The sequence below is a fragment of the Dasypus novemcinctus genome, chromosome 8 (genome assembly GCF_030445035.2).
Source record: "Dasypus novemcinctus isolate mDasNov1 chromosome 8, mDasNov1.1.hap2, whole genome shotgun sequence".
Taxonomy (NCBI): domain Eukaryota; kingdom Metazoa; phylum Chordata; class Mammalia; order Cingulata; family Dasypodidae; genus Dasypus; species Dasypus novemcinctus.
In genome coordinates this window covers 108,740,642-108,884,820 of record NC_080680.1, presented here as the reverse complement: position 1 = coordinate 108,884,820, position 144,179 = coordinate 108,740,642, and the positions used below count along the sequence as shown (strand labels likewise).

The 144,179-nt window shown below is 39.9% G+C and overlaps 2 protein-coding genes, 1 long non-coding RNA gene and 1 pseudogene across 4 annotated transcripts; 2 read left to right on the top strand and 2 right to left on the bottom strand.

The window, feature by feature from the left end:
• Window positions 1-16,534: 16,534 nt before the first annotated feature.
• LOC101414373 (actin binding transcription modulator) lies at window positions 16,535-17,202 on the bottom strand. Its single transcript, XM_023588782.2, is given in 5 exon segments — window positions 16,535-16,926; window positions 16,928-16,965; window positions 16,968-17,071; window positions 17,073-17,151; window positions 17,154-17,202. Coding segments are annotated over 5 exon segments (492 nt in total). The 3' UTR covers window positions 16,535-16,704.
• Window positions 17,203-59,367: 42,165 nt separating this feature from the next.
• On the top strand, window positions 59,368-95,434 carry UGCG (UDP-glucose ceramide glucosyltransferase). Its single transcript, XM_058302541.2, has 9 exons — window positions 59,368-59,664; window positions 76,329-76,470; window positions 83,789-83,891; window positions 84,618-84,719; window positions 86,180-86,292; window positions 89,208-89,386; window positions 91,400-91,486; window positions 92,238-92,427; window positions 92,879-95,434. The coding sequence occupies exons 1-9, from the start codon at window positions 59,567-59,569 to the stop codon at window positions 93,047-93,049; spliced, it is 1,185 nt and encodes a 394-aa protein (XP_058158524.1). The 5' UTR covers window positions 59,368-59,566; the 3' UTR covers window positions 93,050-95,434.
• Window positions 95,435-101,697: 6,263 nt separating this feature from the next.
• On the bottom strand, window positions 101,698-102,801 carry LOC101413486 (coxsackievirus and adenovirus receptor homolog pseudogene; annotated as a pseudogene).
• A 104-nt stretch (window positions 102,802-102,905) lies between these two features.
• Window positions 102,906-135,336, top strand: LOC105746119 (uncharacterized). 2 transcript variants are annotated; one of them, XR_011649496.1, is made up of 7 exons: window positions 102,906-102,976; window positions 114,589-114,864; window positions 120,511-120,669; window positions 120,845-120,967; window positions 123,788-123,937; window positions 124,775-125,023; window positions 130,853-135,336. It is a non-coding gene; the product is annotated as an uncharacterized lncRNA (long non-coding RNA). The 2 variants fall into 2 exon arrangements; XR_011649495.1 differs by having other exon boundaries at window positions 113,465-114,864; window positions 130,853-133,584.
• Window positions 135,337-144,179: the final 8,843 nt, after the last annotated feature.

Sequence of the window (144,179 nt, the reverse complement as noted above, 5' to 3'; positions counted from 1 at the left end):
AGTGTGAAATAGTATCTCACACCCATTTTCACTTCCCTGATGGCTAATGGTGTTGAGCATCTTTTCATGTGCTTTCTGGCCATTTTATATAACTTATTTGAAGATCTGTCTGTTCTTTTGCCCATTTTTAAATTGGATTGTTTGTAATTTTGTAGTGGAATTGAAGGATTTCTTTATATATACTGGATATTAATCCTTTATAGGGGGAAGCGGACTTGGCCCAGTGGATTGGGCGTCCGTCTACCACATGGGAGGTCTGCAGTTCAAACCCTGGACCTCCTTGACCCGTGTGGAGCTGGCCCATGCGCAGTGCTGATGCATGCAAGGAGTGCCGTGCCATGCAGTGGTGTCCCCCGCATAGGGGAGCCCCATGCACGAGGAGTGTGCCCTGTAAGGAGAGCCGCCCAGCACAAAAGAAAGTTCAGCCTGCCCAGGAATGGCACCGCACACACTGAGAGCTGACACACAAGATGATGCAACAAAAAGAATCACAGATTCCTGTGCCGCTGACAACAACAGAAGCGGACAAAGAAGAACACGCAGCAAATGACACAGAAAGCAGACAATGGGGGTTTGGGGAGAAGGGGAGAGAAATAAATAAAAAATAAGTCTTTAAAAAAATGCTTTATAGGATCTGTGGTTCCCAAATATTTTCTACCATTGCGTAGATTCTTTTTACTTTCATGATAAAGTCTTGAGAAACAATTTTTTTTTTAATTTTGATGAGATCCCAGTCATCTATTTTTTGTTTTGTTGCTTGTGATTTGGATGCAAAGTCTAAGAAACCATTGCCTAACACAAGACCCTGAAGGTGCTTCCCTCTATTTTCTTCTAGGAGTTTGATAGTGCTAGTTGCATGCTGTTTAGATTACTATGGTTTTGTAATAAGTTTTAAGATCAGGAAGAGTGAGTCCTCCAACTTCATTCTTTTTCAAGGTGGCTTTAGCTATTTGGAGCCCCTTAATGTCCATATAAATTTGATGGTTGGCTTTTCCATTTCTGTAAGAAAGGCTCTTGGAATTTTGATTGGGATTGTGCTGACTCTGTATATAGCTTTGGGTAGAATTGACATCTTAGCAATAGTTAGTCTTCCAATTCAAGAACATGTACTGTCCTTCCATTTATTAAAGTCTTTTTTAGCAATGTTCTGTAGTTTCTGTCTACATGCCCTTTACATTCTTGGTAGATTTATTCATTCTTTTATTTGCTATTGTAAATGGAATTTTTTTTCTAGATTTCTTCTTCTAATTGTTCATTGCTTTTGTATAGTAAGACTACTAATTTGGGGTGTTGATCTTATACCCTGCCAGTTTTGCTGAATTCCTTTATTAGCCATAGGAGTTTTGCTGTGGATATTTCAGGATTTTCTGTGTATAGTATCATGCCACTTGCAAATAGAGAAGTTTTACTTCTTTCTCATTTGGATGCCTTTAATTTCTTTTTCTTGCCTATTAGACTCAGTTTGCTGGTATTATGTTGAGGATTTTTGCACCTGTATTCACCAGGGATACTGATTGTGTGAAGTTCGACTTTTGTGAATCTCAGAAAAGATTATATTCTTGAAGTAATTCATTCCTGTGGGTATGGGGCCCTTTGGTTGGACTGCATCAGTGGGCCTTGACCCAGGTTAGGTCTCTACCCTCTTGTTGGGTATACTTGTGGGTTGGTCCAGGAAGAGAGAAAAAGGGCTAAAGAGGGCTCATTTACAGATTACAAGTCACCATTACAGATTACAAATCCCCAGATGTACTTGTGGCCTGGTCCAGGCTGAGCAAGAAAGGGCAAAAACAGGCAAAATTAAAAAAAAAAAAAAAAAAAGGAGGGGGGTTGTAAAAAACGTAAAAAGGACTGATTTACAGACTACAAGTCCCAATTAGAGATTACAAATCCCCAGGTCTACCTGTGTCCAGATCCAGGCAGGGTGAGAAAGGGCATAACAGGTAAAAACGGTTAAAGAGTCGATTTAACTTCTGTGCTTGCTTTTTAAACCATTATTACCACTGCCTTGTTAATGTTTGGGGGAGGAGTCCCAGCTGTTTGCAGTTTTGATTAGTTACCCACCCATCAATTCCTCCCATGGGCCCAATGGCAAGGCCCCTTAAGAATAATCCAGGGCTTTTCATTGATTCCAGATGAAATCACATTCCAAAGGGGAATTTGGCCATGTGGTTCACACCCGTGGTTTTCTGTCAGGTCACAGATTCATCTTTTCATTCCCTAAACTAGTCTGCTTCAGTGCTATTTAAGACTATTATTTCCTTACTGATCTTCTGTCTAGATGCTCTATCCATTTGTTGTAAATAGTGTTTTGAAGACTTCTGCTATGAGTGCAGAACCATCTATTTCTCCCTTCAAATCTTTCAGATTTGCTTCGCATATTTAGAGCTCTGCAATTAGGTGCATATATACTTATAACGTTATGTCTTCTTGTTGCATTGACCCCTTAATTTGTATATACTTACATTCTTTGTCCCTCATAACTATTTTTTGACTTAAAGTGTATTTTATCTGTTTTACCCACCCCAGCTCTCTTTTGGCTATTATTTACCTAGCTTTTTTTTTTTTTTTTTTGAGGTACCAGGAGCTGGGGATTGAGCCCATATGTGGGAAGCTGGCACTCAACCACCCATATAGGCTTCTGAGTTGGTTTTTTGGCTTGTTTTGCTTGTTTTTTTCCCCAGGGAGCCCCTGGAACTGAACCCAGGAACTCCCATGTGGGAGATGGGAGCTCAAGAGCTTGAGCCACATCTGCTCCACCTGCATAGTATTTTTTTCCCCATCCTTTTACTCTCAACCTTCTTATGTTTTTAAATTTAAGGCAAGTCTCTCATAAAGAGCATATAGTTGGGTCATCCATTTGTTGTTTTTTTTCCTTTCTGCCCATCTCTGCCTTTTAACTGGAGAGTTTAATCCATTTATACTTGTAGTTACTACTGGTAATGCATTTTTCTTCTGCCATTTTGCTATTTTGTCTTTATAAGTCTTATAAATTTTATCCCCAATTTTTCTATCAATGACTATTTCCATCTTTATTTGATTTTTCACATTATACCATTTTGAGTCCCTTTTCATTTTTATGCATATATTTTTCATATAATTTCTTTGTGGCTAGGTAGATAAATAGAATGACATGACAAATGTGACAAAATCTTAAAATTTACTTGATCTAGGTACCTAGGTGGGAGTTATATTGAAGTTTTTCTCTGTATGGGTTTTGTATTATTTTTCAACTCTCCTGTAAGTTTGAAATTATTTTGAAATAAAAAGTTAACAAGGGGAAGTGGGTTTGGCCCAGTGGATAGGGCATCCACCTACCACATGGGAGGTCCAAGGTTCAAACCCAGGGCCTCCTGACCCATGTGTTAAGCTGGCCCACGCACAGTGCTGATGCATGCAAGGAGTGCCGTGCCACACAGGGGTGTCCCCCGCATAGGGGAGCCCCATGCGCAAGGAGTGCGCCCTGTAAGGAGAGTCGCCCAGCGTGAAAAAAGCATGGCCTGCCCAGGAATGGCGCCGTGCACAAGGAGAGCTGATGCAGCAAGATGACACAACAAAAAAAATGAGACACAGATTTTGGGTGCCACTGACAAGAATACAAGCAGACACGGGAGAACACACAGCAGCAGGACACAGAGAGCAGACAACTGGGGAGTGGGGGGGGAGGAGCAGGGAAGGGGGGAGAAATAAATGGAAAAAAAAAAAGGTTAACAAGAATGGTTGGTGGAATCCAAGTGTGTGGTATGGACAGGATGGTGGGGCAGATTGTGTATATATATATGTGGTCAGGGCTTATTCAGGGGGTAGATGGGTATATTGTGATGTAAGTGTGTAATGTAGGAACAGAGTAAGACTGTGTGAAAGGAGTTATCATGATTATGACAGAGTTTTTGGTGTGTGTCTGACAGAAATGGTTGGTAGAGCCAAGGGTGTATTTTAGATTAAGTGGTCAGGACAGAGTGTGGATGTATGTGGACTGGATATTAGTGGGGAGGATTCGATCTACTGTGCTGTGTGTATAGGTGTGTATGAGAGTGGATAGAATGTAAGTGTGTGTTTTTGAGAGGGGAGGTTTTGGAACATGTGTGCCTTTTTATAGGTAAGAAAAGTTTTTGAAAATGTTCTATGTGTGTTGACATGTATTTTGGTTTCCTCATTGCTAAAACAAATACCGTGAAATGGTTTGGCTTAAACAATGGGAATTTATTGGTTCCCTGTTTTGAGACTAGGAGAAGTCCAAATCAAGGCATCAAAAAGGTGATGATTTCTTCCTGAAAACCGGCATCCTGGGGCAGGCTACCAGTGATCCTTGGTCCTGGACTGCTCAGTCACATGGCAGTGCGCATGGCAGCCTCTTTTGCCCTCTCCCTTCTCTTTCAGGTTCCAGTGACTTTCAGCTTCTGGCTTTTCCCTCTGTGGCATTTCACCCTCTCTGTGACCTTCTCTATGAGGCCTTCAGCAATAGGATTATAGCCACACATTATATGAAGTAACCTTATCAAAGGTCCTATTTATAAGGATCGAAACCCGCAGGACTAGATTAAGTTTAAGAACATGTTTTTCTGGGGTATACAGCTCCAAACCACCACAACAGATTATGTATTTATGTTTGGACAAGATGTGAAAGGAACTGTGTGTGTACAGAGAATATATGTAATGTATGGAGCCCTAGTGTGTTGGCATGAGGGTAGACCAGTGTGTACATGTTTATGGCAAGTATATGTTTGATAACTGTGTGTATAATGTGGGCCTCAAGGTGACAGTAAGACTGTACAAGAGCAAAAGCCAAGTCACTATTACTCAGTCTTCTTCTAACCTGCTTATCCTGTTTCCATTATCTCTAGGGACCAGGAAGCTATACTAAGTGATGGCTCAGAGCAGTTTGCTTGTGAATAGAAGACTTTTAGCCCCTTCCCTTTGAGTTAGTCATAAAAACAAAACAAAACAAAAAAAACACAAAACAATGGGGCGGTGAAATTCCAGCACAGTGCTTCCTTAGTTATGTCCAGGCATAGTCTTCATGTGCTCTCCTAGAGCCCAGGGGAAAAGGGTATGCCAGAAGTTGTCCACCTGAGAGCTCTGTGTGGATGTCCTCTCAGCATCTCTGAGTCTGGCCACATGACACATCAATTTCTTTGTTTATATACAGTGCTAATATTTTATTCATTTCTGTCATTGAAAGCCCCAGAAATGTTGTAGCTAGGGGTTCTCATTTAGGATAATGGGGGAAGGGGTATTGTGCATAAGAGAATCTGAGGCTTTGGTTGAGGATGGGGATGAGAGTGTAGTTAAGATTCCAGGGAGTTTAAAAAAATGTTCTTAACTTGGATGACACTCTCTCTTTCTGCAATTGAGAAACACTGCTCTACTTCAGGCCCCTCTTATTTTAGAGAAGAGGTATCTGAAGTCAAGAAAAGGTAAGAATTCTGCTCCGGGTGAAATTATATCATGATCAGCAGGCATTGTGCTGGTTTGAGGATCTCTGAGCCACCCATTTAAGAAAATTACCTTTTTGTGGGTGAGCTATATTTATTTTCCTCAGTTTGTGCAACCCTGAACCTAGTATCTGAACTAAATAAGTATGCTTTGTGTCATTAATTAGATAAAGATCTACTACAACATAGTGTGGGGCATGGGAAACATCATAAACACATTGGCTGAGTTTTACTGAAATCTGAAAGATGAGAAATCATGACCGTTATAGATACTTTCACATACATGTTCATACTTGACAGTAAACTAAAAATATCAGGTGGTGTAGAAAAACATTTCAGCACAACGATTGTCCTAAGGAAAGAATCTGTTCATTCCAAATTATGAAATACATGCCTTAGAAATAGGAAATTACCAAATGTCCTCATTCTGCCTCCCGGTTTGCCTTCAGTGCTCACACTGGCCTTCAGATTTAGCTAGAGAGCCTAGAGAAAATAAATTTCTGAACCCTTTAAATTTTTATTTTCTTTTTGCTTTCTTTAATTCCAAGGGTTATTCCTCTTATGACTCAAAAAGTAGAATAATGGAAAAGAACACATGATTTAGAATCAATAGAGCTTTTTGTAAAAAAATCTATTTTATTTATTTCTCCCCACCCCATTATTGTTTGCATTTGCTGTGGCCTGGTCTTCTTTTCAGGAGGCACCAGGAGCTGAACCTGGGACCTCAGATGTGGAAGGAAGGAACCTAATCACCTAAGCCACCTCCACTACCTGCTTTGTTGTATCTTTCATTGTGTTTTTTTTCTTGTGTCTCTTATTGCATCATCTTGTGTCAGCTCACCACACCTGCCTGTCACACCAGCTTGCTGTCTTCTTTAGGGGGCACTGGGAACTGAACCATGGACCTCCCATATGGTAGGCAGGAGCCCAATTGCCTGAGCCACATCCGCTTCCCTAGATCTCTCTTTAAATCCTGGCTCCTGGGCAAATTGCTTAGCCTCTCTGAGTCTCAGTTTTCTCATTTGTAAAATAGTCAAATAATGCCTACTATATATGATTATAAAAATTCAATAATATGCATATACTAAATAGGCCCAAAATAGACAGTCAGCAAATATAAGTTCCATTTCCTTCTTCAAGCAGATGCTTTTCCGTTACCTACTATGCCAAAAATCTTTGTCCAGTAGAGTCAGTGAAGGCATAAATCTCCCAAAGCTTCATCTGCCTGGGAGCCCAGGAGGGCTAAGGGTGAGATGAGTGAGGCATTGGCCATGGGCACAAAATTTAATGTGGTGCCAAAAATTCAGTAATCAAGATAAATAATATTTAATGTGATAACTTTTAAAAATAAAAATGTTTTAGGTATTAAAAAAATTTTTTAGAAAAGATTTATTTATTTATTTAATTCCCTCCCTCCCCCAGTTGTCTGTTATCTGTGTCTATTTGCTGCGTCTTGTTTCTTTGTTCGCTTCAGTTGTCGTCAGCGGCACTGGAAGTGTGGGCGGCACCATTCCTGGGCAGGCTGCGCTTTCTTTCGCGTTGGGCGGCTCTCCTTACGGGGTGCACTCCTTGCGCGTGGGGCTCCCCTACGCGGGGGACACCCCTGCGTGGCAGGGCACTCCTTGCACTCATCAGCACTGCACATGGGCCAGCTCCACATGGGTCAAGGAGGCCTGGGGTTTGAACCGTGGACCTCCCATGTGGTAGACAGGATGCCCTAACCACTGGGCCAAGTCTGTTTCCCTTAAAATGTTTTAAAATTTAGATAGTGGCGATGGATTACACGGCTCTGGGAATATATCAAAAACCACTGAATTGTACACTTTAAAAGGATGAATATTATGGTATATGAATCATATGTCAGTAAAGCTATTTTAAAAATTAATTAATGGAAAACATCCATGATGAACAAAATGTCAAAATTTAATCAAACACAAAACCAGGCCAGAGAGGATATGGGTAGCAGAGTAGGGGGTTTCAAGAGTCAGCTCATCCTGTAGTGCAGTTAGTAATCAGCCTGAAGCCATCTAAATTACCTGGTTGAGGGGCTCAGGAGACCAGAAGAGCATCCAGCAACATCCTTGGAAGAATGGAAGGAGGAGGCTGCCCATCTGCAGTGAAGACTCGTGACTAGAACACTCAACGCTGTGGAGGTCAGTGCCCATCCCCACCCCTGGAAGGACAGGAGTTGGGCTGGTGCTTCCTCAGCCTCTCTGGACAACTGTAGTCACTTTCAGCCCACATGGACTAGCCCACATTGCGCACACCTATGGCTCCCACCCTGCCCCCAGCAGGGGAGGGAGGAATGCTTTGTTAGTCTATCTGGGCAACTGCTGTCAGTTTTGGCCTGCATGAGTTAGTTTCTACCCACATCTGTGGCTCCATTCCAGCCAAAGGCAGGGAAGGAAGGTGCATGGAATTTCATCAGTCCTCTGGGCAACTACAGATGATCTTGGTCTCCATGGCTGGGATTACTACATACAGCTTTGGCATCATAATTATACATGAACCTAACCAGGGTGCTCCAAAATACATGAGGCAAACATTGGCAAAACTGAAGGGAGAAATACATGTCTCTATAGTAATATCTGGAGAATTCAATACACCACTCTCAGCACTGGAGAGAATATCTGGGCAAAGGATTAATAAAGAAACAAAGATTTTGATTAATATGATAAATGAATTAAACCTAAAAGACATATATAGACAATTTTTAAAATTTGCTAAAAAAAAAAAAAAAAGACACATAGAGCACTGCACCCTAAAACAACAAGATATACATTCTTCTCAAGTGCCCATGGATCTTCTTCCAGAATAGACTAAATGTCAGGTCACAAAACAGATCTCAATAAATTTACAAAGATTGCAATTATATAAAGCACTTATTCTGATCATATGGAATGTAGCTGAAAATCAACAACATTCAGAAAAAGAGAAAATTCACATATATATGGAGATTAAACAAGACATTCAAAAAATCAGTGGATCAAAGAAGAAATTGCAAGAGAAAGTAGTAAATACATCGAGATGAATGAAAACAAGAACACAGCATATCAAAATCTATGGGATGCATTGAAGGCAGTGCTGAGAGGGAAATTTATAAACCTGAATGCTTACATTAAAAAGAAGAAAGAGCTAAAATCAATGACCTAGCTACCCAGTTGAAAGAACTAGAAGAACAGCAAACTATTCCCAAAACAAGCAGATGGAATGAAATAAATATTAGAGCAGAAAGAAATGAAATAGAGAACAAAAAACAATAGAGAGAAATACCAAAACCAAAAGTTGGTTCTTTGAGAAGATCAACAAAATTGACAAACCCTTGACTAGACTGACAAAGAAAATAAAAGCCAAGATGCAAATAAATAAAATCAGAAATGGGGGAGTGGGGGGGGGAGGCAATGGGAAAAGGATGTGGCCCAACCAATTGAGCTCCCATCTACCATATAGAATGTCCAGGGTTCAATGCCCAGGGCCTCCTGGTGAGGGCAAGCTGGCCCACATGGCGAGCTGCCCATGCAGCATGCCAGCCCACACTGGAATGCGACCCTGTGCAGGAGTGCCCCCTGTGTGGGAATGCCACCCAACATGGGAAAGCTGCTCCACACAGGAGTGCCAGCTGACATGGAGAGCTGGCGCAGTAAGAAGATGCAACAAGAGATAAAGAGGAGAGAAAATAAGAAGATGTAGCAGAACAGGGAGTTTAGGTGGCACAAGAGAGTAACCGCCTTTCTCCCATTCTGGGAGGTCCCAGGATCAGTTCCCAGAGCCACCTAATGAGAATACAAGCAGACACAGAAGAACACACAGTGAATGGGCACAGAGAGAAGACAATGGGTGAATTGGGAGTGGGGAGACAAATAAATAAAATAAATCTTTAAAAAAAAAATAGGCAGAATGACATCACTACTGACCCCATAGAAATAAAAGCGATCACAAGAGGATACTATGAACAATTGAACACCAAAAACTAGACAACATAGATTAAATGGACAAATTCCTAGAAACACAGAAACTACCTACACTGACCCTAGAAGAAAGAGAAGACTTCAATAAACCAATAACTAGTAAAGAGATTGAAACAGTCATCAAAAACTTCCCCAAAATGAAAAGTCCTGGATCAGATGGCTTCACAGGTGAATTCTACCAATCATTCAAAGAAGATTTAATACTAATCTTACTAAAAATTTGAACAGGAGGGAATACAACCAAACTCATTCTGTGAAGTCAATATCGCCCTCATGTCAAAGCCATAATGATATTACAAGAAAAAGAAAATCACAGACCTATTTCTCTAGCGAATATAGGTGCAAAAATCCTCAACAAAATCCTCATTAATTGAATTCAACAACACATTAAAATAATTATTTATCATGATCAAGTGAGTTTTATCCCAAATATGCAAGAGTGGTTCAACACAAGAAAACCAATCAGTGTAACACATCACATTAATCAATCGGAGAAGAAACATCACATGATCATTTTGACTAACACAGAAAAGGCATTTAACAAAATACAGCATACTTTCTCCAAAAGATAGGAACTGAAGGCAACTTTCTTAACATGATAAAGGGCATATGAAAAACCCATAGCTAACATTGTACTCAATGGTGAAAGACTGAAAGCTTTCCCATTGAGATTGGGAACAAGACAATGATGCCCATTGTCACCACTGTTATTCAATATTATGCTAGAAGTTCTAGCGGAGAAATTAGGCAAAAAAAGAAATAAAAGGCTTCAAAATTGGAAAGGAAGAAGTAAATCTTTTGCTATTCACAGACAATTTAATCCTATAACTAGAAATTCCTAAAAATTCTACAACAAAGCTACTAGAGCTAATAATTGAACTTAGCTGAGTGGCCAGATACAAGATTAATATGCAAAAATCAATAGTATATCTATAAACTAGTAATGATTTATAATAGTGACTAAAAGAATCAAATACTTAGGAATAAACTTAACCAAAGATGTAAAGGACCTGTATTCAGAAAACTACAATGCATTGCTAAAAGAAATCAAAGATGATCGAAATAAATGGAAGGACATTCCAAGTTCATGGATTGGAAGACTAAACATTGTTAAAATGTCAACAATATATCTTCAAGACCTGGTGGTAAGTGGTGGTTTCTTAAACATTATACCCAAAACATGAGCAATGGAAGAATAGATGGATAAATGGGACATCCTCAAATTGATTTACAGATTCAATGCTATACCAATAAAAATTCCAAAAGCCATTTTTAAAGAAATGGAAAAGGCAATTATCAAATTTATTTATTTGGTCTGAATAGCCAGAAACATCTTAAAACGGAAGATGGATGTCAGAGGACTCTTACTGACTTTAGGTCATACTATCTAGCTCCGGTGGTTAAAAACAGCATGGTACTGTCACAAAGATAGACATATAAACCAATGAAATCAAATTGATTGTTCAGAAACAGACTGTCACATTTACGGTCAAGTGACCACAGAATGGAGGGAAAAGGGGCTTGGTCATATGTGGTAGATAAGAGGGGGGAGTTAAAAATGACTCAGAGGATTCTGGCTTAGGCAATGGGATGAACAGTGATGACAATTCCTGAGAGAGGGAACAGGGGAAGGTGGAGCAGCTCAGGGACATAGTTAGTAAATGAGAAAAACTCTGGGAAGGAGAGCTGGGTGTGACCGTCCACACTCTTCAGCTGGTATGATGAGTTGTTCATAACCTCCATTTGAGTCACCAACAGTTTTTTGGCACTGGAAGAACAAGTTCCAGCCAGTCAGAGTGGCTGAGGGAGGTATTAAGGGACCACTGATTTGAAGCCTGGGCCTTGAGCTTCCAAAATACCAGGCAATGAAAACATTAAGGCAGTTTATGCCAAAGGAAATAAATACCCTGACCATTTTGAGACATGTGATGAGGAACACAGAGAATGCATTTTGTGTGGTAGTGTGGAAAGGGGGCGGGGATGGCAAACACAGATTCAAATCCTGTCTACCCTACTTGCTAACATTATGTCAGATGGTAAGTCAATCAAACATCTCTAGCCTCCATTTCTTAATTTGTAAAATGTGGCCAAAAAAAAAAAATTAATTTCTTCTTAAGCAGCATATCATTCGAATATACCACATTGTTTATCCATTCATTGGGTTGATGGACACTTAGGTTGTTTTCATCTTTTGGCAATTGTAAATAATGCCATTGTGAACATCTGTGTGCAATGCCTGTTCACATTCCTGTTATCAGTTCTTCTGGATATATTCCTTGTAGAGGGATTGCTGGATCATATGGCAGTTCTGTTTTGCTTCCTGAGGAATGACCAAACTGGCTTTCACAGAGGCTGTGACATTCCCATCAATGGTGAAGGAATATTCCTATTTCTCCACATCCTCTCCAGCACTTCTGGTTTTCTTTTACTTTTTTTTATATATGGGTGTTCTGTAAGGTGTGAAATGGTATCTCATTATAGTTTTGACTTGCATTTCCTTAATAGCTAGTGGTAGTGAATATTTTTTTAATATGCTTGCTGGCCATTTGTATTTCCTCTTTGGAAAAATGTCTAAGTCTTCTGCCCATTATTTTTTTTAAAGATTTATTTATTTCTCTCCCCTTCCCACCCACCCAGTTGTCTGTTCTCTGTGTCTATTTGCTGCGTCTTCTTTGTCCGCTTCTGTTGTTGTCAGTGGCACAGGAATCTGTGTTTCTTTTTGTTGCATCATCTTGTTGTGTCAGCTCTCCATGTGTGTGGCACCATTTGCGCTGGGCGGCTCTCCTTACAGGGCGCACTCCTTGTGCCTAGGGCTCCCCTACGTGGGGGACACCCCTGTGTGGCACGGCACTCCTTGTACGCATCAGCACTGCACATGGGCCAGCTGCACATGGGTCAAGGAAGCCCGGGGTTTGAACCGTGGACCTCCCATGTGGTAGACGGACCCCCTAACCACTGGGCCAAGTCCGCCACCCCATTGTTTAATTGGATTGTTTGCTCTTTTGTTGTTGAGTTGTAAGATCACTTTATATAGCATGGAAATCTAACCCTTATTGGATATGTGGTTTTCAAATATTTTCTCCCATTGAATAGGCTCACCTTTCCAAGTATGATGTTTAAATGAATTCTTGTGTGTGGAAGAATTTAACTTGTTATAGATATTCAATATATGTGGGTTTCCCCTTCCTTTTTTTTTTTTAGTAGACAAAGTCTCTTGTTAAATTAGTCCTGAAGACAGAAATGGTCTATTCAGACACCCCTGTGCCTTCTATCAGTTGCCTTTCAAACTCCTACCCTGCAACCTTTCCTAATTGTGTCAAGTCATCATCATCTTCCCATAATGCATGGTATAAAAAGAGTAACTAACTTTTATAGGCTAAGGGGAACATCTATTTCATCTATGATCTCCCGTTTTTCTCTCACTAAAATGCTGTTAAAGATTGTTGTACAAGACTCAGTGATTGAATAATTGTCCTTATTACTATAGGTCTAATTATTATTTTAAATCATCAATTTGGGAAAAGTATTAGTTAGGATTAGTTTGAGCCAATAGTGACTAAAAAACATAGAAATGCCTTTTTCTCATGTAAAAAAAATGTCTGGAGTAGGTGTTTCTGAGTTGGCTTAGCAGCTCTATGGTAAAATGAAGACCTCAAACTACTTTATTTCTGGTCTACCATCTTAGTACATGGCTTCCATCCTCAAGAGTACCTCATGGTTCAAGAATGCAACAACAGCTTCAGTTATCTTGTCTCAGTTGTAAATCAGGAGAAGGGAAGTTATAAGGGCAATCAGGGGCCACTTTCTGATGAGGCAGTTTTCTTTACATGGTCTTTACGGATGTTCCATAAAACACTTTGGCTTATACTTCATTGACTAGGACTAGCCACAAGGGAAGCTGCGTAACAGTCTTTTATTCCAGGTGTTCATGTCTCCAGTCAAAAGTCTGGATTTTTAAGGGGGAGGGAAGAATCCGTGTTGAGGTAGTCAGCTAGGACTTTCTTCCCGAAGATTTCATGCATTCAACAAAAATATTTATTGTGTGACTCTCTTGAACAGGCTCTATTCTTGACATTGGGAATTCAGAAGGAAGAGGATGGGGAGGAGGAAGAGGAAAGCCCAAAACCTTGCTTCTGTGGAACTTACAATTCTAGTGGAATAATAAGAGATGACATTTATTAAGTGATTGTTAAAATCCAGGCATGGTTTTAAGCATGTTACTTGTATTAATTTAATTTTTGTACCAGTCTTTTGAGGTTGGTACTATCATTAACCATATTTTATAGTTAAAGGAAACTGAGGTGCAGAGAAGTTAATAACTTGTCTAAATTGACTTGTCATAACTGGTAGAGCCAGGACTTGAGCTCAGAGAGTCTAACTACCAAGTCCATGAGTTTAACTCCTATATTGTTGTAGCTTCTTCTTAATTTTTCCACATTTAATTTGCTTTCTTTCTGAGCACAAATAATTTACGTTTCTGTTTTGGAGACTTAAATAGTTGGGCACAATTCTGCTTTTCTCTGGTAATATTGCAGGGTTATTCACTGGAAAGGGGATGGCTGGTTATATAGACTACCAGGAGTAGAAAGGAGAAAGTGGCCATATACATGACAGGAAATTATTAGACTCCATACTGACTTACAGTCCTGCTCTGATGCCATAGGATGTCAGAAGTATCCTCCTTCTCTTTTTTAAAAGCTGTGACTTGATGGGAAGCGGATGTGGCTCAACTGATAAGAGTGTCCGCCTACCATATAGGAGGTCCAGGGTTCAAACACAGGGGCCTCCTGGCCTGTGTGATGAGCTGGCCCACACACAATGCCGCTGTGCACAAGGAGTGCCATGCCACTCAAGGGTGTCCCCCATGTAGGGGAGCCCCATGTGCAAGGAGTGTGCCCTGCAAGGAGAGCCACTGCACACAAAAAAAGCACAGCCCACCCAGCCAGGAGTGGAACCGCACACACGGAAAACTGATGCAGCAGGATGACACGACAAAAAGACACAGATTGCCAGTGCTGCCTAGAATGCAAGCAGACACAGAAGAACACACAGTGAATGGACACAAGAGAGCAGATGGAGGGGGGGGGTGTGGCAGGGTTAAGAAATAAAATAAATCTTGAAGGAAAAAAAAAGGCTGTGACTTGAATTGGGGTCAGTGATGGTGCCCCTAGTTGTTCAATCCAGAAACCTGGACATTATCACTCCCCACATATAGTCAATTAGCAGGCCCTTTTGATTTAACCTCCTAAATATTTCTAGAATTTACCTGCTTATTTCCATCTTTATTGTCACATGTCCAATTCATGCCGTCATAACCCCTTGATTGTGCAAAAGGGTAACGGCATAGTTGGTGCCTCTGCCTTCCATCAAGCCCTCCCTCCACACTGTAGTGAGTGATCTAAGTCCAAAGCTGATTGTATCATACTTACTTGAAGCCCTTCAATGACTTCACATTGTCCGCATAATAAAGACCTGACTTACAAAGTCTTTCATTCTCAAAGCAGCCTGATAGACTGTTGCAGGTTGGGTTCCCCAAGAAGCAGACCCTCAGATAGAGCTCTGCACACAGAATGTTTATTAGGGAGTCCTCTTGGGTGCTACATCTGGGAAGGGGAGGGAAGGAAGTAGGATTGAACAGAGGGAGAAGTTAAACTGTGATGTAGTCTGAGAGAAGCTACCAGTATGTCCTCATCTGAAGCTGGGATGACTCATCAGAAGTGTCTCAAGTTGGAACATTTCCATGTGCCCCTTGAGTACTCAGGACTTCTCACCTACTTTCCCGAGTTTATCATAGGAGGAGCCACCTAGGATCAGGGTGAGGCTGGCTGCCCTTGGACCCATCCTCCCACTAAGCAACCTCTTAGACTCCACACCACACTAGCCTCTTGGCGTCTTTTGTTTTGTTTTTTAATTTCTTCTATATGAAAGAATTGTTTTATTTAAAAACAGAGATATTTAAATGTATACATGTGTTGCAGTCCTTAAAGAAAAAATAAGTATCTGATCTCAAACCATAAATGTGTACATTTTTTAGTTTAAATGATGTGAAAGCCTTTGCTCAGTTCAGAGCATTCTGTGCTTTTGACTTAGATAGCCTCCGTAACTTCTTCGCCGTTGACCCAGCAACTAGAGCCAGCATTCCTATTACCATAACCAGCTCACCATTGCGTTATAACGCTTCCTTATGTTGGAAAAGTCCATGGGAGTTGGGAAAGTCTTTTCACGTGTCCCTCCTTTAAGGCATCACAGCATTACAGTTCTTTGTTTCAGAAAGGAAGGGACCACCAGCAGCGTGGGAGTCACCTCTGCACCCCGGCGTCTCCTACAATCAGAAGGGAGAAGAGCCACGTGGGCAAAAGGCACCATCCTCGGTGGGGTGGAATCGGGCATTGTGGCAGTGCCACACTGAGGAAGGCTGGGGAAGGAAGGCCAGTGGATTTTATTTTGTTTTTGTTTTTAACTTCAAACTGATGGAAAAAATGAGACAAAAACAATAACCAACCATAATGTTCAAGCAGAAATACATCAAGATGTCTTTAGGGGAAACAGATGTGGCTCAAGCAATTGGGCTCCCGTCTATTATATAGAAGATTCAGGGTTTGACACCCAGGGCCTCCTGGTGAAGGCGGGTTGGCCCACACGGGGTGCTGCCCTGTGCAGGGAGTGCTGCCCTGTGCAAGGAATGTTGGCCCATGTGGAGAGCTGACACAGCAAGAAGATGCAACAAAAAGAGACAATAAGACATGCAGCAGACCAGGGAGCTGAGGTGGTGCAAGAGAATGATCACCTCTCCCACTCCGGAAGTTCCCAGGATAGGTTCTCAGAGCTGCCTGATGAGAGTACAAGCAGACACAGAAGAACACACAGGGAATGGACAGAGAGAATAGACAATGGAGGGGAGAGAAATAAATAAATAAATCTTAAAAAAAAAAAGTCTTTACTTCTGGGATATAGCATGATGGGTAAATTATTTTTATTTTACTACTTAAAACCTCTCAGTGTTTTCCAAATTTTCCTCAAAGTGTTTTAAAATTTTCAGAAAAACATCCCTTGCTTGTCAGTTGTCAGAAAAAGAGAAGCAAGAGAGGAACAGAGTACATGGGCAGGGCAGATCTGAGGGAGAAGACAGAAGAGGACTTGTTACGCAAGCCAAAAAGGGCAAACTAGTATACTGAACGCCCAGGCCTCCCCTGCGGATGGCTGAGTGTGGAGAAGTAGGCTTCACATAGACCGGTTCTTCTCCTTTTGTGGAGATCGTTTAGGCCAGGTAAGGATAAGACTCCCGTGTCACTTTCTACTCCAGTTCAAGTCTCGGACACAGCAGTTGTATCACTGATGTATTTTATCACGACTTCTTCATATTGCTTTTGTGTCAATAACCCTTCTGTTACGCCAACAGCAATGTAGCCTTCAGCGGACGGCTCCTCCTGAAGATGAGACGGCCTATGGAGAATGTTTCCATTCACCTCCATCAGCCGTCCTCTAGCACAGCTAGATACGTTGTACTCTTCTCCATCTGACATCTGAGCAATAAATCTTACGCAGAGGTCCAAGTTCTGTGAGAACCCACCCCGCTTACATTTCCCAGAGACCTGGTTCTGGGGTCCGCTACAGTTGGTACTGAGCTGATAGGAAATGCTCGTTTTTCCACTTTGAAGAGCTGGATGAGATCCGGTTAGAGTGCTGCAGTAGACAGTGGTCCTCACAGGGGTTTCCTCTGACATCCGCTTTCTACCAGCGAGTGAATAATCATCCACGGCCGAGGGCACCGCGGGGGCGGCAGCGGCGTGCTCGGTAGCCATGGCGACCCCTAGCGCCGCTACCCAGGACCCTGGAACCCCACCGCCTCCTTTTTGCAGGTCCGGAGGGGGTCGGCCTTCGGTGCGCAGTGCTCTTGGCTTCTTTATGAGGCTCGCGTCTTCTAGGCTCGAGTCTTAACCTTGTCAGGGGTTTCTTTCCCTGTGCCACCTCTTACTTTACTACCAGCAGGTCATGTTTTAGGAAACTTCCGAGTGATTCAGGCAGTATCTAAGGTGTGGTCACAGCCCCTCCCTTCTCTGCTAGTCAAACTCCTATTCTCTTTTGTGGAAAAAACGGCTCATAATTTGAACCCTCATTGATCCCATATTGATCCAAAAGTTTTATGGTAAAATAAAACTCTATGCTTTGAGTCTTCCAGCTTTGACTTTGCTTTTAAAGTCAAAAATTTTTATCCTCTTCTCTGTTTAGCATGTCTCCTGAAACCGAAAACAGTAACTTTCAAAATTTTTGTCTGTTACTAATTTACAGAATTCAACTCAAGAGCTCAAAATCTAAATAATTCCATTCCTGTATGTGTGTGCATGTGTATGTAAAAATTTTCTCCTACTTAGATAATGGGGAGAATGCACTGATACAAAGGAAGAAAAAAAAAATAAGTTAAAAAAATTTTTAAATTAAAGTTAATAGATCACAAGGAGTGTTACATGAAAAAACATTTTAAAAAAAACAAGAGGTTCCCATATAACCCACTCCCCACCCCCACCACATAATTTTTGTAAATTGTATTTTTGAAGATATATATATCACAAAAAAATGTTACACTAAAAAATATAAGAGATTCCTGTATAGCCCCCACTTCCCCACCCCACTCCTCCCATGTTGAAAGTGAAATTTCACCTTGTTATAGGCATAAGCCTGCTCGGTCTCAATCTACCTACTTCCTCCTTCTTGCTCCAATACTTCCTGAATAAACAAACTGCATCCAAGTCCCTGTGCAGACCTCATCAATTCTTGAGCATTACCCAGGGTGTCACCTCACATGTGCTTAGGAACAGGGTCCTCATTATCTTCCATGGGCCCCCCTCCTGAACCTGTCATGCTGCAGACTGGGCTACCAACCGCCCTCATAAGCTGGCTGAGCCGCTTACCACCATAGGCACGTGATCTGGTTCCACAGAATGAAAAAGACACAACCATGCAATATAATCAGCATTTTCTAAGGTCTAAATTGTTTAATCTTAAATTATCTCTCAATTCTGCTTCATTTTGTATTGGCTTTATTTGTTCACGCTTCTCTGATCAAGCTGAAAAGCAGCTCTAGACTTGCAATCTTGTAGCTTCTTTTAAAGTGATTAAAAATAAGGAAAAATATCTTTTATATTTACCTTAATTTTTCTCATTTCTGATGCTTTCCATTTCTTTGTGTAGATTCAGATTTCCATCTAGTATCATACTCCTTCCTGAAGAACTTCCTTTACCATTTCTTGAAGTGCAGGGCTTCTGGTGATAAATTCTTTCAGATTTTTTTTTTTTAATTTTGGTCTGAATAGAAGTCTTTACCTTTAATTTTGAAAGATATTTTCTCTGGGTATAGAATTCTGAGCTTGCTTCTTAAAGATGCCACTCTATTGTCTTCTGGCTTGCATAGTTTCTGATGAGAAAAATGCTGTGATTCCCCTTTAAAATTATTTTTGCACTATATAGCTGTAATTCTTATCTTTGACTCTCTATATAATTTTTCCTCCTCTGGCTGCCTTCAACATTTCTTGTTTATGTTTTATTCTTAACAGTTTAGCTGTGATGTGTCTAGAGTTCTTATGGCTGATGTTACTGTTTACCCTGACTGGTTTTTTGGGCTTCTTGGATCTGTGACATGTTGTCTTTCATTATTTTTGGAAAATTCTTGGCCATTATCTCTTGAAGTATTTTTCCTCTATCTTGTTTTCTCTTCTCCTTTTGGTATTCCAATTACACATATATTAGACTGTTTGATACCACAGCTTTTGAATACTCTCTTCTGTATTTTTCTCTCTTTTTTCCTTGGACAATTTCTATTGACCTATTTTCAATTCACTGTCCAGCCTGCTGCTGAGACTGTCGGAGCAATTCTTCATTTCTTTCAGATATTTTTTCTTACACTGTAGCTGTTGTTGTTTTATAGTTTCCACTTCTCTGGTGGAATTTGTCATCTGTTCATGCATGTTTTCCACCAGTTTCATTAGAACCTTTAATAACTATTAATCATAGTTATTTGAAAGTTCCTGATAGTTTCAACATCTGAGTCACCTTTGTGTCAGGTTCTGTTCTTGATCTTATCCCTGAACAATGGGGTGTTTATTCCTTGCTTTTTTGAATACCTCTTGATTTTTAAATTGAAAGCTAGGCACCTACTCAATAGGAAAAAATCTTATGAAACCACATATCTGACAAAGGTTTGATTTCTAAGTTACATAAAGAGATCACACAACTCAATGACAAAAAGACAAGCAACCCAATTAAAAACTGGGCAAAAGACTTGAATAGGTATTTTTCCAGAGTAAATTCAAATGGTGAAAAAGTACATGAAAAGGTGCTCAACATCACTAGTTATTAGGGAAATGTGGATCAAAACTACCATGAGGGGAAGTGGACTTTGCCCAAAGGATAGGGTGTCCGCCTACCACATGGGAGGTCCGCGGTTCAAACCCGGGCCTCCTTCAACCCGTGTGGAGTTGGCCCATGTGCAGTGCTGATGCGCGCAAGGAGTGCCGTACCACACAGAAGTGTCCCCGTGTAGGGGAGCCCCACGTGCAAGGAGTGCGTCCCTTAAGGAGAGCCGCCCAGCATGAAGGAGAGTGCAGCCTGCCCAAGAATGGCGCTGCACACACGGAGAGCTGACACAGCAAGATTATGCAACAAAAATAAACACAGATTCCCTGTGCGGCTGATAAGGATAGAAGCGGTCACAGAAGAACACAGCGAATGGACACAGAGAGCAGATAACCGGGGAGGGGGGGGGCAAGATAAATAAATAAATAAATGCGACGGTTTGCTCGGTCGGTAGAGGTGGGGTCTGGCTGCGGACAAGGGGTCGGTCCAGCTCTGGACGAGGGGTCAGTCCCGCTTGGGACGAGGGGTCGGTCCCACTTGGGACGAGGGGTCGGTCCGGCAGCAGACGAGGGATCGGTCTCACAAGGGGTTGTGCGGTTCAGCTGACGGGGTCGCCCGGCGAAGCAGGCGACGAAGGGGTCGCCCGGAGAAGCAGGCGACGAACTGGGGACAAGGGAGGCCAGGCCCTTGTCCGGGGCTCTCAGGACTGGAGGGCGCACGGCAGAAGAACTACCGCGGAGACAAGGTAAACACGCAAGTCCAGTTTACTGAGGGAGAGGCAACAGTTTTATAGGGGCTGGGGAAGGCTGATTGGTCGAAGCCACGCCCTGTTCTGATTGGTTGCCGGCGAAAGGTCAGTGGGCGGTACTGGACGGGGGAGGGGTGGTGGTTAGGGATTGGCTGTCGCTGTTGCTGGGGGAAGGGGCAGGGTTTAGGGATTGGTGGCTGCTGTTGCTGGGGTGGAGGGCAGACTGGATTTTTCCGCCCACGCCTGGCTGTTGCTGCTGTCGGGGGAAGGGAAAAGGGCAGACTGGATTTTTCCGCCCACGCCTGGCTGTTGCTGCTGTCAGGGGAGGGGAAAAGGGCAGACTGGATTTTTCCGCCCTGCGCCTGCGTAGGGAGAAAAAAGAAGAAGGGTGCTGCCCCACAGGCATCGGGTGGCGCCATCCGGGAGGAGGGGCGGCCGCGGAAGCATGGCTGCCGAGAAGGGGAGACCCGAGGGCACTCTGCGCCCATGCCGAGCTCCCTTCAGGGGTGGCGGTGAGTCCGACCAGCCACCCTATTATGGGGGCAGCGGCTTGGCCTGCCGCGGCTGCTCCCCCGCCAGGCCAGCAAACCACACTTCAGCCCGAGGGGTGACCGCATTTCCCCCTTCTTTTCAAATAAGGGCCAGGATGGCAGCAGCAACAAGTAGCCGAGGCCCAAGAGGCAGCAAGCAATGAGGGAAGCGGGGCTGAAGAGGGAGGTGAGTATGACGGGGATATAAATGTACAATTTAGGGGGTGGTATCTTGCCGTTGCAAGCAAGGGTGGCCAATGTCCAAGTCTCGTTGATCTCGGTGGCTATAAGGTCCATCTGCTGTTAAAAGTCTAGGATGATAGCGCGTTACAGGTGGTTGATCTCTCCTTGGCAGCGAAGACATTGTAGGAGAGGATTACTTTTTCCTGCCCGAGGCTTACTGTCCAATTAAAAGGCTGATGGCTGGGGTTGGTGAGTGCAATGGGGAGTGTGAGGAAAAGAAGGGTGATGGTTTTGGACAAGAGGAGGCTTGGTGAAGTCATTATGGGAGGAAGATAAGGAGTAAAGCATAAAAGAGGATAATAAACAGAAAGGCGATGGAGAGTAGAATTCGTTGGCCGAGGTTCCAATCTTCTGGTGCGGTAGCGGCTAGACAGATGGCGGAAAATATTATCAAGAAAGCAAAGGTTATGAGGAAGAAATAAAGTATTAAAGGCTGTGGGGGAAGTGAGAAGATTATTTAGAGGATAGGGTTGAGAATGGTATGTTTAAGACAGAAGCTTTGTGGTTTGTAGGAGACTGCTTTATAAACGAAGGAGAATGAGGGCAGTAAATATAGTAACAATAGATAGGAAGATGACAGTGAGGAGGAGTCTTTGTTTAAGGTTCCAATCGTCCGGCGCAACAGTGGCTTGGCCGATAGCGAGGGGTGTTGCTAAATAGACAATGGCTGCAAAGACAAAATCATCTTCTGTTTCCTTAAGAATAACTTTTCTTTAAATACTTAGTAGCATGCAATACCAGAAACCGTTTCCCAAAAGCAAGTTGGCAGGGGAGCTTGGTTGCTGTTAATCTTTCCTGCTATAAAATTACCCTCTATCATTACCATCATCAATTCAGTTTTATATATATATATTTAAGAATGACCTTTTGGAATTAGCCATTCAATACCCCAATGTAAGCTATTGAAGATAAATTTTATCTTCACAGAACACATTCCCCTACGTAAAGCCATCACAATACCCCCTACACTCGCCGCACGCAAATCAAGTTTCAAGAGTTTATGAAAAATTAGCCATCCTACTTTAGGACAAAACACGTCCCTTTGCAAAACTTATTACATTTCCGTTAGCACTTCTACAAACCTTCAACCCTTTTAATATTCATATAAGTTCTACATTCTTTATATTATCCTGCGAAGAAAAACAAGTTATTCACTCCAATCTAGGCAAGAACAACTCCCCATGAAGACGTACAGTTAATTTCGCCAATTAAGACCCACAACCTTCTTTTAAATTGTAGATATCTTATCAACACTTAAACTTATGTATCAATATAATAAACTTAAGTATTAATACAAGCGCCCATCCAATTCTTGGCCATCTGAACAGAGCTCTCCCAAAGATTTCTAGTAATTTATATTTACCATCCGGAGGCACCACAATACACACCGACATTGAACGAACAGACAGACAAACACAGAACAACCACAACACATCAACAGAAACATATAATTTATTTACAGTTGACTCACAATTCTCACCTTCCTGGCACAGCTGCTTCCAAATCCTTTTTTATATAGCATATCATAGATTATACCCTTCAAGATTTCTTCTGGACTTCATGTTGCCTGTAATAAGCCAGGAGGGAATCTTTTACCTTCCTGCTCCACAGCAAAAGTGACCCTATCTATAAGGCGAGTATAGGTGTCCGGGTCCCAAAGCTGACATGTGGTAAGCCACGGATTAAAGGGGAGAAGAAGGTCCCAATATACTTGAAGCTGTTTGAAAGAGATCTTACACCGGTGAGTGTCTAGGAGACCGGCGAGGGCCCGAACTTGTGGGGCTTGCTTAGCAGATAGGATGTTACCCATTGCTAATGGCCTTTTGGAGCCGATAAGAAAAGGGGCCCTTACCTTGAGAGCGCGGCGATGGGAGCCGAGGTGCGCGGTGAGACGAGGGGTCGGAGCCGGTGGGGCTCCGACGGTGGTCGCAGGCCAAAAGAAGGCCCCGACGAGGGGAGGGTGGAACGACGAGCAGTGGAGCAAGGCAAAGGGGAGCAAGTGCAGAGGGGAGGAGGCAGAGGTGAAGGCAGGGGTGGAGGTGCTCAGGCACACGCTCCTGAGAGTTTTATTGGCGCCTCTTAATCATAGCGGGTCGGTATAAGCCCCCGACATGGAAGGAGAAAGCCATCCAGCGATTCTCCCAGACCGCCGTGGATCATATGAGGTCACCAAGGTTCAGGAGCAGCAATGTAGAGTGAAAAGATAGGGGTGAGAAGAGAGGAGAGCATAGGGCTATGGTAGGGTTACTTCAGACGTGCAAGCGCGTGCTCCCGAGAAACCCAAGGCTCCTCTTAATCATAGCGGGTCGGTATAAGCCCCCGACATGGAAGGAGAAAGCCATCCAGCGATTCTCCCAGACTGCCGTGGATCGTATGAGGTAGCCAAGGCTCAGGTAGCAGCAATGTTGCACGAGAGAAGCCCCATGGTGAGAAGAGAGGAGGGGGGGGGGCCGCCAGGTTATGGAGTGAGGCTGTGGTGGAGTTGCCTTGCCCCACGTTGGGCGCCAGCTGCGACGGTTTGCTCGGTCGGTAGAGGTGGGGTCTGGCTGCGGACGAGGGGTCGGTCCAGCTCTGGACAAGAGGTCAGTCCCGCTTGGGACGAGGGGTCGGTCCCACTTGGGACGAGGGGTTGGTCCGGCAGCAGACGAGGGATCGGTCTCACAAGGGGTTGTGCGGTTCAGCTGACGGGGTCGCCCGGCGAAGCAGGCGACGAAGGGGTCGCTCGGAGAAGCAGGCAACGAACTGGGGACAAGGGAGGCCAGGCCCTTGTCCGGGGCTCTCAGGACTGGAGGGCGCACGGCAGAAGAACTACCGCGGAGACAAGGTAAACACGCAAGTCCAGTTTACTGAGGGAGAGGCAACAATTTTATAGGGGCTGGGGAAGGCTGATTGGTCGAAGCCACGCCCTGTTCTGATTGGTTGCCGGCGAAAGGTCAGTGGGCGGTACTGGACGGGGGAGGGGTGGTGGTTAGGGATTGGCTGTCGCTGTTGCTGGGGGAAGGGGCAGGGTTTAGGGATTGGTGGCTGCTGTTGCTGGGGTGGAGGGCAGACTGGATTTTTCCGCCCACGCCTGGCTGTTGCTGCTGTCGGGGGAAGGGAAAAGGGCAGACTGGATTTTTCCGCCCTGCGCCTGCGCAGGGAGAAAGAAGAAGAAGGGTGCTGCCCCACAGGCATCGGGTGGCGCCATCCGGGAGGAGGGGCGGCCGCGGAAGCATGGCTGCCGAGAAGGGGAGACCCGAGGGCACTCTGCGCCCATGCCGAGCTCCCTTCAGGGGTGGCGGTGAGTCCGACCAGCCACCCTATTATGGGGGCAGCGGCTTGGCCTGCCGCGGCTGCTCCCCCGCCGGGCCACACTTCAGCCCGAGGGGTGACCGCAAATAAATCTTTTTAAAAAAGAGAGGGAGAAGCTTATACTGAATGTATGTAGAATGTTTAATAAAGTCAATTGTAAATATGTGGTAATGGATAGAGTTGATGGTAGCACATTATAATGAGCATAACAAACACTGCTGATTTATAAATATGATTGTGGCTGAAAGAGGTAGTCTAGGGAGGTTAATATTCATTGAAATACAGCTAGAGAATAATCTTGGGACTGTATAACAGTGATTTTGGTGGTAGATGAAGATTGTGGTTAATAATGTGAATAGAAGAATGTTCTACTACAAGGTGTTAAGACTGGTGGAACATGGGAAAAATAAAAAGAATGTAACTTATAAACTACAGTTAACAGTAATATTATGATATTTTTGTAGCAAAGGCAAAGAGGGTACTTATATTAATGCTGAGTCAACAAAAAGAATATGAGGTCTAGTTTTATGAAATATGAATAAGTAAGCATTATATCCTCATTTTCTTCATTAAGAGGAGACCTTGGTCATGTCATTTATGTATCTTTCTGAACACTGGAGAAATAATTGAATTTGTTTTTAGGATTAAATGAGAAAAATGTGCCTGGACAGAATTTTTTAGAGTAATGCTTCCATAATTTGCTAAACTGCCTTTTGTCTGTTATTATATTTTTTGAAGTTGAAGTAAAGTTTACTTAAAAAAAAAAAAAAGCTTGACACCATGTGTAGAAAAACAGAAGAGATTTAGTTAATGGTGTTGACGCCCTTCTGTCAGACAAATATTGTGGAGGATTGGGTCAATCTAGTCAATCTAGTCATGAAGTGAGCTGCGTTTGTTTCCTACTTGCCTTCATTACCTTCCGTGCACCACAGACTTCCTCTTCCGCCAGCAGCTGGCTGCTGTTGACTTATGCTTATTGAGGGGCGGGGGTACAAGGAAATTTTTCTGTTTTTTTGCTCCACCCTCAACTTTCAGCAGTCCCAAATGCCAAAGAAGGGGTGTGTCTCTTTGCTCCGTCCCTCCCCAAGCAGAAGACTACCGTTGTTTGTGAGGGTGCTAGGCTCAAGTGGAGGCAGGGCTCTCGGCTGTCCTGGTCCAGGCTGGGTCTTAGGCTGCCCCGTGTTCCTGACCTCGGTAGGAGGGGGATTCTCACCATTCCTGCTCCTTTCCCTACTCCTGCCCCTCCTCCCATGGCAGCTGGACTCTGCCTTGTATTCGTGAATGATCTTGGGCACCAGAGAGTTTCCTGCCCCTCCTGAAAGATTTGCTGCTGCCCACAGCTGCTCTTTCTGGCTATTCTTGCACATTTATTTGTTTATTAAGCAGTTTTACTGAGATATATTCACAAACCATGTGATCTATCGAAAGTGTACAATCATAGACCTTTAATATAAGCCCAATGTTATACATTCATTACCTCAAAAATTTCAGAACAAGTTCATTACTCCAAAAAGAAAAACACCACACCCCCTAGCATTCATTCCCCAGCCCTATATAACCACTCATCTAATTTCATCTTTATAAATTGATATATATTTACATTTTCTATAAATGAAATAATACTAGATGTAGTACTCTGTATCTTTTTATAGCTTCTTAACCAGAAAAAAAAAAAAAAAAAGGCGTCAATTAGAAAAAACCTGGTAAAGAAACCCGGTGCCTAGTTTGGGTCACATGCTCTTCCCTGCACCAATCACTGTCCATGGGGGTGAGGACTGACCTCCCAGGTCAAGGGTAAGAGATGCAGGACATCTTACCAGAAGAAGGGGTAGAAGGTATGCCTGGCAAAACAAAACAAAACACAACATCAGTAGCCCCTACTAAAATAAACACAGATCATTTCCAAAACTAAATTGTCAATGAAATAAGTAATATATGCACATGGCAAAAAAATTCAAACAGCACAAAAGAGTATATTATGAAATGTAATTCTCCCTCCCAAATCATACTCCAGTCACATGTCTCAGAGACAACCATTGTGAACAATTTCTTAAATGTCCACCCTGAAAGTTTCTTTGTATATACAAACACACATGCACAGACACATACCTCTACACAAAATAGAGGCTTTCTTACCCAAACCTTCACTTAACTGACTCATAACATTAACCAACACTCTTTCCTCTCCCTGGTAAACATACAAAAGCACATTCACATTTCTACTTTCACCAGGGGAGTTTCATGTTTACCAAAAGTCAGTTTTGTTCATTTAAAGCCTGATTATGCTGGTTTGGGTTATTATTATGTTTAAGCAATTCAATTAAGTGTTATGTAACCTGATGAAAATAAGTGCAGAAGAAATCATCATTTATATGAAATGCTTTGGAAAGTTCTGATAAAGGTGAGTTCTTTAAAAAATTCTGCCAGATTATATTTTTTGTAGAGACAATTAAAAATTATTGGGGGAAAAACTGAAAAATCAAGAAGGATTTTGAGCTGAGACTACATCAGAGCTGTTTATGTGATTTAGAAAAACATAGATACTGTTTTAATAATCAGAATCTTACTTTAAATGAAGAGAGTAGAAAATTAATTTGTTTTGATTATACAAGAAAAACAACATGAAATTTCTAGTCAATATGCTCATATCTAAAGAAAAGGTTTTGGGGAACCAGTGTAGCTCAGTGGTTGAGTGCTGGCTTCCCCAATACAAGGTACTGGGTTCAATTCCTGGTCCTGATATCTCCAAAAAAAAAAAAGTTTTAAGTAAAAATTAAATGATTAAAAGCACACTCAAGGGAAGATGTGGCTCAAGCGATTGGGCTTCCGCCTACCACACGGGAGGCTCTGGGTTCAGTTCCTAGTGCTTCCTTAGAGAAGGTCAGCTGGTACAACAGGCAGGTGCAGCAAGCTGATGCAACAAGATGATGCAATAACAAGATGAAAGACAATGAGAGACAACAAACTAGGGAGCTGAGGTGTCTCAGGTGATTGAGCACCTCTCTTCCACATGGGATGTACCAGGTTTGATTCCTGATGCCTTCTAAAAAGAAGATAAGCATACAGCAAATGGACACAGAAAGCAGACAGCAACTACAAACAACAATGGGTGGGAATAAATAAATAAAATAAATCTTTTTTTAAAAAGTACACCCAAATATATCATTTTTAAAGGATTTCTGATATTTATTAATGTTTTTGATTGAATGGTCAACTACTACCCTTGATTTCATTCACTAAGAGGGTTTCTAACTGTTCGGGTGTGTGTGTGTATGTATGAAAAAGGACACAGGGTGCTAGTGTGTGCACGTATGTGTGGTCACCAGCATGCACACACGTGCGCACACGCACACTACCATAGTGGTCAGCAGTCAGTAACTGTGTCTATAATAAGATGACATGTGATCAAAGATCTGAAGAAAGTGAATAAACCATAAAATACCCGAGGACAATCATGTCAGACAGAAACAACAACAAGCGAAAGGCCTTGTGTATATGCCTTGATTTTATTTTGAGCAATAAATCTTGGAGATATTTTTGTATCTTCTACTTCAATTTTTAATCTCTGGCATAGTTTTCTAGTTTATGGGTACGCTGCAATTTATTTTAACCAGTCCCCCACCAGTCAAGGACATTTATTTCTAGACTTGCTATTACAAATGTGGAATTCTGCATTCTCAAGTTTCATTCATGCCCAGCATCCTCTAGCTAAACTTCAACAGGCCTGCTAGAAAAGGAAGCATGAGAGGATTTCTGAGAAATACGACTGCTTAACTTGGATAGTTTAAAGAAACGTTAAAACTAAACCTTTTCTATGTTTATTTCGCTACAAAAAACGTCACACTTGGGGGGAGAGAGCTTTTCAGATGACACAGACATACTTTGCATTAATCTTTCCCACTTATTTTCCCAAATTATTGGACTATTACCTGAATAAAATAAAGATTCTCTAGCTGACCTATATCAAATATATCCTAAAAATATATCCTTTCTTTCATCAAAAATTATGTAGCAGTAAACATCCATGGACACACATTTTATATATCCTGAGCTCACATCTTAGATTAATTTGCTAATAACTTAACTACTAGGTTAAGGGATATATGCATTTTAAATTTTGACTATTATGGCCAAATTTCATTCCAATCAAGTGTGAGACTGACCATTTCCCCATACCCTCACGAACACTGAGGTATTTCAAGTTTTAAAATTTCTGCTGCTCTGATAGATTGTTCTAATAATGAATAAGGTTGACATCTTTTTATAAGACAATTCTATTTCTTTTTTCTGTGACCTGCCTGTTTTTGTCTTTTGCCAAAATTTCGACTGTGGTTCTTGATTTTTTACTTAAATGAATTCTTTTCATAATAAGCAAATTATTCCTTCATTTATTATATAATTTGGTTATTTGGTCTTTTGACTATGTATAGAATTTTGGAGTATTTTTTGCTAAATTAAATTTATCAGTTTTTCTGGACTTCAAATTTTGCTTGCAAACATCTTTCCCAATGCAAGAATAGTTTCTTAAATACTCCAAGTTTTCTTTCTTGGGTTTTATTTTTTATATTTAAATCCTTGATTCATCTGGAGCTTATTTGCTATAAGAATGAGGTGAAGTTGCAGCTTTATTTTTTGCAAGGGCTTGCTGGTTTTTCCAATGCCATGAATTGAATGCATAGCCCTCTTTCCCCCACTGCGATAAAGGTCACTGTAATGTTTCTGAAATTGGGATGAACCTTACAGTCAATATATACATTTATTGTGGTAGTGTTCTATTTTTCACCCCCAAACCTTTACCAGATGGAAGGTCATCTCAGAATATATAATATTTTAAAATTGAAGAAATATGGCATGCATTTTTTAAAACGTTATTATTTTTACATTGTGACTTTTATAAACGCCACACTCCCTCCTTATGCAATCCAGTGATGCAAATACAAGATGAATAAGGACATGCAAAAATGCAGAAAGAAAAGGTTAATCTCTTCCCACCCCTATATCCATTCCCCCGATATTTCCAACATTAACAATAGGCTGATCTCTTTTCCCAATCTTGGGAGAGACCAGACATAATATAACTCCTGCATAGGTTCCATTATACCTGTTTGTATGCTGCTGATAGTGTATGTTAAATACTCTAGCCTTATAAAGAATTTCAAAATATTTATAAAAGGTATTTCTCTTTATTATCTTTTTCTTTTCCAGAATTTTCCTGCCTATACTAAAAGGTTTTATTTTTCCATATAATTATTAAAATTATATTCTCAACAATTTTGTTAACATTTTGAATGAGGAATCAAATTAATTTAGAAAAAAATTAATTGCAATCTTATAATATGGATGTATCCTATCCTTGAACAAGTGAGCTTTCCATTTTTAGGTCTTATTTTATGTTCCTTTATTATTTTGGTGTTTTCTTCATATAGGTTGTGCACATTTCTTTTTAGTGTATTTCTAGATGTTTTAACCTTTTTATTGTTTTTATAAGTGGCATCTTTTCCTGTTTACATTTATAAATGACTGTTGCTTGTATATAGGAAAATTGAGTTTCATATATCAATTACATATCCAATCACATTACTGAATTTATTGTTCATATAGTTTTTCATTGACTCTTTGATTGTTCAAGGTATTAACTAATGTAATCTGAAAGTAATGACAAATTTTGCTTCCTCAATAATTTTTCATGTTTTGTTTCTTTTATTTACTAGCATTAACAAATACTTCAACAACAATATTTAAATGGTGGGAATTTGGGGCATCTTTGGCTTGCTGATGTAAATGCTTTTTTTTTTTTTTTTAGGAGGTACTAGGTATTGAACCCAGGATCTCATACATGGGAAATAGGTGCTCAACTTCTGAGCTACATCCCATTCTCTGAAATGAGAATACTTTTATTTCACTATTAAGCATATTGATGCCTTATCAGCAACTCTGGATATGATTATATGATTTTTCTCTTTTGATCTATGAATGTGATGAGTTATATTAATAGACACAATGTTAATAGCTGTCCTAATATAGTATCAACTTTGTAGTCAGACAGGATCATTAAAAGCTGATGCCCTATGTAACAAAATATATATACAAATTATATACAAAGTATATAAATAAAAAACTTAGGAATACAAGGTGAAATGGAAAGAAACAGAAAATGTCGTGGGAATTTTCACTCAAAACTATCACTCGATAACAGAACAAGTAGAGAGAACACAAGCAAGTTTAGAGAATTAGAATAAAATACATAAGATTGAACTAATAAGAATGTAATTTGCACATTACAAATAGAAATGTCTCTTTCATTATCAAAAGGACATCTAAAATATTATTCATAAATGGTGTTACTGGATTCTACCTAGGTTCTTGGGTATGCTGCAGAAATGAATTTTAAGAGCATGCCGGGTGAGTTAGGCCAGTAATTTATTCAGGTAGGGAGGGAAGAGAAATGGGAGAAAATAACTGAAAATAACAGAGCAGGGGTCCCAAGCAGTGAGGAAGAGGATGAAGAGGGATGAAGAGGGCTGATTTACAAGCTACAATTCCCCATTATAGATGATAAGTCCCTAGGGTTACTTGCATGACCACATGGCAGAGGAAACAGGTGACAGCAGTGGCTTACAGAGGCCAGGACAGCTCCACGGGCAAGAGAGCAAGGCTGAGAGAGAGATCACGCCTCGAGGTTTGCTTTTAAATTGCTAATTATTCTGCCCCGTTGCTAACGGAAGGGGAGGGGATTTCAGCTGTTTGCTGTTTTGACTAATTACTCCACCCATCAATTCCTTAGTGGGGATCCGAGGATAAAGTTCCTAGAGAACATCTGGGACTTGTCCTTGTTCCCAGGAAGAAGTCTTTGTTCTAGGCAGCAGAATCCTGGGGGTGGGGTTCCTGCAGCAGCCATCTTGGGGGTTTCTGATGTCCACGTGGACTCCCTTGCCAGGTTTCAGATCCGTCTATTTATTCCATCTTATTAGCCTGCTTCAATGTGGCATAAGAAAACCTGTCATTAAAAAGGCAGAAATTGAACAGATCGTAATCTGAGATCATGATGCTAAATATTTAAAGTTAAAAACCCAATCACTTGGAAATTTAAAAGAAAATTATTTTCCCCAACATCTATTGAGTCAAACAGAAACTGACTCTGGATTCTCCACTTAAAAGCTGAGGTCTGTGGTCAATATTGTTACAAGATCAAGTAAACCTAAGCCCTCCTATTAGTGTGAATTTGCTTCCAAACTAGGCCACCTGAGGATAATGTGTAATACTTTTCTTTCAGAATGTTTCTATTTCTCCTAGATCATTTGCAGTACTTACATAGTTTTCTGATCTAGTAGTACTGGGAATAGGAGAATGCCCAAGTAATAAGGTATTCATCAGAATGTCTCAAGAAGATGAGACCTCAAAAAGTGAAAATGGCTCCAATAATAAAATCTCAAACTTTGAGGCGAAGGTCCTCAGGACAGACTGACTTTCCTGGCTTTTCTATTCTCTGACATGTGATTTGGGTCACTGTGTTTTGAAGCCAGAAGATAATTGTAAAATGGGAGGTTTTGTCTTGCTTCTATAATCTGCACTTGAGAACTCGACTGAAGGTGAACATTGTTTATCTCTCTTGGTGCCCCAGGCACTATGATAGCAGTAAAAACGACTTCAAGTCTACAAGCTGGACAGGCCTTTATCTTCCTGTAAGTTATTAGTTCCCAAATCTGGTTGCAGTTCAGAATCACCAAGGGGGTTTTTTTAAAAACACAAATTTCCACACCTCTCTTCAGATTAACCAAATCGGAATCATTAGTAAAGGAGCTTGTAATTATAAATTCTCAAAAAATTTCTTCTATAGGCAGGTGGAACTGGTCCATAAAAAGATAACATTCTTTCTTTTACCCTGGAACTTTAAACTTTAGAATCCATGGTTACCAGAAAGTAATTGTCGAAATCACTAACACATATTTTAAACAAATAATTATAAATTTCTCCGATCTTTTTCCAAAGTTACATCTCTTAAATCTACTTTGCATCTTGCAACATTGACTAGAACTTTCAGATTAATATTAAATAATAATGGTGATGGTGAACATCCTTTGACCTTGATCATGACGGTAAGGCCATTAGAACTTCAATGTTAAGTGCTATGTTTGACATTGGGTAGGGATGAACTATGTTATCGTGTTAAGGAAGTAACAGTCTATTTCTAATTATATTATCTTTTTAACCAGGAATGAGTGTTAAATTTTTTCAATTTTTTTTCCTTCATTTATTGAGAAAAGCATATGGTTTTTCTTCTTTGATCTATTGATTATATTAAGATCTTTGTAATAGCATGAAACCTTTTCATGTACAGGACAAAGATAAGGCCTAAACCCTACTTGCAGAAAACTGGGTCCATATGGAACAGCTGTGTTAGGTGCCTCTCCTACTCCCATCTCTCAAATGTAGGGTAACTTATAGTCTAGCATTTAACTCCAGATATGCATAGACCTATTTTCTAAATATTCTGAAGGTTTTCCCTGGGGGAAGCCAAATCTTCTAGTATGCATATTATTGCCCCAAAATAAAGTTCTTTATTATTCTGGCATTTGAGTTTGGAGATGGTGAACCAGGTTACTGATCTGCCTGTTGATCCCACATATTGCCCATCGCTCCTCCCAATTTGGCGATGTCGTAGCAGCAGAGAGAAGTCAGTGATCATGGTATTGAGAGCCAGGATACGAGACTTTTCTGAGAAGGAAGGTTTATTAATAGCTGGCTGGGACCTGCAGACTTCTATCCAAAGACTGAGCCCTGAGCAATATTTCCAGGTCCTTTTTATACAGAGGATTTAGGAGTGGGGGGTCAAGTAGCGCTTTGGTGCAAAAAGGACTTTCTTTGTTAGTTTCTTAGAGTTTAGGAGTTTGTTTGGATACCAGGTAAGCTTGAATTAACGTATTGCCCCCATTCTCTCTGGATGTAAGTTCGAATACACATTAAGTCTACATCCTTCCTGAATATTCAAAGCCTATAGAGTCTATATCACTTAATTGGCTTTCCAGAAACTGGGCAAAACAGAATTAGATAAGTTTGAATTCCTGCACAGGCCACATTAGTGAGAGGCCTAGTAAAGAAACAAATCTACCTGCAAAGCAACAGAGGAAATCCAGGTCTACTATTTATATGGATCTACCATAGTGTTTTTTTCTTAATTCTAAGGGGAAAAGCAAGAACCACCAAAATAATTTTAAGGAAAACCAACAGGACAAAAGAGAAGCACAAATGAACAAATGGACAAATTATACCAAAGGGAAAAGATACTTCAGAAATAGAAAAAAGTTTTCAAAAAGTTTCTAATAAGGATTCTCAGGTAGATTCAAAACAAAATAAGAATAGGCTTCTATGAAAAGAAGCAACCAAAAACCAAGAAACTCTGGAAATTAAAGTTATATAAAAAAAAGTTTTTTTTTAATTCAATAGAGGGATAATAAGTAAAGTCAAGAAATTCTCCCAGAACATTTAGAAAAATGGCAACCATGAAAGTTATGAGAGAAAAGTTGAAAAGTCATAGAAGAATAATTCAGGAGGTACAGAAAGAGAACAGAGAAATTGCATGGAAGGAAAATAAAAATCAAAGAAATAATACTAGAAAGTCCCAGAGCTGTGGAAAAACAGTCTTCAAGCTAAAAGGATCCACTAAGTTAAATGAAATTAGACAAGTCAAATGAAAAAAACACTCGCACCTAGACCTATCTTTTTGAAATTTCAGTATTCTAGATAATAAGATTTTCAGAGCTTCCAGAGACAAAGAATCAATAACCCACAAAAGAATGGTAATCAGTCTTGCAACAAGTTTCCAGCAACACTGGATGCTAAAAGGCAAAGGAATGATGCCTTTAAAACTCTGGAAGAAGTATATAAACATAGGTTGGAGTGTAAAAAAAAAGGAGAAGGGAAAAGAAGTGATTCTTCTATTGTCGGATAACACAAATCTGTAATGAATATTGGGAAAATCATAAAAATGGAAGACTAAGTTTGTTTTTTTTTTAATTTAGACTAAAGGTTGTTTAAATTCTAAATAATCTGACCACTGTCTATCATTCTGATTTCTTGTTGTACCCATCTTCCCAGAGCAGAGGATTTCTTATTTAGGGTAAATGAAGAGCATGAAATGTTATTAACTTTGGCAATGTCACCATATCTGGCCAAAGGAACTGAAGGTGTAGGAGAAGTGGAGAAAATATGGGGGTGAGACTGGAGTTAGAGGTAAGAATGTATAAAAGAATGCTTTTTAAGTTCTTCTGTACTATTGTGAAAAAAGACTTAAATTGCATTACTGTATTATGTTGATAATTAAAAAGAAAAAGTAAAACAAGTATTGAAATCCTGAGATAAACTCCACTTGGTCATGATGGGTAATTCTATTAAATTGCAGTTGTATTTGTTATTCTAGTGTTTTATTTAGAATTTTACCATCGATTTTCATTAATAAAATAGGTCTATTAAATATTCTGTTTGTATGTGCTAACTCTGGCTTTGGTCTGAGGATTAGATAATTAACTGGGGAGTTTACCAATCTTTTCAATGCTTATTTATTCATTCACTCATTTAATCATTCAAAGAATATTTATGCCATAATGCATAGTTTTAGATTGTGGAGCCACAGCAGTAAACAAGAGAAGGTCTGCATGTCTGGAAAGCAGAGCTTGCATTCTGAGGAGGGGAGAGAGAAAATAGAAATAAATGAATAAGCAAATTTTAAAAATCAGATACATAAGTGCTTTCCAGAAAACAAAAACAGAGCAACTTCAGATTTGATGGTCTGAATTGGTATCCTTGAAGAGGTGCCATCTAACCTGAGACCTAAACAATAGAAAAGGAGACAAAAAGAGAAATGCAGCTTTAGGAGTCATGCAGCTGCTATAATCAGAAAAATAATTTTACTAACTTAAAAATCATGTATTCTGAGTATGATCACATGGGGTAATTCTTTCCTCACATTAAAAGTTGCCCCTAGGGAAGCGGATGTTTCTCAACCAGATGGGCGCCAAGCCTGCCGCATGGGAGGTCCCAGGTTCGCATCACGGTGCAGATGAGCAGCCGCCACACCCTCTGCAAAGAGCAGATCCCACAAGCCAGCAGATCCCGCAGCCTGTATGGAGTGGATGTGGCTCTCCATTGGGCACTCCCCTTCCCATGTGGGAGGTCCTGGGTTCAGCTCCCTGTCCCTCCTGGAGAAAGCAAGCAGGCAGATGAGAGAACCATCTGGAGGAGTGGGAGATAAATAAAAATATGTAAACAAATCTTTTTTTAAAAGTAGCCCCTTCACATGCAAAAAAAAAAAAAAGGTCCTTTTTTTGAACTGGCATACATTAATTTTTTTTTAATTAATCAGGGCAGTGTCTAAGCAAGAAATAGTGTATTCGTTTTTTAGGGCTACCCTAGCAACGTACCACAAATTGGGTCATTCAAAACAACAGAAATTTATTCTCTCAAGTTCTGAAAGCTAGAAGTCTAAAATCAAGGTATCAGCCGAGAGCTGCTCCCTCTGAAGTCTCTAGGGAAGAATTTGTTCCATGCCTCTCCTCAGCTTCGGGATGCCACCAGCAATCCTTGGTGTTCTTTACCCTGTAAAATAACTCCAATCTCTGCCCCCATCTTCATGTGACCGCCTGCTATTTGTGTCCCATCTGACTCTTCTCTTTCTAGAAGGACATCAGCCATAGTGGATTAGGGTACTGCTTACATCTGTACGACCTCACCTGAACCAATACCACCTCACCTAAACTAATTCCATCTGCTATGATCCACTTCTAAATAAAGCCATATTTGAGGTGTGTGGGTTAGGATTTCAATATATCTTTTGGGAGGACACAATTCAACCCATGATACCCATATCTCTTCTTTTTTTTAAGTTGTAAGTGAAAACCAGGCAACATAAGTAAAAACCCATGGAGACAAAGCATATCTGTAACCAGAGTTTAACGTAAACTGGGTGCTCACCAGGCTGCTCAGTTCCCCTTTCAGAGGAGCACATCCTCTTACCTTCAGGATTTGTCTGTTTCATTTCCACTCTCCAGAGCTTACCCACTCATAATTTTGGAACATCTGCCTTTGTTACTTACACTGTCACAGTGAAACAAAAGTTTGCTGGAAACTTTGAAATCAAAGGGGTTATTCCAGGGAAATCAGTGATCTCCTAGAGATAAATACTTATTCCCCTTATAGCACACCATAGAAATGCACCACTTGGAGCACTAAGGTTGTTACTAGTATTCAAATTCTTATCATTTTTAGTGTAGCTTCTAAGCATTGCTTAAATGACAAAAAATTTTAAAAGCTCTGGGGATGTGGTTAAAAGCAACAACAAAAACCTCTCCAAATGGAACAGCACATTTATTGAGGCTTACTTTCCTATTTAGGGCTGAAAATTGATCACAAAGTTGACATTGAACCAATGTCAAGATTCTTTAGCAAAATTGAGTTAGAACGCATTTTAAAAATCACTGTTAGTTTTCATTGCACATGGATAATTACTATTACCAAATAACATTAACACTGAATCACTTTGAGCACAACTATCTGTGGTGGCTCTGAAAAAGGTTATACATTTCAGAATGATCTTCAGACAATCACTCCCAAGATGAGACACTTGAGACTCAGATATTTAGAATATATTATAAGATGTTTAGAAGACAGCAACATGAATTAATCCAACTTAGAAACTATTGAGACAGAAGTGACCTGTGAGGTATGAGGAAAACCAGACATCTTTTGTCACAGAAGTCTTATGTCACAGAAGTCCAATAAAGAAGGAAATTTAAAAGGAAGAACATGATTAATTACATCATATTCAGCAGAGAGTTCCAATAAAATGAAGCCTGAGGATTGACCCATTAGATTTAGCAATAAGGAGATCACTGGTAACCTTGAAAAGAGTGGTTTCACTTTTTCTGCAGTAGGTGTAAATAACTTTTTAGTGCTGTTGTAGTAGCAGAGAAGTCGGGTATACACGGTATTGAAGGCCAGGACATGAGAACTCTGAGAAGGAAGATGGTTTATTTCAACCTGCCAGTCTCAGCAGTGTCCTAACAAAAACTGAGCCCCAAATAGAATTTTGGTTTCTTTTTATACAGACAACATAAGGGTGGGGAATCAAATGGTGCTTTTATGAAAAAAAATGACTTTCCTTTGTTAGTTAAGTGTTTGTCTGAGTACCAGATAGGTTTTGGATTAACATATCCCCCACATTTCAGGTGAGCTTGAATTAGTATATCCCGCACATTCCAGGTGAGCTTGAATTAACATCCCACCCACATTCCGTCTGGATGCAACTTTGAGTACACATTCAGTCTTACATCCTTTGTGAACATTCAAAGCCTATAGAGCCTATATCACTTAACTGGGTTTCTAGAGACTAGGCACACTTGGATACAGAATTAGATAATTTTGAATTTATGCACAGGCTATATTATATCCCCCCCTTAATAACCTTAAGTTATTAAGCTTTGGCATCACTATTGCCAGAGTCTCTCTGGACTGACTGGTATGTATATAGAGTCATGAAATGGGCAACTGTTTGCATTTTCACTCTGCCATTTATTAGGGTGCACATTCTGTTTAAGATGAAAGGGAGGAGGCAAAGAAGTATGGTGCATCCTCCCACGAGGAGGGCAATTACTCCCAGTAGGAGCTTGAAATTGTTTGCTATTGACTGCTAGTTTCCAAAGGGATTACTTAAATTGCAACCATTCCAGGTCTGCACTGGAACATGAGCAATTTTTACCATTTGGCCTGTAATTTCAATAACCTCTCCAGTGTTGCCTAGCTCAAGGCAACAGTTAGAGAGATGAATTTTCCACAAACTCCCCCTTCAGCTGCCAGGAGATAGTCTAGGGCAGGACAGTTTTGATAGATAGCATTTCTGAATTTAGTTTGCTGTTGGGCTAGTAGGTTTAGAGCATGGGCAGTTTCGTTAGTTATTATCTCTACCACAGCTTGTAAGCAGATGATTCAGTTTAGAATATAGATAGGGGTTCAATAACCCCACATGCCATCCTCTACCCAAGTTGTTGGCCCATAGTATTGGATTATATGCTCAAGGGGCCATTCTTCACCTCCCCAGGTAACAACAGCCCTTTTTTCTCTTGTGTTTTGATATACTGACTGACTTAGCTCTTTCCCTTCTGTTAAGGGAATCAGGAAGAAGGAGGGTTTTATTGTACGAAGCATACAAGTACCACACCAGTTTCGGGGAAGTTCTCAGAATGTAACCTTTCCACAAGTCCAGTACAGACCATTTGGGGCAGTAAACAGGTCCTTTGTGGTTGAGTTCCACACTGTGGTTAATTTGGGGAAAGTACGATTTATGAGAACAAGGTCAGATTTGTTCCATGTTCCCCGAGGCTCTGTTGTATTGGTGGTATAATTTTGGAATTTTCCCCCTGTACATGTTAGGTTTCCAACAGATATAGATGAGTTTAGGCAGGCCCTTGAAGCACAATATTTTCCTATGACAGAAGTTTGCAAGGGCCACATACTATCTCAGGGGACGGCTGGGAGGCCAGTTTCATTATATGGTTGGCTGTAATTGTATTCTCTAGTTTCCCAGAGCCATTAATCTTCCATATTATTACCTCCACATGCATAGCACGAGGAGACATTTAAGGCTGCCCCTACTACTTCAGCTAGGTTTAGGAAGAGGGTTTTTTTTGCTGCTTGTGGAATGGAAAAGGGCTTTTCCATTTCTTCATAGAAGGAGTAGAACACAGAATGTGCTTTACTTGTGAGTGGGTGTTCTCGATACCCAACCCAGATATAGGCTCCTGGGTCTATTCCTCTACCATCAATGCAGAGGCCCCCTGAGTCTCCCAGGATTTGGTTTTAAGGATGGTGAGGTTTAAGGGGCTACAACAACCACATGGACAGTTAGCGGGGGCCATTCCTTTGGTGAGGATGGCTGTTTGTTTAGTTGTGTCTGTGTTCCAGGCAGCCCAGGTGACACATAGCCAGTAGGGGCAGTAGTATGCACCTATGTATTTGCACCAGAAGCGCCCCCCTTGGGCCGCACTTTTCATTTCTGGAGCACACATATACTTATTGTTATGAGTATACGTCTGCTCCCAGCTGAGCCCTCCACAATCAGTGTTCTATGGTATCCTGGAGTCTATAACTTGACATGCATCAAATAGGAGGGACACTATTTGGTTCTGGCCAGTGACTTCGGTAGAGGAAAGTAGCTCCCCATTTTGATCAAGCACTCTTATTTCCCATTTATGGGAGACTCTTAGGGGCCTGGGGTCATAGCAGGTTATTTGGCCAGATGTATTACAGACACTATAGGAGAGTCCCTGAAACTGGCAGGTGGTTATCTGGCCCTTGCAGGTGTAATGGCTATGCTATATTAAAGTGGTACTGACCTAGGCCCCTGTTTGCACCTTTTGAATGAAGGGCTCACACTCTGTGGTGTCAACCTGGGACCAGGGGAGGGTCAGGGCCAGGAGTAGGGAAAATAACCGAAGGGGCATTGTAACTGTGATTACACCAGATTCCTATTCTTTCGCTGTGTGTAGACCAATCCGCTTCCAGGGTGTGATTGGAGCAGAGCTCGGGGTTCTGTCCTCAACCTTTGGCTGTGTGTGGACAAGTCAGCTTCCGGGGTGTGACTAGAGCAGGGTTTGGTGTTTTGTTCTTTCCCAGATGAGTTTGGTTGAGTTGTGGGTACTTGGAATACAGGCCCAGGACTCTGGGGCAGCTCGCTTGACCCAGCTATGGTGTATCCATGGGATGATTTTGGCTACTTTAACTGCAGTGGGAGTGGATAAAATGACAAGATAGGGTCCTCGCCATCGAGGGGTTAGTGGAGCTGACTTCCAGTCTTTGGGCCAGACTGCATTTCCCAGCTTGTATGGGTGTATGGAGCTGCTTAAGCTAATGGGGGCCCTTTCTAGGACCCAGTGATGCAGGTTTTGTAGGGTTTTTCCTAAGCTGATCATTTGTTGAGCTATTGATAAGTTTCCTCTTTCTCTGAGATCTTTGGATTAAGGGGGCGGGGAGGGGTTATCCCAAAAAGGATTTCATAGGGGGTTAGGCTTAGCTTTCGGCTTGGGCTGGCTTGAACGTGAGCACTCGGAAGTACTTGCACCCAGGTTAGCCCAGTTTCTTGGCAAATCTTTTTAAAATTTGTACAGTTTATTCACTCTGCTTTTCCTGAGCTTTGAAGACAGTAAGCAGTGTGCAGTTTCCATCAGATGCGCAGTGCCTTTGCAGTCTTTTGAGTGATTTCGGAGATGAAGGTGGGTCCATTGTCAGAGTCAATTGAGGGGGTAGCCCATATTGAGGAATGATTTCCCTGAGGAGAACTTTGGCTACTTCTTCAGCTTTTTCTGTGCGAGTGAGAAAGGCTTCCACCCAGCCAGAAAAGATGCAGATGAGGACTAGGAGGTATTTATAGCCTCTGGATCATGGCATTGCAGTGAAATCAACTACTAGATCCTCAAGAGGCATACTTCTGGGGTTCACATGGGCCCCTGGCGAGGATTATTTTTTGCACATGTCACGCACCACTGGCATACGGCATGGGTGATAGCGGCTAGATTTGGGATGTAGAAGAATCTTTCTAACACTTCTTTAAGATGGGTTTTTCCCAAGTGTGTGTTCTCATGGTAGTCTTGGACTACAGTTGTGGCTAATAGTTGTGGCACAACTATTCTGTGATCGGGCAGTGTCCACCATCTGTTTTCTCCTTGTGTCCTGCCCTCAGAGAGTATCCTCTCTCTCTCGGCTTGAGTATATTGCAGCTCTCAGTGATTCAGAGATTGTGGGACAAGAGCAGGCAGTGTATATTGGTGTTTGTGATAATTAAGAGGTTGAGGAATGAGAGCAGTGGTCAGGTTTTCAGATAGGGATCCTTCCCGTGCCACTCTCTTTGCTTTAGCGTCTGCCCTCCAATTTCCCCGGGTGACAGGGCTGAGGCTTGTCTGGTGTCTCTTGCAGTGCATTATAGCCACTTTGATGGGCTCCCAAACTGCTTCTAGTAGTTCCAGAATCTGGTGCCATATTTAATTCTCATTCCTCCCGAGTTAATGAGCCCTTTTTGTTTGTATAAGGCTCTATGCACGTGCAGGGTAAGGAAGGCATATTTGGAGTCTGTGTAGATGTTAACCTTGGCTCCAGCTGCAAGTTATAGGGCTCAGGTGAGGGCAATGAGTTCGGCTTTCTGTGCTGATGTGTTATCCAGGAGGCGCTGGGCCTCTACTGTGATCTTGGATGTTACTACAGCATATCCCGCTCACTGATTGCTGCCCTGCATAAAGCTACTCCCATCCGTGAAGATCTCCATGTCAGGATTTACCAGTGGTTGGTCTTGGAGGTCTGGCTGGAATATACTTCCTGCAATGTTTCCAGGCAGTTATGGGCTGGAACCCCTGGCTCCACGGGTAGCAGGGTAGCAGGATTTAGGGTTTTTACAAGTTCCAGTCAGATGGATGGATTTTCACATAATAGGGTTTGATATTTAACCAGGTGGCTGTTAGTAAGCCAGTGTGTTCCTTTGGTTTCTAAGATTGTGATTACTGCATGCAGGACCCAGACAATTATAGGCTGCCCAAGAGTTAATTTCATAGCTTCTATTAGAAGTGGATATTCTAGTGTAAGCATGGCTGCAGCTGCTACAGCTTGCAGACATGAGGGCCATCCCTGGGCTACAGTGTCCAGTTGCTTGGATAGATAGGCTCCGAGTCTTTGCCAGGAACCAAGATATTGAATGAGTACTCCTACTGCGATGCTTTGGCAGTTACGAACGTAGAGGTAGAACAGTTTACTGAGATCTGGAAGTCTGAGGCTCCGTGCTTCCATTAGAGCTTGTTTGAGAGCAGTGAAAGCATTTTTCTGTGGGCTTTCCCAGAGCAGGGGATCACGATCTCCCCATACCCCTTTGTGGCTTCATATAGTGGGCGCAGGAGAACCCCAAAATTGGGGATCCAATTGCAGCAGAATCCAGCTGCTTGGAGGAACTTCCTCAGCTTCTGGCGGGTGTTGGGCTCAGAGAGAGTACAGAGAGAGTACTTTCTTTCTTTCAAGTCCCAATTCACGGCACCCCTGTATTATTTTATAACCTAGATATTTGACCTGAGGTAGGCAGATTTGGGCTTTTTTCTTAGATAGCCAGTAGCCTTTTTGCTGTAGATGCATTAAAAGGGCATGGGGGTGGCAGACTTGGCCCAGTGGTTAGGGCATCCACCTACCACATGGGAGGTCTACGGTTCAAACCCCGGGCTTCCTTGACCCATGTGGAGCTGGCCCATGCGCAGTGCTGGTGCGCGCAAGGAGTGCCCTGCCATGCAGGGATGCCCCCTGCACAGGGGAGCTCGACGTGCAAGGAGTACACCCTGTAAGGAGAGCTGCCCAGTGTGAAACAAAATGCAGTCTGCCCAGGAATGGTGCCACACACACGGAGAGCTGACACAACAAGATGACACAACAAAAAGAAACACAGATAACCCATGCCGCTGACAACAACAGACGGACAAAGAAGACACAGCAAATGGACACAGAGAACAGACAGCAGGGGTGGGGGGGGGAGGGGAGAGAAATAAATAAATAAAATAAAATAAAATAAAAAGGGCATGGGTTCCATCAGCACAGTCTTGGTAGGTGGGACTTTGGAAAATGAGGTCATCTATATGTTGGAGGAGGAAACAGTTATGGCTTTCTGGTTTAAAAGATTTGAGATCACTGGCCAGGGCTTGTCCAAAAATAGTGGGTGCATTTTTAAATCCCTGAGGCAATCACATCCATGTTAGCTGCTGCTTTTCGCCTGAGTTTGGATTGTCCCACGTAAAGGCAAAAATTGGTTGGCTCCAGGGTGCTACCCAGATGCAGAAGAAGGCATCCTTCAGATCTAGGAATGAAAAGCAGATTGCCGTTGAGGGTATTAAGCTGAGAGAGTAGTAGATCTGCCTTTTTTTTCATCCTCTGTTTCTTTTCCCTTCTTGTTTCTACATCATGGTTGGCATAGACCTTAGTAGCTATTTCCAAGAGCTGAGAAATGTTCATACCAGCAAACCCATCCAACTCCTGCAGCTTTTTTCAGATGTCAACCTGTGATTGGGCAACGAATGCTGCATTGCCCACGGTTTGGCTCCTGGGAGCATCTGGATTAAAGGGCGTATATACACAGAACGCTTCTCACAGTCTCTCATAGAATTGAGCCAGTCTTTCATTGAAAGCCTGTAGGATTTGGGTGGTTTTTGCCATGTTTACTGCTTTCTGGCTCCCTGCCTTGAATCCTTCAACTAAGGCACTATGGAACGTTTCTAGTCGGTTGAGCCCGGTCGTATTATTGGGATCCCACAGGGGATCCTCCTCTGGGGACTGCGAGCAGGCATATTAGTCACTGTCCAAAGTTCCCTCAGGTGAGTGTTCTCTAAGCCAGGTCAGAGTCCCCTGAGTGACACACATTCCTTCTTCAAAGTTTAGTAGAGTCATTATAAGTTGTTTACAATCAGCCCAGGTGGGATTGTAAGTCTGTATGATGGACTGGAAAAGGTTTCTCCAAGAATGGGGGTATATGGCTTTTCCAGTTAAAGAGGTCTGTTGTGTAAAGGGCTGATAGATGAATGTCCAGTTCCCCCCTGAACCTGGTCATCTGCATCATAAAAAAATTGGGGTCCAGGCTTCATGGACAGGTAACTGGAAGGCAGCCTTTCTCTCTGCTCCCTCTGCCCCCGGGGCTCCCCATAGTCTGAGTTGCCAGTTTTCAGGAGCTTCTTCCTGACTGACAATCTGTGCTGCGTTGCCAGGAGCAACTGATTGTGGAGGCACCTGGGTCACATTGTCTCATGGGGATGGTGACACAGACAGCTGTGGAGACAGTAAAAGCAGCTGTGGGGATGGCATAGGGCTCTCTGGTGCAGATGGTGATAAAGGCAACTGTGGGGATGGTATAGGTGCCCTCTCTGATGGTGATAAATGCAGTGGTGGAGATGGTGTGGGTGTCACACTTCTCCACGTGGATGATGACAATGGGGCACTGCTTAGGGAGACGTGCTCATTTTCATTCCTTAGTACTGCTGGGGTAGGGGCAATCACATAAGGTGGTGGGAGGTCATTTTCATTTTGCCCTTCTAAAATGGGTGGGTGGCATTGGACTTGGGGCTCTCTTTCTCTGCAAGGTGCTTGCTTGGTTTGGTGCCTGAGACAGCACTCCTTGGCTTTTGTATTAGGCTTTTGTATTTTGCATGGCTTCCTTAGTCATGCACTTCCTTAACCAGGTCGGACTTTGGCTCACAGTGTTTTGCCAGGCATCAATGTAGGGGAACTGGTCTGAGTGTCCTGGGTTTCCAGTTACTGCACCATGGACTTTATGGATGAACCGGGAATCTAAAGTGCCCTCCTTGGGCCAGACCATGCCAAAAGTTGGCGATTCTAATTCACAAAGCATTCTAAGCTTTCCTGGCTGCAATCTTATGCTGTATACCTCTTCATGAAATGCACAGGGGATGTTTTTCAGCATACAACTTAATAGGGTCCTACTTTGTGTGTTTCCCATGTTTCCACCCTGTGCTGATGGTGCAGAACACTCCCTCAAGCCTTACACTTTGTCTGTCTCCCACCATGCCCCTCACAGGAGCTTTTGGCATCTCTTGACCTTAGTGAGTTGGTATAAACCCCCAACTCAGAAGAGGGTCCCTTTGCAGGGACCACCCAGTCCATCCTTGAACATATGAGATTGCCATTGAACCACAAATTGGGACTCCGCACTTGCCCCGCAGAAGTGATTTTCTGCATCTCACTCAGTAGCCACAATCATATGCACACAACCACCCCCCTTTCCTTTTCTCAGACCTACAGAGGAGGCGGCTTTCTCCCATCTTCTCAGGAGTACTGGGGCCTCCTCCTTTAGAAAGCAGATCAGGCTCCCTCTTAATTTTAGGATTAGGCTTTTCCTGTGCTATGCCCCCAGGGATCTTACCAATCTGACATGCGGAGCTCCTTACTTCATTCTCAGGGTCTCTCAAACCCTCTGGTGCCTCCGGTTTGACTGGGAGGGCTCCAGCAAAGTCCACAACCTCTTTCTGGATTCAAATGGAGTGTCCGGGGTGCCCAGGGCTGGGTTTCACCTGGGCCTTCCTGGCCTCTTCAAAGACATCTAGGAGGGGCAAACCACCATTGCTGCCTCTGACCATCTCAGCATAATCCCGGATGAGCCCCCAGAAATGTAGTAGCAGAGAAGTCCAGTGTACGTGGTATCAAAGACCCAGACACAAGAACTCTGAAGGAATATGGTTTATTTTGACCAGCCGGACTCGGTGGATTCCTGTCCTAATAAAAACTGAATCCCAAATAGAATTTTGGGTCCTTTTTATACAGATGACATAAGGGTGGGTAGTCAAATGGTGCTTTTTGAAAGACAATGACTTTCCTTTGTTATTAAGTGTTTGTCTGAGTACCAGATAGGCTTTTTTTTTTTTAAAGATTTATTTTTTTAATTTATTTCTCTCCCCTTCCCCTCCCCCCCCCAGTTGTCTGTTCTCTGTGTCCATTTGCTGCGTGTTCTTCTTTGTCCGCTTCTGTTGTTGTCAGCGGCATGGGAATCTGTGTCTCTTTTTGTTGCTTCATCTTGCTGCATCAGTTCTGTGTGTGTGAAGTGCCATTCCTGGGCAGGCTGAACTTTCTTTCACACTGGGCAGCTCTCCTTACAGGGCGCACTCCTTGCACGTGGGGCTCCCCTCCACAGGGGGCACCCCTGCGTGGCAGGGCACTCCTTGTGCACATAAGCACTGCACATGGGCCATCTACACATGGGTCAAGGAAGCCCGGGGTTTGAACCACAGACCTCCCATGTGGTAGACGGATGCCCTATCCATTGGGCCAAGTCTGCTTGCCCAGATAGGTTTTGAATTAGCATATCCCCCACATTCCAGGTGAGCTTGAATTAACATCTCGCCCACATTCCATCTAGATGCAACTTTGAGTACACATTCAGTCTTACATCCTTTCTGGACATTCAAAGCCTATAGGGCCTATATCACTTAACTGGGTTTCTAGAGACTAGGCACAGTTGGATACAGAATTAGATAATTTTGAATTTATGCACAGGCTATATTACTGTGAGGGGAAGCAGAAAATGGGGAGGTGAGGTGAAAGCAACATGAGGACAAGAAACATTTTATTTTCTTTTAAGAAATGAGATATTACAGCAAATAAAATAAATGGAACAGATTTTAAAATCAATTGACGGTCTCTTCCAAGAAAGTTTTAAAACTCTATCTTAAGTGTCTCAGGGGATAAATTTGTCCTAATTTCTTATTAATGGATGGCTAATAATTTTTAACTGTTTTTATTTTAAATGACTTTATATTGTTTTAACTCACAGTTTTTTCCCCACCTAGTGTCTTATTAAACAGAACTGCTAGCAAACTTTAACCAGGATAAAATGCTTCATGCCATAAAAAAGGCTGGAAGAGAGTAGTTTGGAATGGCAGAGTAAAAACCTCTGAAGATCTGCTCCTACATAAAAGTAATATAAATATTGGGAAAAAATTGTCAAAATTAACTTTTTCAGAATTTGGTAAATTACCCAAAGGTCTGCAACCATCTAAGAAACTTTTAGTTCAAGAAAAACAGCTGAATCTATGTAAAAACAGTGAGTTTTATGATGTTTTAACATGCCCTTTTCACATACTTTGAGATGAATGGAAATGAAACTACAACATATAAAAAGTCATAGGTTATAGTTTAAGCAGTCCTTAGATAGAAATTTATAGCTATAAAACATATATTAAAAATTGAAAAAGATCCCAAGTCAATAACTTAAACTTCTATCTTAAGAAACTAGAAAAAGAAGAGCAAACTCAATGCAATGGAAGCAGAAGAAAAGAAATAATAGAGTAAAACAGAAAGAAATGAAATAGACAATAGGAAAACAAAGGAGAAAAATCAATAAAACTAAAAGTTGGCTCTTTGAAAAGATTAATAAAATTGACAAATTTTTAACTAGACTGACCAAGAAAAAAAAGATTCATATTACTAAAAAAAGAAAGAAAGAAAGAAATGAAAGAGGGGACATTTCTACCAAGCTTACAGCAATAAAAAAGGATTATAGGGAAGTGGACTTGGCCCAATGGATAGGGCATCTGCCTACCACATGGGAGATCCGTGGTTCAAACTCTGGGCCTCCTTGACCCATGTGGAGCTGGCCCATGTGCAGTGCTGATGCGTGCAAAGAGTGCCCTGCCATGCAGGGGTGTCCCCCGCGTAGGGGAGCCCCATGCACAAGGAGTGCACCCTGTAAGGAGAGCTGGCCAGCGCGAAAGAAAGTGCAGCCTGCCCAGGAATGGTGCCACACACATGGAGAGCTGACACAACAAGATGACTCAACAAAAAGAAACACAGATTCCTAGTGCCGCTGATAAGGATAGAAGCCCTCACAGAAGAACACACAGCGAATGGACACAGAGAGCAGACAACTGGGGGGGGGGGGGGGGGAGGAGGAGAAAAAAAAATCTTAAAAAAAAAGGATTATAATGGAATACTATAAACAACTGTACATCAATGAATTAGATAATCTACATGTGACTGTTAATTTCATGTGTCAATTTGGCTAGGCTATGGTATCCAGTTGCTTGGTCAAACAAGATGGACTTAAATCATTAGTCAGTTGATTGCATCTATGGCTGATTACATCTACAATCAACATAGGAGCTTGCCTTCAGCAATGAGAAGAGTTCCCTCATCCAATCAGTTGGAGGCTTTAAAACAAGAGATAACGATTCCTGTAATCAGAAAGGAAGATTTCTATCTCTACTTCAACCAGCCTGCTTCTCCTGGGGAATTCAACAACTTCTTCATTGGAATTTTCAACCTGTAGCCTGCCCTATGGAATTCAGACTTGCCAATCCTCATAGTTGTGTGAGACAATTCCTATAATAAATTTTTCACATATACTGTCTATTCTGTTTCTCTGGAGAACCCTGACTAATACGCTAGGTGAAAAGTGAAAAGGGTGAATTTGTAGAAACACACAAAATACTGAAATTGATTCAAGAAGAAATAGAAAATCTGAATAGACCTTTAAGAAGTAAAGAAATTTAATAAGTACATTAAAAACAAACAAACAAACACCACCTTAAAAAAGCCCAGGGCCATAGTTTCACTTGGTGAAGTCTGCCAAGCATTTATAGAATTAAGACAAATTCTCCCAAAACTCTCCAAAAATTAAGAGGGGGTACTGTTCCCAACTCATTCTAAGAGGTCACTATTATCTTGACACCAAACCCAAAGAAAGAAGAAAAGAAAATTACAGATCAATATCCCTTATGAACATCGATGCTACAATTCACAACAAAATGCTAGCAAATTGACTAACTATAGAAATGATCCCTGAAAGTAGTCTTTAGTGCTAGGAAATTGAATCCAACAAGATATTAAAAAGATTCTATACCATGACCAAGTAGGACTTACCCTAGGGAAGCAAGTTTGGTTCAATACAGAAAAATCAATCAATTTAATATATTATATTTACACCGTATTCATTAAAGAACAGAAACCATATGGTATAGAAAAAAGCTTGTGGCAAAACCAAACACCCTTTCATGATGAAAGGACTTAATCTAGGCATATAAAGGAATTTCCTCAACCTGATGAAGGACATTTACAAAAACACTACAGCTAACATCAACATTGTACTTGAGGAGTGGGTCAGGAATTAGGCAAAAATAAATTAATAAAAGGCATTCAGATAGGACAGGAAGAAGTAAAACTACTTCTATTTGCATAAGGCAGATCTGTATATTGAAAATCCATAGGAATCTAAACAGAGCTATTACAATTAAGTGAGTTCAACAAGTTTGAGGATACAAAAATCAATATACAAAAATCAATTGCATTTTCTAGACAAATATTTTAGTTTCTTAGCTGCTAAAACACATACAATACAATGGATTGGCTTAACAACAAGAGTATATTGGCTCGTGGTTTCAGAGACTAGAAGGCACACTTCCTCCCTAGGTTGGTATCTTTGGGATTCATCGACTTTTCTGTTACATGGCAATGCACATAGTGGTTTTCTCCTTTCTCCTCCAGTTTCCATTGACTTCCAGCTTCTGGCTGCTCCCTGAAGCTTCTCTCTCCATCTGATTTTCCCTCTCCTTATAAAAGACTCCAGTAATCTGGATTAAAGCCCAACTTGGTTCGGTCGGGCCACACTTTAACTGAAGTAGCATCTTGAAGAGATCTTATTTTCAAGGAGTCTCTGCCCACCAGGATGTGGACCAAGATCAGGAACATGTCCAAACTGAGGCACACAATTCAATTCACCACCACTAACAATGAACAATCAATAATTGGAATTAAAACAAACAGTTCCGTTTAAAATAGTATTAAAAAGAATAAAATAATTAGCAATACATTTAACAAAATAAATGCAAGACCTGTATACTGAAAACTATAAAACATTGTTGAGAGAAAATTTAAAAGACCCAAACTAAATGGGAATGCATCTCATGTTCGTGGATTAGAATGCATAATATTAGAAGGATGGCAATACTCCTCAAATTAATCTACAGAGTTAATGCAACTGCAATCAAAAGTCCAGTTGCCTTTTTTTTTTTTGCAGAAATTAACAAGCTGATCCAAAACTTCATAAGGAAACTCGAAGGACCCAGAAAAGCCAAAATAATCTTGAAAAAAGTTAGAGGACTCACAACTTCCTGATTTCAAAACTTACTTCAAAGCTACCATTATTAAGACAGCATGATACTGGCGTAAGGATAGACATATATATCAATGGAATGGAATTGAGAGTCTCAAAACCAGATATCTGTGGCCAACTGATTTATGACAAGGATTCCATGACCATTCAATAGGGAAAGAATAGTCTCTTCAACAAGTGGTGTTGGGACCAGTGAATACACATATGCAAAAGAATAAAGTTGGACTCCTATATCACACAGTGTGCAAAATTAACTCAGAATGGACCAAAGACCTAAATATAAGAGCTAAGCCCTTAAAACTCTCAGTAGAAAGCATAGGAGTAAGTCTTCATGACCTTGAATTAGGAAATGGTTTCTTAGCTATGACACCAACACACAAGCAACAAGAGGAAAAAAATAGATAAATTGTTCTTCATCAAATGAAAAGCTTTGTGCTTCGAAGGACACCATCAAGAAGTGAAAGGACAACCTGCAGGATGGGAGAAAAATTGCCAACCATATATATGATGAGGAACCTGTATCTAGAATATATAAAGAACACTTACAACTCAATAATGAAAAAATGAAAGCCCAAATAAAAAAATGGACGAAGATCTGAATAGACATTTCTCCAAAGAAGATATGCAATAAGCCCATGAAACAATACTCAACATCCTTAGCCATTAGGGAAACACAAGTCAAGGCCACTTCACATTTACTAGGGTGACTATACCAAGTGTGATTGAGGTTGTAGAGCAATAGGAATTCAATATATTGCTGGTGAGAATGTAAAATGGTACAGCCATCTTGGATAAAAGTCTGGAAATTCCTCAATAGTTAAACATAAAGTTACCATATATGTGGGTTTGGAGTTATATACCCCAGAAAGACATATTCCTAATTTTAATCCATTCCTATGGGTGTGAATTCATTGTAAAGAAGACCTTTAGAAAATGTTATTTTTAGTTAAGATGTGGCTGACTGAATCAGGATAGGTCTTAATCCTATTTCTGGAGTCCTTATAGAGAAGACCAGAGAGAAAAACCACGTGAAAAACAAAAAGCTGGAAGTCAGGAGAAGAAAAGAAGATGACGCAGCCACATGCATTGTCATGTAACAGAAAAGCCAAAGGACCCAAAGACTTCTGGCCGGTCAGAAGATGTCTACCTGAGAGGAAGCAAGCCTACTAGCTTCTGATATCATGAGCCCATAAATTCTAGTTGTTAAGCCACCCCCGTCTGGTATTTGTTTTAGCAGCTGAGAAACTGAAACAACATACAATCCAGAACTCCTAGATATGTCCCCAAGAGAATGAAAACATATGTCTAAACCTGTTCATGAATGTTCATAACAGCATTATTCATAATAGCCAAAGAATGGAAACACCCAATGCCCATCATCAACAGATGAATAGATAAACAATGTGGTATGTTCATTTGGTGGAATAGTAATTGTCAAATAGATAGGAATGAAATACTGATACATACTTCAACATGGATGTCCCTTAAAAACATTTGCTAAGTAAAAGAAAACAGTCACAAGAGGCCACCTATTGCATGATTCCATTTTTAATGAAATGTCCAGGATAGGCAAATCTATAGGGACAGAAATTAGATTAGTGGTTGCCAGGGTTTAGGGGGAAATGGGGAGTGACTACCAAGGAGTATGGGATTTCTCTTTGGTTAATGAAAATGTTCTGAATTTAGATGGTAATAGCTGTACAATTCTGTGATTATACTGTGAGATTTTATGGAGTATGACTAAATCTCAATAAAACTTGCTTAAAAAAAAGCTGGAAGAGGTTACTTGGAGTCTTTCATAGTTAAGACTTACTAGAATTTCCCAATTTGGGGGAAAATCTCTGTAGTGGGTGTCAAGGTTATCTCTCCAATTCTATTTTCCCTATCCCTTGTGTAGCTGGCAGCCAGTTTGGATGGGATTATCCTTACTATCAGTTCCAATGCGTACTATTTTGGCCATTCCAGTCTTGCCATTGCCATTGCCAATAAGTAAATTGGCAAATTTACTTATTTGCCCCAAATTGGGGGGGGAGGGCGAGTTTAAGATTTTTGTTAGGTCCTTGCACATAATAACACAATCTCTCTTTCCCTGGATGTGAAAGGAAAACCAAGGGGTACAGATAATTGTTGGCAGGTACTTTACAACCATGAGGGAAGTCAGCTTAAAAGCAAAATTAACACAGAGAATGAAAGAGTCAAGACTGTTACAGAAAAATTAAATAGGAGCTCTGGTAGAACCATGCCCACACCCATGTCCTTTAAAATAGGGTGTGGCCACTTAAATTTGCCTAGCACTGTCCTAGTCTATAACAGTTCTCTTAAATTGATGGTTAAGTGTCCTGGTTTAGGGGAGCGGATGTGGCTCAACTGCCTGGGCTCCCGTCTACCATGTGGGAGGCCCTGGGTTTGCTTCCCAGGGCCTCCTTGTAAAGAAAGGCAAGCTGGGCTGCCCCTGCAGGGAGCTGATGGGCCACACCCACGGGGAAGCTGGTGCAGCAAGATGACGCAACAAAGGGAGACAAGCAAACACAGAAGAATGCACAGTGAATGGACACAGAGCAGACAGTGAGCAAGAGACAAGGTGGGGATAAATAATAAAATAAAATAAAAATGTCCTAGTTTAGACAATTGTCTGCATTACAATGCAATAAATATAATTTTTTTATGGGTAGAAAGCAGTAAAAGGACAAATGTAGAAAACTAGTGATCTAGATCAGGGGTTCTTAACCTTTTTTGTTCCACGGGCCCCTTTGCCAGTCAGGTGAAAACCACAGGCCCCTTCTCAGAATGTAGCAGCAGATAGTTTTATGACACTCAACATCGGCATGTCTTTAAATTAAATTTTAGGGTTATTCAAAATTATGTTTTACAACTTTCCCATAATTTCAATATCTGATAACCTAACATGGATCAACATCTGTTCAAACAGTCGTTTTCGGCAAACATTTAGAAATGAGAGTTTTCCCACGGCATTATAAAACCATCTCTGCAATCCTTACCAACCTTTTTGCAGGCTGTTACCAATCTTTGCAGGCAGTTATCCACCACACTCAGAACATGTTACATCAAAATAAAAATCATACTGAGTCCACATTATACTGTGTATTAAATATATCACACCCATACCAACACGTTCCTAGAAGAATAATGTTTTTCTGAATTTACAATGCAAGCTCAAGGGACCCCCTCAAACCTAGATTTGGTTAGGAAACCCTGATCTAGATGAAATTGTACAGAATATACCTAGAACTGTTCTAAATATTTTACATATGTTAACTTGTTTAGTCTTCAAAACAATCCTATAAATTAGGTACAATTATCATTCCCACTTTATAGATAAGGAAACTGAGACAAGAGAGGTTCTGTGGATTGCCTAGGTCACCCAGCTAGTAAGTGGTAGACCTGGGATTCAAACCCAGCCAGTCTTTCACAGTCTGTGTTTAATGGATAGTCTGTTACGATTCATATACTAAATCCTAAGAGAAAGAAGTCTTAAAATAGAAGGTAATTTATATAGAAATCTTAAACCCAGGACAACTAGTTTATCTCACCAGACTTTGTTCCTTAATAAAAGTTAAACTCACATTTTAATCATATTGTTGGCAACCCTATGAAATAATACAGTAAGAAACAGATTTTATTGGCACTCCTGAATTATTGTATAAGAAAGCACTTAAGAAAAACATCTTTGTTTTTAATTCTTCTACTTTTCTTTGTTGTTCTGAAATAACAGTTTTATTTCATCAAATTTATTTTACCTGAAGCAAAGGATGCGGTAATGGGAAAAGTGAGATATTTAAATTGCCAGTGTATCTTAGCAGAAAAACATGTTAATGTACTTCCCTATGTCTCAGATAGTGAAACTGACTTATACAAAACCCTGGTTGACACTGTCTAAACAATGTTAGGCAAAAATCTACCTTGCAATCTGAATTTTGAAGATTGAACATTGACTACATATTGTTAAATAGCTCAATATTGTACTTGTTTTATAAAAGTCTTGGTTTTAGAGTCAGACCTGAATCCAAGCTCCCTCACTTATCAAATATATTATACCCAGGGAGTATACCATCTTTTTGGCCTTCAATTATACATTCCAGTACTTTTGTGAAAATCAAGGTAACACTTGAAGAATTTGCCTGGCACATAACTGGTGTTCAATAAATGTCAGCCTCTCTCATTGAAATAAACTTACCAGGTTTGTTTACACACACACAGTCTACATGAAAGTTTTAACATTATGACCTTTAATAAATAAACAGAATTGCTTGAGTCATAACTATCAGTCTAAAAAATAAAGACATTTCCCAGAGTTTGAAATAGATAATAGTTGATATTCACAAGGTACATATTTGGAAATCTTCTTTTAAGAATGAACATTAGTGTTTCAACCTAGCAAACTATGGACTAAAACAAGATTAAATATGAAATTTAAAAATAAAAATGACAAATAAAAAAAGAAAAAAGAAAAAGAAAGAAACAACAACAAAAATAAAAATGAGAATGTGGCAAACCATTTTAGTTAGTTATTTGGATGTGAGTTAGCAAACCAGGTAAGAATAACATGAACTCTAGTGAACTCTGGGCACTCCCCTGGACTACACCCCCATAGATAAACCTGTAGTTTATCAACAAGATCTGGCCTTGAACTGATAATTTGCATTCAGTCTTTGCATCACCTGAAGGCTGTTCACTGCAATAGAGTATCGTACTTTTACAAAGATACCATATAATATGAAACAAAGCCAATATAAGGTAAGCAGGTGGGCTTAACTGATCAGGTATTTTTCTACCAATTCTAAACATGCTTAGAATACAAAAGACAGGAATTATTGTTTCTATTGGCATTAGCAAAACAAATATCCGATCAATTGATTCTAACCTTGGTTTTGAAAGTTCAAATCTAATCAATTTCTGTAGGACCTTCCTTCCTCCCTCTGTCCCTTCCTCCCTCTCTCTGGGTTGAAAATTTACAATATAGCTATCTTTAAAAATAACAAATGAACCATAAGGAACTGAATTGTGATCTTTAAAAGTTTATATGAAAAGATTCTTTGTAATGATGACAAAGATGGAAAATATGCCCAAAAGTTACACAAAAATCATGCTGCTTACTCATTGTACTGTTGAGCATGGGCTTTGGAGTAAATCTACAGGTTATAATTAGGTGAACTGATATATACCCTCACTCACTCCAACTTTGTGGCATAATTTTCTAAAAGGAAAGAGGAATGAGGTCATTAGTGTGTATTTTGTTTCCCCCCACAAAGGAATACCATTTTAAAAGTATTTATAAACAATGGATAAAGCTGGGCAATTTTTCCAGTAAATTCTGTCAATGTGAGTTTGTTTATTCAATCATTCAATAAATATCTGAGTGCTACAAGGTGCAAAGTCCTGAAATCTGATGGCAAACTATTTATCCCACTTATTTAGGCACTTAGAGAATTTCCAATAATATTTTTTTTGAGGGGAGCCCACATTAATTTTGAAAGATAAATTACAAAAATCCTACATGGTTTTCATCAGTGATAACTCCTTTGCAAAAAAGAAAAAAAACCCTATCATTTTCATTATAAAAGCAATAATGCTTATTGTAGAAAGTTCAACAATATTAAAAAACAGAGTTTAAAGAAATCAGTACAGGGAAGCAGATTTGGCTCAACTGATGGAGCCTCCACCTACCATATGGGAGGTCCAAGGTTCAAACCCAGGGCCTCCTGACCCATGTGGTGAGCTGGCCCACGTGCAGTTCTGATGCATGCAAGGAGCACCATGCCACGCAGGGGTGTCCCCTGCATAGGGGAGCCCCACGTGCAAGGAGTGCGCCCCACAAGGAGAGCTGCCTGCACAAAAAAAGCACAGCCAGCCCAGGAGTGGCGCTGTACACTTGGAGAGCTGATGAAGCAAGATGACGCACAAAAAGAGACACAGATTCCCGGTATTGCAGACAAGAATGCAAGCGGACACAAAAGAACACACAGTGAATGGACACAGAGAGCAGACAATGGGGGGACGGGGAGGTGAGAGAAATAAATAAGAAATATCACATCATAGATGTTTTTCTTACACACAACCTAAATTTAAAAATCCCAATTAGTTGAAATGTAACAACTCTTAAAAATGTAATACAAATTTTAAAAAATAAGCATTCAGGTACAATGTAACTGAAAGTGTCAGGTTGCCAAAATTCAATTGTTTTGTTCCTCTGAAGTAACTTATGTACCTGTATTCTCCCAGTCTCCTGCTCCCTTCTTTTCTGGGACAGGGTACTTGAACCAATACAATTTCCATTCAGTTTCAGTTTGGAATCAGCTATAATTAAAATATTTTGATTTGGGCTTGGTTTATGCCAAAAATGTGTTTCAATAATGTGGTCTGAACCAGACATTTTTAATTCCTTTCTCAAGGTTTTATAAACTCCAAAATATCTATGCCATTAGTCACATTAGACTCTGCCTCTAAAAACATTTCTCCTTATGCGTAAATTCTAATATATACCAATGTTACTGTATTGTCACTGAAAAAAAAGCCCTGAACTTGGATTTTTTTTTTTTCTAAAAGAAAGGGTCCTTTAAACCAAGAGCACCAAAAAAAAAAAAAAATGTTAACTGCAGAGTGAGGCCAGCAATTCCTGTACTGTTGCACTATATGGCAGAAATTTAGACTCTGGAAGGCACAACTATCTACAGGTTAGATTTACACACTCTAAAGCTGTTCCTTTAAAATCACCAACTAAGTTTGGAGAGATGTATTAACAGTTTAGGCTAAAGATAATGTAGATGATGGTTAATTTACTTATACTCAACTATAACAATTCTGTTAACTCAAGAATATCTGCTTTCACCTTTCTATTTTATTGATCATACTGTGTACAATGCTTTATTGTAAGGTGCCAAAAACACTGGAAAAATGGAGAATGTAGCAAAATGCTTAAATACAGCAATTGCTGTATTTCATCATATTTAAGAAGCTCTTAATTACAAGATGCACCATTATTTTATGTATCACTAAGATGAACTTTTTATTTTATAGATCAGTAAGAGGAAAAAATACCTGTCAATTAATTGTAAGAACCACTGACTGTGAGATGTATTTCCATTTCAGAAATTTAAAATGTTTAAAGTATTTTTTAAAGTGCATCTTAAAATTGATAAACTACAATAATGACATATAAAATTTTCCTTTTGCAATATTTCAATGTTAGCATTCTGTCCTGCTATAACTTTATCAATCAGTAACACTCAACAATGGGAATTTGGTTTCTAAGCACTGTCCTTTCCTAGTGTTTTAATGTGGCCAAAAAAAGAGATGTCTCAATATGGACATTAAACTCTTCTGATTGCAGTTTCATCATTCTATGTTAGATCGAGATAGCACATTCACTCAGTATTAACTACAATAAATCAGATTAATAAAATAAACACCTTGCTTTTCAAAATTCAATTCTGAAATCTCTCAAGGAAGGTAATGGATTATTTAAAAGGAAATCACTTAAAATAATAAACACTGTTTTAACAGAAAACAATATAAACTCATTTTAGGCTAAAGAAACAAATAGAAACATTAAGTACTAGATTAAACTCCCTCCTGAACTGATTCAAAATTTGAATAAATAAGTTTCCATACTTTCCAAACTGATACTTCTTTCCACTTTACAGCAGTTCTGTCCGCACCTGTAATTTCTAGGAATTAGTCACAATTTTTTTTAAAAAGTGAAATTAATTATAACACTATATCTAATTTAAACCAATATATCCAAAACGTTACCATTTCAACATATAATCAATATAAATTTATTAATGAATGGTCTTTGAAATGCAGTGTGTTTTTTACATCTCAATTCAGACTAGCCACATTTCAAGTGCTCAATTGTAGGAGAGAGAAGTCGGTGATTGCAGTATTGAAGGACAGGACAAGAGAAATCTCTGAGAATAGGGGGCGTGTCAAGCAGTGCTTTCATGCAAAAGGGACTGTCTTTGTTAGCTTCTTAGTTTTAGAGGTTTGTTTGGATACTAGGTAAGTTTGAATTAACATACCGCCCACATTCCGGGTAAACTTGAATTAACATATCGCCCCCATTCCGGGTAAGCTTGAATTAGCATATCGCCCATACTCTCTCTGGATGTAAGTTCGAATACACATTCACTATGCTTCCTGAATATTCAAAGCCTATAGAGCTTAATTGGCTTTCTGGAAACTAGGCAAACTTGGATATAGAATTAAGTAAGTCTGAATTCATGAATAGGCCATATTACAGCAGCCAGCCACATGTGGCTAGTGGCTACCATACTAGACAACAAAAGCTCAGGGACTGAAATAGTCCTTGATTCCTTACGGCTTGACCTTAAATACTTCTTTTATGTTACACACTGTCTCTAGGTGCTTAGAGATCTGTAAAGCGCACGGAGATTATATTACCCTCAGGTCGGTTTTGATTCTAGATTCCACGGCTTTAAGCGCAGGGAGGGAACGCGCCGGGCAGTGGCTGCCAGAAGGCCCTAAACCCCTCCAAGCAAAGACCGGAGGGGAAGCTGCGGCCTAGGCGTTGGAAACTGGGCTGCGAGTCAAGCCCCGCCGGGTGCCCGGAACTCCACGTCTTTTATGGGGCGCCCAGAGCAGCAGCGCCGGAAAAAGGGAGAGCAGCCCCCGAGCCGGACCCAGGGTCCTGCGGGGCCGCGGAAGGAGCCAGGAGAGCCGGGCGGCGGGCCCGGGCGGCCCTCCGCAACGCGCGGCGGCGAGCAGAGAGAGGAGCCCGGGGAAAGCGCCTCCGGCAGCCGGCGGGACAAGGCGCCCTCGGGCACCCCGGCGACGGTGACGCAGCGAGCGCGCGCGGGCGGAGGGGCGCGGCGCGCACCGCCCCTCGAAGGGGCGGGCGCCGCGGCTGGGGAGGGCGGGGCGCGCCGGGGAGTCAGGGCGCGAGCAGCCGGCTTCCACTACTGCGCGAGCTGCGGCGGCGGAGCGAGGCGGGCGGCGGTGCGGCCCGGAGCCGGGGGCGAGGCGGCTGGGCGCTGGCGCGGTGGGGGCGCGGGCACGCACGGTCCGGCCGGCGGCCAGGAGGGCCTGGGGAGACGAGCCGGAGCGCGGGGGCACGGCCGCCCTGACCCCGAGCCCGGCCACCGCAGGGCCCGCAGCCGCGAGCGCGCCGAGGACACCGCGCTTGTGGGGGCGCGCAGGCCCTGCCCGCCCCTTCCGCCCCCACCCCTCTCCGCCCCTTCCTCTCCCCTCCCGCGTCCCCGCTCCCGGCGCCCACCCAGCCCTCCTTCTGCGGGAGCGCTGTCCGCGGCGGCGGCGGAGTGGGCCGGGCCGGGCTGGCGGGCCGGGGGATGGCGCTGCTGGACCTGGCCCAGGAGGGAATGGCCGTCTTCGGGCTCGTCCTTTTCTTGGTGCTGTGGCTGATGCATTTCATGTCCATCATCTACTCGTGAGTGAGGGGCAGCAGGAGCGCGAGGTGGGGGTGGGGGAGGGCTGCGCTCTGGAGGGGGCTGGGCTCAGGTGGGGAAAGCGAATTCTGAGACTCTCCCCCATGCTGTCTCCCCTCGGACCTGCTTGGGGGTGGGGTCCTTGGGAGGAAAAGTGTGTGGTGAATGAGGGGGGTGCTGGGCTGCCGGAGACCGCACTGCCGGGGAAAGGAGCCTGCTCGGCTTACGTGCCCGGCGGAAGGTGGCTTGCTTACTTGGTTGGATTGTACTGGGAATTCGTGGTGGTTTTTCATCTGGGCCAGGATGGATGGTGTACTGTTTTTCCTCTCGACGAGGGCCCCGTTTCTGTTATGGTGATGATTGTTTCACTCTTGGGGAGCCACACACAGCTACCAGCCAACCTCTCCGTGGATTTCCTTCTTCCTGAAAGAGTGTGCGCTTAGATGGGTGTGCAACACCTGTCCGCCTTGACATAGGTGCACCAAACCTTCGAGCCGAGCCGGTGGATAGCTTTGAGTCGTGTCAGCTGTACCTTTGTCTCAGTGTGGCTTTATCTTTTCGCGGTTTCACATTTATTGTCTTGCTTAGATTTGTACTCGCACCCCCATCCCCATCTTTTCGTTATTTATTCAACAAGTACTCCTCGAGGCCTACCTGATGCCAGTTATTGTTTTTGTGCCGAGGACAATAGTGCTAAGCAGAATGGAATTTTCTGTCTTCATGGAGCTTACATTCTAGAGGGGGAGAGACAAGATAACATCTAAACGAGGTAGTTTCAGATAATGCTAAAACCCATTAGTAATATAAAGCAGTGATTAGATAGTGACAGAGAGTGTGTGGCTAATTAAATTTTTTTTTAAAATATTTTTTATTGAAGTATATCATTCATACATGAACACACGTAACAATAAGTGTAGTAAAAGTTGTGAACTTACACAATAAACATGCATAACATCGTTTAGGGATCTCATATGCATCACCCTTCCACCAACACCTTGCATTGTTGTGAAACCTTAGTTACAAACTATGCAAGAGCATCATAAAAATATTACTACTAATTATAGTCCCTATCTTACATTTGGTGTATTTTCCCCCCAACCCACCCTATAATATTTTGAAATATATTTTTATTACAGAGGTTGTGAACTTACAAAAGCAATCATGCTCTTCTGTAGGATTCCCATATACCACCCACTCAAGGGTATGGCTAATATTGATATTTCAGTTGTTTAAATGTCAACGTGAATCACACAGCACCTTACTGATGTGAATTCACTTGGTATTCGAGCCAGAGAAAAACCCGCTGTGTATAGTAATCTTTACCACCAACTGGGATACAGGTATATGTTAGTAGAGGAGAGGGGAGCACTTTAAAAAATGACTCATTTTTAGTTTTTTACCCCTTTATACTACAGGGAAAAAAATGTTTTCCTTCTGGAAATTTGCATTTTATTTGTATATTGTAACATTTCCTGGTACAGAAGGAAGATGCTACATTGTTCAAGACACTGGCATTTCTTTGGAGGTGGAAGAAAACTTGCTTCTTGGATACTGTTGATTTTAGTTTTGGAAATTTGTGAGCTGTAGTCACTGAATATATTCTAGAGTTCATCGTAAATGTATGAGTTCTTTAAATTTTTTTTAACTTTTTCCAGTCATAAAACTAAAAAGTGCTTACTGTATAAAGAATTGAGACAATAGAGAGGAATTAAAGTTAAACACATGTGCGCGCGCACACACACACACACCAAACTCTACTATGCTATTAACCTTTTGTGACCATCCTTCCAATTTTAATTCTTTTTGTGTTTGAGAGAGAGAGAGAAAACGAGACCATATTATTATTATTGTTCTGAAATTCATCTGTCTAACAAATACTTACTGAGCAAGGCACTGTGCCTAGTATTGGAAGTGAGAGCAAAGAAAAAGACACCCAAGGCCCCTGCTTGCATAGAGCTTCTGTGTAAATGTCATGACAATTTTACCATGTCAGTGTATGAGCTCTGCATCATTTTAAATAGATGCATGGTATTCTAGTTTATGAGATACTAATATTTATTCATTGTTGTTATTATTGATGACCATTTAGGTTGCTTTCAGTTCATCAAGATTACACATGCTAATGAATTCTTATGCATACATCTTTGACAGGTGATCTTCTTGATTTGCATTTGTGAAAGGGGAATTGTTGGGCCAGAATGGTGCACATTTTAAACTGATACAGTATTGCCTTATAGAAAGGTTATATCTATTCATAATCCCTATAACATTGTATGCTGGTTCTCAGCTAACACCAAGTATCAGGCCTTTTACTGTTTTCCTTTTTAAATTTACATTTAATTACTAGTTCTGTCAAACAGGTTCATATGTTCTTATGTGTTTACATTTAGTGTAAGTTACATATTCATAATCTTTTGCATGTGCTGCAGCCTATTGCTACATTCATCTTTTTGATTTTCAAGTTCTCTTTATATGAAGATTGTTTATTTGATATCTGTCATGGGTTGCAATTTTTTCCAGTCTGTTTTTTTGTCTTTCAACTTTGTACGTAAATTTAACATGGAGAAAAATGTGTGTGCTTTAGATAGCCAAGACTTTTAAAAATGTTTTCTGACTCTGATTAATTTTTATATCTTTCCTCTTATCCCAATTTATATGCGTTAGCCTGTCTTGTAGAACTTTTTTCTTCCTTGTTTTTTTACATTTTACTTTTTAATTCACTTTACTTAGATCTATAGGTCTAATTCTTGTTTTACTTAAATATTTAGCCACCTGTCCCAAAATCATTTTTTGAATCATATGATTAACTGTTTTTGAAATATTATCTTTATTATAGACTTAATTATTTGTACTTGGATATGTTTCATGGCTCTTGGCACTATTTCATAGATCTATTATTTTTGTACCAGCATTCACTGTTTAAATTAATGAAGTTTTATGACCTTAGTTGACCTTTTATTACCTTATTACTGGTGCAGCAAGTCCCTACTAATTCTTTTGCATAATTTTTTGGCTCTTCAACATTAAAAAAATTTTTTTTAAACATCTTCAACATTTTTACTAAAGATGAAGCTCAAAATCTTTTATGAAGGAAAGGTGATCTTTTACATTTTAGTTGGAGTTATGTTAAGTTTATGGCTGAAGTTTAGAGAAATTGACTTCTTTCCATGTGGGACCATGATATATCTTCCCCTATTATATAAACATAATGATAAAGCCATCATTTTTAATTAAAATGAATACTATTGGTGTACCCTAATGTTCTGAATAACCAACTGTTTTGGAATGTTCATACTCATCGACTTGAGACAATTCCGGAATTGTTTTAAGTTATTTTGTGTTTAATGATAAGCAACAAAGTTTTCTTAAAATACTTTTATTTATTAAAATACTTTTTTGAGGATACTGGAAAGGATTAGCTTAGTTGAGATACTATAGAAAGACTTTTTATTAATTTTTTTGTTTCCCCAAAAGTTACTTTTTTTTATTGGCAGCAACTGGTTGTGAAAACTTTTGTGAAAATAAAGGAAATGCAGTTATTTTATACAGATTAGAGTGGCTTGCTAACTAAAGGAATCCTTAGAATACTTTTTTTGAAATGGATACTTGAACATAAAGCAAATAATCAATAACTTAATTATATATAAATTAAGTTTTACCTTTTTTTTTTTTTTTGGTAAGTACCTTCTGGTCCCACCTTCAAAAAATTTGATGCCTCTCCCATTGAAGATACCTCCCAGTTTAATATGTGTTGCTTTCAAGCAAAGAGCTGAGGCTTCACCCCACTCCTTATGTATTTAGTAAAATTGCAAATTTGACCCCTTAACATTTTGAAAAGCAAGGAGAGAACCTAGGCAACAATATCTTGGTAAAAATACTTTGCTAAATATTCTGTATTTTACTGAAAATATATTTTCTCAATATGCTGTATGCTCCCTCAAATCCTTTTTGGAATAAGACAAAAATATAAATAAATTGAAACAAGCAGATCTTGATACTCTACCTCTAAAAAAACCCAAAAACTTGTGCTTGCAAACTGGTGGAAATAGTCTATTTTCAAAAAACTTTTATGATTTCTTATCTGTTTGTCAGATTAAGGAGCATAAACTTTGGGATCCTTAAAATCATTTACGTAATACAAATATTTTAATAAAATTACTGGAAAAATTATAAAACATTAAAAAACAGTTGATTATTTTAATAAAGTAAAAGAAATGCAGTGCATAAATGTATAATAGTATCTAGTTAATGTAGATTCAGTGCTTTTTTGTATTTCCTTAAAATGAGGCAAGAATGAAGCACTGGCCAGCATTAAAAATGGAGCAGAATTTATTTACTACAAAGAACTGATTGTTCAATGAAGTTATTTGTTCCAATTTCACAGACTTCTCATAATTCCTACAGACCTGTAATTAAAAAAAAAAAACTTGAAATTACTTCCAATTTATGGGAAAGTTGCAAAAAATAATACAGAAACAACACATAGAACTCTTAACGTACCCTTCACTCAGACACCCAATTTACCAACTATTAGCATTTTCTATGTTTGTTATATTATTCTATCTATCCATCTATCATCTGTTTATTCATTTTCCTAACATCTGAGACTAGGTTGCATATGCTCCTCTAACACTTAATACTTACTTCCATGTACATTTCCTGAGAACAAGCACACTCACTTATGTAACCACCTAACAAGTTCAAGAAATTTGTATTGAAATAAAACCTGCAGTCCATATTCCAGTTTTTTCAGTTGTCCCCAATAATGGCCTTTTTGGACCTGGGATTTTAAAATTTGGGTTGACTTATAAACTAGAAAACCATTATTTTTAATGCTTTTGAAACTCATTACTCGCTGGTATCTCTGTATTACTTTGCTTCCTTCCAGTTTTAATATTTTACTGATACTTGGTTGTTTTATAATGTATTTTAGATGGCAGACATTTGTAGGATTTTTGTCTGTAATGTGGAAGTTAACATCATATTAGAACATTTGAAATTCAAGGGTCCTAGCCCCAAGATTTTTAATTTCTAAAAATAACTAATAATTAGAGCCTCAGTGGATAGAGTAAATTAAATGGCCTTTGTGAGTCGTTGCTTTTGTGAGAGCTAGTGTGGTTCCATACTAGCTTTTAGGGGGCTGAGGTGAAATTTCAAAAGCCTGGACCATTGTTGGCTTCCCTTTTTAGAAACCATGTTATTGGTTATCTAAGCAAGATACCTCCTCCTCTCCTTTTCTCTTCTCTCTCTCCAACCCTACCCCCAGGATTATCATTTTCTCCCTCTATGCATAATGGCCTAATGCTTTGTGGCAGGCTTATCTTTTCTATTAGTTGACTGAGGAAATACTTTTTATTATCCATAACTATTAGCTACCTACTAGTCAAGCAAAGGTCCATTTTCCCAGATTTTTTTAAAGTTAATTCTGCTTTCTGCAAATAAGGTTTTTCTAACTTTTCTAATGAGTCATAGCTTTTGAATGAAAGTTAAATACTCAGTACACCAGGATAACTGTGGTATAGCACCTGCCAGAAACTAGATATCGAATTGGACAATAGTGTGATACCTTTGACAAACAAAATGAAAATTGTAATTCGGGGTTTGTTTATTTTTTTTAAGATTGATTTATTTATCTCCCCAATGTCTGCTCTCTCTGTTCATTTGCTATGCGTTCTTGTATGTCTGCTTGTCTTCTCTTTAGGCAGCACGGGGAACTGATCCTGGGACCTTCTGGTCTGCTCCCTGATCTGCATCTCATATTGTCTCTCCTCTGTGTGTCTTTTTGTTTTATCATCTTACTGCACCAGCTCTCTGCTTGGGTCAGCTCGCCTTGTGGGCCAGCTCTGCTTAGGCCAACTTGCCTTCACCAGGAAGCCCGGGGAATTGAACCATGGACCTCCCATATGGTTGATATCTGGGAGCCCAGTCGCTGAGTCACATCTGTTCCCCTGTGATTCAGTTTTAATATTCAATGATGTTTCTGGTGATTCATTATCCTCCCCTTTTCTTACAACATTAGTTCCATATACCATATCTCGTCCCTAAATTATCAAAACTATTTCTGCTTACTGCTATCTCTGCCTTGCTCCCCTTTGACTTTATTTTCCTTGTAGCCTTATCCTTCTGGAGTACTAATCTCATATCATATGCTTAGAAGTTAAACCATAGACTTTAGTTAAAAGTACAGTTATGAAACTTTGCTATCATCATTTGTAACAAATATTCCACACCAGTGCAACATGTTGGTGGTGGAGTGGTGAATGGGAATCCTGTGTTATATGCATTATTGTTCTTTAAACCCACAACTTCTCCAATAAAGAAAAAAACTAAAAAACCTTACCGTGGCTCCTCACCACCTTCAGGTAAAAATGCAAACTAAACAAGTCATGCAGAGCTCTTGGCAGTAGCTGAATTATATCCCCTTCTACCTATTTCTTTTTTTTTCTGCCCCTCCCCCTCCCTGCCCTGCTGTTTTTGCTGTGTCCATTCACTGTGTGATCTTCTGTACCTACTTCTCTTTTTGCCTTCTCCTCTAGGATTCACAGGGCTTCAAACCTGGGGATTTCTGATGTGGAAAGAGGTTCCCCGTTACCTCTGCCACCCCAGTACCTTCTCTGCTGTGCTTCACCTTGAATCTCCCCTCTGTCTCTCCCTTGCCATGTCATCTTGCTGCATGACTCACTTGCGTGGTCCCTCGGCTTGTGGCGCGGGCACTGGCTCACCATGCGGGCACTGGTTTGTCGCACAGGCGCACTTTCTTTTCTTTTTCACAAGGAGGCCCCAGGGATTTAACCTGGGTCCTCCGACACGTCAGGCTGAAACCCCACTTGAGCCAAATCCAGTTCCCACTTCTACCTATTTCTTAAGCCACATTGAATTACTGACATTCCCCTGTATATATCAAGTACTTTCTTTATAATTCATTCCTTCTTTTCCTTTTTTCTTCTCTTTCTCTTCCTCTTTATAACTCTGACTCATTCAAATCATTTTAGACTTTAGTTTCTTGCTGGGTTCGGGTCCCCCTCTTATGTCCTTCATATGTTGTTTTTACCCATCTAAATTGTAAATGTCTACTTAGTTGTCATTTTTCACAATTACATTGTAAGCTTTTGTGAGTTGGGCTGGTGTTACTATTGTATCTTCAGTGCCTGTTATTTGTTGAGTGAATGATCTTTGAATATATTTTTTTTTCAGGAGTAATGAGGATTTTTGTTCGTTTATTTGTTCAGTTTCATTTGGCCATTGTGATTTGAGGTAGATAGCCAGAATATGGGGTGGTTTCCATGGCTGTGGACTGTGATTAAATTAATTGGACCAAATGAAATTTTTTTTTAAAGATTTATTTTTTATTTATTTCTCTCCCCTTCCTCCACGCCCCCCCCCCTTCGCCAGTTGTCTGCTCTGTGTCCATTCACTGTGTGTTCTTCTGTGTCCACTTAAGTCAGCAGCACTTGGGATCTGTGTCTCATTTTGTTGCATCATCTTGCTGCATTAACTCTCCATGTGTGCGGCACCATTCTTGGGCAGGCTGCACTTTTTTCGTGCTGGGCGGCTCTCCTTACCGAGCGCAGTCCTTGCACATGGGGCTCCCCTACACACTCCTTGCTCTCATCAGCACTGCATGTGAGCCAGCTCATCACATGGGTCAGGAGGCCCTGAGTTTGAACCTTGGACCTCCCATGTGGTAGGCAGACGCCCTATCCGCTGGGCCAAATCTGCTTCCCCCAAATGAAATCCTTATCTCACTATTTCTAACCATTTGCAGGTTAATATAAAAACAGGGCTATACCAACAACATGTTTACTTTCACATTCCTTATTTGAGCCAGATCTGAAAATTTCCAAACCAAGGGGAAGCCTGTCATTGCAACACATCATCTTTATATTTTGACCTGTACTTTGGGGGAATATAGAGCCTAGGGCTATCCTGAGTTGGTTGACAAATGCAGGTGACAGCGAGTGCCATCCCTCCCTTGTCATCTATCCACAGGCTTTTATTTTGTACACAAAATAGTTAAAAAGTTAGTTCAGTTTTAAAATGGTAGCTTTATGGGTTGTGTACATTTAGTTTACTTACAATGTGAAGAGTGGATTTGGAGTTTACATTATGTTTGATGGTCTCCTGTGTTTTTTAAGCACTATTTCATGGAATCACATTTGACTGTTTCTTTCTTAGTTGCACTCAACAAAATATAATGCTTTATCCATTTCCCATATGCTAAGGCTGACTGTCATTGTCAGCAAAGGATTAGTGAGTTGTTTTATTATTACTTTAATTAATAAAGAATCCCCTGTTTGTTTTCTATAGTGGTGGACTTCTTTGTATTCCGTAGTATATAAGCCTCTTTTCTGTTCAGTGGAAATAGTTTGTGTATTCCCCTAATGCTAACTCACTACAAGGAATCTAGTATTAGCAGATTTAAGATTATACCAGAGGTATGCTTTGTGTGGTTGATGAAGCCCATTTTAATGCAGTCATCTTTGAAATGACATGTGCTATATGGAAATGACTTTAGTCATGATCTATACCCATCATAAATATAAAGTAATAGCCTTCCCAGAGCACAAACATAAGTAACGACAACAACCAAAACCTATAACCATTGGAAGTTGCCGGCATGGGTTATGTGAAGTAGGGAATATCGGAGCATGCAGATGTATCATCAGCTTAATTTTACATGAAATATTAACAAGCTTGGTGGCATGGTTTTCAGGGTGGAGCAAAGGAAATAAATTTCTACCATCAGATAAGCTGGTTTACCAGATAGTCTGTCAGGAATTACACAGCAGAACTATAAAAACAGCTCAATTTGAGGCTGATAAGGGAGGAAGACTTTGCCCTCACGGAATTCATATTCTCTCTGAGAAGCCTTGAGTGACATTTGTGTGTCTTTCTCACTTTCCTGAGGTGAAGAGCTTAGTAAAGTAATTCATATAACAATGGTTATGAACCATTAAAGTAAAAAAGTGTTCAAAGAAAAGACTAAAAGATTAAAAAACAAATAATAAGCTAAAATAAACAATTTTAGAGACTGGATGTTAGGACATCAAAACCAAGATAAAATAATGCCATCCCATCAGTTCAAAAGTTCAGAACTCTTGTGCAGAGGCAATTAGGATTCATCAAGCTACTGCAGCTATAAAGTCCAGCAGAACCACTGAATATTTCTTACCATCGCCAGGAGTTCTTTGAAGTGTTCCCTGAATAGATGTCCTTCTAGATCACAATGGAAAGCAGGAGCCCTGAAGGTCTCTCTCTTTTGCCCATTGAGTCATCCCTCACAACCTTTTGGTCTATAAGCAGGTCTTAAGTTACTCTGAGAAAGCACCCCAGATGGTACCTGCCCTCCTGCCCTGTCCCCCTGCTGGCAGGTACAGCCATGTAGCAGCATGTGGTGAGCACCTCCTCCTCCTTGTCCTTGAACGTGAGGATGCCTTAAGTGCATCAGTGTGATAAATATACGTTTTTTTTAGGGAGAGAGTGACTCTAGTTCCCCATTTACAGTTTTATTTTATGACATTGAGAATTTGTTATGCTCTCTCCTAAAAATTGCTCATGTAAGATTTAGGATCATTTTATTCCTTCAAAGACCTCAGTTAAGAAGCAGTAACACACCATTTTTAAGGGATAATAATTTGTGATATTTATTGTTCTTTACTCTGGTACTTGTATCATTTTTGGAGGATGTCTATAGAGCTTTAAATTTGTTCAATTACCAAGGGTAATTTTAACTTTTGATATAATTTTAACCTAAATATATATGAACAAATCTTTTAAAAACTGAGTTCCCAGTCCTTCCCATTTTGGCATGTAAGTCCTCAATGTTTAGTTGTAAGGCATCTTTAGATCTCTAATCAAAGTATGGTAGAGTCAGAGAAGTTACATTGGATAGAAAATGTTACCCTTAAAGTTAGCGGGGGTTTTTTTTGTTTTGTTTTTTAAATTACTGAGGATAATAGTTATTCTTTAATGTTTACTTTGTGACTTTATCTTTTTTCACAACTATCCTATGAGTGAGGTACTGTCATCCACATTGTTTTAAAACTTGAGATAAAGAAATAACTTGCTCAAGGACACACAGCTCATAAATTGAATGTGGGACAGAAATCAAGACTGCCTTCAGCCCAGGCTGTTAAACCAGTAGGCTACACTGCCAGTGATAACTTAAAAGCCTACTGGAAGTAATCCCTAAGGATAGGGCTTTTACTTGGGAATTTCTCCAGTTGTTCTGAATTTTAGTTTATGGTAATTGGAAGCATATAGACTATATTGAGAGCGCACCTATTCATTCTCTTTCATAACTTTCCCATCCTCACACTCCTTATTCTTCGCAGGCTTCACATTTTCCGTCCATCCCATACATACTGATATTTCGAAGGATTTCCTCCTTGGCCCTCTTCTATTCTCACTGGAATCTATGTTTCTTGGGCCAGTTGTTCTCAACTTTGACTACACTTTGGAGTCTCCTCGGGGACTTTAAAACAATACTGCTGCCTGGTCTCACCCCTAGAGATTCTGGTTTAATTGGCCCAGGCATCAGGATTTTAAAAAACTCCTCAGGGGATTCTAATGTGCAGCCAAGATTGAAAACAGCTGCCCTGGGCTATTTATCCACAGTTGTGTTCTCCACCTGCTACCTCTTGGCTACATTTAATTTTTCGTCTAGCTCTGAACCCACAATTCATCACTTTATTTCTTCCCTCATACCAGTCTGCTCTGTTATCCTGAAGCCATCCAATAAGTTATAGCTTCTCAACTTTCAAAACCCTGCATAGGGTAATCAGAGAGCCAGTGGATTAATACTACTACCCATTCATGTTCTCAGATCTCAGCCACGCCTACAGTGGTATCTGACAGTTCTCTGTGTCTGCATTTAACTGTGTCACCCATTATTGGCAGAACTTCTAAATCTTCACCATTCTACCGAACTCCCCCTCCCCCCCTTCATTCTTGGCAGACTACCTTACCTCCTTGTGTTAATGGGCAGCAGAACTGACAGGATTTACCTATATTACACACACACACAACACTGATAAATCCCATTTATTATAGGAATTGGCTCACACAACCATGGGGATTGGCGAGTCCGAATTTCACAGGGCAGCCTACAAGTTGGGAAGTCAGAAGGAGGTTTCGATGAATTCCCTGGGAGAGGCTGACTGGCTGAAGTGGAGTTAGGAATTCTTTCTGACAGTTGAAATCATTTTTCCCTTTAAGGTCTTTCCTGATTTGGATGAGACTTCTCTCATTGTTTTCTCATTGCTGAAGGCAATCTCCTTTGTTGATTGAAGATGTAATCAGTCATAGATGCAATCAACTGACTGTTTTAAATACCCTCACTGTAACAATCAGGCCACTACTTTCCTCACCAAGCAACTGGACACCATAACCTAGCCAAGTTGATACGGTGTCCTTAACCGTCATGCTCCTCTTTGCACTATGGATCCTTTTTTTTCTTCTTTTCTCTCACTTTATCTTTGATAGGTTTTTCCCCTTAGCATACATACTCAGTATTCTTTAAAAATTAAACCAAAAAACTCTTCTCCATCTAACTATTGCCCTGACCCTTTTGCCATTTCTAATTGTCAGGTTTGGGGAGAAAATCGTATTTATTCATTGTTACCATTTTCTCACAACCTCCCATTCATTTACTCCATTTTTATCTATCTTCCCCTTGTGCTCCATCAACCACCCTATCCCCTGCCAAAAGTGCTTTAAGGTCACCAAGTACGTACTTAATCTAGTGACACTTCAGTTCTTATCTTGACCTCTGCTGCATTCAGTGTTCTTTCTTGAATGGCCTAGCGAAACAAATACTTTCGTGGCATTACTCTCTTTCTGACTTTTTTCCTATTTCTCCAGCCATTTCCATTTAGTCTCCTTCATACATTACTGGTTCTGTAAGATTATTTATATTCATTCTTGGTCACCTACTAATGGCATATTCTACCTGGTAGAGCTTATGGATTTACAGATTTACCAAATTGTGTGTGTCTTCCATATTTTTATCTCTAGGCTAACCTTACCTTTGAGTTCTATATCCATTCAACTGTTTATTTTTTTTACTCAACTTTTTTCTCTTTGAGAACATATACTGTGTATCACTGCTTTGCTGGGTCCTGGAGGATTTATAATCTACTGAAATGTTTTTCCAGGTGTGGTTCACTGGTGACCTGCATCAGAATCATTTGGAGTGCGCATAAAAATGCAGGTTCCTAGACTCTGCAACTGGGCCATTAAATTGGGCTATCTGCCTGTGGGCATTATATACACCAAATGTTGAAAACCACTAGTCTCCCGGATAAGAGACATGACCAATTTATGTCTTAAGAGTAACTTAAATGTGTTCGAGATAATGCTCATTACCCTCTCCCATCTCTCACTGTGCCCAGCTTTTGTGAATAGCACTGCTGGTTACCTAAGACCAAACCTGGGAGTCAGCCGTGTGCACCCCTCACTCTCCTTCATTCCCGCCACCTCGCTCATTAGCCAAGCTCCATCAATTCTGAGTTCTTACTTTTTCTTTACTCTTTCTATCCCTTACACTGCTTCATTAGTTTGTATGGCTTTTTTTTTAACTTTTATAATATTTTCCAATGCTTTCCTTCTCCCCTGCCTCTACCTTATTCTGTCTGCTTTTCTACACATGCAAAGATGATCGTTGTTGCTTCCTTATAACCTTTCATGGCTATTCTTTATAGGATGAGATAAGGACCTTTTCAGTCCTATTTGTGAAGTCCAGAAAGTGTTTGAGAGATGAATCTTAAAGCAGTGCTTCTCAAACTTGAATGTGCCCATGATTCAGCTGGGGATCTTGTTGAAATGCAGAGTCTGTTTCAGCCTGGAATAGAGGCTGAGATTGGCAGTTCTAAAAACTTCCCAGGTGATGCACTGTTGCTGGTCAATGGACCACACTTTGAGTAGGAACCGCCTCCAGGAAGAGTTAGAAGCTTCCTTCTCTCTGCTCTCACTCTTCCGAATGTACTTTCATTATAGTGTGTATCACACTTTATTTACAGAAGCTTATTCAGAAATTACTTCTGAACAAGAGGTAGTCTGAGCACAGGTGTGAACTACCTCTCCTGTTCTAAACACATGAAATGGTGTAATGATTCTATAAACACAGCCCGAAATTAAGAAAGAAAAATCTCCAGATTCCAAAAAATGAAGAGGATACAAAGCAGTGAGTTGGGTTTTGTCTGCTAATTCTAACCTCAATGACAGTTCTGGGTCAGTTTCTATTTATTTCTTTTCCTTCTTATTATTGGTTGTATTTTCCTGGTTCTTTGCATACCTGGTAATTTTTGATTGGATGTGAGACATTATAAATTTTACTTCATTGGATGCTGGATATTTTTGTGTTCTGTACTTGAAATTCTTATCTCCTCAATTTGTGAGTCTCCTTGGCTCTGCCTGGGTTCCCTTACCCTGTGTCATGGTCTGGAAACTCAAAGCGGTAAGCTGGGGCAGTCGTAGGTCTTACCTCATTTGTTTTCTATGCCTCAGGAATCACTTTCCTTATTTACCTGTGTCCAGTGTCTTGAAAAGTCTCATTTCCTATATTTCATTTGATTTTTTGGTTGTTTCAGGCAGAAGGGTATATCCAATCCTGTTTCTCCATCTTGTCCAAAGTAGAATTTCTGACTGTGGTGGTGGGAGGCTAAGATTTTTAATACTTATATAAGGACAGAGATAAGGCTGGATGCTATTTGTAATTGCTAAAAACCGGAAACAACCCAAATACACATCAACAGAGAGTGGATAAATAAATAGTGGTATATTAATAAATGGTATACTGTATTTTAATGAGAATGAATGGACTATAACTAATATAACAGCATGGATGACTCTCATCACAAACATAATGTTAAGCAAAATAAGACACAGAAGAGTGCATCCTGTGGGATTCCATTTATGGTACACTTTTAAACAGGCAAAACTAGTCTGTGGTGTTAAATAGAAGTCAGGAGAGTGGTTATCCTTGAGGAGAGGGTGGTAAGTAGAAGAGGGCATACTAGGGCCCCTGGAATTGTAATATTCTGTTTCTTGCTCTAGCTACAGGTTACATGGGTGTTTCATTTTGAGAAAATTCTGTGAGCTATATGCTTACATGGGATTTTACTATACGTATGTAATGCACCAATAAAAAGTACACACACACATATCCCCAAAAAAGGTCAAGGCTATAAGCCAAATGCATGACTAGTATGGAACCTGAAACTGAGAAAGTGCTGTACCCAGGATCCTGGCAGAGGGCAAGTCACCTGCTCCTTGTCTGAGGGTGGAAATGGGCACCCATGAGAAATGCCTGTGTCACATGTGGGTATGATAAGCTCAAGTTCAGAGTTCGTAAAACAAAAATTGGTTTGAAACCAGTAGGCCTTGTAGGATCCTGTCAGAGCGTCATCAAGTTGACCCACTTGGAGGACTCCACCACTCTGGCCACTTTTGAGACACAAAAAATGGGCTGTTGATCACATTTTTAATAAAAATAGCTGCAGATTCGTTAATGACACAACTGTCATGGACAAAGTGCCAACCAGCATCATTTGTGTGTGGGAGGCAAAGTGAAATGCATTCCTGCTCCAGAGCATAGCTTTGTTGATGTAAGAGTTTTATAAGGAGAGGAGCTCTGTGCATGCACACCTCCCTACTAAACCACAAACTCGTTGATGGTAGGCAATTTGCTTGTTCATCATTGTATTGCCATTTATAGGATAATGCCTAGTGAACATCTTAGGCTCAAAAAAGGAGGACGGGGCTGACAGGGAACTTGTTTTATGTGACTCTTTCTATGCTTTTGGTTATTAGAACCATGTGAATATATTACCAATTCAATACATTAAATATATAATTAAAACATTTCTTCCCTAGCAATTTAGATATTCTGTGTTGGGTGGGTTTCTCCAGCTATCTAGTCTGCTAACTTTGTAAGGAATGACATAGTGATCATTTTTTGTAGTTACGTGATGTTTAGAACATGGTTTTCCCTTTCTCCCACCCTCTAGATGAACTCTGAAGATCAGTATTTTCCAAACTATGTGTAATAAAGGATTAATTCTTTTAAAAATTTCCAACCTGTCATGGACTGATACTTTGGTAATTTACAATAATCCACTGCTTGGATGTTGTGGCAATGTCAGATTGCTCTGAATGTTTCAAAATACTTTCTCTCAATTTCTTATGTCGTTGTGGACAAGATCATACTTTGAGTAGCACTGCTATTAGATGGTGCTTCATTATTTTCTGTTATTTGGTGTTGTGAATCAGAAATTGGTACCACTCTCTTCTTTAAACTTCTTGTTGGTTTTTCATTTTTCCATTGTAGATAACCTGTTTTCTTTCTGTAAAGATGTTTATATATAGTCGTATCTGAAACATTAGGCATTTGCTGCAGCATTCCGCTGTTTAATTAGCTGGGAGTTAACCTGTGGCCACCTGCTCTGGGCCATGGCACGGATGTATTTCCAGAAGTCATTCATAGATCAATACTGAACTTTATCAAATCTAAGATTCATTGATGCTGGTGTTTTGTTTTCTTAATCTTCCAGAAGTTCTCATTAGGTGGTTTTCATACCGCTCAGTCAGGGCTGCCATCTGGTTATCAGCAATTGTAAGATGCTGTTGTTTTCAGATACGTTAAAATGTGGAAGACCATGTGTTTTACAGTCTCTTACAGAAAAAAAAAAATAACTAAAAAGAATCTCTTACGGATTGCCCCATGATCATTCTAGCGTCTTCTTACTGTTGAATGCTTGGAGACTTGTTCATGAGACATTGGGAGGAAGCCTTTGGAGACTTCCTTCAGAAACTTCATCACTCTGCCAAATGGCATCTCGTCTTTTTGTTGTGATAGCCTGACATCACTGGGGAACATTATCTCTTCTCTATTTGACGTTGCTTCTCCCATTTGGCTCCCAGTGTCACAGCACCCTTGAGATGGGCTGGCAGCAAGAACCTTCGCCAATGTATCTGTGAACTAGTGGCTCTGGGATATTTTCCAGGATCATTAATAGATATTTTTCTCATCATTGAGATTTTTTTTTCCTAACCTTTAACTTTCTTCTACTCCTGCCATACTGAGCTCGTGCATATTGGGAGTTCTGTTGTTAATTATATCATTTTCATGCTTCCCAGACAGGCTGCTTGGTACTTGTTATCAGTCGTATGCTGCCTGGACTTTTTGTTGTAGAAATTCTTCAAAGATTTCTGGTTACCCTTCTGTATTTCTTCTGGTGGAGATACGGACCCCTCCTCTCCATCCCCCTACCCCCGATTTTTACAGTTCTTTGGCCACTTTGAAGGCAGTTTGAAAGGAAGGGCAGTTGATGTGTGGGTTAACAGCATCATTCATTTCTTCACCAATATTTATTGAATGCCTACTCAATGCCCAGCATACCATACCTCTAAGTGTAGCATGTACAATCATAAATTACCATCTAAGTACCAGCCTTCATTGGAACATTCATTCCTGCATTTTTAGTTTTCCTCAACTGGATGCTTACCTGGTTCTACTTCCCTTCATTTTCAGATCTCCTTTTAGAAAGCTTTCAATTAAAAATTCTTTACTCACAATTTAGTAATTTATTGACAGCTTGGTACTTAACTTTATTTAGAATTGACAGTGCGCTCTCCAGAAATAATTTATGTATCATTTACTTTTCAGCCGATTACACCTTAACAAGAAGGCAACTGACAAACAGCCATATAGCAAGCTCCCAGGTGTGTCTCTTCTGAAACCACTGAAAGGGGTAGACCCTAACCTAATCAACAACTTGGAAACGTTCTTTGAATTGGACTATCCCAAAGTAAGTACAGTGTTGTGTTCATTTGGAATGGGCTAAACCATGCTTCTCCCCTACCTTCCTCCCCACCTCCCACCATGGTAAACAGTTAAAGAGGAATTTTGACACTGTAAGGTGAAGGTGTTAAAAATTCATGATGATCTCTGTCTTATAAAGCTTATGCTTTAGGATGAAAATGGGGTTGGAGGAAAAGTGAACATTCCTTTTCTAACCACCTGTGTATCCATGTGAAGTGGAAATACCTGAATAAGCCTCCTGGCACTCAGATATTAAGTGCCTGGTAGTTTGAAACGGAAGAACTTGTTTCATGAGTCATATGAACAGGGGAAGAGGAGGCAGTAGTAGTGAAAAGTAGTATTTAATGGTCTGAAATGGATATAGGACAGCCAGAACTACACATGAATCCCCTTGGGAACCTGACATGCTCATGAGCCAAGAAATGAGGTAGGAGTATTCTTTAACTATTCTAGAATCCTGTAGTTTCTTGAGAACTTAATATTCCTTGATTTTTATATTTAGCTTTACTGTGACTTTTAAAATTGCCTGTTTGAGACACTGCCTTTGAAAAGGGATTTTGGTGGTAGATAACTTGTGAAAAGAATGTGTCTTCAAATTTCTATCTGTTCTGTTGTCAGTGCAGTTTAATTTTCCCTTTGAGGTCTTTATTGATTGGCCTCAGTTTTTACCCTCAGTTTTTTCTATAGCTATATTTGCTGCTTGTAGGTGATTTCCCTCCTCTCTCTTTAGGATAGTGTAGGCAAATAGTGAGAGGGAAGAACATATGCAACCCATGCTTCTCATGGTGACTCATTTTGATGCTCTTGTTTCTTTTCTTTTTTTTTTTTATTTTTTTTTTTATTTTTTTTTTATTTTTATTTTTTTTAATTTTTTTATTTTTATTGACTTTGTAATAATATTACATTAAAAATATATATGTGAGGTCCCATTCAACCCCACCCCCCCACTTGTTTCTTTTCTTTTAGCTCATACTTTTCTTGGTAGCACCAATGAAAAGAATAGAGAAGACACAGATGTGATAGCCTTAATGCAGCTCTTATTTAAGTATGTAGACATGAGTATCATTCAGTTATTTTTTTAGTATTTTTATATTATCACTTTCAGAATTTTGGGAGTTTAGTTATTTGAAGCAAAAATTATGTATTCTTGCTTGTATATGTATGTACTAGATACATAATAATTTTAGAGATTTGAATCATGCCTTTATTCATTCAGTAAATTAAATACGTAATTAGAAATAAGATATCATTGTATATACTTGATTTTTTTCTAACTAAAAAATGCAAGATGTTGCCTTTTATAATTCAGGAGTGATATAAACCAAATTAATTAATTGTAAAATAAGCTTTGCGATAAGAAAAATGGGGCTTTTTCCTGGCCCCCACATCATGTGAGCCAATACAAAGGAGAATTTATTTATATGTGAGTGAGTGAATATTTTCATTAGTTATGAGTAAATCTTAAGGTATAGCATAGAATAATAGGCATTTATTTTTGTGGAACTTTATCTCACATTTCAATTTTTTTACCATGATCTTACCCTTTCCTCATTTGAACCACTTTTTAAACTTAGTTATGGAATATTTCTGTTGTAGCTCTCATGAGCTGTGATAGTCATGGAATTTAAGTGGTTGAGGAAGTTAGTGTGGGTTTTGGTTGTAAGAAGAGTTCCTTAGGAGAGTGGATGCTGCTCAGTGGTTGAGCGCCTGCTTCCCATGTATGAGTAAAAAAAAAAAGAGTGCCTTAAAAAAATCCTGGGAACATTTGTGATTAAGCAGTAATTTAGTTCTTCTTCTGAATCAGTTTGTTTTTTTGTTCATTTGTTTGTTTTTTGGTTTTTGTTTTTTTTGCTGCAATTCAGGATTATCTTAAAAGTGCCAGTTTTCACTTAGTTCTTTTGTTCATTTAAGTTATGTCATTGAAGTACTTAAATTGAGGAGAAGGATATTTGAAAATTAATAATATATGCTGTTACATATATAGGAGGTTGTTTTTATTCTTTTTTAGGTCACAATTTTATTTTTTTAAATTACAAAGTATTGATAGCTGTCTAAATAGAAAATTTAGAAAGCAGAGAAATTGCTCTAAATTTTGATCTCATGGCATTTTAAAAGACCCAAGCACAGTGGCAAATGCGCCACAAGAACTAAAGTTAAATCATTTAATCTCACAAATCTGAGTGAACAGAAGAGTTGTTTATTTCACAAAGAGATATGTAGGGTGGCGGACTTGGCCCAGTGGTTAGGGTGTCCATCTACCACATGGGAGGTCCGCGGTTCAAACCCTGGGCCTCCTTGACCCATGTGGAGCTGGCCCATGCGCAGTGCTGATGAGCGCAAGGAGTGCCGTGCCACGCAGGGGTGTCCCCCGCATAGGGGAGCCCCACTTGCAAGGAGTGCGCCCCGTAAGGAGAGCCGCCCAGCACAAAAGAAAGTGCAGCCTGCCCAGGAATGGTGCTGCCCACACAGAGAGTTGACACAAGATGAAACAACAAAAAGAAACACAGATTCCTATGCCGCTGATAACAACAGAAGCGGACAAAGAAGACGGACAAAGAAGACGGACAAAGAAGACGCAGCAAATAGACACAGAGAGCAGATAACCAGGATGTGTGGGGGTGGGGGAAGGGGAGAGAAATAAATAAATAAACAAATCTTTAAAAAAAAACAAAAAGAGACATGTAGTCATGACGTGAACATCCACGTTGTCTACCAGCACTTTATGCTTTTTGTTGAGTATAAACAGTGCTTTATAAAAGGATGGAAATGTTTTCATTCTGGATATAACTTTTTGCCTCTGTTATTTGATTTGGAGCATTTTTGGTCATTTTGGAAAAAATAGAACATATTGACAATTTTTAAATTTTGTTTAATTTTGAACATGTGCAAGATGATTAACTGCTGGTACTTGTTCTGAATTTCTAGGCTTAAAATATGGTGAAACTATTACTATATTAATTGTCCTGAAAGATTTCTATGTTTTAAATGTCTTAAAAATCCACCTTTGTGTTGTTACTTATTCCTTGGAAAAATATAAGAATGGAAAAGTGTTAGGGTTCATTTTGTGCATACTTTTGAATACTCATTTGGCACAGGCTAGAAGGCAGTATTTGGGGAGAGATTCATCAGTAGCAGGAAGACTCAATAGTCCACATTATTGGCTTAATGACTTAGTAAATTCTGGCTATATGAAGAATTTTTAAATTAATGATCAAAGTTATTAACAGAGTGAGGCTATGATAATTGAGTTTTTTCTCCCCCAGATTTGAAATTTTGTTTAAAATGTTGCAAATCTATTGCTGTGTTTTGGTTTTCATTTTCAGGGGTATGGCTATAATTAAGAGAAATTGGTGGGTTTTGTTTTGGTTTGGTTTTTGAGGTACTGGGGCTGGGGATTGAACCTGGTACATCATATGTAGGAAGCAGGCATTCAACTGCTTAAGCCACATCCGCTCCCTCGAGGAATTGTTTTCTAACTAAATAGCCTTCTAACAAAGAATTAAAGCTGCCTGAAATTAGGGTCAATTGAAAGATCAAACACTAGTGTTATTAATACATGTAGTAAAACTATTAAGTCTGAGGGATTAGGAATTTACCAAATGAATTAGAAAAACTGTGTATGTTACCCAAAAAAGTACAAAGTATTTGAGAGTAGATCACAAATATTCATCATTACTTGTCATAGCTTTGAATTGAGAACACTTTTCTTATGAAACATCTCCTTCCTGTCATCTGTCTTTCATTTGAAAGTTAGCCAGGACAAATGCGTTAACAGACATGTGCTCATCACTCACTCTGTGCCAGAGAATGTTCTAGGCATTTGGGATCTAAATCTATGCCATCTTATGTTCTACTATCATCAAATTTAGTCATAAAATTTTTCTGTACACAAGATGTATAACGTAGTTACTTATAAATAACTTGAGATATTCCTACTTGTTATGTAATATAATTGATATATATTAAAAATTAAAACATTTTTCTATTTTAAGATATTTTATCTTGTTTACTACACTAAAAAGTTTACATTCCTAAGGTACAGAGGTGAATCAATGAGGCCATTTATCTAATATTATTTATTATTTATACATTATCAATTATTATTTATACATCTAAATCTAGTATTTATGCATTGAAATTTATTCATAAAAGCAAAAAAGTAATGTTCACAATTGTTGCAACTTCAAATGCTAAGTTCTTAAATATCAAAGGTCTAAATATTCCCACTTTAATTAATTTTCTATTCTTCTCTGTTCCCAATCTTTTAGTCATTTCACTATTTCAAAAGAAAAAGGGGGAAATTAGTCAGGTTATCTATTTGTGTAGAAGCCTTACTAATGACTTGATGGAGACAAACCTTCTCACGTAAATTATTTGGAGGGTTTTTTGCTAGATTTCATGTATTCAATACTGAAATAGAGGATTTACTATAGCTATGTTCCTTGCAGATTTAGATAGTAAATGTTTTCTTTTTTAAAGTAAATGCAGTATTTTGTAATGGGGATGTGTGTGTGTGTATATATCTAATCCTTTAAATAGTGTAAAATATATCTGAAGAATTCTTTTTGTGTTAGCAAAGAAAGTCTTTAACTGATTTAATATTTTGTGCTTTGCCAGTGTAGTTGGAATGAGTATACTAACACGGAGGTTCCTTGCAAATTAAACATTTGACCAAACTATGAAGACACAGGGGTGATTATTATCATAGCCAAAAATGAAGATTCTTGGTTTTGATACTTTAGAATACTTTAGAAAATAATTTATTTAGAATGCCACCTCCACCTTGTATTATTTTCAGTTATCAGAAACAAGCAGAAGTTAAATATTTAAGGCTTTTGAACATTCGCTGGGTAATGTGACTTTCATTTGCACTCTGGGCAAACAAAAGATACTTACTTTTTAATTTGCAATTAAGTCGAAGAGGTTTAATAAATAAAAATAAAAATGTTAAAACTTCCATTTAAATAAAGGCAAACTATACCTCCTTTGCTTATATTCTTACCATATATTTCTCAAAAATTTTTGCTGTAACCCAGTATCTTTTTTCTTCCCATTGAGCACATTTCTGGTACTATTTTACATTGTGTTTTTTTTTTTTCTTGCTGGGGGTAGGGGGAGGCCAGGATTAGCTTTATTATATTTTATGGAATTGTATTGCTTATAAACCTTTCCTTTTACTATATTCACTCATACCTGCAAAACAGCATAAATTATAAAAGCATTACAGAATTATGTTTTGAAAATAAGGAATTCTTTAGAGCAAGCTTAGCTAGTAGCCACAGTAGTAGGAAAGGAGAGCTGTTTCTTTAACCCTTTGAAAATTGACTTAAACTTTCTAGTCTTCATTGTTAAGTCATTGCCTTCAGGTGGCTCAACCAAGTGTTGTTTTGAGAGTCAAGATGGGAGGATGCACTGAAAGTGACTGGTGCTTTACAAGACTCTGGGAAATTTTAGGGGTATGGTAGAAGAGGTGCCCTTCCCATTCTCAGATTTTTATCTGGAGACCAGATGGCTGGAAAGTTGGTTTTAAAACCTCTTGAGGTAAGTGGATGTGGCTCAAGCAGTTGAGCGCCCATTTCCCACATGGGAGATCTCAGGTTCGGTTCCTGGTACCTCCTGAAAACAAAAACAAAAAACAAGCAAAACAAATGAAGGTGCCAACTCGGGGAGCCAGTGTAGCTCAGTGGTTGAGCACTGGCTTCCCACATGCACATGTGAGGTTCTGGGTTCAAATCCAGCCTGGTACCTCAGAAAGACCAAACAAACTCTAAAGTGACAATTCTAGCCAGTCACCATTAAAGGCAGTTATTGGATAGAATTTATTATAATAGCAGTAGCTAGAAAATAAGAGGGAATTTATTATTGTGCTTAAGAGTACTGTAAACATTCTGCTTTCACTTTTTACATTGTGTATGTTTAATACAAGTAAATAAAATAGGTCTTCCCATTACTTGAGTTAGCCCTGGTATAATAGTATAATATTAGACACTAAAAAGTTATGTCCTTAGTTAGCTCTTTTAAAAAGCAGGCAGGCAGGCAGGCAAACACATAGCTTTGCTCTTTTTCCTGGATATAATAAACCTCCCTTCTACATTTAAAAATATTGAACCAGTTTTAGAAAGAGGATATGATGGGAAATTTGTTGCTGAGTCAGCATGAATTTATTACCACTTCTGAAAAAAATCACTACTTTAGAATGTTTATCCCTCAAAATGATATTGTAGCATCTTTGTGTATGAAAGCAAACACTTTTAAAACATTTAATAGTTCACTAAAATGTAACCTTAGAGGTTTAGCTTAAGAGTATAGAATTTAAAAATAAATACTGTATTTTTGAACATATGTATATATGCCTTATCCTTTAGATAGTGTAAAACATATCTGAAGGATTTTTTTTTTTGCATTAGTTAAGAAAGCCTTTAAACTGTGCTTTGCCAGTTGCAGTGTAATTGGAGTGATTGTTCTAATACAGAGATTCTTAGCAAATAAAACATTTCATCAAAATGTGAAGACACAAAGATCTCAAGATTTTATTAACTGCTTGTCAGAATCATTCCCAGGGATTTGGATTCTTAAGAAAATGGGACCTAGAATTATCCATCTATAATAAATGTTCCAGCATAATTTTGATATAACAGTCAAAAATGCTAAGAAATGACTTCCTTAATTTACTATCATAGACTAAATCGGGTGTGTTTTCATACTTAGAAAGCTCACCAAGCTTTTCAGATTGGTGAATTTTGAATCAAATAAAATTCTGTTTTATTCCAAACTATGATTTTAGGCCAAAAATCTAATCTCAGATTTTGTTCTTTGTTCTTTTTATATAGAGTTTAGAAAAGCCCATTAATTTATCCTAATGACATTTGCACCTTCATCACGTAATACTAATTTTGGATAGAAATATTCTAGAGAATAGAGGCTGTGTTTATTTTGCTTTCTTTCTATGTTGTTTATTACATCCTTAGGCACTTTGTGAGCATTTAGTAGATCTTTGTCAACGGAGAGACTTGAGACCCAGTTTAATTACTATGGCATGCCTGTATAGGAATGGCAAGATTTCAACTGTGGTGCTGCCAGTTTCTTCATCATCACATACAAGTTCCCTGTTCTGGAGAAGTTGCTTTTAATTACAGTGATACTTATAATATCATAAGTGTTTGTATCCATTATGAATACTCTTAACTTACAAACATGTGTGTACAATTGCTTGTTTTTCTTATGCTTCTTGATCAATGAGTACATGCTAATTGATGAATGCTTATTTTTAAAGAGATTAATTCATTTTAATGTTTTTTGACTAGTATGAAGTCCTCCTTTGTGTACAAGATCATGATGATCCAGCCATTGATGTGTGCAAGAAGCTTCTTGGAAAATATCCAAATGTTGATGCTCGATTGTTTATAGGTAAGCAACAAAGAAATTCTGCAACACCATTTTGCTTTAATAATGTTATGTATCAGTAGTCTTCTCTACATTAAAGTATAGACGAAGGTGTTAGCCATCCATTGACATTATTATAGCATGTTTCTTGTAAGATTTTGGGAATAGTGAAAGAGGTATTAAATCCGTTTGTGAAAACTTGAGCTGTAAAAATTAAGATTTTTTTCCTAAAGCAAGTAATCAATCTTACATTAACAAAAAAAAAAAATTATCAAAAATTATGTTATATATAAATCGGATGAGAGCTTATTATTTTTGTGTCTTTAATATAGTCAATGTTTGGATTTTTTGCATCTCATTGTCTGTAGTTCGGAGTTAATGATAGAATTCCCTTTTATTATATTACAAAAACAGACTATTTTTCCCAAAGCCGACTGAATAATTCTGAAGATTTGTTAAGTTATTTGGCATTAAATTTTGACGTATTTTCTACCTGTTAATGTAAGGATGGAAGAATTAGAAAACTGAATAATGAATTTTTTTTAAGGTAAACAATATAATTCTTTTGAAAACAGTTTCTTCTAAATATATTTCTGAATAGTAGAGAATATAAAAAATAATGTGGAAGTATTTTTTTTTAAGTTTTAAAGTATGCAAATACTTTTCACCTCTCCCTACCATGTATCTGGATAATAGAAAGTATTTATAATGTTGTGTGAATCTTTCACTTCTGTATCTTTAAATTTTTAGGTGGCAAAAAGGTTGGCATTAATCCTAAAATTAATAATTTAATGCCAGGATATGAAGTTGCAAAGTATGATCTTATATGGATTTGTGATAGTGGAATAAGAGGTGAGGTGTTTCTGCTTTATTTTATAAACTTATTCACTGGATGATAAAGTGTCATGAGCAATCAAAAAATATGTTTATCAGTCTTTGTTTGCCTAATAAAGCAATTTATTTTATCATTAGTTCATGGTATTATGTCAACTTATACTAAGATTTATTTTTTTATGCTAACCTATCATGTTATATGTATAAAAAAATGTTTTCATTTTGATGAAAACAATTTCAGCCTTTAAAAAAAAACAGCCATGGTCCACCTGTGTAACTTTTCCCTTGTTTGTATGGCTCTTATCTTTTACTTTAACCTATTTGTGGCTCTCATAGTACACAGTACACAAAGAGACATCAATAGGTACATATTTTACTAGAATACATATGTTTGTTAGACTTCTCACTTAGTGATTTTAGCAAGGAACCTCTTTATATACTGCAATTGTAATTTGCCTTACAATTTTAAACATTATACTTATATTAATTTCAGTATTCCATAAATCTTTTATTCTGATTACCTCATTTTTAGCCTTAGAATAAGATTTCTCAAATTCAGCCTTATTAACATTTTGAGGCAGATAATTCTTTGTTGTGGAGGTTGCCCTGTGTGTTGCAGGATGTTTAGATGCATCTCTGGCCTCTACATACTAGCTGTTAGTAGCATCTCTCTCTCATCGTGACAACCAAAAGTGTCTCCAAATACTGCCAGATGTTCCCTGGGTGCAAAATTGCGTCCAATTGAGGACCATTGCCCTAGAAGATAATATTTAAGGTTGAAATACACTTTGTTTTGTACAATAGATTTAATTATTTGAAGAAAATTAATAAATGAAGTAATAAAAAATGAGATTAATTATTTGAAGATGAGGCAACGATTTAAAAATTTTTATCAGTTTAAAATGCAAATTTAAAATTAATAGAAGTGTAGCAATCCTAATTACTCAGAACGATTACAGATCAACTCATGAACTCCTTCTCTGCATTTGCTCTCTTAAACTATTTTCTCATATTTGCGTTTTCAGTATACAAATTATTGTCAAATACAATCTCATTAGATTTCCATTAGTAGTTGTCTGAGCTAGGATACATATTATATACCCACTGAAAAAGTGGAGGCTTATTTCCTGAGGTTGGAGAATGGGGGAGCCAGAACAAGAAGTGAGGACCTTTGACTTTGGCTCCTAGGCTTTTCCGCTGAGACACATTGTCCATTATTTTGATGTGGAGGTTCAGAAAAAAAGGGTAATGTTTTCAAGGTGTATCCTGCCTCTGGTATTAGGTATAGGCCAGCTGGGAATGTGGAGAGGAAATTAGCTTTTCATAAGTAATGTCTTTTTAAAATTTTGTGTTGTACTTAGAAAAGTGATTAAGAATCATTTTGTGAGATCCAAATGTTAATTTTACATCAATGGTCATTTTACTAAAAAAGACATTTTCTCTCCCCCCATGCCCTTTTTTTCTTTTCTTTTTTTTAGTAATTCCAGACACACTTACTGACATGGTTAATCAAATGACAGAGAAAGTAGGCTTGGTTCATGGGCTGCCTTATGTAGCAGACAGACAGGGCTTTGCTGCCACATTAGAACAGGTGAGTATGGTGGTCATAAATGATGTTCATGCTATCAGAACCCTAATCTAGAGGTTTGAGACTATTCCAAGTGTGAGAGTTGGGCTAGCTACCTGAAGTTAACTGTAGTAAGTCTGTTTAGGAACTTGCTATGTACTAGAATCCTTGTTGAAAGTAGCTGGTTTCAAGAGTGAGGAAATCCTTAGGCTGCCTGGAATCACTCACTGCTGAGCTCACTGCACTCTGGCAGTGAATTGATTGATGTGCACCAAGAAATCATCTTGAAGTTCATTGCCAACTAAACATGGTCTCGTCTTTCTCCTGATGGTCCTCATTTTCAGTGCTAGACTTTGACTTACGTAAAAAGATTTCTAATAATTAGCTGAAGAACTTATGTTTCTCATCTGTATTTTCCTTCAGCTTTTAAAGGAAATATAAACTTGAATGTGGGAAACTGTCAGTTATGAAAAAGGATAAGGAAGAAAAAAAACCAACCCATACCCTACCAGTTAGAAAAGTTCCTATTTTTAAATTGTTTTAGCATTTTAGCACATTCGGCTAGTATCCTAAAAACAGCTTGTTCCGTTAATTGCTTTCACTTACTTCATTTGCTTTCCCCACGTCATTAATACTTTTTCATAAAAGTGATTGTTTTTGACTGTATATACCATTGTCATATCTATGTCCCATACTTAACAGTTTCTGTACTGTTAAACATTTGGAGGGGGGAACTTGTCTTTATGTTATAGAAATATGATTTCAGTCTCTAAATATCCACTTGCTCTTAAGCATATTTGCATTTATATTCTTCTGAATTGATTACCACAGTTCTGAAGGGGTAAAGGTACATTGTGGGAACCTGCTTTCGACCTTTGGCAATTTGAACCGTGAACTCTTTCTTATATATAGCAGTATATTTATCTTCCTGCAAGAGATTATTAGTCTTAAGTAACAGAGTTTATGTTTAGTAAAAGAAACTCAGTGGCTGTCTTAAAACGATATACTGTGTATTCTTATTTACTACTTTATATTTTTGTTTTAGAAATATCCAAGTTGTTACATGTGTCAACAGTAAACATCTCCCAGAATACATCCACTCTCATAGTTTTTGTTAAAACCCTTCCTAGTCACTCTGCCATATTTAGAGCAGATGGAGATAGGCCAGAATAATTATTCCCATCTGCAAAGAAATCCTGGGAGTCTTCTACCCAGTCTCTAGTCTCACCTCATTCCTAAGGCCTCACTTAATAACTGCTTAAAGAGTTAGGATGTGGTGCTTCTGGTCTGAAAGTTTGGTTTGATTGTCTTACTGGGGCTTCATTGGAATTTGGGCATATAGGGTAGGTAGCAAGAATCATATTCTTAATTATTCCTTAGAATTCTCTTTTTTTGTGTGCTGTGTATGATTCTTGCCGTTGAGAAAGATAATTGCTCTCCAATTTATCCTAATTGGAGAAGGCAGCATAGCTAAAATGTAAAAATAACTAGGGTATTATATCTTAAAAGTAGAGTTGTTGACCATCTTTTTCTACCATTGATTTAACAGCTTGTGTTAAATCTCATGACTTCAAAGCATATCTAGGGAAAGGGCAGTAAGATGGGAGCTAGAATTTCAGTTTCTGTCTTGTTTATGAGAATCACATTGAGAAATAAAATTGGGCAACTTTGGAAGAAGTTCAGTGACTTGGGCAGAAAGCATCTAGCTATGATAGATACAAGAAAAGGAATTAAGAGTGCTTTGGTTTGCCCAAGGGCTGCTGATGCAAAGTACCAGAATTCTGTTGGCTTCTATAAAGGGAATTTTTTTGGGGGTAAGCACTCACAGTTCCAAGGCTATGAAAAGTCCAGCTTGAGGCAGTGCTTTCTCATCAAAGTCAGTTGCCATGTGTTGAAGCAAGATGGTGGGCATGGAGAGTTGATGTAGCTCAGTAGTTGAGCACCTGCTTCCCATGTACAAGGTCCTGGGTTCAACCCCGGGTACCCCCTTAAAAAATAGCAGGCAGTCTCTGCCTGGTGTCTCTTCCCTGTAAGGCTTCCTCTCTCAGGTTCAGCTGCTCCTTTTTCTACCCAGTTTCAGCTTCAAGCTGGCATCGGGTTTGTCTCTTTCTAAGCCTCACCTATATCAGTCTCGGCTGTTCTGCTCTTTTCTCAAGGTTACCTGTAAACGATCAGGCATATAGCAGGGCTGGTCTCCTCTTGAGCTGCTCCATGGACCCACCCTCTTGGGGGCTTCATACTTAAGCAATCCCCTCTCTCACACTGCAGAATCAAATATGCTGGCTCCCTTTTTTTTCTGTCTGTCTGAGTCTCTGTGCCTCCCATTACAACACATCCAGCAAGAGGGCAGAGATTCAATATGAATCGTGCCCCACTGATGTAATACAATCAAGTGTATCCTCACCCAGAGGAATAGATTAGTTTACAAATCTTTCTCTTTTTGAGTTTCATAAAAATAACTTCAAGCTGCCACTAAGAGAGATGATTTTCCTATATGTTAATAATCTTATATTATTTTAATATATATGTACATACATGTTATATTACATGAAAATCCTGAAAGTAGGATACATTAAATGTTTGTTAATATTTTATATATCAAAAATCGATATTTTTACGTATCTCATTTTATATCCAAAGTGAATTTTACAGTTTTAGAGAAGACAGTATCAACTTGAGAAAAGAATATACTTTTCCCTCCCATAAGTTATTATTTCTTTGTACTGGTGATAATTACAAGAGTAGTCAAACAAGTTATTGACCATCTGCTGTATGTAAAACACTATTATGCACCACCATTTTTCAGGTAGCTTGTGTAAGAATAATAGGATGTTTACTCACACCCATTCCAAGATGATGACTTACTAGGAAAGACAATTTGTAAACACCATACTTTAAAAATAAAATTCTAATTTTATACATATGTATTTTTTTGGCAGGTGTATTTTGGAACTTCACATCCAAGGTCTTATATCTCTGCTAATGTAACTGGTTTCAAATGTGTAACAGGAATGTCGTGTTTAATGAGAAAGGATGTGTTAGACCAAGCAGGAGGGCTCATAGCTTTTGCTCAATACATTGCTGAAGATTACTTTATGGCCAAAGCAATAGCTGACCGGTAAGAAGACTAAATTATATGGGCCTTAGTGTTTTCAGTACTTAACTTTTGTTGGTTTATTCTATTCTTTGAACCCATTGAATAAAGACTCTGATTTTATTTTTAACTAGTGAGTACAGAATAGATTAGTATTTTTAGAAAGTAATTCTAACAGTAATTATTTGTAGATATATACCAGTGAAGCAAGTGAATGTTCTGATCCTCTATTAACATGGTTTGAAGTGATTACAAAGAATCTTCTCTGTGATTGTGAATTTTCATTGGTATAGGTGTAAATTTCTATTTTCAGAAGAATTAAAATTATCAGTGCATAGTTCCTCAAAAGTTAAGCATAGAAATACCATATGAATGACCTGGCAATTCCACTCCTAGATATATTCTCCAAAGAATTGCAAACAGGGTCTCAAACATATACTTATACACCAATGTTCATAGCAGCATTATTCACTATAGCCAAAAGGTAGAAACAATACAAGTGTCCGTCAATAGATGAATGGGTAAACAAAATGTGCTATACACATACAGTGGAATGTTATTCAGCCATAAAAAGGAATGAAGTTCTGATACATGCTACAAGGTGGATGACCCTTGGAAATACTATGCTAAGTAAAATAAGGCAAAAACAGAAGGATAAATATTGTGTTTTCACATATATGAAATATCTAGAATAAGCACATTCATAGAGAGAAAGTAGATTAGAGGTTATAGGAGGAGGAGGGAATGGGGAATTATTGCTTAATGAGTACAGGTTTTCTCTTTGGGGTAATGAAAGTATTTTGTTAATGGCTGGTGGTGATTGTAGCACAGCATTATAAATGTAACTAATGCCACTGAATTATACTCTTAAATGGTTAAAATTGCAAATTTTATTACATATATGTCACCACAGTAAAACTTGAAAAAGTGTTATCAGTGCAGTCACAAACCAGTAAGGTACAAATTTAAAGAATATGATTCAAATTTTGAAATTTCTTAGATTGTTTAGTAGTTTGCTAGAAGCCACCTAATGATTCATATGGTTAACTTAATATTTCTCTATCATAAAATCATACTTGCTTATTTTTAAGGGGATCACTGCCTTATGTGAGAATATACTAAAAATATGGTATTTAAAGATTGAAATATGTTTTTAAAAATCTCTCATGTTAGTGTTCATAGTTCATGGTTTTACGATGTCTCCCATGAGATACACAATGCCATTTTTGCTTACATTTCTTATTGAATAGCCACACGCACGACTTTTTTGGACATAGTGATTAGAAACTAAACGGTGAAATACAGAGCACTTTCCAAATACAGTACTCTCTATTTTAGTGCTTTAGACTGAATGTTTTTTTCTTATTTCTGCCCCCCGATTTGTTGCTCTCTGTGTCCATTCGCTGTATGTGTTCTTCTGTGTCTGTTGTACTCTCATTAGGTGGCTCCGGGAACCTATCCTGGGACCTTCCGGAGTGGGAGAGGCGATCATTCTCTTGTTCCACCTCAGCTTCCTAGTTCGTTGCATCTCATATCATCTCATGTCTGTGTCTCTTTTTTGTTGCATCATCTTACTGCGTCCACTCTCTGTGTGTGCGGCACCACTTCTGGGCAGGCTGCTTTCCTGTATGGGGATGCACTCTGTTGTGTGGGGACCATTCCTTGCAAGTGGCAGCACTCCACGTCAGCCAGCTCATCACATGGGCCAGCAGCTGGGTGTCAAACCCTGGACCTCCTCTATGGTATAGATGGATGCTCTGTGTGTTGAGCCATATCCGCTTCCCTAAACTGCATTTTAAGTTTCTTAAAATGTAAGGGAGTTGTCATTCCTTTCAGCTCTTGAGATGATTCTACAGTGAGCCGGTATAATTGCTAACACATCTGTAACTACAATACACTCAAATAGGTAGTGTATAAATCCTGATGACTAGGCTCACCTGAACACCAGCAGTTACTTATACTTAGGCATGTGTACATGTGTCCATAGAATTTGTTCGTTTTCATTATAGCTCATTTTACAATTATCTTCATTTTCAGAGGTTGGAGGTTTGCCATGTCCACGCAAGTTGCAATGCAGAACTCTGGCTCATATTCAATTTCTCAGTTTCAATCCAGAATGATCAGGTAAATTAATTGCCTTTCTTCTTTTTGTACCTTGTTAAAAGAAAAGGGCAGGGGGGGTAAGGATTAATTTTTATATGGTCTAACTTGGTTTAAAAAAAGATATATGTATGTATATAAAGGGTTGGATATTTGTTTAGAAAGAGTATACCTTCTGTGTTAAATGAATGTTATGTCTAAATATTTTTTCTTTGCTGTATGATGATGAAGGCATTCAAAAAGACAGAGGGGAGCAGATGTAGCTCAAGTGGTTGAGGGCCTGCTTCCCGTGTATAGTCCCAGGTTGGATCCCCAGTACCTTCTAAGAAAGACAGATAAAAACAAAATAAACAAATGAAAAAACAAATTCTTATTGGGGAGCCAATGTAGCTCAGTGGTTGAGCCCCCTGCTTCCCACTTACAAGGTCCTGGGTTTAATGCCCAGTACCTCCTAAGAGGGTGTGGGGGGAAGACATTGAGACTTTGATTTTTTTTTTTCATATGTTAATCCGTGTTTTCTAAGTTTTCTACATTTCCTTGAATTTTTTAATCTTTATCAATGTAGGTCACACAAATAAATTTATAGACTTTTTCCTTTTATGTACTGAATACAAATAGAAAAGATTCAAATCAAGTTCTTTAAAAAGGAGAGCTTTTATACAAATAGATAGAGTTGATCATTTTGGGGAAAAATTTATCAGTCTTGAAACCAAGCTGTTGTTTCAAGTTTTCAAACCAGGCAGTCGTTTAAAAGTAATCCTTTTTACTTTTTTAGGTGGACCAAATTGCGAATTAACATGCTTCCTGCTACAATAATTTGTGAGCCAATTTCAGAATGCTTTGTTGCCAGTTTAATTATTGGATGGGCAGCCCACCATGTATTCAGATGGGACATTATGGTATTTTTCATGTGTCATTGTCTGGCATGGTTTATATTTGACTACATTCAACTCAGGGGTGTCCAGGTATGTGAATAGGCATGAAAAGGTTGGCAGTTACTTGGTGGAACTAAAACTATTTTAATTTAGAAAAGGTTGAAGATAATCTATGGGCAGATCTTCACCTCCCATTAAAGGTTAATACCTGGTTTAAACATTACTTTCCCTAGTGGAATGTTGGTACAAAATTATCTTGAATTTCAAGTCTTGGTAATAAAATCACTTTTATTAAGGCTGCACAGAAAAGATATTAAACAAGTCAGAGAGTATTCAAACTAAGAATACTTTAGGATAGTATTTGTTTAAATGCTTCTCCTACTCAAAATTAACATTTTCTTAAACAGTATAGCATGGCAGTTGAATTACCTAAAGAAGTAGACTTAATTTTATGTAGTATACATAGGGTGAAATCTAAGAATTTCATTTCTCAGTATGTCTTTAGTCTAACAGTAGATTGTTGTTTTTTTTCAATTCCTAGGGTGGCACACTGTGTTTTTCAAAACTTGATTATGCAGTAGCTTGGTTCATCCGCGAATCTATGACAATATATATTTTTTTGTCTGCATTATGGGATCCCACTATAAGCTGGAGAACTGGTCGCTATAGATTGCGCTGTGGAGGCACAGCAGAGGAAATCCTGGACGTATAACTACAGCTTTGTGACTGTACATAAAGGAAAAAAGAGAAATTATAAATTATGTTTCTATAAATGCTTTTAAAGATCTACCTTCAATAGTTTTATCACATGTACATTTTGGTATCTGTTCTTTAATTTATTGCATGGCACTTGGCATCTGTGGGAAAAAAACAACAAAGAACACATCTGTAGTCTTGGCCAAATGGATTACTTTATTTTGTGGAAATAGAGAATCGAGAATTGGTTCTAGGAACCTGGGTTTGTTTTTTGTTGTTGTCGTTGTTTGTTTAGTTTTTAAAAGAAAATATATATATAAATATATGAATGCTCTGCAACAAACACTATGACAGTATCCTTCAGTAGAGAAAGTTTCTTATTTGTGAGTACACTCTTTTAGAACATTTTTTGGGTTTAGAAAAGACTAGAAGGTAACCAGTTTTCATGTCTAAAGTGGATTACTTTTATGCAATGAATAACCCAGAGTGAGGTACTAACTGAGAAACTTTTTCATGCTTTATGCCTACCTCTTGTAGTTGTTGCAGAGCAAATATAAACGGTAATAAGATAGCTAGGCCTTGCAAAAACAAACAGAAAAACCTAATAATAATAATAAAAGAGCTGGAGTCTAGTATTTATATGAATCTGTGAGAGATATTTTTTTGGTCCCACTGCAATGAACCAAAAGTTGCCGAGGTTGTTTTTTAATTGTAGCCATGTACTGAAGGCATCTTTTTGACCAACTCTTGTTGGTTCTGTCTTGAACCATTGTTAATCACTGTGCTGTAATTAGTATAGCTAAACCTTTTCCTGCTTCTCACCTGACCCAGCCCATCTTTTCTTAACTTTTTTTCAGGGGGAACTGGGGCGGCTTTGTTTTAGTGTGAATGGATGTTTTGAAAGTTGTGAGGAAAAATGAATTTCAGACACATTTCACACATGAGCTATTTTCTTACACAGTATGTCTTATTGTTAATAAGAATGTAATTTCATGATACAGGTATTTAATATCTTTTTAAAGTAACTATTCTAGCCATCGATAAGTGAATTGCAGTAGAGTATTAAGAGGGACAAGATGAGTTTTACCGTTAAATTTAATCAGTATCAAACTAAGTCTACTGTGTGTGTGAATGTGTGTTGTGGGGTGTTTTTGTTGTTTTTGTTTTGTTTTTTACAATTTGCTTAGTCTGATGTTATTTAAATTGGATTTTTTGTATTCCAGTTTGTATGACAAAGTAGACTAGTTCAGTGCTGTTGTAAATGCATGCTGTATTTCACTTTTCTCTTCCCATCATGCCGCTAAACTTGCTCGTCAGGTTGTGCTTAGCTTGTGGTGAACTGGACTTGTTTTTGTCTTAAAAGAATAGGCAACAATGTAAGGTACAGTGCATAAGCCTTTTCTTTTCTTTTTTTTTTTCTGTAGTGGTCTTTATGCTTTTTCTTTAGAATTGAATGGCATGTTGTCCATACAATGCCTACAGCAGGGCTAACACTGGCAATATGGCAGCTTGAAATTCTAAGTTACTATAATTTCCATGTCAAAGCATGATGTGTAGCACATTAGCAATAACTCCGTATTTATAGAAAATGGACACTTTTTCACTTCACTGAGCCAATTCATTTAATTGTTGAATGTCTATATTCATGGTTTAAATTGCATTATATCTATAAATGTGTATATACTGTGTATACGCATTATGGCATTACATTTAAGCTCATTTCTGGGCCAAAATGCTTCATCTTTTTTTTTTTTTGCCTTATGATGAATTTGTTTGGAGGGCATTTTCTTCATGAACAAAGGCTTTGATGCATTTTCCTTTCTTTACGTGAATTGGGGTAGTACAATCCCTGAGGGAAGTTGCACAGTGAAAACCAGTCTAGTTGTGACCCACTACGTGTTTATTTTTTAAATCACTATTATGCAGGTTGAATTTTGCTGACCATGTTTGTAAATTGTTGGTTTGTTTCATGAAGTTTGGTTGATGCCATCCTTTGCACTGTTGAAGTGAAATCTTGCTTATTACTTAGCGTTATGCTGATTTCAGTATGAGCAATGTAACAACACAACCAAAATGGCCGGACAGACTTCTTGTGTTTTGTAAATATAAAAAAACGACTGTTCTGTTCTGTATGTGTGCTTTACGTGGTAGTAGAGTATTTCCTTCAAATGAAGCTTCATGTAAGCAGACGAAATTATTCATTGGTTAGCAGTTTTGGAATGATGATTAAGTGGTAAGAAATACAGATGTTGAAGAAAGCATCACAACAGAACTGTAGGAGTCTAAATTTAATGAACTGTCAAAAAATAAATAAAAACAAGTGTCTAGAATATTTTGTTTTATTTAAAAATCATTGTGCTAAGTTTTTGTTCAAAAAATAAAAATTTGAATACAATCTGAACATTAGCATTAATGTGTTTTTATTTACAGTCTTTCCTTTTATTTTTATATTTTGATAGATAATCTAATATGCTCCACCTTTACATCAGAAATACTAGAAGAGGTCTGTCAAGTGTTATTTTTGAAATCTTCCTTTTGCCTGTGTTACAAACAGACCTATGACTTAATGTAGGCCTTTTCTATCTTGATTTGCATGTTAGCATTACTGGGAGAACTTCAAAAATATTTTTACAGATGCCTGGGCCCTGCTCCCAGAGATTCTGTTTTAATTATTCTGGGGTAGGACCTGAGTTTGGCTCTTGATTCTACAACGCAGCCTGGATTGAGAACCACTGGCCTAAAATAACATTTAGAAAAAACTCAGTGGTCTCTTTGGCCTCCAATCCCTGGACTACAATCTGAATTCCTGCTCTTAGAGCTTACCATTCTGATGGCTAGGAAAGGCAAAATCCAAGGAAAGGAATGGGATGGTGTTGCTGCTTGAGACCTAACAGGGGATAGATTAAGTCACACCCCACAAACCATCCAGGACCAATCACCTCCCAGGTAAGGGACTTCCCTTAACTGGAGAGGAAACCCCAGGGGAGGAAGAATCTAAAAGAGATCTAGCACCTTGCTCAGGTAAATGAGCTCATTGCTCCTGCTTTCTAAAGTGTTCGTTATCTTTTTGCCTGAGCTTGCCACACCTGCCCATCATGTCAGCTCACTATCTTGCTCATCCTCTTTAGGAGGCACTAGAAACCTCTGTTCCCTGCTTTGTTGTGTCTGTCATTATGTTTTTCTTCCCTTGCCTCGTGTTGCATCAGCTTGCTGTCTTCTTTAGGAGGCACAAGAAACTGAAGCAGGGACCTCCCATGTGGTATTTGGGAGCTCAATTGCTGGAGCCACATCCACTTCCCTAAATACATTGTTGATAGGGAAGTTTACTACATACCACAAGACCATGTAAGTGGAAATCGTTCAGACATTTCCTTTTAGAATATATTAGGATACAGTGCTTGAATTATTCATTATCAGTTATAAGTTATGACCACATCACCATTTTGTTGAAAGGAACACAAATACTGCAAAATGGTGAGCAAAATGGTGAGCAACTATCCTACAGAGATGCACAGATAAGCATTTGACTGGGTAATTTGCCCAAAAAATATTAATGTCTGTAAGATATTTTAAAATCATTGTTCAACCTTTTCTGAAAACAAAATAACATATTTTTAACAGCGTTTTTTTTTTTTTTTTTTTTTTTTTTAAAGCAATGAGTTGCCTAAGATCCGAAATGGGCTCACCTCTGTGTGGCCCCTCCTTAGTCTTGGAAGAGATTGGCAGAGACTGTTGATGTCTGAGGTAGTTTCAAGTGGTTTGGGGTTGAGACTATTAGTCTTCAAAACCACCCCTTGCTGACAGCATGGACTTGTAATTACCTAATTTAAACAATTTGGGGGTACTATTTTATGTACAGGACTGAACGTATCTGCATCATGCTCCTGTTGCAGGTGAGCCACCTTGTTTTGCCTTTGTTTCTTTGCCCTTATCACAGCCCTGGAACTTCTGTCTTCCCTTCTGACTCATCAACCCAGGACTGCTGGAGGAAAATAGGCAGGATGCTCGAGAAGTCAAGCAGACCGATGGCTGCAGGTCAGGAACATGGGAAAAGAATGGAATTAGAAGTGAGGACTTTGGAGTAATTTCCGTAGAGGTGACATGACAGTAAATGAAGTTGTGTATGTAAAGTATAGTGATGGTTAGTTCCCTGCTCATGCCAAAGATAAAAGAAGTAGCAAAAGGAGTTTCACAGGTGCTTTGGAAAGAGATTTCAAGATGTCAGTGGGAGATCATGGACAATAAGGATAAAAAAAGACTGGGGAGTTCTGGAGCAGTCATATCCTCCCACAGTACTACCAGTGCATCATTTTAAGTATTAATGGCAAGGTACCGGCATACAAGTAATATACCCTGTGCTAGTTCTCTAGGGCTGCCATAACTAAGGACTACAAATTGTATGGCTTGAATTAATTCCCTCAGTTCTGGAGACCACACATCCAAAATCAAGGCCTTAGCAGGGTTGCTTCCTTTGGAAGCTCTGGGAGTGGAGAATCAGTTCCTTCTCTCTCCTAGTTTCTGGGGCTTAAGCCACATCTGCTCGCCCTTGTGCTTTTGTGCCAGTAAAACTGTTTTGAGAACAGCCAGCCATTCCTGGGAAGCTAGTTAAGCAGGGTAAGAGTGGAAATCAGATTATTTGGATTTTTGGAATATGTGAAGAAGAAATGAAATCAATGGGTGCAGATATTTAGAAACTGCAACAGGGATTTTACTTAAGTGTCTACAAGTTATAGACACCTTTTTTTTTTTTTGGCGAGGCAGAAAACTGCTTTCTTGATTTTTATTTCAAAAGTACACAAGGTCACAAAACTAGAGCAAGTTTTGATTTTATATTTTGTTTTTACAAATTTCAAAATCTGCACCAATGGATACTTCAACCAGAAACTTTAAATACAAAATCATTTTAAAACTGACACCATCAAAGTTTGTCTGAAGTGTCAAAATACGTTTTCTCAGTAGTACAAGTGTATTTACTAAAATTCTCAGGGACAAGAATAAGTGAATCAATAAATTGGGGTTTTCTCAACACTTGGGTCATTAAAAAAAAATTAATAGAAAACAAAGTTCTCTCTTGATTGGAGTTTTTAGTGTCCATCTCCCAAGCCAAATCCAACTGATAGTCACCATAATTTTAAATTCATCATACTTTTAAATTACGAAATAGGGTACTTTGTAAAACTTGATTTTCATTACTATTAAGAGGTCAGATGCAACAAATATTTGCTGGTATTATCAGCCATAAAATGAATGATTGCCCTGAAGAGACATAAACAGAATCACAGTTCACAGGTTTATTTATTATTATTCCATTTCTATAATTTATAAATGGAAGTTGTGTTCAGCTATGGACAATAGGCAAAAGAGTAATAAGTCCTAATGCAGAATGTGTTGCCTTTATTGCAGGAATAACCAAAGGCATTTGAAATCTTGCTTAGTACATTTACACAACTAAACACAGGAATGTTATAAAGTTATATGTACATATATATAATGTCACAAGGCACTAAAAAAATTGTGCCTCTGTTTTCTACAAAGTATTATATGATACATCAAAGCATTAACCACATAAAATGAACTTTTTCTGTTCACACTAGAATAAGACACTTGAAAGCTCTACACACTGTTGACATGAAAATTAGGGGAAAAAATACACATAATTTCAAATTTACATGCTACATACACACACACAAGACACCAAGAATAGTTATTCTAAGAGGCCACACATTACAGAATTTGAAATCCAACTTCATGCAATGGGTTCTTTTTATATTGAATAAGAATGTTTACTTGTCCCTTGAGCTAATGTTCCAAATTTCTAGTACTCAATCTTAAATATTTATTGAACTGAGGAATGGAAAAAGTAACCACATAAATTGATGCTCTTATCTTGAGGCAAAGAAGTATATTTCTTCATATCCACAATCTGCATGGATAGTGGTTTGAGTTTCTTCAAATTAACAATTCCCACCTCCCAAGACAGACTCAGGCTGTGTTTCATTGTAACAACACAGCAGACAGCTCAAATTGAAAGCAAGTTATTTCTCTCATAAGTGAGACTTTTTCTTTCCAACAGGGGAAATAAGGTTGTCAATAACAAAAACAATACCTGAAAGCTACTCTGTATTCAAGACCCAGAACCACACAGCCCCAGTTCTTTTTATCCAATGTAACTGAAAAAGATGGTATCTAGTCTCTAGGTATAATGTGGAATCGAACAGTTTTGCTTCGAAGATAACAATGCTATCCTTGGCTGGTGGTGTTTGTCTTTCTAACAGAAATGCTTTAATAACAATTTTTTGTTGAGCTCCTTGATAAGTTATAGTAATTCTAGAACAAATATCTGACTGGGTCAAGTGAAATGATCAGTGAGAATTTGGGGGAAGTTATCAGTGATTTTCTGACCTTTGCATCAACTGCAATTTGCAATGAAAGTAGCTGGAGACAAAAGGCTAAAAGACTAAGTTGTCTCCTAAACTTAATCACACCCAATAAGTCTCTTCAGGTTACACAAGTGATTTTTTATGAGCTTCATTCTCATGCTGTGGTTGCTATAGATCTAACTTGAAAGCCTTTCTGGAAGAGCTTATTGGAAGCCAAATCCTAGAAGGAAAGGTCTTGCACATGTCCATCTTTTGTAGTATGTTCTACTTGGATTAATAACGTAGTCTTCATTATATAAAAATCAAGAATAGGAAGGATCAAAACTTATAAAAGTTTCTGATCTGCTTTTTATTTATTCTTAAAATATAAATAAATGAAATTAGTATAAAGGAGGCCAGGAATCTGGTATTAAAAAAGAGCTACTGTTATAAAATCAGAAGGATGAATGCAGTCAAAGAGTGCTGGGGATATTGAAATTTTTTTATCTTTATGAATAGCACAATCATTTAAGTTACATCTGAAAATCACAGAGAAGAGGCAAGATTGACAGTGAGGATAGAAAGGTATCACAGTGATGTGTTTGGAAACAGTACCTTCACCTCTAACAGCTGAAAGGTGATCGATAGTTCATAGGCACCAGAAATTCATATTAAAAATTAAATTACCCAAAAGGCACAAATGAAAAGGTTAGCACAAGTATAGCTATAATTTTAGGCAAGGTGAAGAACCTATTTTTAAAAATGTTTCCAAATGTGAAACTGTACACTAATCCATTACACATACATTCAGCTTAAGCATACCATGAAAAAATATGCACAATAGTCTGTCTAATCTCAAATTCATGCCAACATTTAATTACTAATATGGCATTTACCAAAACAGCACCCAAAATGTTAACAGAAACCTAGTCCCTAATAAAATCTAGGGAAAAGATTTTAGAGCTAGTGAAATAATTTATTGCAGACCAATACTATGTACATTCTACTATATCCACACTTCCTCCCAGTCTTATGGGAAATACAATAAATTTACTTTCTTCCTCTGACAGCACTGAACACATTTGGCAGTTTGGAGCATTCTTTTTGCTCCTTTTTATTTATTTTCCTTTAATTATTTTTAAGAAAAAAAATCTCTCACAAAATTAAGACAAACTTTTTTAAAGCTCAACTTGACTCTGGATGAAACTACACACAAAAAAAAACATGTTGGCCATACTTAGCAATGGTACAGCCTCCCAGTATTCTTAGAAGATAAAATATACATCAAAAACACAAAATATGGTATATGGGGACCTCAATTTTTTAATGTGATATTTTTTAAAAAAGGAAAAAAAAATAAAATAAAACCACTGAACTAGAAAAAAATTAATTTGGAGCCAGTAATTAGGAGATTTCAACTATAATTGCCAAATAATAAATGTATAATCCTTTTTTATTACCAGAAAAATATCACCGGAAGTGTAAAGACAGGTTTAGTTGGCAACAGCCATTCATTTTTAAGAGCCTTGTTCAGTGAGTTCCATGAATAAAACACACTAACTAAACCCTACGTCCTGGCCTGGCCAGTTGCAGTTCTGAAGACCACTACAGACTGCAAGGCCTCATGTCACTCATCAGTAAAATTCATCCCCACTATTGCACCTCGTGTCGCTGACAGCTTTTTCTAACTGAACTGATAGGAATTCATTTACTTTAGCAAATAAAAGCCTATTATGTCTCTATTGCCTGTAGCAGTCTATCAATTAAGTACATCATTTCATAGACAAGGTTTATGAATTACTGATTCCGAAGTAAAACTAATAATTTCTAGAACACGGTAGTATTTTATATGTTATTAGAACCACACTTCAACACAGGTTTTAAAGAATAAAAACAAGAACAAACATATACGTATATAAGTATTTTTGCCATGAAAGTTTCTTTACTAATTTGAGGGTGGGGGTGGAGGTGGGGCAACTACTGGCTCATAAAGTGAGAAAGGCATCCTGAAATTAATGGTAGAAATTATAAAGTACCACTTTTAGATGATTCAAGTGTCAACCTGGTGTGCACGTAAGTTCAGTTTCTTCACCTATCATTTCATATTCAAAGTGCTACATATTACTCAAATATTTAATCACCTATAAAATAAAAATCCTAAAGAAAATTCATCTTTTTTATTTGGTGAATTTATCTTCAGTAACTTTAACCCTTTACTGTTTCAATATAACCAAACTAAACTTTTTGAAGTAAATGTCTTACGGTCTCTGATGAACTTCTTTTTGATATATTTTAAGTATGGTGACCTAATTTGGAACAGAATAGGTTTTCATATCCAAGAGAAGAAAAGAAAGATGGAGAACTTAGAGGAAAGGCATGGAAGTTCTCATACTAGAGACCCATCCTCACTCAGTGTTGGAATATCACAGGCAACTCTCCCATTCTACTCAGATTAGGGACAGCTACCCTGGCAGGCTCGAGAGTTGGGCTCTGAGAAGGGTGTTCAAAATCTTCACTCCGGGCTTGGTTATATTGAGTCTTGGAATATTCTTCCATGTTGGAAGGAGATGTGGCTCTCAGGGATGAGTGACTGCGGCCGATGTAGCTCCTGGCTGAGGACAGGCGGCTCCTTGGCAGAGGCACATCTTCCCTGATTTCACGATGTACTTCTTTTTCACATTTTTCTTCTCTGCGCTTTTTACGACAGCAAAGGGGGATGAGACCAGTGAGCAAAAGAGCAAGCAGTGTTCCTCTAATAGCCCCCACAATTGTTGCAGGTCCACTTGAAGGAGGAACAACATCCAGGCATAGCAGGCACTGTCAGAACCCACATTGTTCCTGACTGTATAACGGTATGTCCCAGAATATTCAGCAGTGGCATTTTCCATAGATACAATACGTGAAGTCATCTCTGATAACCATGAGCTGGGCATTTTCTGTGAGACAATTTTTGCCATTCATTTTGTAATGGAAGAGAACCTTCTTTCAGTTCACATGTTAGAGTCAGTTCCCATTTCTAATGATCCATCGGCATAGCACCTTATACCCGAAGGCTTAACAAGAACTGTGAGCTGAATCTTTTTATTTCCAACTCCAGGAGCTTTTTTCACTTTGGATTGATATGTACCAATATCTGAGAACTGTAAATTGGTTATATTTATTGATGCATCGCCAGATTTGAGATCACTACTTGTAAAATCCACTCGTCCTGTCAGACCTTGATGGCAGGCATAATAAATTTTGTCTCCGGAATACAGAATAATCCCTTCATCCACTCGATTATCTGTTGGTGGTAGCAGCCAATAGGTTTCTAGCGGTCCCTCAGGGTAAATTTGCATGGCAAACAGGCAATTTCCCCTACGGTCTTTTCAGTCATTTGTTCAGCAGGTATTATACGCAAAACTTCTGGTTAAATGCGGGACTCCTCATAGGAGCAGGCCGCGCAGCGGAAGCGCCAGGGCGGCGGCGCGGCGGCGCACGGGGGCTGCAGGCGGGCGGCCCTCGCTCGTTCTCGCTCTGGGTCTAGCGCTCCTCGCGCCCCGCGCGCTCCCGCCTGGCTCGCGGCTGCGGCAGCATCTCTGCAGGTAAAACGCGTCACTTCCGGGCCGGGGGCGTGCTTCGTTCCCTGCGGCGCGAGCCTGGTCCTTTCGCCGCGTGGGGTTATGGGGGCTTGCGGGGAGCGGTCCTGGGGCCGGGCACTCTCCCGCCCTCAGCGCGAGGCCTCCGGGAGCTGGGACTGGGGTGCTAGCGCGCCGCCCTCTCCCCACCCCCGCCAGCTTTTTAAGGGCCTGGGCTTTGCATAACTTAGTAACCATTTTCGTATCCATTTGTCTTTTCACCAGTCCATACTCTCCAGTGCTTTCCCATAATAGTCACTCAGAAAATGTCGATTATTATTAGTCAAGGAGGAACCCCTGAATTTTGGTTTCGTATGTTACTTAACACCTATTCACCTTTTCACTGCGTGAGCAATGCATTTGCTATTTTATCTCCACCCACCTCCCCCACGCACACACACGCACTTACCAAAAGGATTTATCTGCTTAAGAATAAAATACTAAACTTTTGTTTCTTTCCTCTGAATTCTTCTGGTTCTGTTTTGTTTATTTTGAGAAGCCAAGAATTAAGGAAGGAATTGAAGGTGACCCTGTTAAATCTGTCTCAACATCCTGCAAGGCTACTGATTCTTCTGTGTGTGTGTGTTTAAGGCAATGCATTGCTCTTCTGGTCATAAAAATAGTACATATTTATTACAGAAAAACTGAAACATAAAAAATGAATAAAAACCCCTAGATAAATCTACCCAAGAGAACTGAAGTGTGCTCACACAAAAACTTGTGCATAAATGTGCATAGCAGCAGTATTCACCAGGGCCAAAAAATGGAAAGATCCCAAATGCAGTTTCTATCTGTTAAGTAAAATGAAATGGCCGTCTGCATTGGGCATTGCCCAGAGAAAAACCCTTTCCTGTTGTTGTGGCAGCAGAGAAACATCGGTGTTTCCCGTATTGAAGGCCAGGACCCAAGAATTCTCTGAGAAAGAAAATTTATTACAAAAAACCCCAGCCCTGAGTAAGGTTTCCAGGCCCTTTTATGCAGAGGATTTAGGAGTGGGGGTCAAGCAGCACTTTTGGTGTGAAAAGGACTTTCTTTGTTAGTTTCTTAGGATTTGTTTGGATACCAGGTAAACTTGAATTAACATACTGCCCACATTCCCTCTGAAAGTGAGCTCAAATACACATTCTGTCAACATCCTTAGTGAATATAAAAGCCTATAGAGTCTATATCACTTAATTGGCCTTCTGGAAACTAGGCAAACTTGAATACAGAGTTAGAGAAGTTTGAATACAGGCACAGGCTATATTACTAGAAGGCTTTTTCAGAAGACAAAAAAACAGTTGACCTGCAGGGTGATGAAAGACAAATGGGAGTTTTTGGGACACCAAAGTTTTCCTGCAGCAAAGGAAGTCAAATCACTGGCAAGACCAGAAGAAGCCTCGGGGTTCTGGGGTTGACAAAAGATTTTTATAGACATAAAAGTTAGTTTGACTCCTACTGATTGGATGGGGGTTTGTCCATTTTTTAGCGGCAGGTTTAGGGCAGGTGGGCTTTACTTTGTAGTGGGTCAAATGTAATGAACTAGGGGCTTGATTGGTTAGCTGGATCAGCTTCCTTGGTAGGGATTTCAAATTTCAAAAGGCATAAAGAAGGAGTGAATCCAAGAGGAGAAAGATGAGAAAAGAAGACAAAAAGAAATAGATACAGAAGATCACACAACAAGTAGACACAGACAGCAAAAACAGCCGGGTGTGGGGGGGGGGGGAAAAGAGTAGAACATGGGGGTTTTGGGGGGGGCTCTGAAGAGTTCCCAGAGTTTTCTCTATGGAATCTTATCAAGGGATTTCTAAGACAGTGGAACACATCTTAGAGGGTTGCTGATATGCCATACCTGGTGATAAAACTAGTTTGTATTTTGTTGTTGTTGTTGTTTTAAAGATACTTAGATTATACAAATGTCACATAAAATGTATAGGGGATTCCCATTTGCCCCACTCCCCACATTTTCCCACATTAACAACGTCCTTCATTAGTGAGGTACATTCATTGCAATTGATGAACACATTTTGGGGCGTTGCCACTAAGCATGAATTAGTGTTTACATTGTAGTTTACACTCTCCCACCCAATTCTGTAGGTATGGCAAGATTTATAATGGCCTTTATCTGTCTGCAATGTCATTCAGGACAATTCCCAAGTCCTAAAAATGACCCCCTATTACATGTTTTTCCCTCTTCCTGCCCTCAGAACCTCCAGTGACCACTGCCGCCACATCAATGATATAATTTCTTCGATTGCTAGAATCACAATAAGTCTATAATAGAATACCAGTAAGTCCACTCTAGTCCATAATTCATTTCCCAACCCTGTGGATTCTGTAATGGTGATGTCCACTCCACCTCTAATTGAGAGGAGGCTGTGATACCATAGGGCTGATGGATGGGTCTATCTTGCTTGCAGTTGTAGACTCTCTCAGTTCCTTTGGATGGTAGTTGTCCATTGTCACCTCCATTTTAGTTGTCCTGGGTGAGACCAATGAACTGAAGAGTAGGTGTTGCAACTCATTTGAGATTGAGGGTCCAGCTGGCACACGGACAGCCCAAAGCTTTAAGTCTCTTGGATGTACACCTACCAACTCTAGTACTAATTATAGGTTCAAATCCGGTAGAGATAGCTATCAGATTAGACAAGCATACCATACTAATCAATGTATATCTGCTCCCCACTGTGTAAGATCCTATGTAAAATTGAAATGTAATGTCAGCCAATCAGAACATTTCCTTGCTTGCTTCCATGTGTGCCCTATATGAGCTTCCCTTTCCACCCCCTCCTTGGAGCTCCCTTCTACTCTCTGAATGGAATGATGCCAGATTCATGAATTGCTCAATACAGCTGTGAGATCCTGAATTGTATGAAAAGCTTTTCTTTTATCGTGCCCATCAATTGATGAGTGGACAAATAAAATATGGCATATCCACATGAGGGAATATTACCCAGCTATAAAAAAAGAATGAAGTCCTGAGACCTGCAACAACATGAATGAACCTTGAAAAGATTATGCTGAGTGAAAGAAGCCAGACATAAAAGGCCACGTGTGTGATTCCATTGATACGAAATGTGCAAAATAGGCAAATCCATAGAGACTGAAAGCAGATTACTGGTTGCCACGGGCTGGGGAAAAGGAGGATTGGGGACTGACAGCTAACAAGTAAAAAGTCTTTATTCACTTTTTTTTTAAACAATCAATTTTATTGGTACATATTTATAAAGCATACAATTCATCCAAAGTGTGCAATCAGTGATAATTTAGTATAATCACATAGTTGTGCATTCATCACTTCAGTCACTATTAGAGCATTTTCATTATTTCAATAATAATACTAGTAAACAAAAAACAAACAAATGTAAAAGAAAATTCCTCACCTCTCAATCTCTCTGTGCTTACCCCCTGTACACAGCTGCTGTTTCTGGCTATTCTATCCAAAGTGTATAACCAATGGCTTTTAGTATAACCACAATGTTGTACATTCATCATCTCAAAAACTTTAGAGCAGTTTCATTACTCCGAAAAGGAAGACTCCACATTACTTTCTCAGGCTTACATAACCACCAATGTCATTTCATCTTTATAAATTGATTTATTTTTACATTTTATATAAATGGAATATTAATATGTAGTGCTCTGTGTCTGGTCTCCTTCACTTACTATAATGCTTTTATTTTTTTGTCTGATATAAACATAGTGTAGTTTTAACTTACATTTGTTCAGCCTCAAGGAAAAAGTCTTAACATTAATATATGCAATTCTACCCATGTTCATATTTCATATAATATATTTATATTTCACATAATATATTTATGTTCATAATAAGACAGTCATACAGTATTTTCCCTTTTGTGTCTGGCTTGCTTCATTAAACATAATGTCCTCCAGATTCATCCATGTTGTAATCTGTTTCACAACTTCATTTCTTCTTACTGCTGCATAATACTCCATCATGTGTATACTCCACAATTTATCCATTCTTCAGTTGATGAACACCTGGATTGTTTCCAACTTTTGGCTATTGTGAATAGCACTGCTATGAACATCAGAGTGCAAATGTCTGTTCGTGTCTCTGTTTCAGTTCTTCCGGGTATATACCTTGCAATGGTATTACCAGGTCCCATGGCAAGTCTATAGTCAATTTCATTAGGAACTGCCAAACAGTCCTCCACAGTGGCTGTACCATTCTCCATTCCCACCAACAGTGAATAAGCATTCCTATCTCTCCTCATCCTCTTCAACATTTATTTGGAAGGGTAAGGGGCCCTGAATAGTCAAAAATGTCTTTAAAAAGAAGAACAATATTGGGGGACTCCCACTTCCTGACTTTAAAGCATATTTCTTAGCTACAGTGGTAAAAAACTGCATGGTATGGCATAAGGACAGATTGATCAATGAAACTGAATTGAGAACTCAGAAATTGATGCTCACATCCACAGTGAAGTGATTTTTGACAGGTTGTTAAGCCCACCCAGCTGGGCCAGAACAGTCTATTCAACAAATGGTGCTGGGAGAACTGGATAGTCATATCCAGAAGAAAGAAAGAGGAGCCCTGCCTCACACCTTATACAAAAATTAACTCAAAATGGATCAAGGGCCTAAATATAAACATGAAAACTATAAAACTCGTAAAAGAAAATGTAGTAAAACATTTTCAAGTTCTTGTGGTAGGCAGTAGTTTCTTAAACCTTATACCCAAGGCATGAGCAACGAAAGAAAAAATAGATAAATGGGACCTCCTAAAAATTCAACACTTTTGTGCCTCACAGGACTTTGTCAAAAGGGTGAAAAGCAGCCAACTCAATGGGAGAAAATATTTGGCAATCACATATTCGATAAGGGTTTAATATCCATGAGACATAAAGAGATCATACAACTCAACAATAAAAAGACAAAAAGATTTTTAAAATGGGTAAAAGACTTGAAAAGACAACTATCCAAAGAAGAAATACAAATAGTGAAGAAACACATGAAAAAATGTTCAACATCACTAGCAATTAGGGAAATGCAAATCAAAACTGCAATGAAGTATCATTTCACACCTATTAGACTGGCCGCTGTTAAAAAATCAGCATTTCTTTTGGGGGTGATGAAATGTTCTCCAATTAAATCATGGTAATGGTTGCACAATGTTGAGAATATACTAAAAACCACTGAGTTGTACAATTTAAAAGGGTGAATTTTGTAGTACATGAATTATACATTAATAAAAAATGAATGAAAGGAGGTGGACTTGGCCCAATGGATAGGGTGTCTGCCTACCACATGGGAGGTCCAATGTTCAAACCCCCGGCCTCCTTGACCCACATGGAGCTGGCCGGTGCGCAGTGCTGATGCGCACAAGGAGTGCCCTGCCACACAGGGGTGTCCCCGCCGTAGGGGAGCCCCAGGTGCAAGGAGTGTGCCCCATAAGGAGAGCCACACAGCGCGAAATAAAGTGCAGCCTGCCCAAGAATTGTGCCACACACACAGAGAGCTGACACAGAAAGATGATGCAACAAAAAGAAACACAGATTTGGTGCTGCTGATAAGGATAGAAGCAGTCACAGAAGAACACACAGCAAATGGACACAGAGAGCAGACAACCAGGGGAGAGAAAGAAGGGGAGAGAAAGAAATAAAAAATAAATAAATCTTAAAAAAAAAAAAGAATGAAAGCAAAATTAGGAATCACTGTTACTGTATTATTTCCTTCCAATGTTCTCACACATATTGCTGAAATGCTTTCCAAGGAGGGTGTGTGCCACTGCTCATTACTTGGCATTCTTGCTAGAAATGAGAATTGCCATTTTCTAAATGTTTCCTAAATTTCACAGGTGAAATTTAAATAGAAGGATTTTTTAAAAATGACTAGTAAGACTGAGCATTTTTTAGGGAAGTTTGTTTTAGGCCTTGGCATTTCTTCAATTTCTTAAGCACATTTTAATGAGGGTCTTAATGTTCTCTTAAATTGCTTATTCCATGTCTCTTTTCTTTTTAACCACATAAAATAATTTATATTACCAAGCAGAACACTTTACCCTCTGTCTTAAATATTTGTATTTAGCCTAATGTTTTCCCAAAGCAAGATGAGATAGGCATGGAAATAGGTGATTGGCATTTGTGTAGTTTAAATGGCCCACTCAAGTGTCCAGGTCAAAGATCAGTCTTCCCCAAATGTAATTAATTTCCCTCCCTTCTTTAGAATAAAACCACTTCCAGTTTTGAAGTAACAATATTTTCAGAATCTATCTATCTATCTATCTATCTAATCTATCATTTACCTATCTATATTTGCATTTCTGAAATTAACTTTATTTGGCCTTTGTATACTATTTTTTTCAATACATTTCTAAATTTTATTTACTGATATATTATGATATATTTTCTAGTTAGGTTATACTAACTGTGCAAAATCATTTGGGCTTTTTTTTTTCTTCTTCTATGCTCTATCACATTTATCTACCTAGGAGTTCCTTCAAGAAGAGCCTACAAAATTGGAAGGCTGAGAGAACCTGGCTTTCACAGCAGAGCCTTCTTCAACCTACTCAGAATAAGATGCACCCATGATAAAAGGGTGACATTCAAGGAATTTTGCCTGGCTAGAATGTTTCCAACTATTTTTCTTTTAATGGACAGCTGGTTCTATATAATTCACAATTTCCCAGGTGTTCTCTGATTCTAGATACCGAAAACAGCTTTGGGGGCTGAGAACTTTCTGGAACAGGCCATTTGAAAGAGAGTTTTCTTCCACATGGTTTTATTGTTCCCATGTTTCTCAAATTGTAGGGTGAATAAGAATAATTTTAAATTCCAACTTCAGTGCCCCTATCCCATATGAGGAGGTGAAGGACTCTGCATCTTTATGAGCTTTCCTGAGATTCAGATGCAGGCACTTTTGCAGTCATATTCTAAGGCATATTTCACTCAAAGGACAGCACAAGGGGGATGGTGGAACCTTTTATACAAGCTATGGACAGTGGGGTGGGGAGGGGCCCTTGGGGCTGGAGGGTCGATGCCCAGACTCCAGGACTTCATTTGCTTGTTCTGTAGGTGAAGTGGCTCAGTAGAAGTAGAACCATAAGAGGGAAGCAGACTTGGCCCAGGGGTTAGGGCATCTGCCCACCACATGGGAGGTCTGCGGTTCAAACCCCAGGCCTCCTTGACCCGTGTGGAGCTGGCCCATGCTCAGTGCTGGTGCGTGCAAGGAGTGCCATGCCATGCAAGGGTGTCCCCCACGTAGGGGAACCCCATGCACAAGGAGTGCACTCCATAAGGAAAGCCACCCAGCACGAAAGAAAGTGCAGCCTGCCCAGGAATGGTGCCGCCCACATGGAGAGCTGACACACAAGATGATGCAACAAAGGAGAAACACAGATTCCCAGTGCCACTGATAAGGATAGAAGCGGTCACAGAAGAACACACAGTGAGGAACACACAGAGAGCAGACAACTGGGGGCAGGAAGGGAAGAGAAATAAATAATAAATAAATCTTTAAAGAAAAAGAAGTAGAACCATAAGCAGTTGACACAGCATGCAGGAGTCTGCAAAACAGCCACTTGGCAGAGCTGATGCTGACTGGCAAACAACAGGTCTGGAACTAAAAAGGGGGAGTGGATGCAGAAGAAAAGTCATTGAAAAGTTAACAGAAGGTTTTCTTCCTTCCCCCCTCCCTGCCTCCCTTTCTTCCTTCCTTCCTTCCTTTCTTGGACTTTCATTACCAGGGGTAGTTTTGAGTCTTTGTAGACCCCAGAAAATCATATTCTTGAAACTGGTCTATTCCTGTAGGAGTGGACCTGTTTAGATGGGACCGTTGATTAGATTACTTCAGTAAAGCATGACTGTTGGAGAAAAGGGGGGCACTCTCTGGGACACAGAGACTGATTGTGGGCAGAAAGTTTATTGGGAAGCTCTCCCAATGGAGGGGGTCTGAAGAGGGTCTTCAGCCCACTTCTGGAAAGGGGGAATTTGAGTTTATACGTACATTCCTAGGCAGGGAAATGATAATCAGTAGGAGGGGATTGAGAGTCCAAGTGAGGTGTGGGGGCCAGTAGGAAGCCCTAGAGGTGAAAATTTTCCCTTGTATGGCTAAAGGGTAGTGGGTTAGGGAGTTATGTTTTCTTGGAATGCTGGAGGAGCAGGTATTGTTTTTGATCTGCAGGGAGTGAAGGTCTCTATCTCCCTTTACTCCAGCTTCCACATGGTTTCTTTGTTCAAACTTTGGGGAAGTGCTGTGCTTTTAGACACATAGGCTTAAAGGGTAGGGAGGGGCTTGTCTTTCCTCAATGCTTATCAGGGGGAACTGAGTCAAAGCTTGTAAATTCTTGTAAGCCTGGTGAGAGGGAACCTCTAACAATGACCCAGGGTGAGTCTTTTTTTTTTCCCTTTATTTATTTTTAATGTTACATTCAAAAAATATAAGAGGTTCCTATATACCCCCACCCTCCTCACCCCACTCCTCCCACATCAACAACCCACCCCACCACTGCGGCACACTCATTGCACTTGGCGAACATACCCCAGAGTGGGTCTTAATCCTGTTACTGGAGTCCTTTACAAGTGGATGAGTATGAACAGAGTTGCAGGGGCGGGGGCAGGGGGACTGTCAGAGAAACACAGGAGCTCAGAGAGAAACACCCAGAGAGAGGCTCCTGGACACCAGAGGCTGGAATCAGTGGAGCACAGAGGCATGGAGAGAGGCCCCTGAAGGTGAGAGAGGAAGCCGCAGGAATCAGGAAGCTGAAAGCAATGAGACCTGAAGGAGCCTGAGGCCTTGATATGGCTGTTTTCACAGCCTCAGAACTGTAAGCTTATGAATGACTAAATCCCCAATTGACTGAGGTGATGACAGCATGACTCTGTGATGAAAATGAGAGCCCCTGAGTGTATACTTTGAATAGCTTGTACAAAACTTGGGACTGTATAACACAGGGAATTCAGTGGTGGAAAATGGACTGTGGTTAACAGGACAAATATGAGAACATTCTCTCATGAACTATAACAAATGTATAATACTAATACAGGGTGTTAATAATTGGGTGGCTTGGAGGGGGAGGGGAATACACCAAATGTAAAATATGGGTTACAGTTAGTAGTAATGTTTTGATGATGCTATTTCATAGTTTGTAAGAAATGTTTCACAGCAATGCAAGGTGTTGGTGTGGAGTGATATATATGGAAGCCCTGTATGATGATATGCATGTTGGTTTTGTAAGCTCACAGCTTTTACTATACACTTATTGTTGATGTATGTTCATGTATGAATGGTATACTTCACTAAAATTTTATTTAAAAAGTGGTTCCAAGTCTTGTTGAGGCTTATGAGTTGTAAGAGAAGGGCTGCAATGCTGTTCCACAGTGTTTTACCAAAGAACTTAAAAAGGCTCCTTAGAGCTTAAAAATCCATTCATCTACTGAGGATTTCTTACTGGCAGGGGGTACCCCTCTTTTTTTTTTTTTTAATTCACGTGATTTGCTCTATCGAGATATTCTTTTTTTTTTTTAAGATTTATTTTAAGCACTTTATTTTTCTTTATTTACCCCATCTCCCCCAGATGTTTCTGTCATCTGTCTGCTCATCATTTGCTTACCTTCTCTGGAAAGCACCAAGAACCAAACCCAGGAACTCCCACATGATAGGAGAGTGCCCAACAACCTGAGCCTTAGCCACTCCCAGCGGACTGAGCCACCTGGTGGCTTGTGGCATCTGCTTGTTGCAGTGGGAGGTGGTGTCTGCTTGTTTTCTTTTTGGGAGGCCCCAAGACCTGAACCCAGGACCTCCCATGCGGTAGACAGGCACCCAACTGATTGAGCCACATCTGCTTCCCCCACCCTCTTTTTTATTTATTTTTTAACATGGCTGCTTCCTTTCTATATATTGCAACTCACCCTTTTCCTGTCCCTCCCCAAATTCTCTCACACTTTATATAAGGCAAATTAACTACAAATTCCAAACTTAGCTTCAGGCTTCCTCATGCAGATTCAAAACCTATCAAGATGCTCTGTTGAACAAATGGCACAGGTTCACCCTTAGTGGCACAAAGACTGGCAGAAAGCTTTTGATGATGGCCTCCCTTTTATTGCATTGGCCCTCATGAGAAGGCTGTGCCCTTTTAGGTAACAGTTCTTCCCTCTGCTACAGAGTCCTGGATGAAGTTCAGTGTAATTGGGAAAGTGGAAGATTGAGAACAAACATGGTTAGAGATGGGGGTGCAGACAGGGAGATGGGGATGTGGAGGTGAGCGGGGCCAAAGCTTCAGAGTCTGAAAAGCCTGGTCATCCTGAAGGCAGTGGAGAGCCATTGAAGGTTTCTGTGTTAGAAAGATGAGCTGGCTGCTCTGTGGAGGATAAATTAGAGAGAAGGAGCTTGAAAGCAGAGGGACAAGCAGGAAGAGTTCTACTCTAATCCTAACGAGTTTTGTTTGTGGAAACTAACATCCCTACACTTATGAGCCTAAGCATGACTAATACTTTCCTTTTCCCTTTTGTACAGATCACATGGGAATGCATCATTTACAACCTGCCCATTGGCTACAGGGGGAATTCTCCTTTCACACTGACCCTAAGCCTTACTTTATGAGGGTCTGACAGCTCAAAAAAGCCCCAGGAGGCTGGCACCCAAGAAAAGTCCGTGTCAGTCTCACTTCACCTTGCCAGCAGCTATGTCTCCAATCTGTTCCCACATATTGCTGGCTCTGGCTCTTACTGACTTTATCTTCCAGTTCTTGCCTCCAACTTGCTCTTGGGTTTGATGACAGTTTTGCTGTCTCTGCTGTTCCTTAATACTCAATGTTTGGCGGCGGACTTGGCCCAGTGGTTAGGGCATCTGTCTGCCACATGGGAGGTCCACGGTTCAAACCCCGGGCCTCCTTGACCCGTGTGCAGCTGGCCCATGCGCAGTGCTGATGCGTGCAAGGAGTGCTGTGCCATGCAGGGGTGTCCCCGCGTAGGGGAGCCCCACACACAAGGAGTGCGCCCCGTAAGGAGAGCTGCCCAGTGTGAGAGAAAGTGCAGCCTGCCCAGGAATGGTGCCGCACACATGGAGAGCTGATACAACAAGATGACGCAATAAAAAGAAACACAAATTCCCATGCGGCTGACAACAAAAGAAGCGGACAAAGAAGACGCAGCAAATAGACACAGAGAACAGACAACCGGGGTGGGGGGAAGGGAAGGGGAGATGAATAAATACATAAATAAATCTTAAAAAAAAACCTCAATGCTTGATTCTACAGCATGTTGAATTAAAACCTCATTTGAGTTCATAATCTCATCAAGCCTATTGCAAAAGTTATGGCATGGATCAGAAAGAAGTATGACCCCAAGAAATGATTTGGTGGGATGCATGGGAATCCCACTGAATGTCTCTTTCCAGCAGGCACAGCTCCTTCTCCTCAGCCTTCTCTGTAGGAGAACTCACAATGAACATGCTAGAGGAAGTTACCTTGCAAGAAGCCAATTCTTTTCATGCCCCATCATTACCACCTTTGACTTTCTCTAGGTTTATAACCAGAATTATACTCCAATGGGTCCCCAAGAGCCCAGAACCAGGAAGAAAGCTAATTCGTCAAAGGAATTTTAAGTCTGTGATAATTATGATGATTTTTATCTTTGCAGATCAGCCAAACTTGGAGAATATGTGTGAAAGTGAGGACTTGCCCAAGAGAAAGTAATGTAAATGAAGATTAGAATGAAGAAATAAGAAAAACTTAAATGAAGAAGTTTTTCAATATTATATTCTTGCCAGAGATTTTAGATGAAAATACTAGCACCAGCTGCTGGGAATGATCCTAATCATTTTTCTCAGTTGGCTAACTGGAAATTGGATGCAAAGATGGACCACAGCAAATGAAGCCAAGAGGCCAGAAATTCCTTGGTATAATGTACAGAAAGGTATACAAAGCTTAGGAAGCTAGGAATATTGAGAGGATTTATCATATGTGATTTTACCACCTCCCAACTATGCACACACTCCTTCCCACCCCCAGCCTTAATAAAGACCGAGATTATACCATTCTCAAACCACTGAGAATTGGTTACCATTGGTTCAGGAAGAACCAGAACCATTGTAAAGTTCTTGTAGGCCAGGGATGCAGATGAGAGGAACTGCCACTGAAATAGTCCCCCTGATTTCAGCGAGGAAGATGGGATCAGCACTTAGCCAGCAGAGGCCTGGTATCTAAGATGATTGTAATTGGCGAAAGTACCAAAGTGCTCCTCTGAATGGCTGGACTCTCTGGAGGTATCTAATTAAGTAATCTAAAGATCTAGGATTGAAACAGATGGGCAGCCCACCACACAGTTTTAATTGATTTACGTAACCAAAAAACTCCACGTCTGGTGGAAAGAAGCCTTGCTTGAGCCACCACAATTGAGAACCCTGCTTCCTCACTCTGTTCCCGGGTCAGATTCAGTTCAGAGACTCTGAGATGAGAGGAAGGGTGGCAAACTTTTAAGAAAAGACTCTGATAACATTATAGGTACATTCTATGCCTCTTCTTCCTTGCCCCTTCCAGAGAGACTTATAGTTAGTTTTCAGGGTCAGCGTACACTTAGGAAAGAAAATGTCCAAACCTCTGACTTTGACACAATGGGAAACCAGAATGCCACTGGGGACCACCCACTAGGCAGCAGCAGCCCATGAGGGTTAGGTTGTAAATGCTTTGACTGGAATCAACCCCAAGCCCATCTGGCGGTTGGGTATATAGCTGGAATAGATGAATTCAGCAACTGGCTTAATTTCCAAATTGGCTTTTTAAACTCTGTCATGAGGGTTATTATGGTAAGAAAATGAAATTAGAGCCTTTAAATCAATGCTCTTTAGTAGAAATATAATGTGAGCTCAATACCTCATTTTAAATCTTCTAGTGGCCACATTTTTTTAAAAAGTAAAAAGAGTGAAATTAATTTTAACAATATGTTTTATTTAACCCAATATATTCCAAAGAATAACCATTTCAAAACATAATCAATATAAAACTTACTAAAATGAGATAGTTCATGTCTTTTTTTAAAAACTAGGACTTCAAAACATGGTGTATATTTGACACTTAGGGAAAAACTCAATAAGAACTAATCATATTTGTTTTTTTGTTTGTTTGTTTTTAAGATTTATTTATTTATTTATTTCTCTCCCCTTCCCCCCTACCCCGGTTGTCTGTTCTCTGTGGCCATTTGCCGCACCTTCTTTGTCCGCTTCTGTTGTTGTCAGCGGCCCGGGAATCTGTGTTTCTTTTTGTTGCGTCATCTTGTTGTGTCAGCTCTCCATGTGTGTAGCACCATTCCTGGGCAGGCTTCTCTTTCTTTCATGCTGGGCGACTCTCCTTACGGGGCACACTCCTTGCATGTGGGGCTCCCCTACACAGGGGACACCCCTGCATGGTGCGGCACTCCTTGTGCACATCAGCACTGCACATGGGCCAGCTGCACATGGGTCAAGGAGCCTGGGGGTTTGAATCACAGACCTCCCATGTGGTAGATGGATGCCCTAACCACTGGGCCAAGTCCACCGCCAGGACTAATCATATTTGAAGTGCAGAGTAGCCACATGTGGCCACAGTATTGAACAGCATAGTTCTAGGGCTTCCCCACCTACCATAAGAGTAAGCTAAAGTTAATGTCACATTCCTGAAGATTCTCAGAAATGTGGGGAGAAATGGCTATAAGATATATTTGTAGTTTTCCTTCATTTGTCAAATATGTATATATATATATATATATAAAATGAATTTTCCTTTGCCTCCTTTCCTATTCTCCTACTAATTTATATAGAGGATATTGGGGTGATGGTGGTTACCTTTACATATAGTCCATAGGTTATAGGCTACAAAGACAGGATCCAGATGGAACTAGAAAAAGAATGTACATCGCCCAGAGATCCTGAATTAAAAACAGGATGTGCTAATTGATGTGACCTTGACTTGTCCTTTAATGAGGGCAGAGAATAAGTCTGTTTTCATTTGAGGGATAGCTGCATCATCTCAGGCAGGAAAACTGTTGTTAAACTTAAGTATACGGTAGCATTGAGTCCCAACCCCCTTGGCGGGCTTATAAAACCGACTTTCATACAGAAGTAGATACACAGAGAAGCAGACACAGAGAAGAAGAACATAGAGAAAGAGACACAACTCCTTAGACATGGCAGAGGCCCCAGGAAGCAAGATGAGCCTGATAGTCTATAGCTGACCTTGTGAAGAGAAAACAACAACAGAAGGAAACAAGCCTGGGGGAGAGAGTTGAGCCTTATGCTAGCCACAGCTGAGATCAGAAGAAGCTGGGACCATGGAGCCCTGAGAGGAAGGAGAAAGACTGAACCTTCGTAGACATCACCTGCCATCTTGCTCAACGTGTGGCAACAGACTTTGAGTTAGAAAGTACCTCGTATGGCACCTTGAGTTGGAGTCTTAAGGGCCTTGTGACTGTAAGCTTCTACCCCAACTAATTACTCTTTGTAAAAGCCAGCAGAGTACTGGTACTCATCAGCACCCCTTTGGCTGACTAATAACACTACCAATCCTTTTTCTGGGGTTTGACTGAAAAAATTATCGGTTCAGGTATTGCATGACAGTATCTCCTCAGGGTGGTTTCCAGTTTGACTTTGTTATTTGCTGAACTTTCTTTGTTGTGAGGTCCTTTAAAATGAGCTTCTGCAAAGCAAATTATTTCTCTAAGAAACATTAATGAGGGGGAAGCATCTTACTCAGTGTTCAATGGAAAAGAAGAGAAGTAACGTTTGACTATCTAATCATGTGCCAAATGCATGAGCCTATTTATTCCTTTCAAGAGGCTTATGAGGTTGGAATGATTTTATTCATTTTACAGATGACAAGAGCCACCAGGGATTCCGGTAAGCCAACTCCCCACTGAACTCAGAATTCCCGCCTGCCAGGCTAATTTAACCCTGGTTGGCCTGGCCAAGTCCCTGGCTCTCCTCTTGCTCCTTACCAAGGGGCCCACAGGAAACTTGGCAATGCTACAGAGGGAACTACTGCATCTTTTTCACTTCTAGCTAAGGACCACTGGGACCGATAGGAAAAAAAGCAGAGAGAGGTGGCTGGATAAGGAGAGCACCATGTGCTCCTTTCTAGGGTGGTTGACAGCCACAACTCTCAGCTGTACAGTTTGCACACATCATTCCCATTGTTTTCTCATTGAATGAAATTTTCATTCTGAGATAGGTATTTTCAAGATGGGAGAAACTGAGATGAATTCACTTGCATAAGGTTATGGTACTAGTTACCAGCAGAGCTGGGGATTGAGTTCAAATATTCTTTATTGAGCAACAGAGGAAAATGTGGCATGGAGATGTTTCTGGATAGAGCCATGGGCCTGGGGCTTTCTAGCAGGAGGCCTGATCTCTGTATGGTGTCCTCTTTCATTCCTCAGGCTGCTTTGGGTCTTTCATTCCTCAGGCTGCTTTGGGTCTTCCCTATTCTGGTATGGGGCTTTCTCAAACTTCCAGGGCAAAGGATGACAGTGTATTGGGAAATAAGGTGGTGCTAATTAACCATAATCCTCCTTCCTACTATATTCCTATGATATTGAAATATAATCACAGAAGTTATGTGGATCAAGATGAAATACATACTTTATGGCTGATAAAGCTGGTTTGGAGACCATGGTTTGACCTCCCCAGCCAGAACCAGACTTCCTACCTTGTATTCTTCAGGACTGTAATCCTCTCTCCTTGAGGGGCAGAACATATTCTGGTAAGGTTGCTGCATAGAGCAGAAAACCTGAGTTTGCTGAGAGTTGGCTGCCTCAAAAGAGAAAATTCCCTTTCTTGCTATGCCAGTTGTCACTTTTCTTTCTCCTGGAGAGGGCTATAGGAAGGTCAGAGGGGCTGGAAGTGTCTGTCCATACTTTTTCCTCCTCCACATGGCAGTGTAAGGAATGGGGGCTAAGTATTCCTTTCTTGACATTGTGCCTCCCCATGTTGCTACATCTTCTTAGTCTAGCAGGGACCATCAGCTGATTCAAGAGTGTAATCCATTCTGAAGAGGAGAGATAGAAGAGAAGTTATTCCCGTCTAAATATCCTAAGTTAGAGATGATGGTCTTAGCTGTCCTGTCTAGAAGAGTAGGTTGAGGTGGCAATCATATAGAAAGGGAGACCAGTAGCCTGGAAGAGTAGCTGTGGTATTTGGGGACTGACAGAATCACCAAATTTGATTGTCATGGCTGTGAAGCTCCCTAGAGATCATGTACAACACACCACCTCAGTACATGACAGGTTGATTTTTCAAGGTCTTATGGATGTAGTGGAGTGGAATTTAAACCCAGACATTCAGAATGGTTGTCCTGGAGAAGTCTAATAATCTCAGTCCTATATTCATGATCTCTTCTAAGGGTCTCTTACACAAAGGTCCCTTGCTGACACTTTGCAATTCTCCAGCCTGTCTATAACTGACTGGGATCTGACTCAAAGACAGCCAGCCTTTGTGTTAGTCTATAGACTGGGTAACAGGAACTCAGGTGACTGAGGCAATTAGTTTCTGGATTTTTGAGAATTTTTGAATATGAGACATCAGGCATTGAACAGTTGATAGGAGGGGTAAAAGCTGAAAGACACAAACAGAAGACATGAGCTAAAGTTATGACTGAGCAGATAGTATGACATCAAGTGGAGAGTAAAGAGCATTTAGGAAGCAGAGATGTGGACAGCAGAAGAAAAGTTGGAGGAGTTGGGTCAAAATGATGGTGAAGCTTTAGAGTAGCCTTCAGCTTCTCCTGCTATTGAGGTGTTGCTAGACCCACACTGGCTCCTGTACAGACTCCAATTACCCAAGAGATCCAGGCCCTGGGCAGGCCAGCAATTGAGCTATCCATAGGTTCACCAGAGACCTGGCTGTGTGGCTAAGATATCATTCTTTCTTATACCAAGTAGCTTCATAAACTGTCTTCACTTAGGGTAATCTAGATGCAAGTCTATGAACAAAGAGGTAAACAGACTAACTTTTCTACTGACAACTGCATTCTGTACAAACCATATTAATTAGTATTTAAAATTTGTGATCAGTAGCTTTCGCCACCCTCTCCCCTCAGGTAGTAGACCTGAGGCTTTTTGATTAGGCCAGAACTCACAGTGGTTACTTTCTCCATGTCCAATAATCAGTTATACAGGTCAAGAAACCTTGCTCTATACCCTAACCCCCGCCCCCTTTTTGTTTCTGGCATACCAAGTAAGCACTTCTTGGGGTGTCCATGTCTAGTGTCTGTCTTGAGGCCTGAGACTGACATGTGCCAATAGACATGATGTGCTGCCAAGAGACATGATTAAGTGCCCAGAGCATAACTCCCTGCCCAAAGAAGATGGAGCAACTGGGTGGAAACGTATGTGGCAGAGAGGGGAGGGAGGTTATGGAGAGGAGGACAGGAACGCACCTGATTAGCTAGGAACTATAATCTCTAGCCATCCCCTGATTTGCCCCAACCTACTGCTACCCAACCTCCTCTTCCTTCTCACCCCTCTTTTTGTCCTCTGCACTCTCCTCCCTTCTCCCTCCCTGCCTTCCTTTCTTCTACCCTCTTCTCTCTTCAGGACCCTGGAATGGTATGAGCAAACCCAGAGAAAGCTTCTTGAGAATCCAAGTCTCCTTCTCCCAAAGACCCTCCAGTCCTAAAAGGATGGATTTTTCACAGCTACGAGCAAACTTTATTTCGCTTTTGTCACCTATAAAATTGCCAAAGTTTAATAAAGGTATGGGGAAACCAGCATCTCCCATACATTGCTGTTGGAAATATAAATTGGTATAGACTCTTATGAAAATTGCAAGTATATATGCCTTTTGATGTAACAGTTCCACTTCTAGGAATTTACTCTACAAATATATTCTTAAATGTAGCAAACTTTATTTTTTATCTCTCTCTTTCAGGGAGTATCCATTAAGGATGGCTCTAATGAGGACAAAGCGTTCTTTGGTATTCTCTGCTGCCTGGCATCTTATAAGATGACTCATGTTGTAATCAACAGCCTGTTTCATCAGGAATAGATGTCGGTAGGTGACGTTTCTCCCCATCAAACCTTCCCCTGATTTCTCCAACAGAACAACTTAGCACCTTACTACATCCCTCACAGCTTGTAGCTAGAGAGCTCAAACTATTCACTAATTCAAACAAATCAACCTTTCTGATGCATGAGAGAGGAAAAGAAGGTTGTGACCACATAATATGAGATATTGGGCAAGAAATAATTTAAAAGCAATATATCAAGTTATTACTGCCAGAGAGGCATTTAATATGATTGCGTAGGAAATGCCAGCGCATTGCACAAATGGGGAAGTCGTTTTCAGATCTGATCTCAAGCAAGAAGAGACTCCTCCAGCCAGAGATGTGTTAAACTCCTTTTTTTTGTCACCACAGTCTGTAATGAATGCAGCCTCTAGAGGAGAAAGGTCCTTGCAGAGCACAGACTCAGAGCCTCTGCGTTAGAGATTCAGACCACCAGCCTCACTTAGCTATTTCCAGACTCAGCATCCAGACACTATACCTTCACCATATGCAGGTAGTTGACTTATAGTAATAGGATCCTGTAGAAAGAGGCAGACATACCAGTGCAGGCCACACTATTTGAGAAGGGGAGTCAAGGGATATCTTCAGAGAATTAGACCCAAACTGCCTCTCTGCTTTAGGGTACTCACTGGCACCATCTGAAGAGGAGCAGTAGCTGGAGACGGAACTTAACAGCGTTTTTTTTTTTTTCTCAGTGTGGACTATAGCCCCCCTTCCGTCATTCTCAACATTCCATTTTGCCATCTTCGGAAAGTTCTGAGCTTGGTAAATTCTGAGGGACTATTAGAGTCCTCTAGAGATATGAAGATAAGCAGTCTTTCCCATTGTTCCTGCCATGCATTACCATAGCCCTTCTTTTAAGGGAGGAATGGCAATTGGTAGAAAGAGTACTGGACTTGGCTGCTTTCTGTAGAACTTTCCGTGCTTTATTTTATCTGCCATGATAACTTTCATGATTATATCATAAATTTACTGAAATGGCAAGAAAGGGAGCGGGGTTTGGAAAAGAATAATGTTGAGTGCTGGGGTCTAGAGTGCCTGAATGGCAGGGATAACAAGGTCAAAAATAAATTGTGCCTTTGAGAGCCTGAAAGAAAATGAGAGTCCCAACTGTAATTCCAGCTGTGTTCACTGAAAGGGCAGGTATTAACCTTCTGATAATAGCGAGACTTTAATCCTAAATGTGAGTGCAAATCATTGCCAACAGGAGTGGCTCCTGAGAAATTCAAAGTAATTGCACAGGTCAAGACCTCAGCCCAGAATCAAATTCTCACACTGAAGAATTTATTACCAGCAAGTAGGAAATGGCAGCCTTCCTACAGCTAATTGTGTAATAAAAAACAAACAAACATTGATTCTACCCATGTCCACAAATATCTTGGAATGCTTCAGTAGCCAGCCAGGCAAGCTATTCCTACAGTGGGGAGGTGTGGCTCTGGCATATGGTGACACACTGTGAACACCCACACTTTGTGGTGCTAATTCATTGGGCAGTGGATGGCTGAGTCAAAGATCACGCATTTCAGCCCTTGATAGTTCCCAGGAACTGGCTCCAGTCTGTCACTGGTTCCGTGGGAGTAATCCAGGAGCTGATTGTGGACCATAGAGTCACCACCAAGACCTGAGGTTCAAAGGAGTAGGTGGAGAGATGAAATAAAGGGACTCCTGACTCATATCCTTTAACCTGAATAGGAGGAGAATTCAGTCAGGTACTATTTTCCTGTCAGCAACTTCATTTTCTCCGGGGGCTTGTAAATTTATAATGGCAGCCCAAGGGAACCGGCAAGAGTCTGATCCACAGGTTGGTAAGAGTTTGGTCCCACAGATTAGATAGGAGTCTGGTCCCACAGATTAGGTAAGAGTCTGGTCCCACAGATTAGACATTCACCATTGGGTGGAGGGCAGTTTGGGCCTCAGGTTTGTCAGCTCTGACAAGACTCTTGTGGTCAAAGCAAGGGATGAAGTCTTATCTGCAGGGTGTGGCCATCACTGGCTGGTCAATAGCACCCCCAGGCATGGTGCTATGCTTTCTCCATCGAGTTTCCTCCCACAAATCTCCCTGACCATGATATTGATAATGGCACAAGTCACATTATTAACCAAAAGTCCCTGGAGGGCTTAACTCTCCTCCCCATCCCCAGTGGTGTAGGAAGAATCAAGGAGTCATATACTCCTAGATTTAAATCCTGGCTAAGCCACTTAGTAGTTCCACGCCCATGGACAAATAATTAATCTTTGAGTCTCAGTTTCTTCATCTGTAATTGAAGGATAGTAATATCTATTTTGTAGGGTTGATTTGAAGATTAAATCAAACCAGGTATATAAAACACCTGACACAATGCTATGAGCTAGTAGAAGCTCCATAAATTGTTGTTCCTATCTCTGGGATCAGTGAATCTCAGAGCTGGAAAAAATGTGAAAGGTCATCCAACAAAAAACCTCCTTCTGCTTGCCTGCTGCCAGAATGCCTTATCCCCCTTCAAGACGTGACCATGCAGCTTCTGCTTTGAATCCGTCCAAGGCAAAGGAACTCTTCTTCATGAGTATTGATGTTCTTGCTGAAACTGAGTTGAACTATAACTCTCAGTGACTTCTACCTTTGAAAGAGCAATCTCTTGCCCACATGCAGAATTACCACTTCTGGCTCTAAAGACTGCGCACTGCACAGCTCTGGGAATTGCCCTTCCAATAGACTACAGTGTAAATGGTGCCCCCTGGAGTTAGGCAATGTGATGGCCCTGTCTACATGGTATTTATTCAAATATTTGGTATAATCCTCATGTTCCTCTGAGTATTTTCTTTTCCAGGGAAAATCTCCAATTCATTCTACCATGGCTCACATGATGAGTATCTCCCATCTCTGGAACACTTCCAAAATGGCGGATTTCAAGTTACCAATGTGATATTGCTGAACAGAGTTGGAAGAGATGCGCACACCACAGCACACCACAGATAATGTACAAATGAATTATGTATGGTCTCTGCCTTAGAAAAGCTCCATGAAGTAACTCTAGTCTGGTGATGTACAGTGTTTTTTTCTGCTCTAGACTGAGAACCATGTCAAAGGAGGAAGTAAGATTTGTGATAGGTTTTGTTCTCAGTGAACCCACATTGCATCTTCATCATTGCAATGCACTCTTAAGTGTATTTGAACCATTCTTTTAAGGTTTCTTTCACAATGGCAAACTCCTTCATCTGTAGTTGAGATCAAGGCTCTTCCGTTGAAAGTTTTGTACTCAGGAAGCAGGTGTAGCTCAGTGTTGAGCAACTGCTTCGCATGTTTGAGGTCCTGGGTTCAATCTCCAGTACCTACCAAAAAATGTTTTTTGGGAGGGCACACTGTTTTGCCCACTTCTAACACTATTACTATTCCCCACAAATCCTCAAAAATGTCCGTGAGAAATTTGAAAATCTTGTACCTATGTTCTTTCAGTATCCTGGGGCACGCATAATTCCATTCAGATCCCTGAGCCCTGAGCTCATATTGCCTCTCCACCCATATTGAGCTTTGATTTCAACCAGTGTGATTCTTCTTTTTGGGATCTAAAGATCTTTCTATTTAATGAGGAAGATAAAAGGATGATAAACGGTAAGGATTCACTTATCTTTCCATGGCAAACATCTTTGTTTGCTGACTTAGGCAGAATAATGGCCTCCCAAAGACATCCACATTCCAATCCCCAGAACCTGTGATTATTTTATGTTACATGGAAAGAGGGAATTAAGGTTGCAGATGGAATTAAGCTTGCTAACCAGCTGACCATAAAGTAAGGAAATTATCCTGAATTATCTAGGTGTGCCCAGTATAACCATAGGAGTCTTTTAAATGTGGACTAGAGAGGCAGAAGATACTGGAAAATACTATGCTGCTGGCTTTGAAGATGGAGAACAGTGCCATGAGCCAAGGAATGCAAGCAGTCTCTAGAAGCTGGAAAAGATAAGAAAACAGATTCTCCTCCAGAGCCTCTAGAAGCAACACTGCCCTGTCAACACTTTGATCTTAGCCCAGTGAGACCTATTTTGGATGCCTGCCCTCCTGAAAAGTAAGATAATAAATTTGTCTTTTCATACCCCTAACTCTGTGGTAATGTGTTAGAGCAGCAATAGAAAATGAATACACTAACCCATTTGAAACCTCCTCCTTCCTTGTCGTCTGCCATTGTAGAGTCTTGGAAGCCTGATGTCAGCATTTCTGTCCTGTTTTACTCCAGTGGCAGAAACAGGACAGTGAGGTGTAGAAACCACTTTCACCAAAATATGGTGTTCTGGAAATCCGAAGGACTTTGACCACTGAAGAAAGTGCTTTCTCTATCAGGTCATGTCCTGCCACCGATGGCTAGCAGTAGTTTCTTCAAAGGTGAAGCGGGAAGAAAATGCTTCTCTTCTATAATGCTATGCTCAGCTGTAGTCATATCCTGTGCTGTATCTTTCAGTTACTGAGGCACAGACACAGCCTCTTTTCCCAAATTGTCTCCACAGTGCTAGACTGCTATATCCAGAGGAGTTTTCAAATTAGCCATCCATTCTTTCTGAAATGACTTTTCTCTACAATCTCAGTGTCTCAGCCCCCGAAAGCAGAAGTCCCACTTCATTCCCAAGAACCACCCCATTTTCTAACTCAAAATGAGTGTTATTTCTTTCAGAGGAGAAGACCCACTGACAGGCTGCTGAATTTCTGAAACTGCCGGCCTGTGTATAGTGTCTAGATGGCTCTAGAGCCCTCAGGAGCCCCTCTGTTTGAGGCACTGTTTGCTGTGGCAGTCAACAAGATCCTCCTGAGATGTGCATAAGCCTAACCTCTGGAATGACCTCCCCACTCACTTTGAAATCTCTTAGCTGTAAAAACTCATTTGTATTTAGTATTTCTGCCTTTTGGTCAAGGTCTTTTTCCACCATCACTTCTCTTAACTGCTTCCCCTCCCCACCACCATGTAACCATCAGCAAAGCAAGGCAAGGACTTTACCACATAGTCCAGTCTTCTATGAATGATAATTCAGTGGGCTGTACAGATTCTTCCCTTTATCATGGCTGTATCTTGCCTTGCCCTTCCTCTCAACTGGGTGGGCAGTCTGCAGTTCTTTCCAGCAACCATGGTACCTGCTTTTTTCTCCTTTTAATCCTTACCTATGTGGCTTCTATGGGTGTCTACCCTTAGGTCACTGATTTCCACACCACCATATATGCTCCCTCGAATAGTTCTGTTCTCTTCCATCTCTGTATTCCCTTCTTCAAAGTCTCAGGGGCTGGTTGACTCAGTCGATTATTCATGCTCTGTACTCAGGTGCCCTCTGTTTATTACTCAGTATGTTTAAGGTGCTGTGGGCAAGCAAAGATTCTTCACATGACAGGAATCTGCTTTGTAGTGCCCAGTCCAGCTAGATTACCACATACGTATGCTATGAGATAGGAAGTAATATATGCCCCAAGAAAACTGATAAGATGCAATGGTGGCTCAGAAGTGGGTGAAAGGCCACTTTCAATTTGAGGAGTTGCCTCGAAGAGGAGGGACTTTTGAGCTAGACTTTGAAAATTATGAATTATTTACTTGTGTAAGGAAGGGGGACGTGGCATTTCAGACAGAAGAGACTGTCATGTGAACAAAAAGTTCAGAGGTGTGATAAGGCTGGGTATCCATGGAGAAGAATGAAGTTCAGCTTGGATGGAAGCGCAGCATGGTATGGCAGCAGAGGGAGTGGAGGGAGATAAGAAGAGAAATATTTGTGAGGCCAGACCTTGGAGGGTTGTAAATGCTAGCACACAGGATCTGGCCTTTCAGCTGTGGTCAGTGGGAGTCTCGGAAGTTTGGTGAGCCAGGAGTGAAGTCACATTTAAATATGATTTTTTTTTAGAAAGAAAATGGCTGTTCAGTTCTTTTACAAAGTTATGTCAGATGTCATCTGTTATGGATTGAATCGTGTTCCCCACAGACACAGGTTCAAGTCCTGACCCCCCAGTTCTGTGAATGTAAACTCTTCTTCTTCATGAGATCAGGCCCTAGAAGGGATGTAGCATTACAAAATGACTCCTTAACAGGGACAATGTCCTTCACAGATTCCCTGGCCCCAATACCTGCAGTAGCAGGTGGGATAGATTGTGAGGGCTTGGAGTTGCAGCTGCCATCCTTTTTGTATCAGCTGTGACCACTGAGGGGTGAGACAGTGTTAAAAAGATGGCACTGAAGTGAAGGGAAGGGGAGGGAGGCAGGGGCCTAAAAGCTCCCCAAGATCAGCTTTCTGGACTGATTGGACCACAGCCTGGGGCAGATCCTGCAGCTCCTGCAGAAAAGGCACCACAGCTTAGCTGGCAACAGCCTCTATCCTCAGGAGACAGGTGCCTTCTCTAAACTGAGGCAAACCCTGTGCTTATGCCAAGATCCATCTCTTGATGAAGTCCTCCATCCAGACCATTCACCAAAGCAAGCAAGGCATGTCTAAGCTAGAAGGCCCTTAGGGAACACCTTGGTGAAGCTCCTCTTTCTAGCGAGAAAGAAAATTTGGCCCAGAGTCAGGGAGAGAGTTACCTGAAGTCATCCATCTAATAAACCGGTGCACTGGAACTTGATGTCAGGCCTTCTCACACCAGGTAGAGTGGTTAAGAGAACACCAGATCCAGGCTACATGGATTCAAATCCTGGCTCCATCTCTGCTAGCTGAGAGATCTGACCAACTTGCTTAACCTCTTTCAAACTAAGTTGATTTATAGAAATGGGGATTATAATAGAATCTACCTCGTAGGGTTCTTTGTGATGATTAAATGGAATAATAAATGAAGAGCACTTACCATAATGGCTCACATATAATAAGTGCTTTATAAGAATTGGGGGTAAATAAATCCATGTTCTTTTTCCCTACCCTCAGCCATAAACACTCTTCACCCCCAATTCTTGTTCCCAGTTCAAACTGTTGGAGTAAATATTGTTTTTTTCCAGAGCTGGTGCTCGGTACCACTCTTTTGGTTTGCTCAATGCACTGGTGAGGCAAGGAAGGGGAAGAGGGCCTCAGGTCCATAGGCCCCGCCTCTACCCATGCTCTCTTTAGACTGGGGGTGCACACTGAAATGACTGCAGGGAGCAGACAGGTATATAAACAAGTGAAGCAGGCCAGGTGAGATGGGTGACAAACTGGAGAGTACAGTTTGATCCTGGCTCCAAATAATTACCTTTGCTTGTACTTACTGTGATGCCAAGGGCTGATCTCAAAACCAGCATTATGGAACCCATCATAGTTTAAATGATAAGAGTGCCTGCAGTGTCTCTTTGGGAGGACACATGGGAATTCCTGTCTGATTCCAGTACCAACCCATGCAGTTATCTCTTAACCAGTGATCTGTGCTTTTATCTCATGGACACATTAAACTGTAACCAACAAGATGTACTTGTGTAAGTTGCATTACTGATAGCTCAGAGGCAAATTTGTGGCCACACGAGAGGTTTTGGTTATTACTCATTTTACCTCTTTTCTTTCTTCTATCTTACCTAAACTTTTTAAAAAATTCCCATGAAGAAAGAAATTATGATTCAAGTAATGTGTTTAAACTAAAATATATAATGTAGAAAGGAAAAGTCCCCTGTATAGCCACCCTTTCAGAAATAACCTCAGTAACAGTTTGATAAACTTTCTTCCAGTTTTATTTTATTGTAGACAGACACTCATGCATGTAACACTGATTTTTTTTCCGTACAATTCCACAACTTGCTTTTCTCATGAAAGTAGTTTCAACATGTTTTCAAGTATGAAAGTGTGTTTTTTTCTGAGGAGGCTGAGATATTGAGTATTTACCTTTGCTATCCTCTATAGAAGTGGCAGGCAAAGAAGAAAGGGGAAGGGATGGGAATGGCCACTGGATCAGCAATCAACAGTGCCTGTCAAATTGGAATTCTGGCTCTTCATTGCCTCTCTTCTTCTGATTGCTCTTATTTCTCTGTTTTTTCCTTCTGTAGTTTGTGTGATTTTCCCAAGCTTGCTGTACACATCACACATAAATTATGTTCTCCATTTGGTATTTCTGTTTTATGTCTTAGTTCTAAAATGACATTTGTCCTTGCTTTCTTTTCTTAGCTCTTTCAGCAACCTTGTTTTATCTCATTTCATTGATTTATTTCTACACTTTTATCTCTTTTTTCATGGAGATCACATGCTCTTTCTTTTCTGTGAGAGTGCAAGGCATGTGTTATCTGAAAGTCTCTTTTTTCCTGGGATGTTTTCTCCAAGTCTTCTATTGGCCCCGCAACAGTGTGAGTGGTCTCTCATTGACTCCCCTCTCTGTGTCACTTGGTGTGATGGTTAATGTCATTTGTTAACTTGGCTGGGTTATGATGTCCAGTTGTTTGGACAAGCAAGACTGCCCTGATGGTTTATGTGATGGCTATTTCGTAGAAGGATTTAAATCATAAGTCAGTTTATTGTACCTATGGCTGATTACATCTAGAAGCAACAAAACGATTGCTTTCAGCAATGAGAAGACTCTACTCATCCAATCAGTTGGATTTCAGGAGTCAGAGAGAGAAAGGAAAGGAAGAATTTCTGTCACTACTTCAGCCAGCCAGCTTCTCCTGGGGATTTCTTCATAACCCTCATTGGAATTCCCATGTTGCACTTCTCCTGGGCAATTTGTCACCTTCATCGAATTTCCAACTTGCTGCCTACACTACAGAACTCGGACTTGCGAATCCCCGTGTTCGCGGAAGTCAATTTCTGTAATAAATTGATTACATATATATAAATTGATTGCATATATTTGTATGTACACCCATACACATGCACATACATCCTGCTGGTTTTCTCTGGAGAACCTGACTAATACACTAGGTTCCTTCATATTCTCCCCCCAGTACTTGAAAATGGACACTGATGTTTTATCTCCGTTTAGCCTTTCAGCAGTCTGTAAGAGTATATGTATATACAGGGTCTTGAGCAGTTGACATTTGTGAATTTTGCCTCTACTCTTTTCCTTTAGAATTCTATCTTGTCCTGTGGGTATGCCCTTAGCTTTTAGATTGTTGCATTTCTAGCTGAGACACATTCCCATTGTAGGCTCCTTAAGATCCCATGGGTACTGCTTTGGTATGGCATCAAATCTACTTTAGTGTCTTTAATGGAATGATTAGAAGATATTTTATTACTCCAAGATATACATACTCATCAATATATTCTTTTTTTTTTTTTAAGATTTATTTATTTATTTATTTCTCTCCCCCCTCCCCTGGTTGTCTATTCTCTGTGTCTATTTGCTGTGTCATCTTCTTTGTCCGCTTCTGTTGTCAGCGGCACAGGAATCTGTGTTTCTTTTTTTGTTGCATCATCTTGTTGTGTCAGCTCTCCGTGTGTGCGGCACCATTCCTGGGCAGGCGGCACTTTCTTTCACACTGGGCGGCTCTCCTTACAGGGTGCACTCCTTGTGCGTGAGGCTCCCCTACGTGGGGGACACCCCTGCATGACAGGGCGCTCCTTGCATGCATCAGCACTGCTCACGGGCCAGCTCCACACAGGTCAAGGAGGCCCGGGGTTTGAACCTCAGACCTCCCATGTGGTAGACAGACGCCCTAATCACTGGGTCAAGTCCATCACCAATATATTCTTCTAGTAAGTACAAAGGGATCCATATTTATTTTTTCCCAAATTGTTAGCCACTTATTCCAAGTCATTTAAAAAATTACACAAACATTTTTCCACCTTTATAATATACTTAATATTGTTCATACATATAATGTGTGATGGCCAAGTTCATGTGCCCATCTTGGTCAGGTTATGATGTTCAGTTTCTTAGTCAAGCCTGATTGTTACTATGACCTGATTGTTTCTGTGAGGATATTTCATGGACTTAAATCATCAAGATGATTGTAGCCATGATTGATTATATGTACAATCAACAGGGGAAATTGCCTTCAACAATGAGACAAGTCTCCTCCAATCAGTTGAAGACTTTAAAAGGAGAAGTGATTATTTCAGCAGTCAGAAGAGAGTTTCCAGCCAGCTGCCTTCTCCTGTGGAATTCATTGAAAACTTTCATCAGAGTACCCAGCTTGCAGCCTACCCTATGGACTTTGGTCTTGCCCATCGCCATAGTCATGTGAGGCAATTCTTATAAAAATCTCATGATATTTATATTATATCTTCTGTCAGTTCTGTTTCCCTAGACAACCTTGACTAACAACTTTGGTATCAGGAGAGTAGAGTGCTGCTATTGCAAACACCAAAAATATAGAAACACCTTTCGAATTGGATAATGGGTAGAAGCTGGAAGAATTGTGAGATGCTTGATTGAAAAGGCCTAGAGTGCTTTGAAGAGATTGTTGTTAGAAATATAGATGCTAACAATACTTCCAATGAGGATTCAGATGAAAATTATGAGTGTATTATTGGAAACTGGAGAAAGGCCATCCTTACCTTACAATGGCAGAGAACTTGGCAAAACTGAGTTCTGGTTTTGCATGGAAGATAGAACTTGAAAGCAATGAACTTTGATATTTAGCTCAGGGGATTTCCAAGCTAAATGTGGAATGTGCAACCTGGTTTTTCCTTGCAGCTTATAGTAAAAAGAGAGAGGAAATTATTAAGCCGAGAACTGAACCCCTGGGCAAAAAGAAACCAGAAACTGATGGTTTGGAAAATTCTGAACTTTTGGAAAGCTAGTCACGAGAGAATAGTGTTCCATGTAACAGAACATGGAACCAGTCAGCAATTTCCATGGGAAGTCAGATTGGAAATGCAGTTATCCAGGAAGGACCCCTGTGTACTACATGCAAAACCAACAGGTCTTTTTGCAAGATTTATATAAAATGGAATCAGATCACTGCCAACCTGGAATAAAAGGGACAGAGAAAGGACAAATTGAAGGAAGAGTTGCTTCAAGGGCAGAACCATGGAAGCTGTGGTCTGGACTGAAGACATTTTCTCAGGCCAAGTGAGCAGGCCCTCCACATGTGTGGAAATTCTGCCCTGGCACTTGGAGAAGGAAGGCCTTCAGCCCCTTTGTTCAGAAAATGTTGCCACCCCAGTGCTTAGAGAGGGTGGAGCCTTTATCCCAGTATTCTGGGAAAGCATAGCCACTGGGCAAGTGCTTGGAAGGGGTGGAGCTGCCACTCCATCAGGCCTGGAGGGCCAAACATCATTCTATATATGACTCTCAGAGCTTGAAATCTAATGGAGTGTGCAGTGCTGGGACCCATGACCCTGGTTTTCTCCTTTCTGGAATGGGAATGTTTATCCTATGCCTGCACCTCCATTATATATTGGAAGCAGATAACTGTTACCTATTTAATCTCCACAGACGGAAGGGAATTTTGCACCAGAAGAGACTACAACCATAACCAATTTTGATGAGACTTTGTGCAAAGCATTGTTACTGAAATGATTCCAAACTTTTGAGATATTGTGATTGTATTTTGCATATAGAAAGAACATGTCTTTTTTTAATTGTATTTTTTTTTAAGATACATAGATCACAAAAAATGTTACATTAAAAATATAAGAGGTTCCCATATACCCGACACCCACTCCACTCCTCCCACATCAATAACCTCTTTCATCATTGTGGCACATTCATTGCATTTGGTGAATACATTTTGGAGCACTGCTGTACCACCTGGATAATAGTTTACATTGTGGTTTATACTCTCTCCCATTCCATTCAGTGGTTATGGCAGGATATATAATGTCCAGTACCTGTTCCTGAAATATCATTTAGGACAACTCCAAGTCCTGAAAATGCTCCATGTACAAAGCCTAGTCATGACATTGACCTGATCAGAGCAGAATGGATATGGCCCAAAGGAGAAAATCTAGATGACCTCTCTTACCTAAGGGTAAGTCTGCCTAGAGCAGGACAAAGGAATCTATGCCATAACTCAAGAGCTGTAAATGTGTCTGAAGTCACTGAATCTTTGTTTTAATGTAACAGAAAGGAAAGTATATGTAGATTTTTAAAAAGCATCTCAACAGATGGTCCCAAAATTTCTCTTAGGGAGGGAAGGTACTTTGTTTAAAAAAATACTCTAATGGGCCATTAGGTTATAAGGTTGTTTCTCAGCTGTTGGTAAAGGGTAAAGAGAGACATCTTTTGCCTTAAAAGAGCAAAAGAAAATCTTCTAGACTCTTAAGACCAGGTGACAGAAATGAGATAGGAGGAGAGGAAAAATAGAGGCCAGTGACAATGAAAATTCTCCAATTGTGAGAGAACTAAAAGGGCTTTTAAGAAGATATTTAATATTCAAAGTTGAGTTGCTAGTATTGCTTTGACATAAACTCCTCCATCTCTGCAAGTTTCCAGTATCATCTGCCTCTCAGATGAAGAACACGGTGGGGGAAGAAGGGGAAGGAGGGACAGAGGAAAGCTGTGCTCTGTGTCCAAGTCTATATTGTTTGTTACAGTGAGACGGTCTGCAAGCTAAACATTCAGCAGAAACACGATCTTAGAGCAGAGGTAATCATGAGACTGTAAGTTCCCCAGACCTTTGCAAAATTTGGGGCAAGTCACTAATTTCCAATAATTATAGAACAGGGACTTCAAATCGCATTAAATCTTGAGAAAATGACTGTGCTAGTTGGCACTTTGCAGTTATGCAAAATTAAACTGACTATATCTGTGTTTGCCTTTCAAAAGAAATTGGCTAGTTCATATATTTGGGAAAATAAATCTCCATTTTGCTCAATCTACCTCTCAGAAACTGTTTGGAAGAGAGATGGAATATACAACATTTCCAAGCCTCGGGCAGTTTTACGTCCCACGATCCATTTTTTAACCAGAACAAATTAGCTGTGGTTAAGGTTTTTATCTGTAAAATGTGGATAATTACAATAGTTTCTTCACAGGTTTGTGGTGAAGATTATACCATTGATATGTATAAAATGTTTTAAAAGTACCTGGCACACAGTCAGTTTTATGTATGTTTTCTATCAATATTATTAATATTGTCATTATGCCCAGTAGAAATGGAGAAATGAACTGGGAAGGAGATTCTAAGTGACCTGGAACATGGAGAAACAAAGAGAGGAGTGGTCCCTGGAAGTTGGCTATATAGCCCAACTTCCCATTGCCTTGAACCTTCTGACAAGTTGACCATATACAAAAAATGCCTTGTGTGAGATTTTTTTGGGGGATGGCTTGGGCGACAGGGAGGAATTGTCGACATGGGGCTGAGTTAAGGAGAGAACAGCCCCAGGGGATAGAATTTCAGTGAGACCTAGAGTGCTTTGTTTAGAGATCTGAGTATTGAATTTAGGGCCGGAAGTGACCAGGAGTCAATAAACTTCCCAGGAATCTGTAAACATATCAGGCAGGACATTGGGCTTGCCACAGAATATGGAATTTAAGCAATCATGCTAAGTGATAAACACTCAAGCAATGATCTCAGCTGACTGAGGGTCATATTAAAAATAGAGCTCATAAGAAATTTAAGAAATAACTTGTTAAAAATATATTAGATGAAGACGACTGGGAAAAATGAGAGCTTAAATGCACATTTACAAGGCCCCTTCCCAACTATACTCATTAAAATAACAAAAAATTCCAAATTAGAAAGGAGATCTTCAACTGCTCTCAAGCTAGGAAGACTTCAACCCCTATACACATCGAGAAAACTGGCTTGATTTAATTCATTTTGCCCCAAATTGAAAATGTGTAGCAACCCTCATTTGGTGAGCAGGCTGTGATCAGTAGAGTGGAATTCTGAGGGTCGCACTTACTGTTCAACATGGAGAGGGATAGGGCTGTACATTCCCTCACAAAACATCAACAGGGTTGAAGGAAATACTGCGTAAGTGATTTGACACTGCTTCTGGCCAGAATGGGTGAGGTCTCTAGGGAGGTGCAGAACAGAAGTGACTGTGTAGGGGGAAAATGTGTGCCAGTCCACACAACAAAATTCCCACCAGTACCTCCCCCTGAGCAGACTTCCACTAAAGTGGATGAAACAGCAGGATGGAGCCTCAGGCACTGCTTCCCCAGCTAAGAGAAGCTCCCGACCAGTAGAGTTGCTGCCAGTAGGGTTCTTTAGTCCCCTCCTTTCTACCCTCAGGCAACTGAGGCATTAAACAGACAATGTATACCACCAGCATGCAGCTCTTGTGCCAGTAGGAGGATCCAAACAGAGTGCAATGCTTGGAAGGCAAAGACATCACACCTGCACTGGTTTATGGCAAAGAAGTAATAATTATAACAGTTATAGTAATAGTAAATATAGTACTTTCTATGTGTCAGGCACTGTTCTAAGTGCTTTATAGTTACTACATCATTTTATCCTCACAACGATCCATGACATAGTTGCTAATATACCCAATAAATAGACAAATTGAGAACTGTCTCCACTGATAAAAACAGAAAGCAGAGTAAAACCCAGTGTGAAAGCTATAAAAAAAACATACAGGAAAGAAAGAGAAAGAGGGGGGTAGGGTGGTTGGGTGGTAGGATGGGAGGGAAGGAGGAGTGAAGGGAGGGAGGGAGTGAGGGAGAAAAAAAATAACATATGTACTAGTTTGTCAATTTGTTTGCTACTTTCAATCTCTTCTAAGTTACATTTCTGCAACCATACTCCCCTGATCAGAGCAACAATGTTGAGCAATTCTTTAGGTAGAAGTGATGTGGGCTATGGGTGGCAGGCTCTTTGTCTCTTCAGAGATAACCTAAACTATCTGTGACTTGTGGGTGTGGGATGATGAAAGGTTGCAGTCCTGCCCTTGGTGAGCAGGATACAGTTTAACAATGCAAGGTCTATAAACTTTAAGTATTCAGGGGAAATGCAAAGCAAATATGCTAAAGCTTATCGAATGCCTGAGGTCCATGCTAAAAGCTTACTAAGATGTGGAAATATATGCTAATTCAAGCCTATTGAGAACTGAAACAAAAGGACCATTTGGCCTTTCTTCTCTGTATAAAAGGGACTAAAAAATCTTGTTCGGGGCTCGGGATTCAAACAGAAGGTTCCCGAGTCTGGCCGGGCGTCAATAAACCATTTTTCCTTCTCAAAATCATTCCTGAGTCCTGGCCTCTCTATACTCAAGTAATTGAACTTCTCTCAAATTCTACAACAGAAGTGGCTACTGATTTAACTAGCAGATGGACACCTGGCCTCAAGGCAGCCTAGTGACTGTCTGCCCAGCACACCCTGATTTACAAAGTAGACATCTATGTACATGAAAAACCTACTTGAAAATGTAATACAGTGAGTTAAGCTATGAAAATAAAGAACTCATGATTGTGTAAGTCACAGGATGGAAAAATTAACAATGGGAACGGATGTGGCTCAAGCAGTTGGGCACCCGCTGCCCACATGGGAGGTCCCAGGTTTGGTTCCCAGTGCCTCCTAAAGACGCCAAGCAGACACAATGAGCAGACATGGTGAGCAGAAAATGAGCACAGACAATGAGCAGGAAAAATGAGCAGACAGACAAGGGAGCCATCTCAGGGAGGAAGGGAGCGTATTAAAAAAAGATTAGAAATAACCATTTAGTACATTTAAAAATAGAATTAACTCAAAATAGCAGTGGCAATTATGATTACAAAAAATAAAAAATAAACAAATGGACCAAAGACAAAGTCTAGAAGTAGAGCTGCACATGCATGGCCAATCGATTTTTGACAAAAGTGTCGAGGTAATTCAAATGGGAAAAGAAAAGTTCTTTCATTAAATTATGCTGCTGAAATTCCTTACCTCACACTATATATACATCAGCCTTATCTCATACTATACACAAACAGCAACATGAAATGGAATGAGTCATAGATGTAAGTCTAAAGTCCAAAACTATAAATCTTCTAGAAGAAAACATAGGAGAAATTTTTTTTCAAGCTTGGGTTAGACAAAGATTCCTTAGCTAAGAGGCAAAAAAAAGCATGAACCATTTAAAAAAGATAAATTGGACTTTATCAAAATTAAAATGTCAGCTATTTAAAAGATGTTGGTAAAAAAGCAACAATTGGGAGCAAATATTCACAATATGTATATTTGCCAAAGTACTTGTACCTAGAGTACATAAAAAAGCTATAGATCAATAATAATGAGACAACTCAATTTTTAAAATATGCAAAAGGATTTAAAAAACACCTTACAAAACAAGATATGTAAACGGTCATTAAGCACATGAAAAGAGGTTCTTTGGTCCAGGGGAATGAACATTAAAACCACGATAATATACTATCACACACTCATTAGAATGACTAAAATTTTTAAAAATACACTATACCAGTACTGGAGAGATTGTAGAAGAACTGGAAATCTCAGGCATTACTGGTGGGAATGTAAAAGATACCACCACTTTGGGAAAAAGTTTGGTTGTTCCTTATAAACTTAAATATATACTTATAATATGACCCAGTAATTTCACTAATAGAAATACACCCAAGAAAAATATATGACCATGCAAAGATTTGTACACAGATGTTCATAATAGACATTCATCATAGTCAAATATGAAAATAACCCAAATGTCCATCAAAGGTGAATGGATAAGTAATGATATTCCCATACAAGGGAATACTACCCAGCATTAAAAGGGAACAAACTACTGATACATGCAACAACACGAATGAATCTCAAAAACATTACACTGAGCTAAAGAAGCCCAACACAAAAGACTATATACTATATGGTCCATTTCCGTGAAACTCTAGAAAAGACAAATCTAATGAAGTGAAAGAAAGCAGGCCAGTAACCACTGGAGGTGGTGGTGGCAGGTGAGGATTAACTGGGAAGAAGCAGAAAGGAGCCACTTGGGGGAGGGAATTATTCTGTATCTTGGTTGTGATGGTGCTGACATGCTTATGCGCATTTGTCAGAAGTCATCAAACTGTACGATTGAAATGGGCACATTTCATGGTATCTAAATTATACTTCAATGAAGTTGATTTAGCAAAATAAGAATAAATTATTCTCCTTGAGAGAAAGGTACATAATATAAAAAATTATTTTTATGATAGATGGGAACTCGAACCTGTCAACTCAACTTGGTATGTAGGGAGGTGGGATAATCGTATAAAACCATCTTTCAAAAGAAGAAGTTTTTAACAGATAATTAAGAAAAAGAGACTTGGATTCTGATCAAGATAATGAGCTTATTTAGCAAGGACTGCTCATTTAATTCTTTCCCCTGTAGACACAGATGTGTGAGAGGAATGTTGATCAACTCCAGAATCTGACACAAAACTGTGAGAAACTCCTGAAGAGCCAGAAAGTGGTTGGGTCTTGGTTAGGGAAGGAAAAGGACATTGAGAACATAATAATAATAACAACAATAATAATAATAATAACCACTTACATAGTGCCTGTTGTTTGCCAGGCACTCTTCTAAGTCTTTAATATGTACTAGCTCATTTAATCCTCTAAACAATTCTATGCAGTAGGAATTACTATCTCCAGTTTACAGATGAGTAAATTGAGACAAAGTGAAGGTAAGTAGCTTGCCTAAAGTCACAAACCAAGTAAGGGCTGAACTACGATTTAAACCTAGGTAGTCTGGCTTCAGAGTCAGGACTGTTGTCTCCGTGCTATTTGTCTCCTGTTATGGTGCCAGGAATGGTGGAAGGAGGGAATGGGCTGAGGAGGCACTCTCTCACCCTGCCATTTCCGCTCCCCAGAGTTGCCCTCCCTGAGTGAATGGCAGGATATGACGACAAGACCATATGGGATCTACTGGGGTGGACTCTTCTGTCCTCCATGCTTGGCATGGGGTCATGACAGGTACAGGTGAGTAGATTGGCCCTGATCATTTCCTTGCTTCTGTATACTAGGAAATTACAACCTAGGGACAAAACCCCTGGAAAAGAGCAATGCCTGGGCAAATGATTTAGAGGTTCCCTAAGGAGTAGGATTGCCTGGTGTATTGGGGAAGAACCAGCATGGAATAGTTGAACCTCCCAGAAGCTGTTTGCCATCAGCCATGTGCCCTACACTTTCTATTCTGGAGAGGAAGAAGACAGTGTTCAGCCTTTCACCCCTCAGTAAGGTGGTTCATAGATTCAAGGAAATAGGAGCTCAAGAGAAAAATTAATAAATAATGAGGTATCTGAGAAGTGAAAATACTACAAAATAAATCCAACAAACTGAAGATCTGACATCTGAAGAGGCACAATTAAGACACCAGCAAAATAAATACTCAAATTAAGCATTAAAGTATAAGGGAGGAATTAGAAATGTAACAGTATGAAAAGAATATAGATGATATAGACAGCAAATAATGCCATATGAGAAATAGGGTAAGTTAATGTTTATTACTAAATAAGCAATGCCAAAAAAGAATTTGAACAAAAGGTGTGTCCATAAAAATACATTAAAACTAGAGAATAGCAACATGATGGGAGAGAAAGCTGGACCACAGGGATATGTAATTGTGCTAAGATACTTGCCTTGTTTGGGGAGAAGATGTGGATAATTTTAAAAAGGATACAAAGAGATGGAAAATGAGGTGACAGGGAAAACACAACAGATAATAAGAAAACCCCCTACCAAAAAAATAAAATAGGAGTAACAATTTAATACTAGGCAAAATAGATTTAAAATCCTTTGTGTCCCTCCCCGCCAAAAGACTAAGGGAAACAATTAACGACATTATATGCTTGTAAAAGATATATGGTAGATGCAAAAGCCGGAGCAACCATGAACATACACACATCTAGCTATTTAGCCTTAAAATATTAAATGCCCCAACTGATGGAACTAGAAACAGCTAAAACAACCATTTTTGGAAGAGGTTTTAACACTTCATTCTCAGAATTTGTTAGATCATATAGAATAAAAAATTTTAGATATCAATATAGAAGATTTATTAAATATAGGATTTGGCATATTTAAACTAGTACTTAGCATAATTTTCTCAACACATCTGAAGAAAGTGACTCATTATGGCAGTGATTCTCATAACTAAGAAGTATAAATGAGAGAGAATACAAGTGCACAGACCTAGTAATGATATTGGCAAATTAATTAAAGCACCAGAAAATTTAAAGCTAATTTTAAAAAATCTGCAGGAAATAGATTCATTTCTAGGACTATGTTTCAACAAGAGATTCTAATATAACCGTGAAATATCTATACTTTTCTAAAAGTACCAGATCCATGCTGGATCTCCTTTAATTCTTAGAAAAACTCTCTAAGAGGGGTAATATAATTATTATGCTTGGTTTTACCATTGAGGAATCTGACTTCAGAAGGGTTAAGTAATTTTCCCAAGGTCACATAGCTAGGAAGTGGTGGAATGGACGCTTGAGTACAGTTGGTCTCGTGCCAAAAACCTCAGCATGTGACCCTTATCCTGCCTCTCCCTAAGGAAATTGGGGTTAGAACTATTTATATGATGGGGTAAAAATGCCCCAGATACATTTTTGGGGTGGGGGAGGAGTGAGCTCCAAAAATAGTATACAAAATACTTCACTTAAAAAGTATAATATACACATAATGTTACATATTTTTCCCAAAATAGCCAACCAGTTTTCCCTAATAGTTAGATGAAATAGCCCATATTTTGTCCACTGATTTCACACTTCTGTTAATGTTCCCGCTATAATTAGAACGTTACTATGCCAAATGATTTCATCAAAATTATATATATGTATATATGTATGTGAATATATATGAAATATATGAAATTATAATTCTAGAGTCATATATGGACTGGTAAGAGCTTTGAAACCAGATTGTGTATGTTGGATCTCTGCTCTACCATCTATAAGCTTAATCTCTCTGTGCCTCAGTCTCCTCGTCTGTAAAATGGGCATAGTAATGGTTGTTGTGAAGATTAAATGAGTTACTACATGGAGGAACAGGCGACAAAGGATAAGTGCTTACTAAATATTCATTATTTTAGTTGCAACAGTGTTATGTTACTTTTGTAATTGGGGGAAATTTTAAACATTAGGAATAACAACCCTAGTGTAATTGGCAGGGGAGAGAAGACATATATGGGAACTCCGTATGTTCTGCATGATGTTTCTGTAAACCTACAACTGCTCTAATGAAAAAAAAAAATTTAACAAAAAAAAAACCCATGTGAAACTGATGCAGAAACCGGGCTACATGCTAGATTCACCTGGAAAGCTTCAAAAACTGCTGATGCTTGAGCCCCACCCTCTGAGCAATTAAGCCATAATCTCCAAGAGCAGGCATCAGTATTTTTCAAGGCTCCCTAGATGATCCTAATGTCATCAGGAGTAATAATCCCTGCTTTAGGGAATATTATTTTACCAAAACGGCATGTTATATGCTGGGTTCTTAGGAACAAAACTATTTACACAAGTTGGGTGCTGGTTTGAATCTTTTGTGGACCTCAGAAAACCATGTTCTTAAAATGAACGCCTTCCTGTGCCTGCAAACCCGTTGTAGATGGGACCTCTTGATTAGATCACTTCAGTTAAGGACCTTTGATTACACAAGGAAAAAGCCACAGAGACAGACAGAAGCCAGGAGAGATGAGCTGACCCTGCCAGTACACCCTGCCATGTGCTGATTGCTCACAGCTGAGCTCGGGGAGGAAGTGGGCCTGGAGGAGAAGGCCAAGAGACTGGCAGAGCCGCCATTGTGCCTTGCCACGTGGCAGGGGTCCAGGATCGCCAGCAGCTGACCCTCGGCAGGACAGCATCTCTGATGATGCCTTGATTGGGACATTTTCACAGCCTCCAAACTGTAAGCTTTTAACCTAATAAATTCCGGGTATAAAAGCCACTCCATTTCTGGTATATTGCTCCTAGCAGCTTTTAGCAAACGAAAACAAGCTGTTCTTTAAGAGGTTCAATACTTTGCAGGGTCCTCACTTAGGAGACCTTAGTTGGCAGATATACTTTACATTTAGATTTTCCCCTAAGGAATGTTTATTGCTTGAGCTGTCGTAAAAGAATGGAATTTTAGGTTTCCCTGGTGTGTGAGAGAAGAATCTGTGCTGTGCGGTGTAGCTGGATTCTGACCTGAATGTCTGGATTGTCCTCACAGCCCAGCAAAGTGAGTGGTCTTGTTTTCCTGCCAGCCTCCTGTACCCCTGGAAATGCAAAATTGAATCAGCTCAGAGCAGTTCCTAGAAGTTACTAGGTTATCCTAGATAGCCTGAAGTTACGAGGAAACCAAAAGCTTTCTAAGGCCAAAAAGTTCTGCCTGTAATTCCAGATCTTCTTCTTGGTTTCTGAGCAGCCAGCCACCTGCTCTCAGCTTTCACCTGTAACTAAACAATTTAAGGAAAGAAAAACATTATTCTAGGTCAGAGAGGTTCTGGGAAACATTTCTTGGCCTCTTTCTCGATCTTGGCATGTGTATCTGTTTTCTGGGGGCCAGGCAAGAATGCCCTTCATCTTTTCCTGGTCAGTGCCTTTTTCTGGGTCTAAATTCCTGAGCTCATGCCCAGCATCCTGTTAACAGCTTCTTTTGTGAGGAGGCGGCTGCTTAATAAGATTAGGCCACTAAAGAGAAGGCTGAGCTTCAACAGAGCTTACGGCTCCCAGCAGCAGAGTTCGTGAGTGTCTTCCTGCTGCAGGCCTGTAACTGGCACACAGAAATATGTGATTGAGGCAGGAATGTGCAAAACTTCACAGGTCCTTCTAGAAACGTGAGAATGCTATCCTTTGAGGGCAAGGTCAATCCACAAATGGGATAGATTTACTGAAGCGTTCAAGGCATTACAGTCAATTCCCATTATTGGGAGATTTATGTTCTTCAAAGTCGTCACAAATACAGACTCCATGAATCCTGAGAATTGTGAGCCTCAACTACTTATCAACCCATCCAGACGTAACCTTGTTTGATGTGTGTTTCTCTTTAAAGACACCTTAATATCTTTTGATTCCTCCTTAAATTTGTTCACAGTGATTCCCTAGGAAGTTCTTTGTTTCACCAGGCTTTTAGAGACCATAACAAGAAACAGGGTCATTGCCTTCAGAACATTTTATTTTATTTATTTATTTTTATTTAATTTCTCTCCCCTTCCCCCCTGCCCAAGTTGTCTGTTCTTCTTTTTGTCCGCTTCTGTTGTTGTCAGCAGCACAGGAATCTGTGTTTCTTTTTCTGTTGTTGTTGTTGCCTCATCTTGTTGTGTCAGCTCTGTGTGTGTGTGGCACCATTCCTGGGCAGGCTACACTTTCTTTCGTGCTGGGTGGCTCTCCTTATGGAGTGCACTCCTTCCGCGTGGGGCTCCCCTATGCAGGGGGCACCCCTGCAAGGCAGGGCAGTCCTTGCACACATCAGTACTGTGCATGGGCCAGCTCCACACGGATCAAAGAGGCCCGGGGTTTGAACCGCGGGCTTCCCATGTGGTAGGCAGATGCCCTATCCACTGGATCAAGTCTGCTTCCCCCTTCAGACATTTTAGAGCAACGTTTAAACATTGTTTGCAGCCTGAGAGCAGGAACAAGAAAGCAGAGGGTCGCCTTGTTCAATCTCAGCTGGGAAAGTGCATGTGGGGATACTCAAATTTTTTGCTGCTCCATGAATGGCTGGGAAACTGCCCCACAGAGAGAATCTACAAATAATGAGGACTGACTGTATTTGCTCTATATGGACAAGCTCCTTGTTTACATGCCCATCACAGACCTCTGATCTCCACATGGAATCTAGCAACCCTAGGAAAGTTAACATTGTGCAGACTAAGCATTATGCATGAATGTAGAGTTGGAGCAGGAAACATGAAAAGAAAAAGTAAGAAAGCTCAGTAAGTCCTCAGCCAGGGCTGGCCTCTTGCCCCTGCAACCTGGCCATCCCTGGCACAGCAGAGGAAGAAAGTGCCCAGGGACTGGTCCCAGCCAGATAAGCAGGAAGGGCAGAGGTGGTCTTGCCTGGAGTCTACCCAACATTTCCCAAGAAATCCCTTAGGCTTTAATGACGAACACCTTGAGTTCTCCTCCCCTTTCCAGATTTTCTGGGATCCAAAGTGAGTTCTTGGCTAGGAAGTAAAAGGAGTAGAAAGAACTTGAGCCTGGAAATGAGAAGGCCTGAGCTCTTGGACTATGAAACTGAGGACAATCTCCTGGCCTTCTCTGGGCCTCATTCCCTTAGTTGTAAAAGGATGGGAAGTCCTAGGTTTTCTTCCCTCCCACCTACATACACTTCCAGTGTCCATTCCTCCCCCATCACATAATGATATTATAATTGCTACATAGGTCTTCCCAACAAGATTGTGACGGCCATCAAACACGAGTAAGAGGGCCCTGTCTGTCTTACTCCTGTTTGTGTCCCCAGTATAGTGACAGATATATAGGTATACAGAAAATATGTCTGTTGAATGACAGGAAGG

Bases quoted from the DNA above. Each gene is read 5' to 3' on its own strand.
- UGCG (XM_058302541.2), top strand. From the start codon at position 59,567: ATGGCGCTGCTGGACCTGGCCCAGGAGGGAATGGCCGTCTTCGGGCTC. The intron at 84,720-86,179 runs GTGAGGTGTTTC...TCTTTTTTTTAG, and splicing joins TTGTGATAGTGGAATAAGAG to TAATTCCAGACACACTTACT. The intron at 89,387-91,399 runs GTAAGAAGACTA...CTTCATTTTCAG, and splicing joins GCCAAAGCAATAGCTGACCG to AGGTTGGAGGTTTGCCATGT.